Genomic DNA, 144,179 nt, shown 5'->3' with positions numbered 1-144,179 from the left:
TATACATGAGAGGGGGGGGACTGGTGAAAGTCAGAGAAGGAGGCTACCCAAAGGATCTGTTGGGTCACAAGCCGTTGCTCCCTACTACCCCTGACGTGCTTGTACTGAGATTAAACGTACATTACCCGGTGACAGGGAGGTTTGGGCAGCCCCTCGAAGTGATAGAACAGAGAGCCAGGGAGGAGGGTTATCAAACCATTAGTTGTCCTCATTCCCCCTTCAAACCGTCAGCCGAGACTGCGGCAGACGAACAAAAAAAAAAAAAAAAAAAACAGAGTTAGAGACCTTGGTTACGTCTTAGGAGGCCCTGAGAGAGGAGGGGGAGATGGGTCAGAACAACTCTAAACCGGAGAAAGGAATTTGTTGATAAGAACGCTGAGAAAAATATTAACTCCTTGGTTGTATGTATTCCCCTCTCAAGCCGTTAGCCGGGTAACAGAAAGTGATATTGTAAAGAAAGTGATATTGCAAAGAAGATGTTGAAATAGTTAACAAAGTTGAAAGAAGTGGCGAAAGTTATGTTGCTGAAGAGACAGGGAGAAAAATCCTGTGTGATAAAGAAAATTGGATAAAGGAAGTTAAGAAAGATGGCGATTGTATTATGTATGTGTATCACAGAGCTGATGATATGTTGGAACTTGAAACAAAGGAGGGGAGGGACAGCACTGCCCTCCGTCTAACAACCACTCCTTTCTCACCACCCAAGCACAACCCACTGTGACAACTCAGCCCGGCGGCCATCTTAGTGCACCCATGCCTTCACTTTCTACCCAGTCCAGTGCACTTCCTGCCGGCGGCCATCTTGGTACACCCAGTAAGCTTAAACAGCCTGTACCCAGCCCTCCCTGTTTTAAACCAAGATGGTTCATACCACACACCTGTCTTCCCCAATACGGGAGCATCACATTCCCAAGCCAGATATGTTAATGATGAAGAAGCATCTGAGTGGGAAGCCCGACAGCAGGCAGCAAGGCCACCCACTGATTTAACCCCCAATCCGGCTCCAGACTCTCAGTTCCGAGAGGATCTCAAACACATGCTGGCAACCGTAAAGAACAGTGCCCCTTGCCAGCCCCTGCCCCAACAACAGTCTCGGTTACCAGAAGGGGCACCAGTGATGTATGTCGCTTTTACTCTATCACAAGCAGCGGCCTTAGTGACAAGTCTGCCTGACCCAGAGAAGCAGCCAATTCCCTTCTACCACAGGATAGTGCAGATACAAGAAACTTACTCAGCTGCCTGGAGAGACTTGATCAGCCTATGCCAAATCAAAGCAGGATATGTCTTTTGGCCAGTCATGCAGATGGCCTTCAATGATGCCTGCCTGACAAGTGCCACTTCCTACACCTCAGGCGTGGAGTTCTGTGCACAACTCCACGACTGGGCAAAGGAGAAGTTGACGGATCAGAAGACCACAATCCAAGATATTACCCAAGATAAAGGGGAGTCTGTGAAGAAGTATCATGCTAGACTCATAAAGGCACACACACACATGTTATCAACTGCTTTTGTTTCAGGGCTCAGAGAGGATATCAGAAAAGGCCTGATGGTGGCCCGCCCTGAATACCATTCAATGAAAATGTCTGATTTATTGTTGGTGACCAGAGGTATAGAAAATCAAAAAGGTAAAAAACCAACGCCCCTCATGGTAACCCATGACGAAGATCCCGCCTACACTAGTCCACCACCACTGCTCAATACCAGGGAAAGGATCACCTGTTACAACTGTGGGAAACGGGGTCACTTCAGAAAAGAATGCAGAGCCCCAAGATGTCCCAGACGAAAAACCTACCACTTTCCTCATTGACAGGGGTGCAGCCAAAAGTGTGTTGAGGGCGGTGAACCTGCCTAATAATTCTTTCCTTTCCACTTCCTGATTTGCTTGCCAGATTTGTGGTGTCCTCTACATGTCCCTTGAATCTACTAGGAGCTGATGTGTTGTCCGGACTACAGGCCTCAATCAGGACACGCCTGAAGGGGGGGTGAAGTTACATACTCCCCTATCTTTAGAAGACTAATCTGCTTTGTGTTCTCTGCCTCTCCTGATGACACTTAATGAAGCAAAAACTTCAAGTTCAATACTGCAGGAAGTACTTGACAGAATCCCTGCGTGCCTATGGTCCACAGGACCGGAAGACAACGGTCACTTAAAGGTGCCACCAGTTTCAGTCAAGCTAAAGGAGGGCGCTTCATTGCCCCGGAAACCACACAATAACCCCAACAAGAGAATCCTAAAAAGAGAACCAGGTACCTACTGTGGATGCCTTTGACTGCAAAATACCTCACAGAGGTGGACCTTACAAACGTTTTCTTCAGTGTCCACCCTCACCCCTCCTGCTGGTACCTTTTTGCATTCATCCACGGAAAGAAACGGCAACATACCTAAACAGTTGTGCCACAAGGGGCACAGAACTTTCCAAGCCAGTTTGCAAAAGCTATGGCTATCATCCTTGACACATGACAAGAGGAACACCCGGAAGTGATTCTCTTCCAACATGTTGATGACCTTATCCTTTGTGCAGCTGACTTACCCCCTGTTGAAGTCACCTCAGAAAGCCTGTTGTGCTATCTTGCCAACCAGGGCTGCAGAACCACAAAGCCCAAAATGCAGTGGTGCTCAACACCTGTCATTTTCCTTGGACTAATTTCCTAGTGCAGAGCATGGATTCCAGAAGCCTTCCTACTGATGCTCTGCAATCAGACCCCTTCCAGATGTCTCCTGAAGAAATATCTAAGTTTGAGGCCCTCAAGTGTGCCATCTCAGGCGCTAGGGCTCCCAGACTACGACAAAACGCTCAAGCTCTTTGTATCCGAACGTCTGGGACATGCTGCAGGTGTACTCACCCAATCACACGGCATCAGCCTACGCCCCATAGGATATTATTCCTGTCGGCTGGATGCGGTAGCAAGAGGAGGCCTATTGTGTCTGCGAGCTGGATTTGCTACACAAGCCTTGCTTGACAAAACTTTGAACTTGGTCCTCGGACACTGCCTCGTTCTGCTTGCTCCCCATGACGTTGTTGCCATATTCAACCAAGATCCAGCCGAAACACTTGTCCACTACCAGACACTTGAGACTCCTGTGTTCCCTCCTACTGGACAGCATTACTCTATTAAGTTGTCAAACACTGAACCCTACCACCCTTCTTCCACTTCTCGAGGGGGGAAAGGAGGAGGAGGAGTAGAGTCTTGACTTGTCACACCATGACCACACAGGACACGCGGTCACCACTGAAAACACCGTTCTACAAGCTGAAGCCTTACCACCGGTGATGTCTACACAAGAGGCAGAGCTGTAAGCACTTACTACAGCATGTAAATGGGCAGAGGGAAAAAGAGCCAACATTCATGGACTCAAGATATGCTTTCAGCATTGCCCATGATTATGGTGTTATCTAGGACAGAGGATTCCTGATGGCTGCAGGAACACCTGTGAAAACTTGATTGATGCCTTGCTTCTCACAACCCAAGTGACTATTCTGAGTAAAAGCACACGACAAACTGAACTCAAAGGAAGCTTAAGGCAATCATCTAGCCAATTCAGCTGCCAAACAGACAGCTGGTGGTCCACGGGAAGTGGACAGCAGGGTGGTAGAAGAAGACCACCCCGTGCTTACCTTACAGACTTTCCCAGTGGACAGAGTTTATCTAAAAGAACTACAGGAAACAACAAGTCCGGATAAGAAGGAAAGCTGGAAACGGAGAGGAACAACTCTCAGAAATGGACTATTCGAGTGCAACAAGAAGCCTTGTCTACCCAGGAGTATGTACCCAGCCGTAGTGCAATGGGCACATGGAACTGCCCACTTGACAAAGACTTTTATGAACTCTCTTATCAACAAGTGTTGCACCAAGAGTTACTCCACTGACCGACAGCTTCTGCAGATCATGCATTATCTGCACCAAATGTAACCCAGGATGCACAGAAGAAGCACAGAAGAAGCACCTGGCAAAAGCCCTATACCCCATTCCAGAGGATGCAAATTGATCATTCTCAAGTGCCAAGAAGTGGCAGATTCGAATACGCCCTAGTGGAAGTGGTCATGACTGTCAGGACCACAGCTAAGAAACTACTGAGTGAGATAGTATGTAGATTGTGATATTGAGAGATCAGGGACCAGCCCTAACAACAACCCTTACAAAAGAGATTTGGGCAGCACTGGGGGTTCAGTTGGCACTACACATCCCATACCACCCTCAAAGTAGCGGGAAGGTAGAAAGGATGAATGAGACACTAAAAACAGGATGTTAAAGATGGCCCAAGAGACTAACATGAGTTGGCCAGACAGTTAGCCCATTTCCCTGTTCAGTGTCAGACACACCCCCAGGGGAAACATGCCCTATCCCCTTATGAAATTTTGTTTGGTTCAGCTCCCAGACTTGGTTGTTACTTTCCACAACAGTTACAGTTACAGTCTGATGTGTTGACTAATTATGTAACCACATTATCACGAGAATTAACCTGAATGCATGTCCAGGTGTTTTCTTCCATTCCAGATCCTGAATTAGATACAGGAACACACCAACTACTGTCTGGAGATCCTTGAGCCAAGTTATGATGGTCCATTCCAAGTTTTGCTGACCACAGCCACCTCAGTCAAGTTGGCCAGGAAGAACACCTGAATGCACGCTTATCACTGCAGGAGAGCGTGTTTTCGGGTGCTGCATATCCTTTTTCTGTTTGATCTAGGGGGAAGGGGCCAGGAGGTGGCCATCACAAAAATGATAACATAATTACGTTTTGGTGTAACTCTTCAGGTACACATGTGACCACCTTTACCTTAGATTACTGTGACATAGTACCTTGTCCGTTTGACCCTTCATGGTGATGCCATTGGTACAGTGAGATCCCTGACGGTAAGGACATATATGTATGCCACACAGACAGTTACTGGGGACAGAGTTGTGGTTTCTGTGGGGGCCAGTGGGTTGGAACACAGGGCCAGACTGGGCAACCACAGAGTGCATTAGACAAAAAAGATGAAAATAGAAAGCCCCCATATCCTAACCAAAGATACCCCTGATACATGCACTGACCCAGCACACAGTCAGAGGAGGAAGCGAGCAGCTCTCTCCGGAAGCTTTTGATCCTCATGTCATAGGGGTTACAAGGGGGGTCCCTGATGAGTTTAAAGCCAGGGATCAGGTAAAAGCTGGTTTTGAGTCTTTGATCCCCATAACAACTGTCAGCAAGAATGTAGATTGGATTAACTACATGTCATGGTTATGCAATAGAGTTTGTCGATCAGCATACCTGTCTCCATGTGTTCATCTCTAGAGACCAGCTGACCCTCACCAGACTGCTTTTGTAACCTCTCCTATAAGCATGGCCCCACCCCAGGCCCTATCAGGGAACCCTATATTAACCTGTGCACTGCAAGCCAGCAGTGCTGATCAACCACTGTGTGTTAGCCTCTGTGTGTACTTGCTATGTTTCCTACATCTGATTTCTGTTACCGACTTTGGCCTGTTCCCGGCCATCCCTGTTTGCCTGTGACCCTGATGTTCCAGACAGCTCCCTCCTTCCTCTTCTCCTGTAGTCTACCGTGAGCGTGAGCTGTGAGACCCTGGGGGCCGCGACCTGGAGCCAGACTGCAGCGCAGTCCATCCTCACCACTAGAGGCTCTGGTGAACACCTGCTGGCTCTTAGACTCCGCGCCCTGGGGAATCTATGCTCTAGCTCCCAGTGGGATCTGTGTCAGTGATCCAGTAGACCTGATTCCTGAACCTCCCAGGGTACAATCCGCAGCAGTCAGCCATAGGGACCACTACCTTGCGGTGCATTCCTGATCCCAACGGTGTACATCTGTCACCCAGCCTCTAGGTGAGCTGACACTACACATATTATAACCAACAGAGATTTGTAAATTACTCTAAAGATGCCCTCCAGGGAATTTCTGATCAGTTAGCCCCCACTTCCTACATGACATTCCAGGACCGGATGGCCTTAGACATGGTGCTATCTGGGAAAGGAGGTGTTTTGTAAAATCATAGGAAAAAACGGGAACCTGTTGTACATACATTCCTGATAATATTGGCCCAAATGGTAAGGTTACTTTAGCTATAAAGAAATTAGAAGATCTGTCACTAGAGTTGAAGAAGAACTCAGGTATCACAGACCCATGGGACCAATATTTTAGCTGGATGAGTGGGTGGCAGAAGGTGCTCGCCCAGATACGGGTAACGGTATTAATAATCCTGGATCTTTTAGCCCTGATTATATGCTGTATTCTACCTTTTGTAAAAAAGTTAATGAGCAGGGCTGTAGACAATAGCACACCTACATTTCTCCACCAAGAAGAAGAGGACCTCCTTATGATGGAAGATGACAAACCCTTCACTTCTCTACAGTCACTCCCTGTCCATGATCTCACAATCCTATAGGGTTTTAGGGATAGATAGCGCCTGACTGCACCTCTCCAGCTGTATCGAGGAGGGAAGTGAACAGTTACTGCCCAATTCTATATACAGCCTAAAAGAGTTGCTGAGGAGAAGGGCCAGGCCAAAGTGGGACCTTTAGTATTAGGGACAGAAAAGAGAAAATAGTCATTTTAGGGGGGATTGTGAAGGAATGTGATGTAGATAATAATAATAGTAATCTGAAAATGTCTATTTTCTTATGTGCATACATATTTTTCTCCTTACTCATTATATAAGTATACAGGTTTGCTCTGTTCCTATATTTTCTCAAGATGGCGTGTACCCCCTGCATCCCACACATCAGAAGAACGCGGAACTGGAGATAAAACCAAAGAGAGCCAAACCTCGTTATGAAAATTCTCCATCTTCTTTATCTTCTTAACCAATGAAATGTACCTATTAGACTAACATAGCAATGACGTATTTGTGTGTATAAAACATTAGCACCGCCTTGAATAAAATTAGAAGTGTAACAGTAATGCTGTGAGCGTGTCTCAGAGTGTTTACTTTTATATGCATGCATATCAACACTTTCAAAATTAGAGACAGCAGCAGATAACCTTGAGCTCGATTGGAGCTCTTAATCATTTCCACAACAAACTGTGTTTAATCTTTTTAAATCGTACTGGCAACAGAAACTACCCAAATGATCCTGATCAAAAGATTATATACCCCAGTTCTTAACCACTTCAGCCCTGGAAGGTTTTACCCCCTTCCTGACCAGAGCACTTTTTACAATTTGGCACTGCGTCGCTTTAATTGCTAATTGGACGGCCATGCAATGTTGTACCCAAACAAAATTTGTGTCCTTTTCTTCCCACAAATAGAGCTTTCTTTTGATGGTATTTGATCACCTCTGCGGTTTTTATTTTTTTGCGCTATAAAGGAAAAAAAAGGAAAAATTTGAAAAAAAATTATATTTTCAAATTTTTGTTATATAAAAAATACAATAAACTCAATTTTAGTCATACATTTAGGCCAAAATGTATTCAGCCACATGTCTTTGGTAAAAAAAAAGTCAATAAGCGTATATTTATTGGTTTGCGCAAAAGTTATAGCGTCTACAAACTAGGGTACATTTTCTGGAATTTACACAGCTTTTAGTTTATGACTGCCTATCTCATTTCTTGAGGTGCTAAAATGGCAGTAGCAGTACAACTTCCCCCCCCCCCCCCAAACGACCCCATTTTGGAAAGTAGACACCCTAAGGAAATTGCTGAGAGGCATGTTGAGCCCATTGAATATTTTTTTTTTGTCCCAAGTGATTGAATAATGACAAAAAAAATATTTTACAAAAAGTTGTCACTAAATGATACATTGCTCACACATGCCATGGTTATATGCGGAATTGCACCCCAAAATACATTTTGCTGCTTCTCCTGAGTACGGGGATACCACATGTGTGGGACTTTTTGGGATCCTAGCCGTGTTCGGGGCCCAAAAACCAAGCACCGCCTTCAGGATTTCTAAGGGCGTACATTTTTGATTTCACTCCTCACTACATATCACAGTTTTGAAGGCCATAAAATGCTAAGATGGCACAAACCCCCCCAAATTACCCCATTTTGGAAAGTAGACACCCCAAGCTATTTGCTGAGAGACATGGTGAGTATTTTACAGCTCTCCTTTGTTTTTGAAAATGAAGAAAGAAAAGAAAAATGTATTTTTTTTTTCTTTTTTCAATTTTCAAAACTTTGTGACAAAAAGCGAGGTCTGCAAAATACTCACCATACCTCTCAGCAAATAGCTTGGGGTGTCTACTTTCCAAAATGAGGTAATTTGGGGGGGGGGGTTGTGCCATCTGGGCATTCAATGGCCTCCGAAACTGTGATAGGCAGTGAGGAGTGAAATCAAAAATTTACACCCTTAGAAATCCTGAAGGCGGTGCTTGGTTTTCGGGGTCCTGTACGCGGCTAGGCTCCCAAAAAGTCTCACACATGTGGTATCCCCATACTCAGGAGAAGGAACAGAATGAATTTGGGATGTAATTCCACATATGCCAATGGCATGTACGTTTGAGCAATATATCATTTAGTGACAACTTTGTGCAAAAAAAAAAAAAAAACAATTTGTCTTTTTCCCGCAACTTGTGTCACAATATAAAATATTCCATGGACTCTATTAGCCACCGCCGATGTGTCCTCCTTTTACACCATTATTAAACACCATCAGGCGTGTGAAGCCACGAAATGGGTGCTGAAACAATTCACCAGCTTGCACCACACACAAAGGAAGTACCTGATTAAATGCATAGATTTTTCACTTAAAAACAATTATTTTTGGCACCAACAAGAATTTTACAAACAGATCACAGGTATCGCCATGGGAGCCAAATATGCCCCCAGTGTGGCCAATGCTTTCATGGCCCAATGGGAAGAGGAAGCAATATATAACAACACTCCCTGCCAATTAGAATTGTACAAGAGATTCATTGACGATATTTTAATTATATGGAAAGGAGACAAAGATTCACTGGAACACTTTTTGACTGGATTAAATCAGAATGATAGAAACATCACTCTCACCTGGAAATTTGATGCTAAACAGATTCAATTTTTAGATCTAGATATCCGTATTGAAAATAACCAACTCATCACTAAAACACACTTCAAAGAAGTGACAAGAAATAGCCATCTCCTAAAAAAGATGGTCCGCTCAAGAACAAACTGTTGTGAACCTGAAAAAACTTTATTGTGTCAATTTACTAAATAGAAACATAATCCACTAACCATGTATATTTAAAAAATAGGGCAAAGAAAGTCCTATTGTGTGCTGGTGGCCACCACAGACATTACACATACATCAAAATTTCATGCACTCCCACTCATCAAATTAATGTCACTGAAGACCCGGGTCTGTACAATTTTCATGGGATTCCAGAGCAAGGAGATGGCTTCATGAATAATAGACATTCGGTCCTTCTAGGATAAAGTGCAAGTGCTGGTGAAAAACAAGGGTCCCATACAGATGTGAGCCAATAGCTGATTGGGCATATATGTGTGTCAACCGACAAGGAGAAAAGGGGGGAAGAGCGTCCTGATTGATTAGTGAACGACTGCAACTCCAAGGGGGGGAGGAGGAGGAATGGTGGAGAAGGAGCAGCCTCACATGTATAGCATTGAAGATAGACGGAGGATAGCCATAGATAAAGTGCCTCCTATATGTAAGGGTACATTTTTAGCTCACCGTCTGACGTCTTCAGTAAAGTCAAGGGCTGCTGATGACCGCACTCATGTGGGTAAAAGACACGTTCATGCGGCATATAAGTTTATTGTAGACGTGGGCTGTTACTTCCAGGTATCCTCCAGCAAGATGTGCGGTGAGTCACAAGGTTCAAACATACTGACATTTCATACCTAGTAGATTAAGCAGTCATAGGGAACCCTCAGAGTCAATGTTCACCACAAAGGCTCCGTCTGATGTCCAAGATCAGGTTGAGACAGTTAAAATGTTCACATCCAATTTCGGGAATATCCTTGTTGATGTGTGAAAGTCTGTGTGCCACCTGCACATAAGTCAGATGCTGAGCGCTTTCGCTTGTTTCCAAGCTTCCTCAGAGCTAGTGTGGTATCAGTAGCTGAGTGTTTAAATAGCCTTGTGGCTAATGTTCCATTTCCTTTTCCTTATAATCAGCACCTGAATACCCTGGCCTGACCTTAATTACAATCACCAAAATGTGCCAAACACACTCATACACACATCATGTGTGTATGAGTGTGTTTGGCACATTTTGGTGATTGTAATTAAGGTCAGGCCAGGGTATTCAGGTGCTGATTATAAGGAAAAGGAAATGGAACATTAGCCACAAGGCTATTTAAACACTCAGCTACTGATACCACACTAGCTCTGAGGAAGCTTGGAAACAAGCGAAAGCGCTCAGCATCTGACTTATGTGCAGGTGGCACACAGACTTTCACACATCAACAAGGATATTCCCGAAATTGGATGTGAACATTTTAACTGTCTCAACCTGATCTTGGACATCAGACGGAGCCTTTGTGGTGAACATTGACTCTGAGGGTTCCCTATGACTGCTTAATCTACTAGGTATGAAATGTCAGTATGTTTGAACCTTGTGACTCACCGCACATCTTGCTGGAGGATACCTGGAAGTAACAGCCCACGTCTACAATAAACTTATATGCCGCATGAACGTGTCTTTTACCCACATGAGTGCGGTCATCAGCAGCCCTTGACTTTACTGAAGACGTCAGACGGTGAGCTAAAAATGTACCCTTACATATAGGAGGCACTTTATCTATGGCTATCCTCCGTCTATCTTCAATGCTATACATGTGAGGCTGCTCCTTCTCCACCATTCCTCCTCCTCCCCCCCTTGGAGTTGCAGTCGTTCACTAATCAATCAGGACGCTCTTCCCCCCTTTTCTCCTTGTCGGTTGACACACATATATGCCCAATCAGCTATTGGCTCACATCTGTATGGGACCCTTGTTTTTCACCAGCACTTGCACTTTATCCTAGAAGGACCGAATGTCTATTATTCATGAAGCCATCTCCTTGCTCTGGAATCCCATGAAAATTGTACAGACCCGGGTCTTCAGTGACATTAATTTGATGAGTGGGAGTGCATGAAATTTTGATGTATGTGTAATGTCTGTGGTGGCCACCAGCACACAATAGGACTTTCTTTGCCCTATTTTTTAAATATACATGGTTAGTGGATTATGTTTCTATTTAGTAAATTGACACAATAAAGTTTTTTCAGGTTCACAACAGTTTGTTCTTGAGCGGACCATCTTTTTTAGGAGGCCTCCTCTTGCCCCCTTTTCTTTTTTCTCATATATATCTTTATGGTCCATTGAACAACTATCTGATAGCTTGTTAGCTACACACCATTGAGTTAATTGACAAATGATTTGGGTAACCTTAGGGGTATAATTAATTTGATTAATTGTTTCATTGGGTGGTAAATCCCCCTTTCCCCTATCCGTCTTCCCCTGAACCTATTCTTGGATGAATTAAGGTGTCCTCCCCTCTTTTTTCTGTATAAGAAATAGCTATCTACCTATTACTAGTTGCCACCATAAACCATGGCTTTTTAATATACCTAAAGGGCAGCTAATCAGAATCAGGTGCAACTGCACGAAGGACTCTGACTTTAAGACACAAGCTGACTTAATCAGTAAGAGATTCATGGAGAAAGGGTACGATTCAGAATTTATCAATCAACAAATTTTATCAGTTCAATCTCTTCACAGGATTGCCATGATATACACCCAAAAAAAACCATCACCAATGTTAGAGGCACCGGCGCTGATTCTAGATTTTAACGTACAACATAAAGATATTGAAAAAATAATAAAAAAATACTGCCATACCCTGAGAGAGGATAAACATTTGCAGAGTATCCTGCCAGACAAACCTCTTATCATTTACAAACGAGCCACTACACTACGTGATCTCATTGTCAAAAATGTAGCGGACCCTCCTTCCACCAACCTGTTCTCTTTTTTTTTTTTTTCAAATATATATTTTATTAGTTTTCATAGAAAAAGGGCAGAGCCCTAAACAAAATACCACAATGATACAAAATAATAAAAAAAAAAGGTGAGGTCACAGCCTCCTGACAGTACATCATAATAAAACATAGTATACTTTTTAAAACAGAAGAAAAATTCTTGTCTGTTGTATGTTATTATCTCTGACGTTTACATCTTCACATTGTTACATCTGGGCACCAGTGGAGGCTTTTCACTAAGCCAATCTTCCTTTATCAGTAGGACTATTAGTTGTTAGTGAGTAAGGTTCCCCATAAGGGCTTTATCTTCATCTGAATATTTAAACATATTCCAGAGCGTCCAAGTTTTCTTATAAGCTGCTTACCTATCTTGGGTCGTCAGTATAATGTCTTCCATTTTGTTTATATCCTCTACTTTCCGTAGCCACAGCGATATGGTTGGTGGGGAATTTTGTTTCCATAACAGGGGAATACAGGACTTGGCTGCGTTTGTTAGATGGCATAATATGGATTTTTTATAAGTTTTGATCGGTATGGAAGAGACATGAAGTAAGAAAAATGCCGGGTCATTCGTCAGTCTAGGACAGGACCAAAACACGTGCAGCATCGTTCCCTCCTCCTGACATCGCCAGCAATATTTGGATGTATCAGGAAAGATAGTATGTAGACGACTAGGTGTTAAATACCACCTCGTCAGGATCTTATAATTCATCTCTTGTAATTTAGTGCATATGGAGGATTTAAGGGAAAGAGCTATCATGTTTTGTTTCTGGATTGCTGTGAAAGTACACTAAAGGTCTGTTTCCCACTTTACAATGCATGGCAGGTTAGGTGGTTGTGAAAGGGTGTGTTTAGTAAATTGTACATCTTGGATAAGACCTGTGGCAGTGGTTCTGTATCTGAACATATTTCCTCGAATGTAGTCAGGGGTCTATTGTACGATTGAGGATTCGGGATTGTTTGAAGGAAATGATGGATTTGTGCTGCACTCCATAATGTAATTTGAACGGGACATTCGGGTCCATTAGTTCTGAAATGGAGGGCCATTTATCTTGCTTCACAAATTGTGAGGCTCTAATACAGCCAGAGCTCTTTAGTGCTTGAAACTGCCCTGATGAAATTCCAGGTGGAAACTTGGAGTGTCCCAGGATCGGGGTCAAAGGGGATTCTTTAGTCGTTAACGAGGTCTGTAACGTAGCTTGAAGGCATTGCTTTATAGTGTTTCCTATGAAAGGATGAGATTTCAACTCTACATTTGTTTGATGTTGCTCTATTTGTGCCCATAATTTAGATTCTTTATGTCGGTGCCAATCTACAACTCTACCTAAATGAACTGCTTGGTAGTACTTCCGAATATCTGGGAGCGCTACACCTCCATAGTGTTTTGATATACATAACTGTGATCTTGGGATTCAGGGTTTTTTATTTGCCCATACAAAACGGGTAAAAAGAGATTGTACTTGTTTAACGTATGAGGTGGGTATCTTGATTGGCAGGGCTTGGAAGAGATATAAGAATTTTGGCAATATGCTCATTTTAATTAAGTTGCACCGCCCAAACCAGGAGTGTAGTCCCGTATTCCACTCATCTAGTAGGGTTCTAGTCCTAATTAACAAAGGAGGAAAATTACTATCATACAGTAGGGCCGGGTCTGGCGGTATTTTGTGCCTAAGTATGTTAAGACGGAGTCAGTCCACCTGAAACTAAAGCTAGATTGCAAATTTAGGAGGCTATTGGGTGTTAACGATATTACCATCGCTTCTGACTTGGAGAAATTGATTTTTTAAATTTGACAGCATCCCGTATCTCTCAAATTCTTTAAGGAGATTGGGTAGGGATACCACTGGGTTTGTCAGTGAAAAAAGTAGGTCGTCTGCATAAGCTGATATTCTGTGTTGCATGGGGCCGATGGAAATTCCTTTTATGTCAGGGTTTAACCTAATGGTGGAGAGAAAGGGTTCAAGAGAAAGGGCAAACAACAGAGGGGATAAGGGACATCCCTGTCTCATTCCATTTGTTATGGGGAAGGGATCTGATAAGACTCCATTCGCCTTCACCTGTGCTGTGGGAGTGGAGTATATACTGGCTATTCGACTGAGCATCACCCCCCCCTAGGCCTATGTGTTTGAGTACCGCAACCATAAATGGCCAGCTCACTCGGTCGAACGCCTTTTTGGCGTCCGTATTGAGGAAAACACAAGGAATTTTCCTAGATCTAGTAATTTGTAATAGATTTAGCACCTTTGTGGTGCTATCTCTGGCCTCCCTAGATGGAATGAATCCCACCTGGTCTAGGTGAATAAGTTGCTGGAGGTGCTGCGCCAGCCGAACAGCCAGAATTTTAGTAAATAGTTTAAGATCAAGGTTTAACAGCGAAATGGGTCGGTAGCTACCACACACCGTTGGGTCTTTCCCCTCCTTATGAATTACTGAAATATGAGCACTCAGTGTTTCTCTAGCGAAGGCTTTACCAGTCCCTATCATGTTAAACAACGTGACCATGCAGGGTCCCAGAACTGGGAAAAGATTTTTATAATATTGTAATGTATATCCGTCCGGACCAGGGGCTTTACCCGGTTTCATTGACCCTATAGCTTTCTGAATTTCTATTAAAGTTATGGGCGATTCTAGATCTTCTCTAATTTCCTGAGGAAGGGACGGCATTTGGGATGACATTATATAGTTCTCTAACTCGGCAGTAGGGGGATTCACTTGAGGTAAATTGTACAAGTTAGAATAGAATTGTTTAAATACCTCAGTTATTTGCGCAGGTAAGGTCACTTTTTTGCCTCCTAGTGTAGAGATGTGTGGTATATAGGACATTGATTTGTGATTCCTAACAATTCTGGCCAACATTCTCCCACATTTATCCCCAAATTCATACGTCTGTTTGCGGCAGAACTGTAGGGCTGCTTTTGCTCTATATTGCAAAAGGTCAGTGATCTGTCGTCTGAGAGTAGATAGGCCCAACTCTGATGACTGTGAGGGGGCATGTTTGTGTCTGGCTTCTGAAGTGGCAAGTTCCTGTAGAAGTTGTGATAACTGTTTATTCCTTTCTTTTTTTATGCGGGCACCATGGGCTATGAGGATCCCCCTAAGAACTACTTTTGTGAGCTTCCCATAGTATCCCTGGGTCAGTCTGGTTGGTCGTTTTCTTGGAAGTATAGATTTAGAGCTCTAGTCACATCTGTCAATACTTCAGGGTTCTGTAGAAGGCTTTCATTAAGCCACCAGAATCGGTGTCTGGGAGAGAGAGTGTCCGACAGGCGGTAGTTAAAGAATATAGGTGCATGGTCTGACCACGTCCTGTTACCAATTGTTGCCTGGTCCACTGCGTGTAGCTGTGTATGGGGGATTAGGAAGTAATCAGTTCTGGTGTATACCTGGTGCATGTGTGAGTAGAATGTGAAGTCTTTTTCTCCTGAATGTTGTAAGCGCCAGACATCTATTAACTGTGATTTATGCAGGGTTTTAGCTAATCGTTTGAGTTGGGACGGAGGGATCGACGTTTTACCTGTCGAAGTGTCCACCGAGGGGATTAGTGGGGCATTGAAGTCTCCTCCTATGATCAGTTGTCCTTCCTTAAAGTCATTTAGCTTCTTTAGGGTCTCTCGCAAGAACATGGCTTGTTGTTCATTAGGGGCGTAGATGGTTGCTAACGTCACTTTAACAGTGCCAATTAGGCCTTTGAGGAAGAGGTATCTCCCTGTCAAGTCTATTTCAGAACTCTGAAATTGCCAGGGAATCTTACCAGAAATTAAAATGGACACTCCTTTGGACTTAGACTCTGGGTTCATGGAGTGATAGGTTATTGGAAAGTGTCTGTTTTGCAAGTACGGTAATCTATTGGTTTTAAAGTGTGTCTCTTGGATAAGAGCAATATCTGTGTGATTCTGCTTTAAGTCATCTAACAACATACGTCTCTTCTCAGGTATATTAAGTCCTTTTGCGTTCAGAGACATCACCTTAAGTTTGCTGGCCGTCATGATATGATAGAACGGTGGGGGGAGGGGAAAGGGGGGGGGGTTGGGTCAAATCAAGGGAGGGCAAAAGAAGGGTAAGGGGGCGAGAGAAGAACAGAAAACAGAAGTAGAAAAAATAGATAGAAATGAAGCAAAGTAGTATAAGGTACAGACAAGACCTAGTGTCTAGCCTGTGATGGTTCCCCTACAATTTCGGGGATTATTTTCTAGCATATTATCCCCAGGAAGCACCTGTCGGTCTCCTAGGGGAATATGCTGACCTATTTGGGAGAGAGGTAGGACACGGCTCAAAGGGAGAGTCTCCCGTTCGTCCCCCCACCCCAGCACATATAAAGTATATAACCATAAGAAACTAACTATGCATCCTTATAAAATGATTAACAGGTCAACTCCAAGTATCATAACGAGCCGGGCAGCATTATAAACTCCTTTTGTCAGCGTTCCAACCAGGAGAGCAATCATCCCGATCGGAGTACAACCCTGTGTTGAGAAAACCATCTCTCCCCCACTTGCAACGGTCTAACATGTCCCTTGATCTGAAAATAAGGGTAAATAACTTCATATGTCAGTTAAATCAATCTTGTACCTTAACATTAACATACAACCTGCCATAAGAAGGTGGTTTACTTCTCAAGGCTTGATGTCATAACTGCCAGGCGGCCACCTCAGATCTCCACTAAACAGGAGCCGACGTGGCCACCCCTGAAGCCACCAGAGACAGGCTCTGCAGTTCCTGACTGTATTCTAAGTACCCAGAAGAAGGTGTCTATTATCGTTGTCTGCAAAAAATGTGTCCGTTACCGCCCCCACCCCCATAGTCCGGTTACCTAAATGGGTTTTCAGAGCTTCAAATAAAACTCCTGAGATGTTTCAGAACAATTCCTGTTAGCCCAAATACACTTGGCTGGGTCTATCATCTTGGAAGTTCTGTAGCTAAGGGCAACATTCCCAGGTTGTAATGGCTTCTGTATAAGTTCAGCAGTCCTCTTTAACGAGATAGCAGGCCATACTATATATAGGTTACTGACACATATCGCCTGCCAAGATAGATGGATAGCTCAGTTCTGACAGGTTGTAATATAGCATGCTCTGAACACAGCACCCGGCAGGGTTGTTTGGTGTCTGACTGATGAAGGATAAGCCGTGCACAGTTCTGGGCTCGGAAAACACAGGGACTGGATCAGTGCAAAGTCACCCTGCTCAAAACAGTGGCTGGCCAGATACTATTCATGAGCAAATGAAAAAGAAAAAATATAGATCCAACTCAAACAGCGGAAAACATAAAAACCAGAACTTCTTTCTATAGCAATATTTGTCTCACGACTCACGTATGTCTTCTTGAGAAGGTGCTCTGGGTCTTCGGTGGTTCCGCTGCTGTCTCGGCGGTAGATTGTTACTCATTCTCGACATAGACGGGCGACCCAGTGTGCGCGAGAGAGGACCAAGCCAATTGGGGACCTCTATAGGTTCTGTGTCAAGAAAGGCGAATAGTGCCGGCAGGGCATCAGGTTTACGTAGGGTGAAGCTTTTTTGGTCTTTCCTGAATGTAACAGAGAGGCAGAGAGGGGGTATCCCCAGCGGTATGTAGCACCCTTCCTCTTCGCCAAGTCTAACAGTGGCTTCAGGATCGCACGTCTCTGCAGGGTAGCACGAGAGAGATCTGGAAGAATTTTTATCGTGGCGCCATCGAGTTCCGGGTCATCTGATTCCCAGGTACGCAGAATTTGTTCTTTGTGTACATAATGGTGTACTCTACACACGTCATCCCTTGGTCTCAGGGGGTCGGTTGGTTTAGGGCCTAGTGCACGGTGTATCCTATCAAGTTCAATGCGGTCTGGTAGTTCAATACCCGGTAGGCTGCGGAAGATTGCGATTGCTGTATCCGCAAGGTCTTCAGGACCCGTGGCTTCTGTGAGTCCCCGAAGGCGCAGATTATTCCTGCGACTCCTGTCTTCCATTTCCTCCAATCGTAGCCATTGGTCTTGTAGTGCCTCTGCTTGTGAGTCCTGGTTCTCTTCTATCACCGACATTCGACGCTCTAGTGCCGCAAGGGAGCTCTCACCTGATTCTATTCTGGTGGTTAGTGCACTGACGTCTGCCCTCACTGCCTTCATCTCTTTGCGGTGTGTGGCCTCCACCGTCGCTACGAGGGCCGCAATGTCCGCCTTGGTGGGTAGTGCCTGCAGCATAGAGCGGAGCTCCACGTCCACCCCTGTCGCCTGAGAAGGGGGTTGTAATCGCTCCCCAAAGCCGGAGCGGAGGTCTGAGGGGAAGCCTGCATAAGTATCTGCTAATTGCGTGTCTCTGTGTGGCGATGGGAAGCCGCTCGCTGCCTGTCTCACTGATTGCTCACCATGAGGCGTCGCCGCCATCTTGAGCTCTGGGGAGCCGAGAAGGGAGAGCTGGAATCTCCGTCTGAGATCACTCGATGTGGGCGGCTGAGGAGTGGATTTAAGCGGTTTGTTGCTCTTCTTAACCGATTTCCTTCTGGAGGAGTGCATAGTTTGCGGATCGAGCTGAAATAACTGGGGTAAGGGAGAGACGGCCGGGAGCTCAGCAGCTGCACGTCTCTATCCAGCCATGTCCAGGCCACGCCCCTCGTTCTCTTTTTTTAACGGAAAAGGTTACTTTCCATGTAAATATTGCTTTGCATGCCAACACTCTAGAAAATTCCAAAGTAAAAAAAAGATTTTTTGGCAACAAGCACGGGACACACACACCCTATAAAAGATTTTATTAGCTGTCACACGGAGGGGGTTGTGCATGTCCTACAATGCTCTTGCAATTTACAGTATATAGGACGAACAAAAAGAGCTTTAAAAGTTAGGGTTAAAGAGCATGTTCAAAACATTATAAATAAATTCCCCAAACATAATGTATCTAGGCATTTTGCCAAGGTTCACAACAGTAACCTGGCGGAAATGACTTTTTGGGGCATAGATCGCTACCATAAATCTTGGAGAGGGAACCATAAAATTAGAAGCTTGAGTCAAAAAGAATCCCAGTGGATTCACAAAATGAATACATTAGCACCCAATGGGTTAAATATAGATTTTGACCTAAACTGCTTCATTAGTGATTATTGATATTATTTATTTTGTATTATGAACCTTGTGCTTAATTTCCGGTGTGCTGATTTTTTTAATGTATACCGCTCAAATTTGGATATATTTTTATAATTCTAGTACTATTATTTGCATATTAGTCCTTAGTGTCCCTCCATATTTCCTCAAGATTTTTGTCATTTTTTGATTGCTTTTGAACAATAGCTGTTTTATATCGCTGCACTGACCTAGATATGATAATATATTCCCATGTAATTATGAATACAACCACATGATGGCAGCACGGAATAAATCCTAGGCAGGCACGTTTTTATATTGTTGTTACTAGATGTACCAACGAACTTTTATTCATTTTAATTACAACTATTTATAGATTAAATCTTTTTTATTAATTACATCTACTATGATAAGCGTAAATAGTATCTTAAGTTGGATCATTCCACTTATCGCACTTATATTTAACCTTCCATCCACCTCGGACCACACAAATATGGCGTCCGAGTCACTTCCTGTCACCCACTATAAAGGAATTGTGATTTCAGCCAATCGGATTCCCTGAGGAAGTTATGAGGTCACGTGATGTAACGCGTAGGAATTGTAGCTAGCCGTCGCATCCGGTAGTCAGCACTTTCTGACCCGGTTGTTGACATTGTGGACCGGAAGCATCACACTTGGTGACGGCGGTTCGCCGCCTTGAATTGTGTCACTATATGCACCTTATGTACAGTGCGTTTTTAACCCAATAAATCAGCATTTTTTATACTACACTACTGGAGGCCCCCTGTTTTCCCTTCTTTCTTTTTGGCTCTATATCTGCGATTTTGAGACAAGCCTGATGAGACTACATTACGGATACCCATCCACCTGATGTCAGCCATCAGCATCCAGCAGTATCCAGCACAGCCATCTCCACTATCATCCAGCACTGTCTACAATTAAGGCTTTTACTAAAGCCCTTTAAGGTAAGGGCATTGAGAACACCCATGAACATTATCACCATTAATGCACACTCTTTGATGACTTTTCTCCACCAAGGAATTTGTGTTTTTCACTATCAGCACCTTTATGTTTTGATCTGCACATGTCACTATTATTCCACTATTGGATATATTCCTCTTTTTATACACCATTTATCAGATATGTATATTTGTTAATTATTTTCACATGGTGATTTAGTGCAATATTCGACACATGTCACAGATGTGAATAAGTTTCGATTTCAGCTCTGTGTTCTGCGCAAAATCATTTGTTATTTACTTATTTGTTTGTGGTGGTTATGTGTACACTATAGATTTTGCAGCATTATACCTTGGATTTAATACACGGTATTTCATGTGTCACTTTTAGTAGCGCAGAGGTCCCTTCACGGTTGTTTATTCCATGGACTCGACATGCCTCTCAGCAAATAGCTTGGGGTGTCTACTTTCCAAAATGGGGTCATTTGGGGGGGGGTTTGAACTGTCCTGGCATTTTATGCACAACATTTAGAAGCTTATGTCACACATCACCCGCTCTTCTAACCACTTGAAGACAAAGCCCTTTCTGACACTTTGTTTACATGAAAAATTTTTTTTTTTTTTTTGCACCCCCAAACATTATATATATATTTTAAAGCAAAGGCCCTACAGATTAAAATGGTGGGTGTTTCATTTTTTTTTTTTCACACAGTATTTGCGCAGCGATTCGCAAACGCATTTTTTTTGGAAAAAACACTTTTTAGTTTTAATGCACTAAAACACACTATATTGCCCAAATGTTTGATGAAATAAAAAAGATGATCTTAGGCCAAGTACATGGATACCAAACACGACATGCTTTAAAATTGCGCACAAACGTGCAGTGGCGACAAACTACATACATTTTTAAAAACCTTTAAAAGCCTTTACAGGTTACCACTTTAGATTTACAGAGGAGGTCTACTGCTAAAATTACTTCCCTTGATCTGACCTTCGCGGTGATACCTCACATGCATGGTGCAATTGCTGTTTACATTTGACGCCAGACCGACGCTTGCGTTCGCCTTTGCGCGAGAGCAGGAGGGAACAGAGGTGCTTTTTTTTTTTTTTTCTCTTTCTTTCTTATTTTTTTGCTTTTTTATCTTATTTTTAAACTGTTCTTTTCATTTTTTTTTTTTCTTATCATTTTTATTGTTGTCTCAGGGAATGTAGGAATGTAAATATCCCCTATGATAGCAATAGGTAGTGACATGTACTCTTTTTTCTCCTCTGCCCTCAAAGCATCTGACCACACCAAGATCGGTGTGATAAAATGCTTTCCCAATTTCCCAATGGCGCTGTTTACATCCGGCAAAATCTAAGTCATGAAATGCTCGTAGCTTCCGGTTTCTTAGGCCATAGAGATGATTGGAGCAATTCTGGTCTCTGATCAGCTCTATGGTCAGCTGGCAAATCATCATTCTCGGGTTCCCTGTTGGGACAGGAGAGCCAGAGAAAACCATGGAATACGGTGGGGGGGGGACATTCCCTCCAACTGCTTGTAAAAACAGTCTAGTGGCTAATTAGCCCCTAGGATTGCTTTTACATGAAAGCCGACCACTGGCTGAAAAGAATGATACCTAAGCCTGCAGGCATCATTCTGGTATAACCACTCAACGTTCAGCAACATACCAGTACGTTGCTGGTCCTTGTTGGGCATATATTGTAATCTTTTTTTTTTTTTTTTTTTTCATGCCTGTGGGCTGAACGAAAAAAAAGAGATTGATCGGTGGGTATGCCCACCATTAGAATACCTCCCTTCATCCACCCACTTCTAATGATGGGCATACATGCACCATTTATATATGCCGAAGCATGGGGGCATCCGCCCCAAAAGTTAGGAGCAAATCGCTCCTCCGCCCCTGCTGTCCCCATGCTTCGGCATATATGCTCTTTTTTTTTTAACTGTGGCAGTGAAATCACCTCCGACATCGCTGGAGTCATGGCTTTATGTATCGTGGAAGCAAACGCTGTTCCTGTCAAGATAAATAAATCCGCGCTGCAACTGAATGGCATACCTGCTAAGCAAATGATGGTTAACAATGAAACAAAATAACATTACAGGATAACAGTAAGACTTACCATACCTGCAAAGCAAATACAAAAAAAATAGTAAAAAATAAAACAATTTTTAACGCAACCTGTGCCTAAAATATATATATGCCGAAGAATGGCGGCATCCTCCCACAAAAGGTAGGAGCAAATCGCTCCTCCGCCCCTGTTGCCCCCATGCTTCAGCATATATGCTGAAGTATGTAACTGTGGTGGTGAAATCACCTCCGACAGCGCTGGAGTCACGGCTTTATGTATCAAGGGAGCAAACGCTGTTGTTGTCAAGATAAATAAATCCGCGCTGCAGCTGAATTGTGTACCTGAAAACAAAAAAAAAATGGTTAACCATAAAACACAGTAAACAGTAAAGTATAAAAAAATTGCATATCTGAAAAGCAAACCTGATAAAACATAACAATAAAACATTGCAGAATAGAATACAGTAAAAAAGAGAGAGAGAGAAAGAGAGAACAACAACTATTTGTTTTTTTTATTTTATATATATATATATATATATATATATATATATATATATATATATATATATATATTTTTTTTTTTTTCTTTCCTCACACTTTTTTTGTAACTGGTACCAGGTTCGGGTCTCTCAAAATACGATGGCATCTTGGGAGAACCTGTGAAAGTGTGCCTAGTCTGTGCAGTGCTGTACCCTACGCTAATACTCAACTAGTGTATGGTAGCGTTCAAAACATTCATCAATGCAAAGACCAGGATTGTCAGGACAGGAGGGACAATAATAGCGGGTGTCACGCCTATATCCGCGCTTTCTGCAGACACATTTTCTTTGGGGGGCTCGTTGGGTAGGGGTACGCGGGAGGACATAAGGAAAATGCCTCTCGTGCAGCCGGCTTACTGCATTTGGATTGGAAAGGTGAGGTGGACCACCGTCTGGAAACAGAAGGGCTCTGACAATCTCTTCCTGGAATTTAAGGAAGGATCCAGTCCGTCCTGAAGCTCTGTATAGCACATGAGCGTTCAGCAAAGCCAACTGAAATAAGTCTGGCCTTACAGGCAACTAGGTCGTTGAGGTCCACCCCTCCCATATTGAGGTTATATTCGTGGACACAGAGGGGTTTCTCCACAACACCAGTCACCGTAGTAATTTGGACCGTCGTGTCTGCATGAAGGGAGGTAAGAACTAAAACATTCTTATTATCCCTCCACTTCATAGCGAGCAAGTTATTACACTGCAAGCAGGCTCTCTCCCCCAGCCTAAGACGGGAATCTACAAGCCGCTGGGGAAAGTCCCGGCGATTAGGTCGCACATGCCACATGCTCCAATCTGATGATCAAAAAGTGGCACGCTTGTGTAATAATTGTCCACATATAAGTGTTACTCCTTTCCAAATAAGGATGACACCAAGTCCCACACAATCTTGCCAGCGCTTCCTATGTAGTCAGGGCAGTTTGTCGGCTGTCCCTCGTAAACCATAAAACTACATGTATAGCCTGTGGCCCTGTCACAGAGCTTATACATCTTGACCCTGTATCTGGCCAGAAAACTTAATCAGGGACTCCTCAACGCAGACAACTTGATGGGGAGTAAACAAGTCTGCAAAACGTTGGTTGAAGTGGTTTACCAGGGGCCGAATTTTGTAGAGCCTATCGTATCCAGGGTCTCCACGAGGACAACAGAGTTCATTGTTGAAGTGCATGAACCACAAAATCTGCTTGTATCATGCCCTGGCCATGGAAGCAGAGAACACGGGCATATGGTGAATTGGGTCAGTGGACCAATATGACCGCAACTCACTCTTTTTAGTTATGCCCATGAGCAGGGAAAGGCCCAGAAAGATCTTAAATTCGGAAACTGTAATTGGTTTCCAATCTCTGGCAAGGGAGGACTGGGGAATAGTGGCGATATGTTGACCAGCGTACAAATTGCTTTGGTCCACAATAGATCTATAGAGATCTTTGGTGAAAAACAGCGAATAAAAATCAGGTGGCGTAAAATCAACTGTTTCCACATGAATGCTGGGTTGGCCAGGGAATGGGGGAAGTACGGGTGCTGCAGAAGTGGTGGGTTCCCAATTAGGATTGGCGAACGCAGCAGGAAGGGCACTATGGGCACGACGGGCCTGTGTTCATCTTCTTGGTGGCAGCGGGACACTACTTGTGCTTGCCACCTCACCAGCTTGAACTTCACTTATGGGACTCGCCACGTCACTAAGTGTTATTGCAGTGCTGGATGTATGACCAGGGTGTACTAGGCTGCTGGTGCTTGCCAGTTCACCAGAAGGAATAGCGGCGCTAGTACTGCTCTGCTCCATACGAGAGCCCCGCGGTTCTTGCACCTCAACAGCAGAAGAAGAAGTTCGGGGTCTGGTACACCTGACCTTGGCAGGGACCATAACTCCATCGTCAGAGCTATTTGTCATGGAGCCGCTGTTGTCTACAGGTTCGTATTCTGAGCCTGAATCTGACTGATGAGTGACTTCCTCTTCACTATCTGTCATGCTCAGAAACGTGTGGGCCTCTTCATTAGTGTACCTTCGATTTTCCATTTTGGGCTCTAAATTTAGTGGTATACTAGTGAGACTCACAGGCAAAAAAGCTCCTGACTGTTGGCGACTGTATCAACTGTTAACAATCGCAGGGATCAGGCTTGACTCTGCGAACGCTGCAGTTATGTGTTTTGTAAGTGACAGTGATCGATCGATACTGCACTTGGGTGGGCTGGGCTGGGCAGGGCTGGGCAGGGCTGGGCGGAGGGGCAAAACGCAGGTGCTAGCAGGTATCTGGGCTGATCCCGCTAACACTGCGTTTTTGGGGACCCTAAACTGCTGCAGATATTGAGCCGTTCAGATACTATACCACTAAGGGAGGTGTATGTTGCGTGCGTGGATGTTAGCGGTACTGGCACTAACCTGACGCTGCCTGGGGCGACGCAGACCCTAAAACTTAACTTATATCACCGCCGGGCGATTAGGGGGTTTGCCCTTTATTAGGTAATAAATGGCGGGTGCCCTGAAACTATAATAAACTAACCAGCGTCACCCGTAACACTTATACGGTGATCACTGGTGAAAGGGTTAACTAGGGGGCAATCAGGGGGTTAAAACCTTTATTAGGTAGTATATGGGGACCCCTGACGCTATAAAAAACTGACAGCGAACCTATATACTTACCTCCCTAACTATCGTCACCTGTGACACTAATACAGCGATCATAAAAACGATCGCTTAGTGACACTGACGACGGGGGGTGATCATGGGGTTAAAACTTGGTTAGGGGGGTACCCTAGACCTAAAGGGGCCTACCACTAACTGCCCTACCACTTATAACTGTTACAAACTGACACCAATGCAATAATCAGAAAAAAAAAAAAACTGCTATTGGTGTCACTGTGACAGAGGGTACAGGGGGGTGATCGGGGGGTGACTGGGGGGTGAAAAGTGTGCCTGCGTGTTCTACTGTAATGTGTAGTGTTGGTGCAACTCACATTGATGTCTTCTCTCCTCGGTGCCGGAACGAAAAGACCGGCTCGAGGAGAGATGACATCACTTCCTTGGCTTCTGTTTACATTACAGAAGCCAAGGAAGCATTTCATTCCTCAGGAGTGATTGCGAGGGGGTGGCCATGAATGAGTGGTCCGATCGGACCCCCCGCCCGCGGGCAGGCAGGGACGCACAGGTAGGCCCTTATGCCTGACCGTGCCATTGTGCCGACGTACATTGGCGTGCAGCAACTGGTTAATAACGTGTATTGCCCCCTTTAACATCAATGACAGCTTGAAGTCTTTTGTGGTATTTGTGAATGAGGCTCTTCTCAGATGGTAAAGCTGCCCATTCCTCTTGGCAAAAAGCCTCAAGTTTCTATAAATTCGTGAACTGCACGTTTTGAGATCTCCCCAGAGTGGCTCAATGATATTGAGGTCAGGAGACTGAGATGCCCACTCCAGAACCTTCACTTTATTCTGCTGTAGTCAATGACAGGTCAACTTGGCCTTGTGTTTTGGATCATTGTCATGTTGGAATGTCCAAGTACGTCCCATGCGCAGCTTCCTGGCTGATAAATGCAAATGTTCCTCCAATATTTTTTGATAACATACTGCATTCATCTTGCCAACAATTTTGACCAAATTTCCTGTGCCTTTTTTGTAGCTCATTTATCCCCAAAACATCAGCGATCCACCTCCGTACCTTTCATCATAGGCCTTGTTGACTCCTCTCCAAATGTAGCTTTTATGGTTGTGGCAAAAAAGCTCAATTTTGGTCTCATCACTCCAAATGACTTTGTGCCAGAAGGTTTGAGGGTTGTTTCTGTGCTGTTTGGCGTATTGTAAGCTGGATACTTTGTGACATTTGCGTGGTAATGGCTTTCTTCTGGTGACTCGACCATGCAGCCCATCTTTCTTCAAGTGCCTCCTTATTGTGCATCTTGAAACAGCCACACCACATGTTTTCAGAGAGTCCTGTATTTTACCTGAAATTGTTTGTGGGTTTTTCTTGGCATCCCAAACAATGTTCCTGCCAGTTGTGGCTGAAATCTTAGTTGGTCTACCTGACCATGGTTTGGTTTCAACAGAACCCCTCATTTTCCACTTCTTGATTAGAGTTTGAACACTGCCGATTGGCATTCTCAATTCCTTGGATATCTTTTAAAATAGAAACTAAAATAAGTAAAGAACCGCGCTATGTGCATAAATGTGAAAAACCTAAAATAAGTGAATCGTGAGTGACCAAATTTGAAAAAAATCCTGCTGCTAAACACTATAACCTCGATATAAGGCAAAGATCAAATACATAACAATCAGTGTAGCGCTGGACATAAATAATGTGACTAGTGACTAAAAATTAGTGCACACTCTCTAATGTTACCAACATATGATGCCAAGATAAACAATATAAATACACATAGACTATTTTTCAAGGCCTATATCTAAATATGATACATGTGAAATTCTCATGTGATATTCCTTATAAGTGTGGGTCCATGCCCAAAATAATATATGTGAAAAAAACTTTATAAATAAATACGAATAGTGAAATAAAATGGTGAAATAAAAAGTTCAAAAAAGTGTCCCAAATAACAAAGTGTTAATTCCAGAACAGGATGTATTGCAGGGTTCGGGAATATTTGATCCACCTCTCGTGCGGCCCGCCACCAAATGGTAAAATTGAAGGCTTACCGAAAAGCCTGCGACCGCCCTTACTCAGGGGGGTCAAAACAGGCTTAGTTGTGGTGAAATCCAAAGATGATGGACCCTCTGAGCCCTCTCTCACTTCATCAAACAGGCAGCTCACAGCACCGGGGACCCCAATGTGGAAGTATACTCCCAGGAATTCCTTTAGTATTTCTCCTCGGAAAAGGTCAGGTACAGATAGGCCACAGCTCCCAAGAAAAAAATATAAAACAGGACTCCAATAGTGTAGATTGAAAAATTGCGGGCAATTTATTAAAGCTGGAATGCATTAAAAGCATTTGCAACAAAATGACACTGACAGAAAAAAGAAAAACTCCTTAGCGGTTTAAAAGCAATCAACGTTGTGACCCTACGGCCGTTTCGTCACAACTGACGTCATCAGGGGTACGTGATTGCGTACGCGCATGCGCATTAAATAACTCGGCAGCGCTGCCCAAGACGGCGCTATTGGTTAGCTAAGACCAGATTAGATGTTGTAATAGGCTAATCAAAAAGCCTATAAGCCAAAGGTGACGCCCATTATATAAATTAAAAAAACAACTAAGACGTTAGTTAAACGTGCATATGATAAAGAGACAGCCACAACAGCACCATCTAGTGGACATTTAACAGAAGACGCCGAGCAAATGACAATTTAAACTTACTATAATAAAAACACTTGACATCTAAAAATTCAAATAAATAAATAATACTGTGTCATCCTCAAAGGGGGCAATATTAATAGTATAGCTAAAACCAATTGGAAACATAAATTAAAAAATTAAAAAATCTAATATAGATTGTAAATATATATTGATCAATAAAAATCATCATATTATATGGCCTCCTTCCTAACAGTGTAATTCTCCCACTATAGTCCTCATACAAATATCTTTACTAAAAACCCAATCTAAATTGAATGATCAAAGGTGGTAACCATGAATGCAATGGATAGGCACTAGACCCATAATCATGGGTAAAGGACCATGGATGTCCACAAAAGAGGTGCTACTCAACACAGGGAGAAGGAATGGAAAGGATTAAAACCAAAAATAATTTGGAGTTATCTGAAGAGGAGAAAACCAATAAAGGAAACCACCAAATAAAGATGCAATGCCATAATCATAGAGGGGGCAAGATATTTCAAGCAGGACCCCAACTATTAACAGTAAAGACAGTAATTTAGAAGGGACATCAACTGTTATTAATAAAACAGTTGATGTCCCATTCTATGTTCAAACCACTGGGGGCATGAGAACCCAATCTGTAGATCCAGTTGGTCTCGGCTCTAGAGATGGTTCTCTTACCATTGCTGCCACGCCAATGGGGAATATATTTCTCTATACCAATGAAAGTTGTGCCTGTTGGATCTCGATTATGTACGAGATCATAGTGTCTGGAGACACTGTGCTTATCGAAGCCCTGTTTAATATTGGTGATATGCTCACCAAGCCTCACGTGCAATTTTCTAACAGTGCGTCCGACATATTCCAGCCCACAAGGGCACCTCAGGAGATAGACGACACATTTAGTGGTACAGGTAATCAGTGATTTAATAGGGTATGTTAAACCCGTATTGACTGAAGTAAATTCAGTCAATCTCCTGTCCTTTAATGTGTTGACCTTACACACTACACACCTTCTACATGGAGAGAAACCTTTAAGGTCACCAACGCACAGGTGGATCTGGGACATTAGGTGCCAACCTATGTCTAAGACTGGTGGCTCCCCTGAATAAAACCCGTGGTTTGTCCGACAGTAAGGGCCCAAGGATCCGGTCATTTTTAATAACTGGCCAATGTTTTTTTATGATCCTTTTTATGGCCCAATGTTGGCTCGAGTAGGTGGTGATGAAAGCAAGTCCAAAATCCTCTCTATCCTCAGTTTGGGGGGGTTTGTCCATTAATAGGTCTCTTCGGTCCCTGTTTCCAACCTCTAAGATTAATTGATTGATTGATTTGGCCCATTGGGGGCCGCTGATTAAGGTGAGATTCTGGGGGAAACACCTGTGTGCTGCACCAGTTTTTCAAGTGAAAGAATCCAGCACAAAGTCACCTCACTGGCACGTCATGATTAATTACCTGTATGGACATTATGAATCACATTGCATGAAGCAATAGTTTCTTGGACTTGATCACATTTATGTCACAGTTTTTCAACTTTATAAGTAATATTTCTAGGTGGGAGAGATTTTTGGGGGTCCATTTCAGAGTCGCATCTTTATATATATATGCATGGTTCTGCACAAATGTCACTGTTCTTTACACTTGATCACGTTTGCTTACATATGTGATATAGAGCCTAAAAATTTTTTATATTGCACTACAGTTGCTGTGGCATCATCTAGTCACCAACATTATTTATTCTGTGTATTATTTTAATTATTTTCTGTTTGATTCCACTTATTATGTTGAGGAAAATTATGCACATTGTATGACACACTTTGAGGAATTGTTTTCCATTCTAAAATATTTTATTTTATTATTATTATTAAGTTTAAAATCACCTTTGGTCACAGTTTCTACATAGTTTGGTTGAAGAACATTATATTCATTGGATGATTTATATTAATTTTATTAGGAATGATAGCCAGCATTTAACTATTCAGTTGGTCTGGCTGCCCCCTAATGGGAGAAGTTAGTATTGCCTAGTAAGGAAGTATTGAAGATTGTCTATTCAGGAAGTATTGAGATTTATGGTATTTTGAGATTTTGATTTAATATGAGTGGTATACTTAGACTAGCGCCACATACTTTTGACTATTATCATTGTGCCAAAAATGGTTATGCTCCATCGAGAAGTCCAATAGCTCCATCACAAAGTTACATTGTGTGATGGAGATATTGGAGTCCCGATAGAGGAAATGTCGCACCGCCTCATGTCCCAATTGATGGGATATCGAAGTATAAAGCGATGCGACATCAGCTGTCACTAGCGTGTAAGTGTCCTTCCATACCACATCACTTAATATATTAAGGACATGTTTAGTATCCTTAAGGAATGAGGGTGTGCCCATCACCAGTGGCTGAAGATAAAGGTCAATATATTTACCAACACGTGATGTAATAGAATCAATGCCACTGATGATGGGCCTACCCAGGGGGTTCACTAAAGTTTTATGGACCTTTGGCTTATAGGCTTTTTGATTAGCCTATTACAACATCTAATCTGGTCTTAGCTAACCAATAGCGCCGTCTTGGGCAGCGCTGCCGAGTTATTTAATGCGCATGCGCGTACGCAATCACGTACCCCTGATGACGTCAGTTGTGACGAAACGGCCGTAGGGTCACAACGTTGATGCGCATCGCGCATGCGCGGATTGCTTTTAAACCGCTAAGGAGTTTTTCTTTTTTCTGTCAGTGTCATTTTGTTGCAAATGCTTTTAATGCATTCCAGCTTTAATAAATTGCCTGCAATTTTTCAATCTACACTATTGGAGTCCTGTTTTATATTTTTTTCTTGGGAGCTGTGGCCTATCTGTACCTGACCTTTTCCGAGGAGAAATACTAAAGGAATTCCTGGGAGTATACTTCCACATTGGGGTCCCCGGTGCTGTGAGCTGCCTGTTTGATGAAGTGAGAGAGGGCTCGGAGGGTCCATCATCTTTGGATTTCACCACAACTAAGCCCGTTTTGACCCCCCTGAGTAAGGGCGGTCGCAGGCTTTTCGGTAAGCCTTCAATTTTACCATTTGGTGGCGGGCCGCACGAGAGATGGATCAAATATTCCCGAACCCTGCAATACATCCTGTTCTGGAATTAACACTTTGTTATTTGGGACACTTTTTTGAACTTTTTATTTCACCATTTTATTTCACTATTTGTATTTATTTATAAAGTTTTTTTCACATATATTATTTTGGGCATGGACCCACACTTATAAGGAATATCACATATGAGAATTTCACAGTATCATATTTAGATATAGGCCTTGAAAAATAGTCTATGTGTATTTATATTGTTTATCTTGGCATCATATGTTGGTAACATTAGAGAGTGTGCACATATCTTTTAATATGCCTTTCCTGTTTTATACAGTTCAACTACCTTTTCCCGCAGATCCTTTGACAATTGTTTTGCTTTCCCCACGACTCAGAATCCAGAAACGTCACTGCAGCACTGGAAGAAAGATGCAAGGATCGGTCAGGAGTCCAGAAACGCATTGACCTTTTATACACACACACACTAATTACAAGCAAACAGTTCACAGGTGAGGATGGTTACCTTTTAATAGCCATTCAAACCCCTTTGTGTCAACTTGTGTGCATGTATTCAGGCCAAAATCACCAGGGTATGTAAACTTTTGATCAGGGTCATTTGGGTAGTTTCTGTTGCCATTCTGATTTAAAAAGGGTAAACACAGTTGATTGATAATAAATGGCTTCAGCCAAACACTAACCATAAGTGAAAGAACATCTTTTGTGTTATCATTCATATTCTCTGAAAAATGGCCAAGAAATTGTAAATTCTGCCAAACTTATGAGCAACACTGTGTGTATATATAATGTTTGTGTGTGTGTGTGTGTATATATATATATATATATATATATATATATATATATATATATATATATATATATATATACACACACACATTTTTGTAAATATTTTATTATATCTTTTCATGTGACAACACTGAAGAAATAACTTTGCCACACTGTAAAGTAGTGAGTGTACAGCTTGTATAAGTGTAAATTTGCTGTCCCCTCAAAATAACTCAACACACAGCCATTAATGTCTAAAACCGCTGCCAACAAAAGTGAGTACTCGCCTAAGTGAAAATGTCCAAATTGGGGCCAATTAGACATTTTCTCTTCCCAGTGTGTCATGTGACTTGTTAGTGTTACAAGGTCTCAGGAGTGAATGAGGAGCAGGTGTTAGGATTTGGTGTTATCGCTCTCACTCTCTCATACTGGTCACTGGAAGTTCAACGTGGCACCTCATGGCAAAGAACTCCGAGGATCTGAAAAAAAAATGGTTTCTCTACATAAAGATGGCCTAACCTCTAAGAAGATTGCCATGACCCTGAAACTGAGCTGCAGGATGGTGGCCAAGACCATACAGTTGTTTAACAGGACAGGCTCCACTCAGTACAGGCCTTGCCATGGTCAACCAAAGAAGTTGAGTGCATGTGCTCAGCATCATATCCAGAGGTTGTCTTTGGGAAATTGACGTATAAGTGTTGCCAGCATTGCTGCAGAGGTTGAAGGGGTTGGGAGGTCAGCCTGTCAGTGCTCAGACCATACACCTATACTGCATCAAAATGGTCTGCATGGCTGTCGTCCCAGAAGCAAGTCTCTTCTAAAGATGATGCACAAGAAAGCCCACAAGCAGACTAAGGACATGGATTGTCTGATGAGACTTTGATAAAGCGCAGGAGCGTGAAACATATAAGTCACGGTTGCCACGGCTACTTTGAGCTTGCGATCCGCCTAGCTTCCTGGTACTCCTCGTTTCCAGCCCTGACCCTGCCTCCGGGCAACTGGATTCAGTGTGCGCCATCCGGAGCACCCTCCAGCACACCAGGTTCCAGCCAGCCTGACCGAGGTCGTTCAGAGGCTCGATCTACAATACACCTCCTGGATCACAGCGAGTCTAATATCCGGAATACAGCCACTAAGTGCACCTTAGAGAGCAGTGTCTCTCCACCTCTATTTTTCTCCCTGCACATTGAGCCATTGGGTCTGACAATTAGGATCAGAGCTTGGAGCACACTTGCTGACATTAACCCCTTGTCATCTGGAAGTCATGGTGGTATCGTATATGCTACTTTTCTTCCAGAAGTTTGCAGGTGCACTGGTGTCCAGCTATTCCTTGCATAATTGTTATGACATGACAAAAGTTTTTAATGACTGCCAGTTTTAGCGCTTCAGAATTCTTTATGTTTTCTGTAAGCTTATAAAACCCCTGGGGAAACTGCATTTTTTGAACTTTCGTTTTTTTGGGTTGTGCAGCCCCGGGTACTCTCACTTATGTGTTTTTCCTATTTTCGTCTATTTGGGTGGTTAAACACCCGCTCCCAGTGGCGTAGCGTGGGGGGTGCGGGGGGGTGCCACCGCCCCGGGCGCAAAATTTAGAGGGGCGCTGTCACGAGTGTGGACCGTCTAGCAAGAGGATAAAAGCTTCTGTTAAACCTGTGACAAGTCTGCGTTGTCCAGCAACAGCGGCCGTTCTTGCGGTGCGGGCGAGCAGCAGGGGGATCTCTCTCATGGGGCTGAGCCGAGGACAGAATGGCCTGAGAGCCCGGGAGTCGGAAGAATAGTTCCTCCGTGACCGCCTCCTCCTTGACCTCGCCCCCCCTCCCCCAAGAGGTGAGAAGCGGCAGGCGCAGAATCTCCTGTGACTCTAGAGCATGGATTGCTCTAACTTCCTCCCCGGGCAACAGGCTGACTGGGGACCCAGAGGACGGGCATGCTGCCAGGGAGCCACTGGAAGGATGAAAGGAGACACTGGCATGGAAGGTAGGGCTAGCAGTCTCTCTCGTCATCTCTCAGCCTCCCCCCTTTCCCTCAGCTCCACTGTCTCTCTAAACACAATGTCTCTCTCAGTGAATCCAAATCAGTGTTGCAAAAACACACAATTGTGCAAATATATAAATAAACAACCTCATTTTATATAATTATCAATAAAATGTTAATTCATAGCCATGTTTTTTTGGATGCTTTTTATTGATTGTTATATGGAATTAGTTTGTTTATTTATATATTTGCACAGTTGTGTGTTCTTGCAGCACTGGTGATTTGGATTCACTACCCAGCAGGACTATCTTAGAATTATTGTATTTGATGAATTGTTTTATGAAATTTTCTGTACTTTATTTAATTGCTTTATTTGCACAATGAGGTTGAGGTTTCTGGCAGGTGATTGGGACTCACTAACAGTAGGGTTATTTTATAATATTACAGTTAATGGAAGCTACATATGTCATGTTCACACTATAATACTTGTTGCAGCACCGTGCAGTTGGGATCAATACCCAGTAGGGTTTTTGTTTTAACCTTTTTGAATTTTTTTTTTATATATATATATATATATATATCTATATATATATATATATATATATATATAGATATATATATATATATATATATATATAGATATATATATATATAGATATATCTATATATATATATATAGATATATCTATATATATATATATATAGATATACCAAAATATATATAGAACATTTTCAAAAAGGTTAAATACAAAACCCTACTGGGTATTGATCCCAACTGCACGGTGCTGCAACAAGTATTATAGTGTGAATATGACATATGTAGCTTCCATTAACTGAAATATTATAAAATCCTCCTTCCTAATGCCTATGATGGCTAACCTGTGTAGAAGATGTAAACACCTATTTTCAGGCTGTCTGGTCATGTTATTCCCTGTGTGAGCCAGTGGTGTACCGTGTATTCAGGAGAGAGGAGGGAGCGCCAACATCAGATGGGACATAGGAACCTATGCATGATGTCACCACTCCATGCTTTACCAGTCATTGTCAAGCATGCTCTCATCTCCCCTGCAGCCACCGCTGGCTCACACAGGGGATCATGTAACCAGACTGGAGCTAGCTGAAAATAGGTAAGTTCGCGAGTCAGGGGGGAGCAAATTACTTGTCCCGCCCCGGGCGCTGACAACCCACGCTACGCCACTGCCCGCTCCCCTTCTAACACATGAGAGACCCAATATGAGCTGAGGTATATCCCAATTGTTTGAAGATGTAGCTTAGATAGACTGAATTAACTATTCAGGCTTAGGAGAATACTACTCCTGGGATGAAGGAAGACAATGATGTTTCCCTCCCCATTATTCATTCAATTGGTTGAACTAATATACCTTCATATCATAAATAACTAAAACAAAACAATACATACACATACCAGACGACACATACCAGACGACCAGATTAAACCAACATTAAAACTATTTTTGTATTTCATTTTGTATATTTCTTTAATATTATGGTTTGGCATTCAGCGTTCATCCTCCATGGACCGTTGTGTCCGGCCCCCGTGACACTGGGTGGGTGTCCCCCTCTCCATCCGACTTCCTGGCATGGTGGGGAGATGCAATCATGTTTTGCGGTTCTCCCCAATTTGTGTTCCCCACAGATGAGCCCTTTCATTAGGGCCAGTGTGGGGAGCCTCCTTCGTGCCGGCGGCGTTCCTTGATCACCGCCGTATTGTCAGTGACATCACGCAATTGCATCGGAGGTGACGGCGAATGCCGAGGCTCGTTCCTTCCGGAACGCCGAGGGGGCCACGTAGATGTCGCTATTAAGCGGCGGGGAGGAACAGGGGAGTTTTTGACGAGGAGGGGTCAAGCACCTGCGATTCATGGGTAATCAATTGAGATACAACATAAACCGGTGGTTCCCAGATGATCCTAAGGCAATCTCGGGAATGCCGCCATTATAGACATGAAGAAGCACTAGGTAAGCACAGCACTTTTAACACACCAGACTGGCCGACATCGGTACTTCCTTGAACATTTCATTCACCCACATTTTTTCTTTTGGTGCTCTTTATTTTACAATTATTGAGCACTTATTATATTTTGTCATTGTCGTAAAGATATGGTTCTATTTACAACATTTCAACACTTGTATCCAGCACTTTACACTCTTTATTTTATTTAGCTCAACCAACACATGGACCTTCACCAGCACAGGCACCTAATGTACACTTCTATGCTTTTTTTTAATTTCCACTATTATTCAACATAGTTTTATTATTAACACTACATTGCTTTTTCCCCACACCCCTTGTACAGTGCTTTGTATCACGTTTGCACCGCATCTCCACTCTCTTTTTATCATCACTTACACCATTACGCACTCAGTACACTCATCACTCTTACACCTTGATCAATTTCTTTTCATTTCATTAATTTTTTCTACTTATATTCATCCTAACTAACCAAATTATAAATGAATCTAATCAATGGTTGAATCATGCAATAAAACCAATATGTCCAATTAATATGAATTAAATATTCGATATAGTACGGGCCAGTCTGTAGTCGCAAAGCTGTAGTAGATACTCACAGAATACTTGAATAATAAGATTTCTCAATGCCCAATTGCAGGTCTCTTGCCCACCGTCCTCCCCTCCAGGTCCAACTGCGTGGCCCCTTGCAAGTCTGATGGACGGTGGATCCGCCTGGAGGGTGCGGAGGGGATGTGCGGAGCCGGAGTGGCTGCTGCACGTGAATGCTTTTTAAACAATCTGGGTTGTGTGCGATACATCCTCACTTTTTCATTTACTCAATGGTAAATACACCTCCATGTATATGGAGATACATTTTTTTTCACACAATTTGAAATGTTGTAAAGATGTTTCGTATACTGTCTCAAACCAAATTCTATTTTTTGATATATTTCCCTAGAAACTAAATCCCCCTGAAGACCAGAATGGGTTGAAATGCATTGGGGTATTCATGTGGATATTAATGTTGATAATGCAATTGGCAAACTATGTTCTCCTGAGGGCTTCTTTGCCATGAGTGATGTTCTATGTTGTTGTTAACGTAAACAAGAGTTTGTATTTTATAATAAATCTACCATATATTTGATCCTGTATTTAATTAATGATTTATCCAATATTTCTATACAAATGTTTAAATGTTTTGCTGCTTAAAAAACCCCCTGGGGAAACTTTGCATTTTTTGAACTTGGGTTTTTTTGGGTTGTGCAGCCTCGGGTACTCTCACTTATGTGTTTTTCCTATTTTCGTCATCCCAGAAGCAAGCCTATTTTAAAGATAATGCACAAGAAAGCCCACAAGCAGACTAAGGACATGGATTACTGGAACCATGTCCTGTGGTCTGATGAGACCAAGATAAACGTATTTGGTTCAGATGGTGTCAAGCGTGTTTTGCGGGAACCAGGTAAGGAGTACAAAGGCAAGTGTGTCTTGCCTACAGTCAAGCATGGTGGTGGGAGTGTCATGGTCTGGGGCTGTATGAGTGCTGCAGACACTGGGAAGCTACAGTTCATTGAGGGAACCATGAATGCCAAAATGTACTGTGACATACAAAAGCAGAGCATGATCCCCTCTCTTCCAAGACAGGGCCACAGGACAGTATTCCAAACATAATGACTTTAAACACACCTCCAAGATGACCACTGCCTTACTAAAGAAGCTGAGGGTAAAGGTGATGGACCAGTCAAGCATGTCTCCAGACCTAAACCCTATTGAGCATTTGTGGGGATCCTCAAACGGAAGGTGGAGGAGCGCAAGGTCTCTAACATCCACCAGCTCTGTGATGTCCTCTTGGAGGAGTGGAAGAGGACTCCAGTGGCTAAATGTGAAGCTCTGGTGAACTCCATTCCCAAGAGGGTTACGGCAGTGCTGGAAAATAATGGTGGCCACACAAAATATTGACACTTTGGGCCCAATTTGGACATTTTCACTTAGGGGTGTACTCACTTTTGTTGCCAGTGGTTTAGACATTAATAGCTGTGTGTTGAGTTATTTTGAGGGGACAGCAAATTTACACTGTTATACAAGCTGTACACTCACTACTTTACATTGTAGCACAGTGTCATTTCTTCTGTGTTGTCACATGAAAAGATTTATTAAAATATTTACAAAAATGTGAGGGATGTACCCACTTTTGTGAGATACTGTACGATGAGTAAAATAAGTATTAAATACATCACCATTTTTCTAGGTAAATATATTTCTAAACGTGCTATTGACATGAAATTTTCACCACATGTTGGTAACAGCCCATGCAATCTATACATACAAAAAAAACAAAACAAATAAGTTAAGAAGTTAAGTTATGTGTAATAAAATGGAATAATGACACTGGGAAAAAGTATTGAACACGCTAACTGAAATGTATTTAATACTTCGTACAAAATCCTTTGTTGGTAATGATCGCTTAAGATGCCTCCTGTATGGAGAAACTAGTCGCATGCATTGCTCAGGTGCGATTTTGGCCCATTCTTCCACACAGTTCAAATCTTGAAGGTTCTGTGGGCCTCTTCTATGAACTCTGATATTTAGTTCTTTCCATAGATTTTCTATTGGATTCAAGTCAGGTGATTGGCTTGGCCATTCTAGCAGCTTTATTTTCTTTTTTGAAACCAATTGAGAGTTTCCTTGGCTTTGTGTTTGGGATCATTGTCTTGTTGAAATGTCCACCCTCGTTTCATCTTTATCATCCTGGTAGATGGCAGCAGATTTTTATCAAGAATGTCTTGGTAAATTTTTCCATTCATCCTTCCTTCAATGATATGAAGTTTGCCAGTACCGTATGCTGAAAAAAATAAAAAATAAAAATCGCCCCACACCATGGTGTTCCCACCCCCAAACTTCACTGTTGGTATGGGGATGTGCAGTGTCATTTGACCTTCAAACATGGTGTGTTTTATGGCACAATTTTGGTCTCATCTGACAAGACTATATTCTCCCAGTATTTCATAGGCTTGTCTAAATGTTGTGCAGCAGACTTTAAACAAGCTTCAACATGCTTTTTCTTCAGCAATGTAGTCTTGCGTAATAAGAGTGCATACAGGCCATGGCGGTTGAGTGCATTTCTTATTGTTTTCTTTGAAACAATTGTACCTGCTAATTCCAGGTCTTCCTGAAGCTCTCCACAAGTGGTCATTGGCTCTTGGACAACACTTCTGATAATTCTTTTCACTCCTGTGTCAGAAATATTGCAAGGGGCACCTGGTCTTGGCTGGTTTATGGTGAAATTATGTTCTTTCCACTTCTGGATTATGCCTCAACAGTGCTCACCGGAACATTCAGAAGTTTAGAAATCCTTCAGTAACCAATGCCATCAGTATGTTTTGCAAGAATAAGGTTGCAAAGGTCCTGAGAGAGCTCTTTGCTTTTACCATCATGAGATGTTTCTTGTGTGACACCTTGGTAATGAGACACCTTTTTATAGGCCATCAGTTGAGACTGAACAAGCTGATATTAATTTGCACTGACAGGGGGCAGGGTTGCTTTCTGATTACTGATAGATTTCAGCTGGTGTCTTGGCTTAATTTCCATTACTTTTTGCACCTTCCTTTCTTCATGTGTTCAATATTTTTTCCCTGTGTCATTCCATTTTATTACACATAACTTAATTTCTGAACGTATTTCTTTGTATGTATGGATTGCATGGGTTGTTACCAACATGTGGTGAAAATGTCATGTCAAACACACTTTAGAAAATAGGATGTTTATAACAGCTTACCTGTAAAATCCTTTTCTTGTAGTACATCATGGGACAAAGAGCACCATAGTAATCATTATGTGGGTATATAGGCACCTTGTGGTGATGGACACTTGTATACCCAATTAAGGAAGTTCACTCCCTATATAACCCCCCTCCTATCAGGAGTACCTCAGTTTTTGTAGCAAAGCAATATACTTAAACCCCAGAAAGAGGGGCGGGACCTCTGTGTCCCATGATGTACTCCAAGAAAAGGATTTTACAGGTAAGCTGTTATAAAAATCCTATTTTCTTTATCGTACATCGTGGGACACAGAGCACCATAGTAATCACTATGTGGGACATCCCATAGCAATGCTATTTGAGGGGAGGGAGACACAACCCATAGGGCACCCCCAGACTTGAGGACCTATACTGCTGCCTGCAGCACACTGCGCCCAAAGGCGATATCCCCATGCCTACTCGCATCCACCTGATAAAACTTGGTAAATGTATGTACTGAAGTCCAAGTTGTGGCCTTACAGATCTGACCCATGGAGGCCTGGTGACGCACTGCCCAAGAAGCACTAACCGCCCTGGTAGAGTGCGCTTTGTGGATTGTGACGCTGCCTGTCCTTTCTTAGGACCCTCTGGCAGAACAAATAAGACATCAGTCTTCCGATTCTGAGCAGTCGTCTTTAAATAGACTTTGCACGCTCTCACCACATCAAGACAATGTAGTGACTTCTCTTCCCTGAAACATAGTTTAAGAAAAAACGATGGCAGGACAATATCTTGGTTCAGGTGGAACCACTTTTGGCAAAAAATCTGGACAAGGGCGTAACACCACTCTGTCTTCATGAATAATCAAGTATGGCTCTTTACAAGAAAGAGCAGCCAATTCCGAAACCCTCCTTGCTGAGGATATAGAAACCAAGAACACTAGCTTCCTTGTCAGAAGGACTAAGGGAATATGCTGCATCGGTTCAAATGGCTGTTTTTGTAACACTGACAAAACTAAGTTCAAGTCCCAAGGGTTCAAAGGTGATTTAACTGGCGGATTAAGCCGCATCACCCCTTGCATAAAACCCCGGACTAAAGAATGTGTAGCAATCAGTTTTTGAAATAAGGCCGATAACGCTGAGACTTGGCCCTTAATAGTTCTCAAGGCAACTTCATCTCTACCCCCAATTGTAGAAAGGCAAGAATTCTGCCTATGATAAACCTCTGAGGGTGCCAACCCTTGGATTCACACCAGGAAACATAAGCCCTCCAGACTCTATAATATATAGTTCTGGAAGCTGGCTTCCTTGCATTAATCAAGGTAGAGATAACTGACCCAGAAAGCCCACTTTTTCTCAGAATGTGGGTTTCAATAGCCAAGCCGTTAAATTTAGCGTTCGTAAGGTAGGATGGAATATCGGCCCCTGTGAGAGTAGGTCTGGCCGTAGTGGAAGGGACCATGGATCCTCCACCGCCATCTTTACGATCTCTGCATACCAGGACCTTCTGGGCCACGCTGGGGCTACCAGAATTACCGGTTTTCTTTCCAGCTTGATCCTGCCAAGAAGTCGTGGCAGCAACTGAATAGGGGGGAATGCAGAAATCAGTGAGAACTGACCCCACAGGGTCACCAACGCATCTGTTCCGCATGCGAGTGGATCCCTTGTCCTGGACACAAAGTTGACTAACTTCATGTTGAATCTGGATGCCAGAAGATCTACGTTTGGAGTCCCCCATCTTTGGCAAACAGCCTGAAAAATGTCGGGGTGAAGGGACCATTCCCCCCAGGAATAACTGCTGGCGACTCAGGTAGTTTCTGCCCAAGTTAGAATATGGTTCACCTCTATCTGCACTGCGAGACTCTTGGTGCCCCCTTGGTGATTGAGATAGGCCACAGCTGTGGCATTGTCGGATTGAATCCTGACAGGACAATCTCATAGCCTGAAAGTCCAGGCCTTCAGAGCCAGACGCACTACCCGAATCTCTAGGATATTGATGGGCAAGGTTCTTTCGGCTCTTGACCACTGTCCCTGGACAGTTGTCTTCTCTAGTACTGCTCCCCAGCCTAAAAGGCTGGCATCTGTCGTTACCACTTTCCAGATAACAGGTCTGAAGGATTTTCCTTTCAGCAGATTCTGGGTTAGTAACCACCAACTGAGGCTTTGGGACACCCTTGGGGACAGCCGCATTGGCAAGTCTAAAGCTTGAATAGTTTTGTTCCAAGCAGACAGGATACTGTTTTGCAACAGTCTCGAATGGAACTGGGCATAGGGAACTGCTTCAAATGAAGCCACCATTTTTCCTAGCAACCTCATGCAAAGGCGAATGGAGGGATCTCCTTTTGACCTGACCATCCGCACCAGCTCTCTTATGGAGTTGATCTTTGCCTGAGGCAAGAACACCTTTTTCTAGGCTGTGTCTATGATCAGGCCCAAGTACTCCAACCTTTTTAGCGGTTTTAAGGAAGACTTCTCTAGGTTGAGAATTCAACCCAGACTTTCCAGGTAACTGGTTGTAATGTGCACGCTTTGCTGCAAACAAGCCAACTGGTCTATTAGTAATAGATCGTCTAGGTACGCCAAGACTGTTATGCCCTATGCCCTTAACCTGGCTAGAGGTGGGGCCAGGACTTTTGTAAACACTCGGGGTGCTGTAGCTAGCCCAAAGGGCAAGGCTACAAACTGGAAATGCTGCTGTTCTACCTCGAACCGCAGAAACCTTTGGTGAGCGGGAAATATAGGGACATGCAGATATGCATCCCTGATGTTGATAGACGCCAGAAGTTCTCCTTTTAGTAGGATAGACACCACTGACCTGATCGACTCCATGTGAAAGGTGCAGATCTTCAGGAACTGATTTAGATTCTTTAGATCTAGAATGGGTCTGACATCTCCATTCGGTTTTGGTACAGTAAAGAGGTTTGAGTAAAACCCCAAACCTTGCTATTCTATGGGGATTTGTATGATCACCCCCTGAGCCAGTAATCGGTCTAGTGCCTGAAACAGAGATTGCCTTTTCCCTGGATCTTTGGGAACGTTTGACCTCAGAAAATGAGACAGTGGAAACTCCTGAAATTCTAGTTTGTACCCTAGAGACACCGTGGAGATGACCCATCTGTCCTGAATTTCCTCTTGCTAGACTTCTGAGTATTGCAGAATTCTTCCCCCCACTCTGGCGAGGGGGGACGCCCCTTCATGATGAGGCTTTGTAATTCTGCTTTTGTGCCTGGGCCTGACCCTGAGACTTTCTTCTAGAATCTGATGGTGGAGGCCCCTGGCGCAGGAGAAAGAGTCCACTGAAATGAAGGGTGTTTATTCTTTCTTTTGACTGGCAAAAGAGTACTTTTCCCACTAGAAATCATTTGGATGGATTTGTCCAAATCATCCCCAAATAGCCGATCCCCACGAAAATGAAAACCAGTCAGGAACCTTTTGCATGGTGCTTCAGCTGACCAATTAATTTAACCACAGGATCCTATGCATGTGTACTAGCACAAGCGCAAGGTGAGACGCCTGGTGAATAGAATCTTTCATGGCATCTATGGCAAAACATAATGCTTTTGGTAGTTCGGCCAAATCCCGGGCTTGTTGTGCAGGAACCTCTTTAAGGGCCTGTCTAAACTGGTCATTTAGGGACTGACAGATGCCTATTTGAGCATTTGTGTATTGTCTACTGGACAAGTTAGACTTTTATTCACACTGGAAATCGCAGTGTCAACTGCTGGTACATTTCACTTTTTGGTGAATTTCTCCTCCATGGGATAGAGTGCTGTGAATCTCTTTGGAGGGAGAACATGCTTACCTGGGTGAATCCATTCAGCATAAATAAACTGTTCTAGTAATGCATGGACAGGAAACGCATGCAAAGGCTGTGAAGGTTTTACGTAACCTAAAGAAGAAACAGAACTTTCAGCTGACTCCGTTAGGGGTAGCTTGAAAGTGGAGTGAACCATCTCCGTAAGAGATTGTACCAGCAATTTCTCTGATTGCGAGGCTGAACAAGGTTCATCAACTGTTGTCTCCTCTGCAGAGGAGTAATCGGTTTGCCTTTCCTGCTGATCACCCGAGGGTAACACCTCATCCTCTACCCACTGTTCCCTTGGTAAAGGGTTTGAGGTGGGGAGGGGGGTCTAACACACTTCCTATCCTTTTGGATGGAGATTGCGATTAAAGCCGCTAATCTTCCTTCTAGGCCCTGCAGGGCGGAGGAAAATGTATCTTCAGTCAAGGGGGGGGGGATTTTTGGTACCTTTGTGGTGTCTTTTTTGGAAGCCATAGTGCTGAGCACAAAAAGCAGAGGCATTAAGTAAATGATGCACAACTCGCTGAGCAATAGTCTAGCAAAAACAATGCTACTAATAAAGTTCAGCTTTGGTGCTGAGTATAAATGTTATTTCCTGTACTGGAAATGCCTGTATACATTCTTATGTGCTCCTTGTGTCCTGTGTGCCAGACTGCAGCTGTTAGCTGAGAAGCGTCTGTCTCTGTTTGTCCCCAGCGCCTGCGCTGTGTGCTCCTCGTGGACTTACATCCTGCACACGGCGCTGCATCTTTAAGCCACTCCCCCGTCATTCAACACATCCTCACCTCTGTTTAAACTAGCCGTAGTTCGCGCGCGAACGGCATCAACAGGCTGCTTTGATCAGTGGAGACCCAGCGAGAGGGGAGAAAGGGAGGACTGGGGAGGCGGGATTTTTAAAGTTATGAGCTTCTGTGGGGATAGCGAACATAGAAAAGCCACCACAGCCACACCCCCCGTGGGGGGGGGGAAGAGTACAAACTACTGTTATACCTCCCTTCCCCCAGGGGGGAAAGCAAACATGCTGTCTCTGGATGAGGCTTCCCCCCTGGCTTGCTGAGACCACACACATGCGGTTAGCTGAGACACTGAGCAGTGATGTACTAAGGTATGTGGATTTACGCCCTCTAGTGGAGACTTTAAGGCGTGACATTTTACACATGGAAGAAAACGCATAGGCGGACTTTCTACAGTTCCTAGGCTTCTTTCCATACCTTATCCTTGCCACAGGATACTGCTGAAGTCAGACAGATCCAAACTTCACCCATCACAGCAGGCTGCATTTAGCAAACCTTCAAGGACCGGGTCCCTTTTTATCGGGGTTCCACTCCCTTGGACCTGTACAGCACTCCCTCAGGAAAAACTTTAGGTAATGTGAGCACGACCAAAAAGCCCTGGGTCCTGGGGTCCAGCCCTGCAAAGAGAGGCGTTACAGGCAAAACCTTGTGCTTCGTATACAAGGCCCGGGTACCATCCACCTTGGCCTTAGTGGCACTTTGATGGATTCGGTCTGTGGAGGCTATTTAAATTCAGCATGGATCCCTCCTGGAGCTCCTCAGAGCACATCTTCACTCATGACCAACACCTTAGACACTGGCCAGAGGTACTCCTGATAGGAAGAGGGGTTATATAGGGAGTGAACCTCCTGTATTTGGGTATACCAGTGTCCATCCCCTGAAGGTTCCTATATACCCACATAGTGATTACTATGGTGCTCTGTGTCCCATGATGTACGATAAAGAAATATAGTTACCTAGAAAAATGGTGATGTATTCAATATTTATTTTACCCGCTGTATATCATAGTCTGTTCTAGAAAATAACAGTTATCTTGCACAAGGTAAGTCAAAATCCAGCAAAAACTGAAACTGTCTAGAAAAAGACAAAGTAGAAATCTTCTGCAGTCCCCAAGCTGTCACTTTCAGATGGTGCTTACAGCAGTATATCAGTCTATTTAAGGATTCAGGCTGGGCTCACACTATTGTGAATTGGATATGGGTTTCCTTGTATCCAATTTTCACAGCAGGAGATTGTGACTGGCTCTCTAAAAAGCTGGTGTGAATTGCACAGGAGTCCTGTACGTCTTTTGGTCCGTTTCAGGTCCAAATTCAGCCCAATATTTGGGCTGAAATGGAACCAGAAACGGTGAATGAAGACGCACCGGACTCCTGCTGTGAGCTGCTGCGTGTTTTAGTGTGAACCCAATCTTAGTCAACATAGGCTGTGGAGTAGGCACAAAGCCAACTGCACATCACGTTGCTGTCAGTAACACATTATCTCGTGTATAATAAAAGATTTCAGACTAGTTCTAGGGTGGGAAGGGTTAATACCCTTGGTAGCTGGAAGTAGAATTTTTTTCACAAAATGAGTGGAAATTTTACCTTCCAGATGAAGTTGGCAGGGCTGCGACCACTTCTGGGAGCACCTTAGAGCAGAGGCTTCACAGGGCCAGTAGCACCACTTAAAGGACCCTGTTTGAACAAGGAATTAACATAAGTATTATTCCCCATTTCTTAAACCTGTAGGCAAAAATTAGCTAGCAACCCCTGCATTTTACACGATGATGCTGAAGGACCAGTCACAGCCTGGAACACCCAAGGAAAAACATCATATCATAAACAGTGCAACCTTCTCATCCCCCCTAGAACAAGCATTTACAGGGCAGGGGGGTTTATTTTTTTCCAGCCCAGGTTTGGGCTTTAATCTTCCCTTACAGGCTGCTTCTCCCCAAGGCAGGCTCTTGCACTACATAGTAGTTGTCAGTTCTATAGGAGATTGCACAGACTGTATAGTGTATGGTCTGCTGAAAAAGGGGATTGGACAGAGTATGGTCAGCTTTAGGACAATATCAAGAAATAAACTGCTTTCATATAGGAAAGAGGGATAGCCAGGATGTGCACAACCAGCAGGAAGGGGTGTGCAGGGATGGATGGAAGGGTGGGTAGGTAAGTAGGTGGATGGATAGGTTGGTGGATGGATAGGTGGATGGATGGATGCAGTGAGGAAGTAGAAATTTAATGATCATGAGATGATAGATCTGCCGGTCAGTGTTCTTATCCACCAGAGATCGGTGTGCAGTGAAGGAAGCTTGCCTTCCCCTCCTGCTGTCATCTCCTGTCCTCCCAGCACAATGTCACCATGTCATCCAGTATGATCAGATCCCCCCCCCCCCCCCTCATCCATCCATCCCCCCTGCCAGGGACTGATCAGGTGTCATCAGGCCCATCTTACATGGGAGAACTAGAACCTTTATCAAGTTTGAATTGCTATCCATATCTCCCCAGGGAGATTCGTCCAGATGACCATTGTCACAGAAACAAAAAGTGAGGGGAAATGAAAACTGTTTGAGTTGCCACCAGAAAATGAGGTGAGGGGGAAATCTTCCAATGGGTACACCTGTTCTGGCATCAAGTATCTAAATGTTCTAAAAAAAAAAAAAAAAAAAACTGACAGGAGTTCTAATCCTTCTTAACTCTATCCAAAACGAAAAGAAAAAAATTACGGTATACATACACCTTAGTCAAGCTCTAGCAAGGCTCTGCCTCCCCACCAGCACCGCCATACTAGTGCATGCACAGATGTGCCAACAGGGCTTTCCTCGGCCTCTCTTTGGGAACTGAGCACTGCTGCACATCTGCCCACATGCAGGGGGCGGGAAGAACTTCTTGCCTAGGTGAGAAAAGTGGAAGTGCTGTTTTGCAGCATGAATAAAGTATACTGGAAAAAATAAATTATGTCCATTGATAAGAATGATTGGGGGAAGCGGGCAGGGCAGACCAACATGTCATTTTGGGGGAAGGTCTGCTTTAACCACTAGTGATTTAAAGTATAACTAAAGGCAAAACTTTTTTCTTAAAGTGGTTGTAAAGGCTCAAGGTTTTTTACCATCATGCACTATTTGTATGAAGGTAACAAAAAAAAAAAAAACTGCTGTGTGCAGCCCCCTTCCCCAATACTTACCTGAGCCCCACAGTGATCCAGCAATGTTCACAAGAGCATCAGCTTTCCCTCCTCATTGGCTGACACCGCAGTGATAGCCATTGTCTCCTGCTACTGTCAATCACAGCCAATGAGTCAATGAGGAGAGAGCAGGGGATGGGGTGGAGCTGCTCTCTGTGTGTGAATGGATACACTGAGCAGCAACTCAGCCTGCTTGCTATTTAGGCACTAGGAAGGACCCTGGAGGGCGGTTGGGGCACCTGAGAAGAACACTGAGCAGGTAAGTATAACATGTTTGTTATTTGAAAAAAAAAAAAAATCTATATTCATATATAAAACTTAAGTTTTGGATAGAGCAGAGGGACACCTGTCAGTTTTTTATTGCGGTCTGTGCCCTCATTAGGGAGATTCACCCTATGTATCCTGCTTACTATTACCATTGAGTGTTAAAAAGAAAATCCCAAATTTTGGGTTGTTCCCAGTACAGGATAAGAAATCTCCTAATGGGGACACTGAATCTGGTGACACCCAGGGATTCCCTCAGTTCAAAGGGAATTCCTCCCACTTCCTGTTTTGGTTATTGGACAGGAAGTGAACGGAAATCTCTCCAATGGGAAAAAAACCACCTACAGGGGTTAGGACTATCTCTTCCTGTATCCAAAACGAAATGAAAAAAGTTTTGCCTATAGTTCTACGTTAACTGCCACTAATGTGGTTTTGTGTAGTGTGGCATTCTGCATGAGACTGTAAGCTCTAAGGAGCAGGGCCCTCAGATTCCTACTGTAGTAAAGTGTATTGTATTTGTACTGTCTACCCTCAAGTTGTAAAGCGCTACGTAAACTGTTGGCTCTATATAAATCCTGTATAAAAAATAATGACATGGCATGCAGGGGACTGTTTGCAAAAAGCAGAGTGGGGATGTCCTGTGTGAACAGAGAACACTTTACAGACTGTGTGCTGCTTCTCTAATGTGCCTTGCTTGGGCCATTTGTACGGCACGCCAACATGACACAGAAAGCAGCTCTTCCTTTAGGAATCTCCATCCATCTATTGTAACGCGTCACTTCCCTTCCATGAGACGCTCATCGTGCATCTAGTGTGGGGCAGTCTGGAATAGCAATCATGGCTGATCCTGCGCTTCCGCTTGCCGTCGCACATTTGGTGACGTCTCCGTGCCATTGTGCAGTGGTGTCCTGGTGATGGAACGTAGAGCGCTGTGGTGTTTTGCGACGCTTCCGGCTGCAGTAGACGAGTGGCGGTGATCTGAAGAGAGGAGTCGTGGTCGGTGCAGGCCGTAGTCCTCGCCATGGAGGTTCCTCTTCCCCCAGAGGGTGAGCGCTGCCATTTTATTTCTCTTTGTGTTGTGTACTTGTAGCCTGGCTTCGTTTTGTCGTTCAAAAGAGCGCCATGATGGCAGGCTGAGTGAAGGGGTAGTGGGCTTCTAGAAAAGCGAACTGCCTGCCGTGGAAAGACACTTCTTAATCTGTACAGTGGCTGCTGGATTGGAGGAGTCCATTAATGCTACAAATTGGCATGACGGCATGTTTAGAGTGGGTTTAAATTGAGTATTTGGTGTATACTGTTTGAATGCTTAATAACCCAAACTGCTAATCAGCCAATCACGTGGCAGCAACTCAATGCATTCGGGCATCTAGATGTGGTGAAGTTCAAACCAAGCATCAGAATGGGGGGGGGGAATTTAAGTGACTTTGAGCCCGTGTTCACACTGTAACGAACACAGACATTGCATGTGATTGTCACCCGCGCTGCGGTGATGATCACATGCAATGTCTGTGCAATGCGAGTTCAGACATACAGTTGTATGGCTGAACTCACATTGGATTTGCACAAAAAAGGTACAGAGACTTTTTTTTTTTCCTGCAGGGGAATCGGATCACCCATGCGATCCAATTCCTGGCCAAATCCACAGTTCGCACTGCGATCTGTAAACTGATCTGGGGTGTCATTAACATTGTACACATTAACATTGTACATTTGCAAAGGGCAGTGTGAACTGCATGCTGGAGAGATGCAATGCGGGAATCGTGCTGGTTCCCACTTCGCTACAGTGTGAACCAAGGCTGAAAGTGGCATGGTTGTTGGTGCCAGACGCGGCTGGTCTGAGTATTTCAAAAACTGCTGATCTACTGGGATTTTCACACACAACCATCTCTCGGCTTTACAGAGAATGGTCGGAAAAAGAGAAAATATTCAGTAAGTGGCAGTTGTGTAGATGAAAATGCCTTGTTGATGTCAGGGGAGAAAGGGCAGACTGGTTTGAGATGATAGAAAGGAAACAGTAACTCAAATAGCCACTCGTTACAACCAAGGTAGACAGAATACCATCTCTGAATGCACAAAACATTGAGCCCCCGTTCACACCTGTGCGAATTAGATGCGGCTTACACCGCATCCAATTCGCAGGACATTTTAAAATGCATTCATTTGAATGTATTTGGTTCACATATGTGCGTTGCATTCGCACTGCGCATTGCACAAAAAACGTGTGCGTTTTTTGGGCATTGCGGTGCGAATTACAAGCCCATTATCTCCTATGGGAACGCATCTGATTCGCAGATGCATTGCGTTCTGAACAAGGACTTTCTCCTTCTCCTCACTACACTACCCCCTCTCCCTGCTCACTGATCTGCAGCTACAACACAGAGAAACCTTTGAACAACAGATTTTTATCTTCCCAGTGAAAGCTGAGCTTCAATTCGCACCGCACATGTGTGAACCCAGGCTGAACCTTGAAGCAGATGGGCTACAGCAGTAGAAGACCCCACCGGGTGCCACTTCTGTCAGCTAAGAACAGGAAACTGAGGCTACAATTCGCACAGGCTCACTAACATTGGACAATAGAAGATTGGAAAAACATTGCCTGGTCTGATGAGTCTCGATTTCAGCTGCGACATTCAGATGGTAGGGTCAGAATTTGGTGTAAACCACATGAAAGCATCAATTCATCCTGCCTTGTATCAACGGTTCAGGCTGGTGGTGTAATGGTGGGGGGGGATATTTACTTGGTACACTTTGGGCTCCTTAGTACCAACTGAGCATCGTTTAAAAACTTCAGCTCCAGAAGGTTTTACCCCCTTCCTGACCAGGCCTTTTTTTGCGATACGGCACTGCGTTGCTTTAACTAACAATTGCGTGCACATGCGGCATTGTACCCAAATAAAGTTTGTGTCCTTTGTTTTTTCGCACAAATAGAGCTTTCTTTTGGTGGTATTTGCTCACCTGTGGTTTTTATTTTTTGCGCAGTAAACAAAAACAGACTGACAATTTAAAAAAAAAAAAAACACAATTTTTTACTTTATGCTATAAAACCCATCCAATAAAAAAATTGTAGAAAATCTAATTTCTTCATCAATTTAGGCCAGTTTTATATTCTGCTACATGTTTTTGGTAAAAAAAAAATCCCAAGCGTATATTGATTGTAGACGCTATAATTTTTGCGTAAACCAAACTATGGGATATATTTATGGACTTTATTTATTTTTACTAGTAATGGCAGCAATTTTTAGTGGGGCTGCAACATTGCGGTGGACAAATCTGACACAAAGTGACACTTTTTGGGGACCAGTGACGCCAATAAAGTGATCAGCGCTAAAAAAAAAAAAGCACTGTCACTGTATAAATGACACTGGCAGGGAAGGGGTTAACATCAGAAGTGATCAAAGGGTTAAGTGTGCTCCTAGGGAGTGATTTCTAACTGTGTGGGGGATGGACTGACTGGAGTAAGAGAGACATCTGTGTTCCTGATTAGCTGGAACACAAGATCTCTCTCCCTCTCTGACAGAACAGCGGTCTGCCTTGTTTACATAGGCAGACTGCCGTTCTGTCTCTACTATGAATGATCGGCAGGTCCTGGCGGCCATCTAGGCCACCAGACCCGCTGCTTGGCTCCCGCTGTGTCCAATCGCAGCGGGAGCGAGGCTCCGGCGGGACGCGCGCGCCCCAGAGCCGATCCAAAAAATCACGTATAGGTACGTTAATTACGTGGGGCAGTTCTTAAGTGGTTAAATGCCATGGCCTACCTGAGTATTATTGCTGACCATGTCCATCTCTTTATGAATACAGTGTGCCCATCTTCTGATAGCTACTTCCAGCAGGATATTGCACCATGTCACAAAGCTCAAATTATCTCAAACTGGTTTCTTGAACATGACAATGAGTTTACTGTACTGTACTCCAATGGCCTCCACAGTCACCAGATCTCAATCCAATAGAGCACCTTTGGGATGTGGTGGAAAGGGAGATTTGCATCATGGATGTGCAGCCGACAAATCTGTAGCAACTGTGTGATGTTATCATGTCAATATTGACCTAAATCTCTGAGGAATGTTTCCAACACCTTGTTGAATTTATGCCACAAAGAATTAAGGCAGTTCTGAAGGCAAAAGGGGGTCCAACCCAGTTCTAGCAAGGTGTACCCAATAATAAAGTGGACGGTGAGTGTGCATACACACACACCGGTGTGATTACATGATCATTGCCCATGTTCAAATAACAAAGCCTGCACTACTGCCCCATATGCATTCTCAAGTGCACCACTCTGTATCCTTCCTGCCCAGCCCCAGCATTCCTTTAAATGGGTTAAGGTCTGTCTGATCTTGTGACCACAGTGATTGACTGTCAGTGGTCACGTTTGGCTCCCGATCATTACTAGGGACTGGTATCTGTCTGTGACCGATTGCTATCTGGCTGGAAGCAAGCTCTCAGGGCAGAAACTGTTGCTGCCCATGGAATCGTATGCCAGGCGTGTGATCATTAAAGTACACGCTCTTTGTCACCATACATATGCGTTACATGGGAGGCATAAGGTTAAGAATGTCGTACCAGAATGAATCTACCATTGCAGTCAACCCAAAAACTATGGCCAGGATGTCGCATTTTCCAACTTGTTGCCTGTAGCTAATAAAGCAGACCTCTACTCTAAAATCATAGTTATTCACTGCAGCCATCCCACCCTCCGCTGTTTGAATAAGACATTTGTTACATTTTTTTTTAAATTGCGGATCCATCTCACCCCCCCTTCCCAGCTTTCATTCTGTTGTTCAAATCCCAGGAGGCTTCAGGAGTAGGGACACGGAGGCTGGTGAACAGAGATTCATGTGTCAATGTGTGCTGGCTTCAAGAACCTGAAAAAGGCAGCCAGCTCCTTTGACTGAGGAAGACCAATATGGCAGCATGGGGCTCAGGCTTAGTCACCTGAACAGCGTGACAATTTCAGGTTTTCTGAGCAAGGTATGTGAGTTGAGGGGTTAAAAGATAATAGGGAGGGGTTGAAGTTCCTCTATAAAGCTCAACTCCAGGAATAGTAAAAATGCTCCCTTGCAGTGGGGCTACTCTTTCCCTGTTCTGCAAGGGTTCAATGATCATTTAGGTCTAGAGGAACAAGAAAAGCAGTTTTACTTGCTCGATCCTTCCCTCCCGCAGGCTCCTCCGTGCTGCAAGTCTGGTCCCTGCCGTCTCTTCATCTCTTTGCTCCAGCAGTCCCTGGTCCTCTGATGTCCTCAAGTTCAATGTGGGGTCCATAACTTTGCATTGGACCCAAGGACACTGGAGAGTAGGAGAGCGCTAGATGCTGGAGGATCAGGAAAGTAAAAGTGCTTTTCTCAACCCCATAGACCTAAATGAGCACTTAACCCTTGCAGTGCAGTGTCAACCCCACTGCAAGGGAGGATTTTAACCTTTCCTGGAGTTAAAGAGGAGGTCCTGCAGCTGCTGACTTTTAATATATGGAAACTTACCTGTCCAGGGAGCCCGCAATGTCGGCACCCCAGCCGATCTTCGGGTGCAGCCGTCGCCATTCCTGGTAAGGGAACCCGGCATTGAAGCTGCGCTTTCTAATTGGTCTGTTGGCGGAGGAAGGAGGAGGGGGCCAAACTTCCGAGAGACGGCGTCGCGGCCCTGTCTCCCGGAATTGAGGAACGTTACCTGTCAAAAAAAAAAAAGGTGTCAAATGTGGCACTGGAGGGGGGAAGGAGATGGATAAGCCGAAGTTCCACTTTTGGGTGGAACTCCGCTTTAAGCTTTAATAACTCCAGGAAGTAAGCAAACAAGTAAAAAACATATATGTCTGTGCTTAAAAAGGGGGGGGGGATAACTATATATAGTCTTTATGTATGTTCATATTTGTGAGTCCACAGCCTTGCCTGGTGATATTGCTTTAAAAAAAAAATAGAAACAAAGGGGGAAGCATATAGAACTAGTGCAGTAAATCTTTTTATTAAGAGCAAATCAACGACACTAAAAATAATTGCACTCACATATAGAAAGTAGTCCTATAATCTTCTACAGGTATAGAGCTCTGCTTCATGTTGTCCCTGAAGCCAGTGATGTTGAGAGAAGAGTCCCTCCATCAGATCTAGGCAATGTGTTTTGGGGGTGGTTCCTGCTTTGTCAAGTCAGGCTTGACAAAAGGGAATGGTTCCGGAACGCATTGCCATGGTAACCATTCACAACTCATTGGTGAACCCAGCAGCAGAGCTGTGAGTGAGTGCTCACACAAAACAAAAGCCACCCTCTGATACAGGAGTCTTTTGGCTTGTGTGGAGCAGTTGCAGATATGAGAACACAGCCACTCTCTCTGCACAGGTTCTTCAACTTGTGAGAAGGATCTGACAGAGGAAGGTGCACTTCCAACTTGCTCCGCTCTGGATCTGACAGAAGGACTCTACAACTCACTCTCAACATTGCTGGCTTCAGTGACAACATGAGGCAGGGCTCTGTTTCTATACAAATCCTATGATCTCTTACATGTGAGTGTCTGTCAGCACTGGGGTCACATTGGCAGAGAAAGACAGGGAAACCGATGGAGAAAAGAAACGCTAGAATATTAGTCAGTGCTAATTTGAAAAGCTGGAGGCATAAATCAACTTTAGTCCAGGTTCACACTGATGCCGAATAGAAATTGTGCGAGTTCAGCTAAACTCGCACAATTTGAAACTGGCATTGCAGTCTGACTTCGGGGGCATTTTTGCAGACATCTGTGCGGGTTGCACAGATGCCTATTCAAATCGCCCCCAAAGTCGCCAAAAGTAGTACAGGAACTACTTTTGGAAATCGGTGTGGTGCCACAACGTCGGCGCCGCGCCGATTTGGACGGAGCTATTGCCAGCAATAGCCGCCGATTTGGCATGTGATTTGACCAAATCAGCCCAATGTGGGCTAAATATTGGATGGCCCACGTGTGTGGCTGCTGCTGCAATATGTAAAACAATGAGTTTATTTTTTATACTTTACAATGGGGTGCCTCGAGATTTGTGTATCATTTTAAAGGGTGCCTTGACCGAAAAAAGGTTGCGGAAACACTGATGTATCTCCACAAATAGTGGCCAGTCCCTTAGCTCCTTTTTTATATCTGTATATTCTTAGCATGTTGAACTTGGGATCTGGTCTTTGTTTCCTACATCATGACTTCTTTGTGCTAAAATAAAATAAAAAAAAAAAAAAACACATTTTTAGTGCATTTTTCTATATCAGATGCACCAGATTTGTGATGGCAGGAGATGTGGTGATCTTTTTGCATTAACTGCAGTTATATATATTTTATTTTTTTTAACAGACCAGGAGCTTCGGAATGTTATTGACAAACTAGCGCAATTTGTGGCTAGAAATGGACCCGAATTTGAGAACATGACCATGGAGAAGCAAAAAGAAAACCCTAAGTTCTCATTCCTGTTCGGAGGAGAATTCTACAACTATTACAAATATAAACTTGCCATGGAGCAGCAACAACGTATGTAAAACGTTATTTATAACTTTTTTCATTTTCTGCAGCTATATTTCTTTGATCTTCTCCAGAGCAGTCCGTTCAGACAGAGGTACAAAGCAGCTTTGTTTGCTACACTGAAATTCATCTACTTTAACCTTGTCAATATGTGGTGTTGTAGCAAGCATTGTACAGTTTTCACTTAGTTGCATTGTACTTTAAAGTGTTTGTTAACCCCCCCCCAAAAAATATGCAGATCCTGGTCCCTTAAAGCAGATTACACAGCACAGCGCTTGTGCCGTGTAATCTGCCCCCCTCTAAACTCTAACACCCCCCCCCCTGAACTTTCCACTTCCTGTATGCCCCCTTTAACTAGACCACGATAACCAGGGTAGCTCTGCCCTGATCACTGTGGTCAAAGTGCATCCCTCAATCATACACTGTCCCCTCTGCTCTCCTCTCTCTCCCCCCTCCTTCCTGCCTGTCATCCCCCTCTGTGTCTGTCTCTGGCACTGCCAGCCTCTCTATTAGAGGCTGGCATAGCACACTGTCTAGTTTTAAAAAAAGAGTGTTGTAAATACCTAATTTCTCTAGGCGTCTGTCCAGGACAGCACTAGAGAGATAGGCTCCACCTCTGGAGGCAGGAAACGTATATACAGATCTTTAAAGGGTGATTTCCGTCCGTCCCTCCTCAGTCTTTGTGTTTTCTCCACTGGAGGAGGAGGCTGGATGGAGCTCTCCTTCCCCTGAGCCTAGGAGCTACCTATGGGAGAAGGGGAAGGAGGTCTGCAAAATACCTGGGAAAAGGTGGCAGGCATCTGGGTCCCCCCAGTCAGCCTACAGAGGAGCTGGTACCGGCATCCTCTGCATGGGCTGACGTTCCCTGCATGGCTGGTCGGATACTATGGTATCCTGGCGGGGGGTGGGCGTAGGCCTTGAGTTCTGGCCTGTGAAATGCAGAAGGAGGGCGGGGACTTCCGGCGCACCACTTCCGGTTCACGTGGCAAGCGTAGATGCCGGAGCCATGGTGGTTCTTTTAAAAAGGCCAGCCACAGGATGGGAAGCCAGCTATTCTAATCCACAGCACGATGCTCTTGCAAGGAACAGACAGCATGGATCCAGCTGAACCAGGTGGCAGTGGGGCTGACCCAGCTCAGGTAGGCGGACACAGGGGTGCCTTGGACCTACAAGGCTTGGGGGAGATGGACTCTTATGTAGCCCTTTTTGTTGTCCCACCAACCCCCCCCCCCACCCTTTGAGACGGGATCCGGACTAAAGAGTCACATGAATCCCGTCAGCGGCTGGTGGGGGTGCACATAGGTGTTGGTGAAGGACACCCACGGATTGGGTGTTTTTTCTGATGGCAGCTTGTCTTTGTTTTTTTTTCCCTTCCTTTTGCCTCCCTTCTCTTCTCTTTCTCTTGTCTCAGGCTCAGCCCAAAGAATCGGAGAGGTCAGGGGGGAAGAAGAGGTGTCTGTCATGTACAAACAAATTTAAGGAAGGGTGGAACAAGCCCCTTTGTAAAACCTGCATTGATAAATTGGCTTACAAGGAGGCAATGGGGACTTGCAAGGAATTGATTTCTGGTGTTCAGAAGGAAATGAAGGCTATTAAGTCGATGCTGGCAAACCTTGAAACCCCAAAACAACCAGCCGCAGTTCTACCCGCTTCAGCCCCAGAGGTGGGTGACGAATCAGGGGGAGAGGAATCAGATTCTTTGGATGAGCCAAGTGAGACGGCATCATCCAAAGATATTCTGAGCCAAGGGACAAGTTCACCCAGATATAGATTCTCACTCGAGGCGGTGGATGCCTTATTGGGGGTGATCTACTAGACCCTAGAGATCAACGAAGAGCAGGCCTCCTTGTCCCTACATGACCAGATGTATTGGACCCTGAAGGAAGACCAAAACAGGGTATTTCTGGTACACTGCGCACTGGTGCACTATTAAGAGTGGGTGGAATCTGAGAAAAAAGTTTTTTCCAAAAAGTCTGAAGAGGAGATTCCCTTTCAGTGAGGATTCTGCCTGTGTTTGGAACAAAGTGCCCAAAGTGGACGCAGCCTTTTCCCAGTGATCCAAATCAACAGACCTCGCCTTTTGATGACATGGATGTCCTTAGGGAACCCATGGACAAGAGGATGGAGGTACTGCTGAAAAGGTCATGGGAAGTAGCCATGACAAATCTAAAACCTGCAATGGCTACAACAAGAGTGGCTCATAATTTGGAGGTCTGGCTGGACCAATTACAAGGCCATTTGGAAAGTGGGACCTCCAGGAAAGAAATTTTGGATTCCCAGGGCTTTGTGGTTAAAATCCTGGTCGGGGGACCTGTCTTCAAAAGTTAGGCATCCCATTTGAAGGAGACCTCTTGTTTGGGCAGGATCTAGAAAAAGTTCTAGACCGTACTGCAGACAAGAAAAAGGCTTTACCTATCAAGAGTAAGAGCCCCAGGGAAATGTTTTTTTCGTCCCCAAAGACAATGTCACAGGGAGACCTCTAAGGGGTCAACCTCTAAAAAACAGTGGGGAAGGGGAAAACAGAAAGGTGTCCTGTTTTCCTCTCCTAAAGAAAACCACCAAATCCCAGTGACTTGGTTGCCATTAGAGGGAGATTGGGGCAGTTCCTCCCAGAGTGGGAAAAGACTACCCCAAACAAATTTATACTGAGGATAATCAGGGAAGGCTATTGAATTCAGTTCAAGGGCACTCCTCCCGCAAGGACATTCGTAACCACACCTCCCAGGGATCCTCAGAAGACGACCTCAGAAGCCTTGTTGTCACAAATTGGCGACTTGGTAGACCAGCGGGTTCTTTTTCCAGTGCCATAGCAAGAAGTAAACCACGGTCTTTACTCTCAAGTTTTTGTAGTAAGGAAACCGCCGGGCAAATTCTGCCTAATAATGAATTTAAAGTCACTAAACAAATGGGTGACCTACAAAAAATTTTGGATGGAAACTATCTTTTCGGTGGAGTCAATTCTTCCCCCAGATTGCTTCATGTCCTCCCTCGATCTGAGGGACTCCTATTTACACGTCCCGATCCATGAGTAATCTCAAACATTTTTGAGAGTGGCAATCCAGTGGAGAAGGCAGATCCGACATTTTCAATTCAGGGCCCTACCATTCGGCACTGGGAGGGTTCCAAGAAAGTGCAGTCCCAAAGATCAGCCAACTGGAGGGAGTTACAGGCGATCTGAGAAGCGCTAAGGACATCTGCCAGAGAGCTGAAAAGTCACCACATATAGGTCCTCTCGGACAGTGTGGTAGCAGTTTCTTATTTAAACAAACAAGGGGAATCGTCCTCAATCAGACTAGTGCTATCTTGTTTTGGGCTGAGAGAAACCTGAAGTCAATATCTGCAGTCCATCTAAAAGGTGTGGACAACCACCTGGCGAACTTTCTGAGCCGACACCAAGTGTACGAGTCAGAATGGTCACTAAACAGGAAGATCTTCCAGATAATAGAGAAATGGGGACTCGTTTAGAGAAAAGGTAGACTTGTTTGTCAACAAATCAAATGCCAAGGTTCCGGTGTACTTCTCGCTAGAAAAAGAAGTAGGGGCCAAGGGGATAGACACCTTGGCCCAGAGGTGGGCTTTTCCCGTTTGTTACGCCTTCCACCCATTCAAACTTATTCCTCTGGTCCTGAGGAAATTTGTTCAGGAGCATACCACAATGATATTAGTGGTCCTGTATTGCCCGAAGAGGCCGTGGTTTTCCACACTGTTAAGCCTAACAGAGGAGCCTCCCCTCATGCTACCCGAGAGGAAGGATCTGCTGTCCCAGGGCCCAGTTCTGGTACCAACAATACAGACTCTAAAGTTGTCAGCTTGATGTCTGAAGAAAGCCTCCTGAAGTCTAAGGGGCTCTCGGAACAGGGTGGTAAACACAATTCTTTCTAGTAGAAAGAAAGTAACCCAAGCAATTTTATGTTACATTTTGGAAGGTTTTGTGTTCATGGTTAGATACCAAGAAGCTGTCCGTAGGTATCCCAGCCATCTTGGGGTTTTTACATGACGTGCGGATCAAGGACTGGGCATAAGCACATTAAAAGTGCAGGTCTCGGCCTTTTCCTTTTTTTGAGCAACCCCTGGCATTAGACCCGCTAGTTAGCAGGTTCTTTAAGGGGTTAGCCATAATTAGACCTGTTCCGTTTAAGATCCTGACAAAATGGGGCCTGTCATTGGTATTGCAAGGCTGGATAAAATGATCGCAAAATGAAGAGCTGTCCTTAAAATGGGTCACGCTCAAAACTGTCTTTTTAGTGGCCATATCCACAGCTAGACGCATTAGCGAGCTGCGGGCACTTTCCATTAAGGAGCCTTTTCTGCAAATTTTTGAAGACAGGCTGGTGCTACGTACAGACCCAGGTTTTTTGCCTAAAGTAGTGTCAAAATTCCACAGGACTCAGTGAAGTATTATAGATTGGAGCTTACCTCAACGCAAGACCAAGCGTTTGGGCGAAAAGTCCTCCGAGTGGTCGTCCCCCCCCCCCCCCCCCAAAATCTGGTAAGTTCTTGTTGATCCTCTCTAGTGCTGTCCTGGACAAACGACTAGAGAAAACTAGTTAGACTTACCGGTAACTCTATTTCTAGGAGTCGTCCACGACAGCAGGGATTCCCTCCCTATATGCTGTTATGACTTTGGACAAGTGTTTTTGTTTCAGAAGCCATTCTGGTGAAGTTCTCGGTTAAAGACGGAGGAAGAGGGACAGAAGCCGCCCTTTAACCACTTGAGGTCCAGGCCATAGCCGAATGACGGCTACAGCGCGGACCTCAATCTCCGGGAGGACGTCATATGACGTCCTCCCCTATGCACGCGCACCCTGCAGGGCGCGCGGCGTGCGCGCTGTGATCACCGAGTCACGGAGACTCGGATGATCACAGATCCGAGTAAGGGGCCGTTCCCGGCCCCTTACCATGTGATCAGCTGTCAGCCAATGACAGCTGGTCACATGATGTAAACAAAAGCTCGGTGATCGGTTTCGTTTTCTCCTCACGCTGACAGCGTGAGGAGGAGAAAAAAAAGCCGATCACCGGCTTATGTCAAAGGGACATCGGTCCCGAAGAGGAAGGAGGCACAGATGCCACATCTGTGCCTCCAAGTGCCACCTATCAATGCCCACAAGTGCCACCTATCAATGCCCACAAGTGCCACCTATTAGTGCCACCTAGCAGTGCTGCCACCCATCAGTGCCCATAACCGCCACCCATCAGTGCCCATAACCGCCACCCATCAGTGCCCATAACCGCCACCCATCGGTGCCCATAACCGCCACCCATCGGTGCCCATAACCGCCACCCATCGGTGCCCATAACCGCCACCTATCGGTGCCCATCAGTGCCGCCTCATCAGCGTACATCAACGAAGGAGAAAAATTAACTGTTTGCAAAAATTGATGATAAAATATAAAAAAAATATATAATTTAAAAAAAAAAATTCTGTCTTTTTCAATTTTTTTAACAAAAAATAAAAACCGTAGAGGTGATCAAATACCATCAAAAGAAAGCTCTATTTGTGGGGAAAAAATGATAAAAATTTCATTTGGGTAGCGTGTTGTATGACCGCGCAATTATCATTCAAAGTGCGACAGCGCTGAAAGCTGAAAATTTGGTCTGGACAGGAGGGGGGTTTAAGTGCCCAGTAAGCAAGTGGATAAAGATCTGATTATGTAGAGCCTATCTCTCTAGTGCTGTCCTGGACGACTCCTAGAAACAGACTTACCGGTAAGTCTAACTCTAGTTTTCAGCTGTCTTCAGGCCGGTCACGTGACTCGCGGCCGCTTTACAGCTATGAGACACGGCTTCTGTGGAGGAGACGAGTGGCCACGTGATCTCCCCGGCTGACGTCAGAGGGAGATCACGGCCCCTCCCTCAGAAGAAATAGATTAGAGCTGTAAAGCGGCCGCGAGTGATGTGACCGGACTGAAGACAGCTCAAATTAGGTATTCACAGCGCTCGTTTTTTAAAACTACAGACAGTGTGCTATGCCAGCCTCTAATAGAGGGGCTGGCATAGTTTTATATGGATGGGTTAACAAACCCTTTAATTGTATAACTCCTTCCCCTTTTTTTGTGTAATTACCTGATTTAATAAACTGTAATGGATATTTCACATTTATTTAGACCCATATAAAGATTGAGAACATGTTTGAAATGCATTTCTGATCAATTTCCTCCCAAATGGTCTCTGTCTAGATGTAATGGACACATTGCAATTCAGGATTAAAAATGTGTCTCCTTGCTTTTCTTCTCTTGTATTCAGTTATTTGCAAGCAAGCCCAGGACATAGAGCCCACACCTCAGATTACCACAATTCCCCTTCCAGCATTGCCTTTGCCCCCTACACTGGTTCCACCTCCTCAAGGTGCACCTTCTATAGAAGACCTTGTACAGCAAAGTCAGTGGAATGTGCAGCAGCAAGAACAACAGCTAATCAACCTGAGACAGGTATCAGTATACCCCCCCATATAATCTTTCTCATTTGCCACTGCATGTTGGAACTAGAAGATTTATAACCTAAACACTCAAATGTGCAGATTTGAGACCTTTTGAAATTTTTTTGTGTCTCAGGAGCAAATAACAGCTGCAGTGGCACATGCCATTGAACAACAGATGCAGAAACAGCGTGAAGAAACCCATCTGGACATGACTGAGTTTGATAACTTGCTGCAACCAATCATTGACACATGTACCAAGGATGCCATATCTGTAAGTTATCCTCTTCCTTTTTTTTTTTTTTTTTTCTCGTTGCTCATTTGAGATACAACAGACCTCAAAATTTAAAGGATTCTCCTTGCTTTAGAGATTACCTTTGCACAAAAAAAGCTGTAAAAGAACACCTATCTTAACAATTCCTTCACTTCTAACATAACCTATTAGTAATGTTATAGCAACCTATTAGATAGAAGTGCTGATAATGGGCAGGTTTATTCAGTCTATCTTCTGAACCAGAATAATTTGTGGATGTATGCGTTTTGCCTTACTATTGACCTCAATTACTGTTTTAGGAGGAACTAAGCAGTAGAGTTTGTTTAGTAAATGAACCAGAACATGCGTAACTAATACAGGCTTCCTAAAATATGTTAACAGGCAGGGAAGAACTGGATGTTCAGCAATGCCAAATCTCCCCAGCATTGTGAACTTATGGCTGGGCACCTGCGCAATCGGATTACGGCTGAAGGAGCACACTTTGAATTACGTCTGCATTTGATTTACTTGACTAATGATGTTCTTCATCACTGGTAAGTAGTGCCAGCTGTGTGCTTTGGTCCTTTATCCTTTGAGCACACCACAGCTGTTTTGTGTAGTGGCTTTTTAAAATTGTTTAGCCACCTGTATGTAATTTTGTACATATCGCAATATTGGTAGTTTTTTAAGCAGCTACATTTAACTGCACGTTGATCGCTATGGGAAAACTCTGATCAGGTGATTAAGTATACCTATCATGAAAGCAGCACTTGGCATGTATGGCAGATAAATCCACAGATCTCCAGCCTGCTTCTTAGACCAGAGTAAGAGCCAAAGGTATTGATCTGCAGGACTGACTGTAGAAAGGTGGAACTATTACAGAAATATAGCAGATTATTGGCGCTCTGAAATGAGGTACACAGCGGCATTTAAAAAAAAAAAAAAATGCACTGAGAACATTATTTAACATGGCAGAGGGGGTTGTTGTATTATGAGAGCAGCAGGAGGGGAAGATCGTGGAGTGAACAAAGCTGAGGGGGATGGGGGAGAGGAGAGCTGCGGATGACGGAGGCAGGTAAACTGACTACAGGGCTCAGCAGCCATGAATACCCGTGTTCAGTTTACAGAGGGGAGGGCATAGCCAGGCAGGTTCAGCCTGGTATTTCAGGTGATACAGGGGGCCGAATTACACAGCACAAGCACTGTGCTTTATAACATGCTTTGAGGGAACACCAGTCCTCAGGAAGGATGTACTGGAAATGGAGCGAGTACAAAGAAGGGCAACAAAGCTAATAAAGGGTCTGGAGGATATTAGTTATGAGGAAAGGTTGCGAGCACTGAACTTATCTAACTCTCTGGAGAAGAGACGCTTGAGAGGGGATATGATTTCAATTTATAAATACCATACTGGTGACCCCCACAATAGGGATAAAACTTTTTCGCAAAAGGGAGTTTAACAGGACTCGTGGCCACTCATTAAAATTAGAAGAAAAGAGGTTTAACCTTAAACTACGTAGAGGGCTCTTTAGTGTAAGAGCGGCAAGGATGTGGAATTCCCTTCCACAAGCGGTGGTCGCAGCTGGGGGCATCGATAGTTTCAAGAGACTATTAGATAAGCACCTGAATGACCGCAACATACAGGGATATACAATTTATTACTGACATATTACACACATGGGTTGGACTTGATGGACTTGTGTCTTTTTTTTCAACCTCGCCTACTATGTAACTATGATCCTGCCTGTTCCTGTGTCCCACTGTCTCTGCTGTCCATGATAATCGTGGCTCCTGATCCAGGATACTGTGGTCAGATTACATGCCTCTGTCATCACGCTGTCTGCTCTCTCCTCTCTGTCTCTCCCCTTCCCTCCTAGCCTGTCAGTTCCGATGCCTGTGTGTGTGAGAGCGATTCCCCCCCCCCACGACTCTTTCCTGTCACTTGAAATACCTTTGAAAACTAACTTGCATCCCCTGTTTTATCAAGATCCTAACTACTAGGTGTCCTTTCTTTTAAAACTCTAATCATAAATTCCTTCTCACAGCGGTCACATGACATTCCTCTGCTGGCTGGCTGATGTCAGAGGGTTATCTCAGCCCCTCCCTTTGCATTCCTTACATAGGAAAGACACTGACCACAGGTTATTGCTGTGAGATAAGGTACTTACAATTAGACCCCTTTCACACTGGGGCGCTTTGCAGATGCTACAGCGCTAAAAATAGTGAAATCAATGGGCAGCGCGGCTATACCGCTGGCAAAGTGCTTTGGGGCTGGTTTTAACCCTTTCTTGGCTAGCGGGGGGGGTAAAAGCGCCCTGCTAGCGGCCGAATAGCGCCGCAAAATTGACGGTAAAGCGCCGCTAAAAATAGCGGCACTTTACCGCCAATGCATCCACCGCCCCAGTGTGAAAGGGGCCTTAGGATTTAAAAAAAACAGACACGGTGCTATAGCTCTTGATAAAACATAGGGGATGGCAGTGTTTTATCATCCTGAATCTACAACCACTTTAAGTTAATATCTGTTCCTTCTACCCGGAATAAAACTCGACTGGTCTCCATGTTCCAGAGTCGTAAAAACCTTCTTCAAACAATTTTGTTAATGTTTTTAATCAGTGTCTTAGCATCTACATTTGGACGTTAGATTGGAAAGTAGGAGGTGCACAGGTCCAGGTTCTTGCAAGGTTTCAGAATCGCCACCACGAATGCTTCCAACATAGAAAAGGTCAAGAGTTTCTGCGCTAGTGACACTGAGCATATGTAATAGTAAAGGGGCTGAATTAATGTGGATTTTAAAAAATTCTGTGCTGTCCATCGACCCCAGGTATATTACCAAATTGGAGCATAACTGCAAACATACTGAATTTTCTCTCAGGTAGTCTTCACCTTCGTTTTGAGTTCAGAGGTAAAGGGCGAGGGTCGCAAACTCTTTGGTATCTAGGTATGTTTATAGTTTGCTAATGTTGTATTCTGTCCTAGGTATACAGGGTTTTATAACAGAATGCCCCATACCTCGAAGTGCAGGTATCTTTAGCTCCTGACGCTGAATGGGAGATTTATGTCAACCTGTTTCTTTATGCTTTAAAAAAATTACATTACTTATCTAGTTGTATTTATTATTTTGCTCACAGTCAGCGAAAGCAAGCTCGTGATCTTCTGGCAGCTCTTCAGAAAGTAGTGGTTCCTATTTACTGTACCAGTTTCCTAGCGGTGGAAGAAGACAAGCAGCAGAAGATTGCACGTGTAAGTATTTAGGTAAACAAGCTGTCACAGTAATGCTTGTTTACAACTTCCCCACTGTGCTAAGTTGTAAGTTATGACAAAAAGCAGGGCTTGGTCCAACTTTAGATCCTGGCTCTAAGCAAAAGAATGCTGTCACTGTCTATGAATTGTGTTCAGACAAAGCCTCTGATTAGCTGGTTGGGCAGAGCGAGTTAAGCTGGTCATACGGTGAGGGGAAAAAAGTATTTGATCCCCTGCTGATTTTTGTATGTTTTCCCACTGATAAATGATCAGTCTATAAATTTAATGGTAGGTTTATTTTAACAGTGAGAGACAGAATAACAACAAATATCCAAAAACATGCATTTTAAAAAAAGTTATAACTTTATCTGAATTTTAGTGAGTGAAATAAGTATTTGATCCCCTATCAATCAGCAAGACTTCTGGCTCCCAGGTGTCTTCTATACAGGTAACGAGCTGAGATTAGGAGCATTCTCTTAGGCTGGGTTCACACTGGTCCGACAAACGCTCCGACATTGGGAGCTCATGTCGCATGACGTGTGAAATTTAATGTTTCCCTATGGGAGCCGTCCTAACTGGTCCGACACAAGTCGTTCCGACTTTATAAATGCTCCCTGTACTACTTTGGTCCGACTTTGATCCTACTTCAGCCTATTGACTATCATTGAAGTCGGATCAAAGTCGGATTGCCGTCTTGCATGATCCGACTTCGGCACGCGACTTGTGCTCAGATGTTCTTGAGGGGGAACTCCGCGCCAAATTTTAAATAAAAAACCGGCATGGGTTCCCCCTCCAGGAGCATACCAGGCCCTTGGGTCTGGTATGGACCTTGAGGGGAACCCCCTACGCCGATAAAAACGGCGTGGGGGTCCCCCCCAATCCATACCAGACCCTTATCCGAGCACGCAGCCCGGCCGGACAGGAATGGGGGTGGGGACGAGCGAGCGCCCCCCCCCTGAACCGTACCAGGCCGCATGCCCTCAACATGGGGGGGTTGGTGCCTTGGGGGAGGGGGCGCGCTGCGGCCCCCCACCCCAAAGCACCTTGTCCCCATGTTGATGAGGACAAGGGCCTCTTCCCGACAACCCTGGCCGTTGGTTGTCGGGGTCTGCGGGCGGAGGGCTTATCGGAATCCAGGAGCCCCCTTTAATAAGGGGGCCCCCAGATCCCGGCCCCCCACCCTATGTGAATGAGTATGGGGTACATGGTACCCCTACCCATTCACCTAGGGAAGTGTCAATAAAAAAACCACAGTACACAGGTTTCAAAATTAATTTATTGGGCAGCTCCGGTATCTTCTTCCGACTTCTCCCGGTGTTCCGCCTCTTCTCCCGGGCCCCGCCGCTATCTTCTTCCAGCTCTATTGCCAGCGAGGGGCCCGGTCTGCTGCCGCTGTCTTGTCGCCGCTGTCTCGCCGCTCCTTCTCTTCAACTCTTCATCTCTTCTTCCGATGTTAACACGACGCTCTCCCCGGCTGGAATGCTCTCTGTGCGCTCTGCTCTGACTTATATAGGCGGTGACCCCGCCCCCTTATGCCGTCACAGTCTCTGGGCATGCTGGGACTGTGACGGCATAAGGGGGCGTGGTCATCGGGTGATGACCACGCCCCCTAAAACGTCACAGTCCCAGCATGCCCAGGGACTGTGACGGCATAAGGGGGCGGGGTCACCGCCTATATAAGTCAGAGCAGAGCGCACAGAGAGCATTCTAGCCGGGGAGAGCGTCGTGTCAACATCGGAAGAAGAGATGAAGAGAAGGAGCGGCGAGACAGCGGCGACAAGACAGCGGCAGCAGACCGGGCCCCTCGCTGGCAATAGAGCTGGAAGAAGATAGCGGCGGGGCCCGGGAGAAGAGGCGGAACACCGGGAGAAGTCGGAAGAAGATACCGGAGCTGCCCAATAAATTAATTTTGAAACCTGTGTACTGTGGTTTTTTTTATTGACACTTCCCTAGGTGAATGGGTAGGGGTACCATGTACCCCATACTCATTCACATAGGGTGGGGGGCCGGGATCTGGGGGCCCCCTTATTAAAGGGGGCTCCTGGATTCCGATAAGCCCTCCGCCCGCAGACCCCGACAACCAATGGCCAGGGTTGTCGGGAAGAGGCCCTTGTCCTCATCAACATGGGGACAAGGTGCTTTGGGGTGGGGGGCCGCAGCGCGCCCCCTCCCCCAAGGCACCAACCCCCCCATGTTGAGGGCATGCGGCCTGGTACGGTTCAGGAGGGGGGGGGGGGGCGCTCGCTCGTCCCCACCCCCATTCCTGTCCGGCCGGGCTGCGTGCTCGGATAAGGGTCTGGTATGGATTGGGGGGGACCCCCACGCCGTTTTTATCGGCGTAGGGGGTTCCCCTCAAGGTCCATACCAGACCCAAGGGCCTGGTATGCTCCTGGAGGGGGAACCCATGCCGGTTTTTTATTTAAAATTTGGCGCGGAGTTCCCCCTAAAGATTCATACCAAACACAGTGCCGGGCATTGGCGGGGATCCAAGTCGGATCCCCGTTCATTGAAAATCGGACACATGCCGGCTTCATGTCGCAGGGCAAAGTCGGATCCAAAGTAGGACGGCTGTCGTGTCGCACCAGTGTGAACCCAGCCTTAAAGGGAGTGCTCCTAATCGCCACTTGTTATCTGTATAAAAAACACCTGTCCACACAAGCAATCAATCAGATTCCAGTCTCTCCTTCATGGCCAAGACCAAAGAGCTTTTCAAGGATGTCGGGGACAAGATTGTAGACCTACACAAGGCTGGAATGGGCTACAAGACCAAGAAGCTTGGGGAGCGTGTGACAACAGTTGGTGCGATAATTCGCAAATGGTAGAAACACAAAATAACTGTCAATCTCCCTCAGTCTGGGGCTCCATACAAGATCTCGCATCACCTCGTGGAGATTCCATGATCATGAGAACGATGAGGAATCAGCCCAGAACTACACGGGAGATTCTTGTCAATGATCTCAAGGCAGCTGGGACCAAGAAAACAATTGGTAACACACTATGCCATGAAGGACTGAAATCCTGCAGTGCCCACAAAAAAGCACATGTACAGGCTCATCTGAAGTTTGTTAATGAACATCTGAATGATTCAGAGGAGAACTGGGTGAAAGTGTTGTGGTCAGATGTGACCAAAATCGAGCTCTTTGGCATCAACTCAACTCACCATGTTTGGAGGAGGAGGAATGCTGCATATGACCACAAGAACACCATCCCCATCATCAAATATGGAGGTGGAAACATTATGCTTTGGGGGTGTTTTTCTGCTCAGGGGACAGGAAAACTTCACTTCGTGGTACGATGGACAGGGCCATGTACCGTCAAATCTTGGGTGAGAACCTCCTTCCCTCAGCCAGGGCATTGAAAATGGGTCGTGGATGGGTATTCCAGGATGACAGTAATCCAAAACGCACACGACCAAGGCAACAAAGGAGTGGCTCAAGAGGAAGCACATTAACCACTTAAGGACCCAGAAGGTTTTACCCCCTAAATGACCAGGCCATTTTTTGCGATCCGGCACTGCGATGCTTTAACTGACAATTGTGCAACGCTGTGCTCAAACAAAATTGATGTTTTTTTTTTTTCCCCACAAATAGGGCTTTCTTTTGGTTGTATTTGATCACCTCTGTGGTTTTTATTTATTTTTTTTTTTTTTTTGCGCTTTTAAACAAAAAAAAAAAAAAAACCCAACAATTTTGAAGAAAAAAAACTTTTTTACATTTTTGCTATAATATTGAAAAAAAAAATAAGAAAAACAAATTTCATCATCAGTTTAGGCCACTATGTATTCTACATATTTTTGATAAAAAAAAATTGCAATAAGCATATGATTGGTTTGCGCAAAAGTTATAGTGTCTACAAAATAGGGGATTTATGGCTTTTTTTTTTTTTTACTAGTATTGGCGGTGATCAGCTATTTTTAGCGGGACTGCGACAGAGCTAAAAATAGCCACCGATCACTGTATAAATGACAATGGCAGGGAAGGGGTTAACACTAGGGGGTGGTCAAAGGTTTAAGTGGGTACTAGGGAGGTGTTTCTAACTGGGGAGTGGACTGACGGAGTACAGAGCGATCGCTGTTCCAACAGACGATCACACTGTACTCCTCTGACTGGGATCTATTTGTTTACATTGGCAAATCCCCGTTGTGCATTTCTGAGGAACGATCGCAGTTGGCTGGTGGACATCGCGGCCGCCGGATCCGCGCATCGGCTCCCCCGCTGCGCAGTAACTCATGCACGAAGCGTACGGGTATGTCGTTTTGCGCAATAGGGCCACCCTGCCATAGTATATATGCGGCGGGCGGTCCTTAAGTGGTTAAGGTCCTGGAGTGGCCTAGCCAGTCTCCAGACCTTAATCCCATAGAAAATCTGTGGAGGGAGCTGAAGGTTCGAGTTGCCAAACGTCAGCCTGGAAACCTTAATGACTTGGAGAGGATCTGCAAAGAAACGTCTGACCTCTGTGATTGCCAGCAAGGGTTTTGCTACCAAGTACTAAGTCATGTTTTGCGAAGGGGGTTAAATACTTATTTCACTCATTAAAATGCAAATCAGTTTATAACTTTTTTTTTAATGTGTTTTTCTGGATTTTTTTGTTCTGTCTCTCACTAGTAAAATAAACCAACCATTAAAATTATAGACTGATCGTTTCTTTGTCAATGGGCAAATGTACAAAATCAGCAGGGGCTCAAATACTTTTTTCCCTTCACTGTAGATGGATCTAATCTTGGCTGGTTCAACAGGGATCGGCCAAGATTCAATCCATCTATGAGCAGGCTGGTTGTACCAAGCCTATTGGATTTTTTTAACATGTTTTCACTACTGGCGGTTATATCCGCTAGCAGTAGTTATTGTGTTCTGCCAGCTGTGTCGTTTGGCATAATAGCGCTGACTGTTGATTGGGGGGGGGGATCGTGAGCAGACAGAAATGATTTTGTCTACCAATCTTAATTTTCTATTGTGATGCAGCTTTACCCCTCAGTGATAGGTTTGCTCCTCCGGGTTCACGTGTATTCTTAAAGCGTTTAAGCCAAAAAATAAAAATGGATCCTGCTCCTTTTAAAGCATGTATAACAGCAGTGCTTGTGCTGTGTCATTTGGCCCCCTGTATCACCCGTAATACCTGGCTGATCCTGCCAGTTTCGACACCCCCCCCCCTGACCACAGTTCATTGTGGCTGCTGAGCCCTGACACCGTTGTCAGTTTACGTGCCTCCGTCATCCGCTCTCTCCTGTCGTCCTCCTACCTCCCCTCCCTGCCTGTCTGCCCCTGTGTTAGTGCCCCCTCCCTCTGCTCTTGCTGCTCTCCTAACTGTTTCAAATTTATATAATCCTGCTAGTTCCCTAATGACAGCTGCTCCTGTCTGTGTTTTATAAAAAAAAAAGCCTCCTTTACCGGGTTTCAGAGCGCCTCCCTGCGATCACGTGATCGGCCTGCTCTCTTTCTCTCATCTCGTCCCGGCTGATATCAGCGGGGGAATCTCTGCCCCGCCCACTGCGCCTGTCAGCCGGGAAGAGAAGAGAGCCAGCCGGTGACGTGATCACGGGGAACCGCTCTGAAACCCAGTAAAGGAGGCGTTTTTTTTCTTAATAAAACAGACGGGAGCAGCTGTCATTGGGGAACCAGCAGGATTATGTAAACTTGATATTTAACTTCTCAGGTCAGTAATGTCAGCCAAGTGTATTCACCTCCTATAGAGGCTGATATATCCTCTGTCCACAGGACTGATACATTTACACCCTGGGCTGCTGGAGGAGGAAAAAATGACAGCTGATAAATATTTTAGTTTTCTGTCATCCTGATTGCAGCATTGTTATAGGAGTTTGAGTGTCATCAGGACTGGGCTCAGGCAGATGCCTCTATTTTGACAAGAATACAGTAAATGATCAAAATCCAAGTAATAAATAAGAAAAAGGCTGCACTAATCTAACATTAAAATATAGAGATTTAGATTGCTACAAAATCCACTGAATAAACCCCCTCACTTTTACTACATTTTACTCCAAATGCTTTAAGGCTGCAGTTACACCTGACCGTTTTCAGCTCATAAAACGCCAGAAAAAACGCCCAACAAGCAAAATACCATTCATTTCAATGGCATCTGAGCGTTTTGTCACCTGAAGCAAAATGCCTGAAGCTCAAAGTACATGAGCTTCTTTTTTAGGCAGATTACAGGCGTTTTTCTGCTTTTTACATTGGTGAACTATTGACCGCTGCAAAAAACGCAGTAAATATTTGCGACTTTCTGCCTGAAACCGAAACGCTCAGGTGTGAATGCAGCCCTAAAGTCCACTGCCCCAGGTGAATATAACACTTTGCGTGTCCGGTCTTGCCTGACAATTTTTAAATGCTAAAATCCTTCTATTTCTGCTAACTATATGAAAGTGCATGCCAATAATAGGCATTTGGAACAGATGGATTTCTTATTGAGCATAAATGATAAATTCTCATTAATATGGCAACAACTCAACTTTTGATTCCAGTGTATTCTTTCTAGCTTTTATAAATCAGCCAAAGAGACCCTTTTTTATTGTAGTAAGACTACTGTTTTTTGTGTAGAAACCCTTATATTATCCTTTTGTATATCAGTATAGCAGGGATATGCAATTAGCAGACCTTCAGCTGTTGCAGAACTGCAAGTCACATGAGGCATAGCAAGACTCTGACGGCCACAAGCATGACACCCACAGGCAGAGGCATGATGGGACTTGTAGTTTTGCAACAGCTGGAGGTCCACTAATTGCATATCCCTGCACTATAGTGACCAGCGATATTGCGTGTTTTGTATTTACAAATTGCACCAAAATGTTCATGTAGAGGGGAGCATCCTCAAGATAGACATAGACTTAAAGTGGTGTTCCAGCCAAATTATACTTTTTAGATAAAAATACCCCTATAATACACAAGCTTAATGTGTTCTAGTAAAGTTAGTCTGTAAACTAAGGTCTGTTTTGTTAGTTTATAGCAGTAGTTTGTTATTTTATAAACTTACAGCAGGCCGTGGCCATCTTAAGTCTGGGCATCTGAAGCCAGACTGTATTTCTTCCTGGATCTCATCCTTGCAGATCTCGCACATGCTCAGTGCAGCACAAGCAGTGTAATAGGTTTCAGGTCAGGTTTCCATAGCAACGGTAGTGTCAGAGGAATTTGCCGCCCCTTCCCAGAAGGCATTGCAAACCGGAAATGATGCAATGGGCCGTGGCCAGGGAGGAGGAAGTGAAAAATGAATACAGCAGATATACAGTAAGTGCTGAGAAAAAAAATAAAAAAAATATCCAATTCGTTTACAGTGCACAGTTTAGGGAGGGATGCTGAAGAGTTGTAAAAGTGGGTGGAACTCCACTTTAAGCTAAAAGACTAAAATCACTCAAACTGATTTTATTTATATCATCTTTATAAGGGTTAATGCAGCACATTATTGTTTAGTCATGTGATCTTTCTCATCTACAGTTGCTTCAGCTTTGGGAGAAGAACGGTTATTTTGATGAAGCTACAATCCAGCAACTGCAGAGTCCTGCCCTTGGCTTGGGACAGCACCAGGTAAATTCTCATCCCTGAAAGGGTAAACTTAGTTGTTGACCTCATGATTATAAGTAAGGCAGTTTCCAGAAGTTTCTAATGCTCTCTAGAAATATGGTATTTTACCATGCAAAACTTGAAAGCCTGTATTAATTCAATGTCAAGTCTGTGGTGTAAATGTGTGATTTTATTTGAAATGTGTTTAACCATTTGCTGACCTGCTCGGTTATACTGTGAGCGGGAGGCAGCTGCAGGCCCAGCGATGTATTGGTACATCACTGAGCCCATGGACACTGGCTTGCCCTGCTGTGTCTGGTGGATCCTGGGGATAGGTACCTTGCCGCTGTGAGTGGCTGGGGTATCATGTGATCGCTAGGATTGTTCATAGTAATCGCATGATTACAATATTAACACCTTCCCGCCCGGCCGTCAATCTGCTATAGGCCGGGCGGGAAGGTGTTAATATTGTAATCATGCGATTCGTCATATGACGTCCTCTCAGATGGCGAGAGCCACGCAGCGGCGCAATCCGTCACCGGCTGTGTCTACCCGGGACAGTCAATGACTAAGTGCACCGGCTCGCTGCCGGTACCATGTAAGCGCTGTGATCAATTAAAGCAGGTCACATAACAGTTGTAAACAGTGGATGGCTTCCTTTCATGCCATCCATTGTGTTTAATTGTGTTGATAGCTGTGATTGGTCAGTGTGATCACATGGTACAGACAGGGCCAATCGCAGCCTATCTGTACCATTTTGTTAGCTTTGACTAATCACAACAAAACAAACTTAATCAGTTTCATTCAGTAAAATGCTTGCTTATAGCAATGTAATTCACTGCTATAAGCAATCATAATGAGTGTGAAAAAAAAATAAAAATCCTGATCACTTCCCCAGAGCAGTACAATGTAACTGTGGTAACATGATATTGCTCCGCTCTGGTCACCGTGTGTTTTAAAAAAATAATGTATTGACAAACTGAAAAGAAATGATTAAACTTTTTTTAAATTTTCTTACGGTCACTAATCAATGTCCATGATCACCGCCGCACCATTTATATGATGACGGCTATAGAGATAAAAGGGTAATTTCTGCGCTTAGGTGTAAACCACACATAAATGATATCTGATCATATGGCAGCAGCTAGCATAAATTATTGTTTGATTGCAATATATAAATAAAAATCCATCTGCAGTGCTACAGGTAGGAAGTAGAGTTCAAAGGAGACGGTGAACAAAGGAAGAAAGATCTTCACACCAGCTTCAGTGCATGTACACCACAGTGCTCCTATAATCTTCTCACCAGAAAGCCAAATATTACAGGCCTTGGGGTATATGACACGTCAAGTGTCTCCACATCACGGCATGAACCACCTATAAATCAATGGCAGACTAGACTAAAATTAGCTGTTATTAATTAGCTATTACTACCGTGTTTTTTTTTTTTTTTTTAAGTTTTTTTGATCCCATGCTCGATTTCATCTTTTGTTTTGTGAGTACCTTTTAATAAATATCCTCAAGGATAAGTTTGTACTCACTTCACTTTGCGCATCTCGATCTTCTTTTTGGGGCATATTCCTTTAATTAAAGTGGATGTAAACCCGAAAATGTGTGTTTTTTTTTTTTTTTTTTTTTTTTTTTTATTATTATACTGTAGAGTATAAGATTTGCTATCATTTGAGCCCAGTCTTGCCACACAGAGTTAATCCATCACTGAGCAATCCTCTTTTATTGTTCAGTGAGACAATTCTTGACAAACTGAGAAAAACTTTGTCAAATCCTCCCCCTTGCTGTGAGTGACAGGTGATTTACATCTCGTGCATTAGCCTAAGACACGGGCAGTATTTTTTAATTTCCTCCCACTCCTTTCTTCAGCAGCTCTGCAAGGATTGGCTGTTCCACACCTCAGCATGATTTGGAATGCTGAAGTCATGTGGTTACTTTCCTGTCTTTTCACTGGATGTTAGAGATCATAGCAGAAGTTCAGTGTAAGAAATATACACAGGAGAAAATGCATATTGACAAGGGGAGTGTAGAGGTGGGCGGGGAGTCTACTGACATCACAACTCCACCCACCAAGCTCCAGACAACAGACCCACCCACGGAATATGCAGTTTTTCGGGTCTCATAACAGACAGAGGGGAGAGATTTGACAGGTAAAGATACATGCAGGAGGCATGTATATCCTTATAGATAACCTCTATGGCAGTAGTTTAGAAAGGATGACATTGGGTTTACATCCACTTTAATATTGATTGGGGCTGCTGTGCATGATTGGATAGTTGAGGACACTTTTGTGGAACCTATGCCTAGAAATCTCCTCTGCTGATTACAGTGTGTGAGAGTGGATGACGCTGTGATGTGGAGACACTCGACATGTCATATACCCCAAGGTCTGTATTTGGCTTTCTGGTGAGAAGATTATATGTGAGCATGGTGGTGTACATGCACTGAAGCTGGTGTGAGGATCTTTCTTCCTTCACCATTTTCTTCGAATTTTATTTACTTCCTACCTTTAGCACTGTACATGGACTTTTATTTATATGATGCTGTACTGCACTGGTAACAGTATGTTTAACCACTTGCTTACTGGGCACTTAAACCCCCCTCCTGCCCAGGCCAATTTTCAGCTTTCAGCGCTGACGCACTTTGAATGACAATTGCGCGGTCATACAACACTGTGCCCAAATGAAATTTTTAGCATTTCTTTTCACACAAATAGAGCTTTCTTTTGGTGGTATTTAATCACAACTGGGGTTTTTATTTGCTAAACAAACAAAAAAAGATGGAAAATTTTGAAAAAAAAAAAAAAAATCATGTTTCATAGTTTTGGTATAAAATTTTGCAAACAAGTAATTTTTCTCCTTCATTGATATAGGCTGTACTGGTGGGCACTGATAGGCTGCACCGGTGGGGACAGATAAGGGGGCACTGATAAGTGGCACTGATGGGCAGCACTGTTGATGAGGCGCTGATGGGTGACACTGTGGTAGGCAGCACTGTTGTGCACTAGTAGGTGGGCACAGATGAGCTGGCGGCAGCTCTCCTTGATCGGGATCGATGTCCCTCTGACTGCTGCCGGTGATCGGCTTTTTTTTTTTTTCCTTGCGCTATTAGCGCAAGGAGAAAAAATAGCTGATTACCGGCTCTGTTTACATCACATGATCAGCTGTCATTGGCTGACAGCTGATCAAGTGGTAAGGGGTCAGGATTGACCCCTTACTCCAATCAGCCGGGTCTCATAGATATATATAAATTAGTTTGTGGACCTATAACTTTCCTGCAGACCAAATAATATGCACTGATTTGGGTTACCGTATTTATCGGTGTATAACACGCACCCCAAGTTTAGGAGGGAATTTTAAGGAAAAAAAACTTACATTTAACCACTTGACCACTGGGCACTTAAACCCCCTTAATAACCAGACCAATTTTCAGCTTTTGGTGCTCTCACATTTTGAATGACAATTACTCAGTCATGCAACACTGTATCTATATGAATTTTTTGTCCTTTTTTTCACACAAATAGAGCTTTCTTTTGGTGGTATTTAATCACTGCTGGGTTCTTTATTTTTTGCGCTATAAAAGAAAAAAGACCGAAAAATCTGTAAAAAAATAAATTTTTCTTCGTTTCTGTTATAAAATTTTGAAAATTAGTAATTTTTCTTCATATATTTTGGCCAAAATTTATACCGCTACATATCTTTGGTAAAAATAACCCAAATTAGTGTATATTATTTGGTCTTTGTGAAAGTTATAGCGTCCACAAGCTATGGTACCAATATCTGAAAATTGATCACACCTGAAGTACTGACGGCCTATCTCATTTCTTGAGACCCTAACATGCCAGAAAAGTACAAATACCCCCCAAATGACCCCTTTTTGAAAAGAAGACATTCCAAGGTATTTAGAAAGATGCATGATGAGTTTTTTGAAGTTGTCATTTTTTCCCACAATTCTTTGCAAAATCAAGTTTTTTTTTTTTCACAAAATTGTCATATTAGCAGGTTATTTCTCACACACAGCATATGCATACCACAAATTACACCCCAAAACACATTCTGCTATTACTCCCGAGTATGGTGATACCACATGTGTGAGACTTTTACACAGCGTGGCCACATACAGAGGCCCAACATGCAGGGGAGCACCTTCAGGCGTTCTGGAGCACCCAGGCCAATTCTGACATTTCTCTCCTACATGTAAAAATCATCGTTTATTTGCTAGAAAATTACATAGAACCCCAAAACATTATATATGTTTTTTTAGCAAAGACCCTAGAGAATACAATAGCGGTCATTGCAACTTTTTATCTCGCACGATATTTGCGCAGCAATTTTTGGAACGCGTTTTTTTTGGAAAAAAAACTGTTTTTTGCTTTAAAAAAAAACAAAACAGTAAGGTTAGCCCAATGTTTTTGCATAATATGAAAGATGAAGTTAAGCCGAGTTAATAGATACCTAACATGTCACCTTTCAAAATTGCACACGCTTGTGGAATGGCGCCAAACTTCACCACTTAAAAATCCCCATAGGCGACGCTTTAAAATTTTTTACTGGTTACAAATTTTGAGTTACAGAGGAGGTCTAGGGCCAAAATTATTGCTCTCGCTCTACCAATCGCAGCGATACCTCACATGTGTGGTTTGAACACCGTTTTCATATGTGGGCGGGACTTACGTATGCGTTCGCTTCTGCATGCGAGCACACGGACAGGGGCGCTTTAAAAAATTTTTATTTTTTTTTATTGTTCATTTTACTTTATTTATTTTAGTTTGACACTTTTTTCCAAAAAAAAAAAATTTTTGATCACTTTTATTCCTATTACAAGGAATGTAAACATCCCTTGTAATAGGAATATGGCATGATAGGTCCTCTTTACAGTGAGATATGGGGTCAATAAGACCCCACATCTCACCTCTAGGCTGTTCCTGAAATAAAAAAAAAAAAAAAAAAAAAAAGATCCTGGCTTCGATCATAGCGGTGAGTCGGTAGAAGCACCGGAGGGCGGCGGGAGGGGGGGACGTCTCCTCTCGCCTCCCGTAAGAACGATCAAGCAGTGTAACAGCCGCTACGATCATTCTTATGGTGTAGGGAATCGCCGGCTGAAAAAGATGATATCTGAATGATGCCTGTAGCTGCACCCATCATTCAGATATCCCCGCACAAAGTCAAGGACGTCGTATGACGGAAGGCGGGAAGTGGTTAAAACGCTTTTTTTTTTTTAACACAAAGTTGTCCATTTATACAATATTTCTAACACATAGCATGTATATACCAAAAATGACCCCCCAAAATAGATTCTCCTACTATTCCTGAGTACGGCGATACCACATGTGTGAGACTTCCACAGCCTGGCCACATACAGAGGCTGGGTACGGCTGAGCATGGCTGGGTATTGCAGAGTATCGCCGAGTATGACTGGGTATGGCAGAGTATGGCTGGGTATCACCGAGTATTGCAGAGTATGGCTGGGTATTGCAGAGTATGGCTGGGTATCACCGAGTATTGCAGAGTATGGCTGTGTATTGCAGAGTATGGCTGTGTATTGCAGAGTATGGCTGGGTATGGCAGAGTATGGCTGGGTATGGCAGAGTATGGCTGGGTATGGCAGAGTATGGCTGGGTATGGCAGAGTATGGCAGAGTATGGCTGGGTATGGCGGGGTATGGCAGAGTATTGCGGGGTATGGCGGAGTATTGCGGGGTATGGCGGAGTATTGCGGGGTATGGCGGAGTATTGCGGGGTATGGCGGAGTATTGCGGGGTATGGCAGAGTATTGCGGGGTATGGCAGAGTATTGCGGGGTATGGCAGAGTATTGCGGGGTATGGCAGAGTATTGCGGGGTATGGCAGAGTATTGCGGGGTATGGCAGAGTATTGCGGGGTATGGCAGAGTATTGCGGGGTATGGCAGAGTATTGCGGGGTATGGCAGAGTATTGCGGGGTATGGCAGAGTATTGCGGGGTATGGCAGAGTATTGCGGGGTATGGCAGAGTATTGCGGGGTATGGCAGAGTATTGCGGGGTATGGCAGAGTATTGCGGGGTATGGCAGAGTATTGCGGGGTATGGCAGAGTATTGCGGGGTATGGCAGAGTATTGCGGGGTATGGCAGAGTATTGCGGGGTATGGCAGAGTATTGCGGGGTATGGCAGAGTATTGCGGGGTATGGCAGAGTATTGCGGGGTATGGCAGAGTATTGCGGGGTATGGCAGAGTATTGCGGGGTATGGCAGAGTATTGCGGGGTATGGCAGAGTATTGCGGGGTATGGCAGAGTATTGCGGGGTATGGCAGAGTATTGCGGGGTATGGCAGGGTATTGCGGGGTATGGCAGGGTATTGCGGGGTATGGCAGGGTATTGCGGGGTATGGCAGGGTATTGCGGGGTATGGCAGGGTATTGCGGGGTATGGCAGGGTATTGCGGGGTATGGCAGGGTATTGCGGGGTATGGCAGGGTATTGCGGGGTATGGCAGGGTATTGCGGGGTATGGCAGGGTATTGCGGGGTATGGCAGGGTATTGCGGGGTATGGCAGGGTATTGCGGGGTATGGCAGGGTATTGCGGGGTATGGCAGGGTATTGCGGGGTATGGCAGGGTATTGCGGGGTATGGCAGGGTATTGCGGGGTATGGCAGGGTATTGCGGGGTATGGCAGGGTATTGCGGGGTATGGCAGGGTATTGCGGGGTATGGCAGGGTATTGCGGGGTATGGCAGGGTATGGCGGGGTATGGCAGGGTATGGCAGAGTATTGCGGGGTATGGCAGGGTATGGCAGAGTATTGCGGGGTATGGCAGGGTATGGCAGAGTATTGCGGGGTATGGCAGGGTATGGCAGAGTATTGCGGGGTATTGCAGAGGGAATTGCAGAGTATTGCACAGCATTGCAGGGCATACAGAGTAGTAGGGATGGCTGAGCATGGATGGCTGGATGTCTCTGTGCAGCGCTGTGGGCACTACAGATGCAGCCCACAACACTGCAGCCATCCATCCATCCGCCTCTTCGGTCACTGTGTACCGATCGGTACACAGGAGGGGAGGAGAGGGGGAGGAGAGGAACCGGCGTCATCAGATGACGCCGGTTTGTTTACATGTGATCGCTCCGTCATTTGACGGAGCGATCACATGGTAAACGGCCGCGATCAGCGGCCATTTACCGGGATCTGTGATGCGCCGGGTCCTCTGGACCCGGCGATCACGGATGCTCTCGAGTGCGCGCCCTAGGGGGCGCGCGAGAGCAGAATTCTGGGAGGACGTCCCTGGACGTCCTCCCAGAGTTAAACAACCGCCCTGTAGCCGTCATTTGGCTATGGGCCGGTTGTTAAGTGGTTAAATGCCCATCAATGCAGCCTCATCAGTGTTCATCTGCAGCCTTTCCCCAGTCCCCAGTGCAGCCTTGTCCCCAGTGCAGCCTTGTCCCCAGTGCAGCCTTGTCCCCAGTGGTCCGTGCAGCCTTGTCGCCGCCGACATACAAACGTTTAGTTTGTATTTTTAAACATGGCGCCGCGGAGTTCGGAGGGACTCGGGGGCGCTCGTTCAGCTGAACGAGCGCCGCCGAGGACACAGTGACTGGGCGGAGCCGAGATACACATATCCGAGGGTTCTCGGCTATTCTCGGCGCCGTTCACAGTCACGCCCAGTCCCTATGATGGACATAACAGAGGTCCAATGGCGGGACTGGGCGTGACTGTGAACGGCGCCGAGAAAAGCCGAGAACCCTCGGCTATGTGTATCTCGGCTCCGTCCAGTCACTGTGTCCTCGGCGGCGCTCGTTCAGCTGAACGAGCGCCCCCGAGTCCCTCCGAACTCCGCGGCGCCATGTTTAAAAATACAAGCTATGTGAATGTCGGCGGCGATCGCTCCGACAGATCACAAAATAGTGGGGATCGGCGTATAACACGCACACACGATTTTCCCCTTATTTTAAGGGGAAAAAAGTGCGTGTTATACGCCGATAAATACGGTAATTTCACCAAAAAATGTAGCAGAATATGGCTTGGCCTAAATTTATTAAGAACGATTATTTGCAAAATCTTATAACTGAAATGAAGAAAAATGTTTTCTCTAAATTTTCAGCCTTTTTTCATCTATTTTAACAAAAAATAAAAAAAAAAACAGGGGTGATTAAATACCACCAAAAGAAAGCTCTAGTTGTGTGAACAAAATTATAAAAATGTAGTTTGGGTACAGTGTTGCAGTGTGTGCAATTGTCGTCATTAAAAGTGCAACCGGGCTGAAAGCTGAAAATTGGCCTGGGCAGGAAGGGGGGTAAAAATGCCTGGTATTGAAGTGGTTAACCATGTCAATGGCTTCTATTCATGACTGTTTTGCTTTATTATTGTGATACTGTGATTGGTCCACAGCTATCACATGGTACCTGGGCCTATTGCAGCACCCTGTACCATGTGATTCGCTGTAGCCAATTGCAGATCACAATAGTAATCGAGCTGTCATGAATTAAAGCTAAATAATGACAACTAAAACTATTGCAGATAACGCTCATCATTGCTGTTATAAGCAAAATTAGTTTAACAAATAAATCCCCGAACACTCATCAAGAAATGAGATAGGCCATCAGTGCATCAGGATTAATCAATTTTCAAATATACGGTATATACCATAAGTTGTGGACTCTAACTTTCATACAGACTAATATACACTGATTTATTTCACCAAAGAAATGTAGCAGACTACATTTTGACCAGAAATTTATGAAGAAAAATTGTTTGCAAAATTTTATAACCGAAACTAAGAAAAACCTGCTTTTTTTTTTTTTTTTCTTCAAACTTTTTGGTATTTTTTCGTTTATATACCAAAAAAAATAAATATTTGTGTAAAAAAAAGAAAAAAAAATTAATTAACCGGTTCAATACAGGGCATTTTCACCCCCTTCCTTCCCAGACCAATTTTTAGTTTTCAGCGCTGTCGCACTTTAAAAGACAATTGCGCTGTCGTGCAACATTGTACCCAAATCGAATTGACGTCTTTTTTTTCCACACAAATAGAGCTTTATGTTGGTGGTATTTGATCACCTCTGCGGTTTTTATTTTTTGCGCTATAAACAAAAGAAGAGCGACAATTTTGAAAAAAACACAATATTTTTTACTTTTTGCTATAATAAATATCCAAATAAAAAAAAAAAAAAAAAAAAAAATTTTTCCTCAGTTTCGGCCGATACGTATTCTTCTACATATTTTTGGTAAAAAAAATCGCAATAAGCGTATATTGATTGGTTTGCGCAAAAGTTATAGCATCTACAAAATACGGGATAGATTTATGGCATTTTTTTAAAAAAAAGATTTATTTTTTTTTACTAGTAATAGCGGCAATCGCGATTTTTTATTTTTATTTATTTATTTATTTTTTTTTTTTCGTGACTGCGACATTATGGCGGACACATCGGACACTTTTGACACATTTTTGGGACCATTCACATTTATACAGCGATCAATGCTATAAAATTGCATTGATTACTGTGTAAATGTGACAGGCAGTGAAGGGGTTAACCACTAGGGGGACACAAGGGGTTAAATGTGTTTCCTAGGGAATGCTTCTAACTGTAGGGGGTGGGGACATACAAGGGGAGGAGACCGATCAGTGTTCCGCTGTACTGGGAACACAGATCGCTCTCCTCTCACCTGACAGGACATGGATCTGTGTGTTTTCACACACAGATCCACGGTCCGGCCCGGTTAACGGGCAATCGCTGGTGCCCGGCGGACATCGCGGCCGCCGGGCACTAGCACCGGGTCCCAAACAACGTGGCGGGCACGCGCGCCCCCGCCCCCTAGACAGCTGGGAACCCGAGGCCGTCATATGACGTCCACCCAGGATGGGAGATCCCGTCTGTGGGCATTATATGTATATACGTGGGTAGGGAAGTGGTTAAAGTAGCACAGTGCTGAATAGCAAAAAATTTCCCTGGTCATGCAGGGGGTAAACCTTCCGGTGGTTAAGAGTAGTCACGTATTTTGTTTATTTAGAGGAGCTGTTAGGGCTCTTTCACACAGTATGTCCATTTTCACAGACTCCGCTTGCTCTGCAGGGATTGCTTTGTTGATCCCCGCTGTGCAGGGACGGACCTGTCAGAGCCCCGCTGTCCTCTATGGGGGATTGGATGAAAACGGATCCGCCTGTCTGTTTTCATCCGATCCGCCAGACGGATGGAAAATTAAGGTTTCCATCCGTCTGGATATCAGCGGACATAGAGGTACGTGGAGCGTCCGTTCAGGTCCGCCTGAAAAACTGACCGTGAAAGAGCCCTAAAGGGACAAATATTTAAAATACTTTGACTTTGTTTACAAAGCATGCAGTGCTGTCTGTTTTCCAGGCAAAGTTCCATCTGCAACTAAACAGCATTCCCTGTGTGGGTTTCCACTGGGGAGATCAAAATAACATCTGAAATGTTATATATGTCAGCGCTATTTGGTATATAAAGAGCAGCATGCAATCAGTGTAGATATACAGAAACACCTTATCCTATATGTAAAAAGAAAATGCAGCACTCCAAAGTTTTTTAAAATGATGACAATGTCCAATAATAAAGTGACGATATGGTAAATGTCCAATATTCAGTTGTTGCAAAGAACAGTTGAGAAATCCTCCCACAGTCTTGTCTTCACCTTACCTTAAGAATGCAAACTCACCAGGCAGAAATGCTCTCTAACTAGGGCTGCAACTAACGATTATTTTCATAAGCGATTAGTTGGCGGATTTATTGTTTCGATTAATCGGAATAACAACCCTAAAGTGTGGTGTATAGTTTAAAAAAAAGGCAATTTATTCTTAAATATCTATGTGCAGTGGTAAATATAAATAACCAACTACTATATGGTTAGGGAGCAAAATCTCTAAAAAAAACTCTGGGAATAAAAGACAGAAGAGATATACTGTATGCTCAAAGAAAAAAACTGCGCTAGTATACCTAAAAGAAAAAAAACTGCAACTCAAAAGTGAAATACACACCAAAACTAATAAGTAAATATAAAGGAGCTGCGCTAGTGATAAATTAGATAAAAAGTATATGATCTACTAAGTAAATGATAATCAAATAAACACATAGATTGATAACTAAAACATAACCTACAAAAAGAACCAAAAAATATTAACTATAGTCCAGTGAAGTAACGCACAAATATGGCTTGTTAAATAAACACAAGCGACCAATTCAACACATGAACATGTATAAAAAACATGTGAAATATAAGGACTGAAAATAAAAATAAAATTAAGTGAAAAAGTTAAAGTTAAATCCCCCAACAGGGAATGGGGGATTTGAGGGCACCCTGTGAGAAATCTTCAACAAACGAAGGACATTGTGAATCCACCATCACATGGATTGAAGGCTTACCAGCTATACAAGCTAGGAGAGCTTGTGGCTAATACCCAACAAGGGCCTTTAAATCCTCCCGACACCTCCAGTGGCTGATCAAGCCAAGCGTTCCTGCAGGTTTAGTGGATACCAGCACTTAAAGAAGCAGCCACAAGATTGACATCCATGGGTAAAATTGGACCTGTAGAAGGTGAAGCAGAATTTGAGTGCTGATTTCTCACAGGGTGCCCTCAAATCAGGTATTCCCTGTTGGGAAGTTCCATGGAAGAGACTTTTACATTTATTTAATATTATAAATTTTTCACTTTATATTTTCTTAGAGATATACTGTATATACTATTAGAGGTTGAATCTGGTTAATATCATCAGACTCGGATCAAATTTTTTATTCTAAAGAAAAAAAAATTAAAGACTGTGTTGCCGATTTCCAGACAGAACTGCATAATATTATATGCTGGCCATACAAAAAATAGTGTAATTTTAAGAACGTTCGTTTGATTTTTCTAATCGTTAGTGGGGTCAAATTGACATTCTATTTAACCACAGTGATGCGAAAATTCGAAGGAGCAGAATAGAAAACTTACTGGTCATTTTACTGGTCAAGGAATTTTCAGACAGTGTATGTGGTTTTTGTTCAGAAATTACATTCATTTTAAAACTGAATGTTAAAAGCAAGTGAAATTTTTCGTGTGTGAGGGTAACCTGAAGGAAAAGTGTTTTGTGTGTTTTTTTTTTTTTCTTCTCATTGGAGCACCTAAATTACTCGGTAGACGCCCTTCTGCTGAGCGTTAAGAGAGCCCGACACTCCTTTCCTGAGGAGCACCCAATTGGTGCTCATCTCACTCGCTAGTCTCTGGGTGCGGTGCTGGAGACAGGCACGGAGGTGAGTAGGACATGAACAGCGCAATGTTAAAAATTTTAAAAGTTTAGGTCACCAAAAAGCCACTTTTTGTTTTTAAAAGCCTCACATTCCTAAAATCACCTCAGATTTAAATACGGTTTTGACTTAAATTTTTTTTTTTTCAGCACTTCATGAGGGACAAGTAGGGTGTGGCCTTTTCTGATATCTATGTTTATTTTTTAGCTTCTCAATTGGTCTACATTGATTGGCTCTATCCATCTCCGGCTAAGGCCTTCACAACCACTGAAGCTGCCATAGTTTGCTGCTTTGAATCTCTGCATAATATTTATATACAGGCTTCTGGTTCACCTGATTGCTTGTACTACAATGTTGCACACCACCCCCTTTATTTCCCATAGCGTCTTTCAGAACAGCCACTTATGAGAGACCTCGGCACCTCCCTTCTGAGGAAACACCGCCCAGCTTAGATTTAAAAGGCATGCTTCCCCGCCGGCTCCTCAGTTTTTGTGTTTCTTCCGGCAGGAGACACTGCGAGGTAGCTAGTATATGTGGGGGAAAGAGGAAGCCATAGCATGCAAGGGGGCGGAGCTATTGCACTCCAAGCTGCCCCACAGGAAGCATCCAGCAGGGTCACTTCCTCGGCGTATGACGTCAGCGGGCGCAGGAGACGCTGGTTACAGTCTCCATACGGCGCGAACAGGGAGCATGGATGGCAGCTCAGAGGCTAAGGGCTCTGACTGGTCTGCTGGGGACCTGAGTTCAAATCCCAACGAGGGAAAGCGGTTCGTGTCCTAGGTACTGCACAGCACCTGCACCTCCTGCTGGACATGTGGCAGCTCCTCTGCTTAGAAGTGAGAACTTCTGCTTGGCATCCCTGTGGGTCTGGTTGTCAAAAAGGGAAGACCAGCAGCGGCTGCGGACCACCAAAGGGGTGGGATGGACTCCTCTGCGACACCTGCATAGGCAGCGGAAGCAGGCACCAGCACCTCACAGGTAAGCCTGAAGTGTTTGTACTTCCATGCACATCCTTTGAGTGTTTTCCCCCTTGTAACCAGTAGGGACTGGGTGAAGGGGAAACATTTTTCTCCCTCCTGCACGAGGTGTATGGAGTTGGTGTGGCTGAAATTACACTGTGTAGTAAAACACGAGGCTGGCTGCTCGAAAGGCAACAACGGTGAGGCAGTCATGGCTCACAACCAGAGTCTTCCTGGAGACATAGGATCTTAGCATCATGTCAGCTCCTTCCAACCTTTGACAAGTCACTTTATGCAGTGACTCAGCAGTTAACACTTCAGCTCTGGGGTCACTGATTCGATGGGGCTGAGAGTCAGTTCCCTGAGCAGTCTCCTGGTGACTCTGGCGAGGCTATCGAGAGGCGAAGGCCCGGGTGGCTGACACTTCTGCCTGGAAACACTGGGGTGGTTAGTTCAGATCCCCAAAATTCCTGTACCTGCATCAAGTTGTGGGTTCTCCCTGTTTGTGTGAGGTATCTTACATCCCCCCAGCACATGCTGGCATTTGATATACCTGGCACATTGGCTGGGTGGCGTGTACTCATGTCTAGAAGGGTCAGCTCACACAGAGTCTGCACTATAGGCACTGCAGTGAAAACTTTGCCTGTGTAGGACCAGCAAACCAGCTCACCTAAAATCTTCAGACCAGGTTCTCCTGGTCGACCCACAAACATTGAAAAAAAAAGAGCTCACATTGAGGGTGTTGCACCTAAACTGTGCCTTTAAACACTGAGGTCATGAGTTTGAATCCCAACCAAGCTAGCACCCTGCATGTTTTGAGGTTACAGGGTTGCCCGCCAGATGGTGCCTGATGGCCACATCACCTGTATGTACCCGATATAGGGAACTAAACGGGATCTCTGGTGACCAGAGCCCGATATGAGGGGGTGGCCCCCCAGATGGCATCACGGAGGGTTAAAGACCTTCAGGTGACCAGACCCTAGTAAGATACACAGGTTTCTAGAATACTTGTTAAGAAGTGGGAGAAAGCCTGGATGGTGAATCCAGTAGGCCTCCTTTTATTATAAAATTTCTCTGGAGTAGGTGGTTGCAGGAGGACAAGAAAAACCCTCTTGCTCCATGACCAAGGACAGAGCAGTGGGAAAGGGCGTTCCTGTCCATTAGGTGTGATGGAAGCCGGAGAAGACTAGGGTCCAGCTTCTCGGAAGGCTTCGGTTCAGTACCCTCTGCTCCCACCAGACGCAGTTTTTTTTTTTTTTTGCCACAGATCCAGACTTGCCGGCCTAGTCTTGGGAGACAGAGGGGTATTGTTGGGTTCCATGCTCAAGAGCATGAACTCTCTCTTCTGAAAGGGACCTGTAATCGTAGGAAAATGAACTACTCTGGCATTTTATACTGGTGTCACGCATCTCAGAATATTGTCTGACACAATTGCAGACACACATTGATGCACGGTCAGTAAGAGGACGGGCAGCCCCCCAAGTGGTGGGTGACAAACAGCATGTCCAAGACTGTGCGCTATCCCTCCCACAGGCGACTTGTTCATTGTCCTGGGCTGGATGCGATTCTTAAATCGCATAGCAGACAGGAAGAGAGCCCTTCCTGTGAAATACAAGGGTGACCCAGGTAGGAATGCTGGCCTATGGCCACAGCACCCTGAATGCACCTGATCTTATCTGATCACAGAAGTTAAGCCTAAACTCAGTGGAGACACCCTCTTGCAGTTGCGGGCACTTCCATCTGGACCATCTATAGGGTGGTTAACCCTGGGATCTCGAGTTTGACCTGGGAACTCTGGTTTCCTCCCATAAAACTTCCTCTTTGGGCCTGAACTGGTATAGGGTTGGCACTGTTGGGTAAATGCCATCGCTCAGTGCGGGCGTTTCCCCAGGTGCTATGCCAGCTTGCCCACCCGCAGTCTTACCTGTGGGCAGAGAACACTACGGTCGTTCTCATTGTATCACACTGGCTTGAAGGACCACGGTTCTCTATCCTGAGGGCTCTGGGAACCTGGTGGTCTGGCTACTAAGAGGGATCCCTCAAGATTATATTTTATGCTCCACTTATCTGAGATTTGGAGGAGTTACGGCAGCTGGACCAGTTTTAGGTCTGCAGTCTCCCAAGTAGGACCAAACTTTACTTAATACAGGCCCTCGTGGGACTTTCCTTTTGAACTTTGGTTTGTGTGTTAAGGGGTTTCCTTCCTTGTTCTTTTGCAGGGACTAAAAGTAATTGTTAAAATCTCTAGCAGTACCTGGGCAAGATGGCATAGGCTAACAATTAGACAAGCCTATATGTAGAAAGATCTCAGAGAAGCTGATGCTACTCCACACCAGATCTGTGCAGCGGAAACGTGATTCAGCTCTCCCACCTTTTACCTTACACTAGAGGCTGATCTTGTTGTCCGCAAAGGGATCAGGCTCTTTGGAGTCCTGTAAGCCATAGCCGCCCCCCCCCCCCCCCCCCCCCCCCCCCCAAGGGTAAGTGCTCGCTTATCCTCTCGTAGGTGACTGTCCTGCATGATGCTGTGGGAACATTGGAGTTGCTTACTGGTAACGTCTTTTCCAGGAGTCTTTCAGGACAGCACCGTGTACCCACCCTGGTTGGTTTCCTTTTGGGTTCCTGACTCAGGAACCATCAAAAAGTAATTTATGGTGTATGATGTGTTCTTGTGTCTCCCCAGCTGGCCGGAATTGCTCTTGAAGAACTGAGGAGTCAGCGGGAAAGCATGCCTTTTAAATCTAGGCTGGGTGGTGTTCCCTCAGAAGGGAGGAGCCGAGGTCTCTCATAGGTGGCTGTCCTAAAAGACGTTACCAGTAACTCTAATTTTTCTTCTGGACAGGAAAACATACTTCATCTGATCGCTGGCCATCCTCCCAAATAATCCATTATGGTCTAACCCTTCTCTTCTTGAATTACTTTATATTCCTGACAGGTGGAGATCGTCTTCTCGAGGAGTCAAATATTTGTGTCAGCTTTTTATACCATGCAGGGATTTAAATCCTCCTCACAACTACAAGAAGACTTTGATCTTTCACCAAATGTTTTTGTTTTACTATTAACTCGAATAGGCTGTCCAAACACAATTTGGGTCCCTAAGCAACCCAACTCTAATTACTTCCCTCAAAAAACGAATACGAAACCCAGCTGAAACTAAAATATCTCTATTACTCTGCACTTTTTGCAGATTCTTCAACTAGATACTTAAATGCCCAGCATAAGTTGTCCCTACCAGCCCTTCAGCTTGCTGAAAGTAATTGGTGGGAATTTAAAGAAACGTAAGAGCTTGGTTCTCTCCTCCAAAGACAGGACTATCCAACTGAAGCTGTTCCTCCAGTGTTGCTTCACGCCGACTAGGTTGCACAAAATGGGCCTTTGCCAACTCCTGAGTGTTTTCGGGGCTGTGGTTCTACAGCTGACTTTCTGCATTGTTTCTGGAACTGAAGAAAAGAGGACCCCCTAGGAGTGGGACTTTAAAAGGCAACTTCCACCACCAACAATCAGTATAAAACTAATATTTATTGATACATCTTAAAATAAATTGTCCACTGTATTTAGACATAAAAATTGTAAAAACATAGACAATTTCTATATTGTGTGGAAAATGGAAATGCATTCACATGCAAGATGTTTATAATGGTCATGTAACCTTTTTACAATTTTTATGTCTAAATACAGTGGACAATTTATTTTAAGATGTATCAATAAATATTAGCTTTATACTGATTGTTAGCGGTCGAAGTTGCCTTTTAAGGTCCCGCTCCTTCTAGGGTATTCCCCTTTTTTTCACTTACTTTGGGATGGTGGCAACCAACACCACGTTTTACAATAGTGGACATATTCAATTATGTTTCTGGAACTGTCCCTTTGTCTATAATTTTTTGGTAGAGATCAGTACTTTCATCTTATCAGCATTGGGTCTTCCCAATATATTGCACCATAAGAACTGTTAAATATGTATATTTGGTGATATTCCTGTTTCTAAGTATGCTAGATGCTTGGGATTCCTATTTCTATGTATGCTAGATGCTTGTTGTGGCTCCTTTATTTTGACTGTGGGGGGTTTCCTTCTCCCCCTAAGTTAATATTTGGCTGCAAAAAGTCAATGCTAACCTACCTTTTTTATAAGCTCACTTTTGAACTCCAGAAAAGACCAAAGATATTTCACAAAATATGGGTTAGTTGGGTCTCAAGGCCACTTACTCTAGTTTCTCTAGATCTGGGATGTTAAGATTCAAACATTGTCTATTTTGCTGACTTCTCACTCAGTTTGGTTTATCGTACCCGATATAGGCCCTGACTTTTTTTTTTTTATTCTATTATGCAGTAATGAGACATTATTATGTGTCTTATGGATGCTGAGAGCCAGCTCAGGAGCGAGCATGCACGAATGCCCCCACAGCAAGCGGCTTGCTATGGGGGCACTTGGCAAGGGGTAGGGGCCCAGAGCGCCGGCGGGGGACCTGAGAAGAGGAGGATCAGGGCTGCTCTGTGCAAAACCACTGCACAGAGCAGGCAAGTATGACATGTTTGTTTTTTTTAAAACCTTTTTCTTTTACAATCCACTATAAATTTGTGTATTCAGCCTGTTAGAATCCTTCTACTTATTTAGCGACTCCTGATTATGTCGCTGTTTTTGAGTGCCAATTACCTTTTTATCTTGTTTTCCCTTTTTATTCAGGCTGCTTTACTGGCTGAGAATTCCGGTGTTGTGCAGCCAATTCTTATGGCATTCCAGCAACAGATCCAAACCCTGAAAACACAACATGAAGAATTTGCGGCTAGCTTAAAGCAGCAGCAGCAGCAGCAGCAACAACAACAGCAGCAGCAACAACAACAGCAGCAGCAACAACAACAGCAGCAGCAACAACAACAACAGCAGCAGCAGCAACAACAACAGCAGCAACAGCAGATCCAGATCCCAGTGATGGAACAAATTCCAGAGCCTCCTGCGCCCGCTCCTGCCCCTGCACCAGCTCAAGTGCCCCCACCAGGTAACCAACTCTTTTTTGGTTGTTTTTGTTTTTCCGCTTTCTTTTTTTTTGTTCTATTTAGTGGTATTTATACTTCATATGCAATATGTAACTTCACCCTTCCTTCATTTTAAATGCTATCTTTTCATCACAGAGGAAGTGAAACCTACTCTTGCTATCCCCACTCCGGCAGAATTTGAGCCCCCTCCTGTAAACGTACCAGATCCTGCCACAGCTGCAGCTAGAGGTCCAGCTCCTCATGAGCAGATGCCTCCTAACAAACCACCTTGGTTTGACCAGCCCCAGCCTATGGCTCCCTGGGGACAGCAGCAGGTACGCAAAATCTATTCAGTCTCATTTGAACTATTTCTTTAATTTTCTTAGTATGTTTCCTAAAATTATCCTTTGCTGTTTTTTCTTGTCTTATTTTAATATTCTACAAAGAAATTTACTTGTTTGAGCTATTTCACTTTTTTTGCCTTTTCTTCATTCAACAGCCCTGTGAACAACCCCCTTTTCCTCATCACCAGGCACCCCCACCACACTGTCCTCCATGGAATAATAGCCATGAAGGTATGTGGAGTGATCGTGATCCTAACTGGAACAATGAGCCAGAACCAGCATGGAACAGCCAAAGGGAACCTCCGTGGAATAACCAGTTTGATGCTCCTTGGAGTAATCAGCATGAACAGCCTCCATGGGGTGGTTCTCAGAGAGACCCTCCTTTTCGCATGCAGCGTCCTCCACATTTTCGAGGGCCTTTTCCCCCTCATCAACAACATCCACCTCAGTTCAACCAGCCACCCCACCCTCACAACTTCAACCGATTTCCTCCACGGTTTATGCAGGATGACTTTCCCCCACGCCACCCCTTTGAGCGACCTCCTTTTCCTCACCGATTTGATTATCCCCAAGGAGACTTCCCTTCAGGTAATTCTTAACAGTGCTATTCTGTCTTGTTGCTGCTTTAGTTTGTGGAAACACCTTGATGGCAAAAACAGTTTGATAACATTTAAGACCAGTGCGTGTTGTCCTGCAGTAATTTCTATAGCAGCCTATGCACGCACAACTGAAGTTCTTTTGCAGTTGCTGTCTTTTGTCCCTGATGGGAATCCTTAATCATTGTCGATGAGAGAGAAAGTGAAGAGGAATCCCAAAATTTTAGAGCTGCCCTAAGGGACGGAGGTGAAAGCAGGGAAATCCTAATGCGGACACGTGTTTCATGAGCGCCTCACTTTGGGGGATTTCCTGTAACTTTCTATTGTGGTTGTGGGACAGGGATTGAAAGGAAATTTCCATTCCACGCAGCCACCAAAAAAAAAAAAAAAACTGACAGGGGTTTAACTTTTTTTTTTTTTTAAACTATATCTAAAACTTAAAAATAAGTTTTGGCTATACATGCAGTTTAATAAATATTCATGGGCAAAGAGTACATGACATGGCATTTTCTCTATTTGCTGTCAGTTTTTAGAAACAATTCACTTAGGCCCCTTTCACACTGGGGCGGTTGGGGGCGTCGGCGGTAAAACAGCTCTATTTTTAGCGCTGTTTTACCGCGGTATTCAGCCGCTAGCGGTGCGGTTTTAACCCCCCGCTGGCGGCCGAAAAAGGGTTGAAACCCCTCGTATAGCGCGGCTAGAGCCGCGGTATTACCGCGGTATAGCCGCGCTGTCCCATTGATTTCAATGGGCAGGAGCGGTGAATACACCGCTCCTTCACCGCTTCAAAGATGCGGCTGACAGGAGATTTTTTCTTCTCCTGCCAGCGCACCGCTTCAGTGTGAAAGCCCTCGGGCTTTCACACTGAACAAACAGCGGAGGCTGTTTAGGGGCGGTTTGCAGGCGCTATTTTTAGTGCAATAACGCCTGCAAACCGCCCCAGTGTGAAAGGGGCCTAAGGGCCCATTCACACTGATGTCCTGCCTCAATGCACATGTGTTGCATTAGGGCAGTACATTCATTTGACTGGGATGTCTAACGCACCAAAAAAAGGGGCATGTAGCATTTTTGGCAGTGTACTGTAACACATCTGACGAGGTCTTTGGGATGCAATTCAGAATAAATTCCACTGCAGTGCTATGATGTGTACAGGCCCTTAAGTGTAGTAAGCATTAATGCTTTCAACTTGTGCACTGTTCATTCCCAAAAAGGGAGCTAAAATACTTCCCTGTTCATTTAAAAAAAAGTAATTTTACTACAGTGTTGCCTAAAGTCTTTCTTTTTTTGATGAACTAAACACAAATGTTTTTAAGGAGTTGTAAAGGCAGAAGGTTTTTTATCTTAGTGCATTTTATGCATTAAGATAATAAACCTTCTGTGTGTAGCAGCTCCCCCAATTACCTACCTGATCTCCTTCTCTCTCCAGCAATGTCCACTATCCCCTCAGCCATCCAGTACACTCCACCTGATTGGCTCAGACAGTACAGCGGCGCCATTGGCTCCTGCGGCTGTCAGTCAGTCAGCCAATCAAGGGACAGGGGGGATGTGGCCAGGTCGGGGCTCCGTGTCTGAATGGATACATGGAGCTCTGACTCGACTTGGGGCCCCTCTGTAGCAAGCTGCTGGCTGAGGGGCACTCAAAGAAGGGAGGGGCTAGGAGCAGCAAAGAGGGACCCAAGAACAGGAGGATCCGGCGGGGGACCCGAGAAGAGGAGGATCCGGGCTGCTCTGTGCAAAACCAACTGCAACAGAGGCGGTAAGTATAACATGTTTTTTATTTAAAAAAAAAAAAGAGCCTTTACAATCACTTTAAAGCTCAATCCACATCACAGAAATAGATCAGACATTGTACTATCTCCATTTTCATACTCTTTGGACTGCCCTGACATATGCAGTGGGGATTGTGAAAGTGGGGAGGGTGGTGTCGGTTCACCTTTTCATTTTTTTTGTGAAAAGGTGACCTAATGCTTTAAAGAAACCTTACCTTAAATTTAATAATATGTATTCCTGTTTTAACCCCTTATTAACCTTTAATATATATGTAAAACATATAAGTAGTGCACATGGCATAACCTGCACAACCTCGTCAGCCAGGGCCGGATCTAGCCTGTCTGATGTGGGTGTGCAGTAGAAATGTCAGGAGGGCAGAGGAGAGGGTTAGCAGTTTTTAGGGCAGTGTACAGGGGGTCAGCAGGGCAGAGGACAGGGGTCACCAGTAAATGAGGCAGAGGTCAGTAGTAGGTGAGGCAGCGTTCAGGGATCAGTAGAATGTGACACAGAGGATATATTTTGCCTAACCAAGGGCTTAAAGTGGGACGTTTAGGCTGGGGTTCACACCATTGCAAATTGGATGCTAGAAAATTACTTGGAACCCCCAAACATTATATACATTTTTTTTTCAGACACCCTAGAGAAAAAAATGGTGGTCGTTGCAATACTTTGTCACACTGTATTTGCGCAGTGATCTTTCAAACGCAATCTTTTTGGAAAAAATTAACTTTTTTGAATAAGAACACTATTGTGAAAGATGACGTTACGCCGAGTAAATGGATACCCAAGATGTCATGCTTCCAAAATTGCGCCTACTCGTGGAATGGCGACAAACTTTGGCACCTAAAAATCTCCAAAGGCGAAGTTTAAAAAATCCTACAGGTTACCAGTTTTGAGTTACGAAGGAGGTCCTGTTCTAGAATTATTGCTCTTGCTCTAATGATCGCGGCGATACCTCAGATGTGGTTTGAACACAGTTTTCATTTGTGGGCGTGACTTACGTATGCGTTCGCTTCTGCGTGCAAGCTTTTACATTGTTATTTAAAAAAAAAAAATTGGATCATTTTTATTCCTATTACAAGGAATGTAAACATCCCTTGTAATAGAAAAAAAAAACATGACAGGACCTCTTTAATATGAGATCTAGGCTCAAAAAGACCTCCGATCTCACATTTACCCTTCAAAGCAATAACAAAAAAATTGTCCCTTTTTTAAGGCTGTTGGGCAGAAGTCACGTTTGACGTCACTGCCATCATCCAATGGCATTGAGTCGAGTGGGGTCCATCATTCCCTCACTCGACTTAGTGGCAAGCAGGCAAAAGAATCGGATCGTCACCGCCGCTACCGACGGATTCGGTAAGCGGCGGGGGGGGGGGGCACCTCTCCCCCCGCCGATTTAAAAGTGATCTTGCTGCAAATCCGCAGCGGAAACCACTTTTATCCTAAAGCGGACCGCCTGCTGCTAAACTGGGGTATAGCTGCCCTAACAATGTTATTTAACATCAAAGGACCGACTGGTGGGCGGTCCAGAAGTGGTTAAAGGAGTTTCCCGCGCTACATAAGATTCCCAGAGTCGTTTCCCCCCCTTTACGTCGGGGTCCCCAGAGTCCCACACTTACTTTGGTATTCCCATAGTCGTCCGCCGCCCCCCCCCCCTTCATCAGGGACACAAGTCGTATCCCCCCCCCCTTACGCCAGGGTCCCCAGCGGTCACCCCCTCTTACATCAGGGTCCCTAAAGTCACTCCCCCCATTATGTAGGGGCCTCCAGAGTCACCTCACCCAACATTTAATCGGGGTCTTGGGAGTTTCCTTACAGCCTTGCAACACAGTTCACTGCTTTCCATTCTTAGTGGAGCCAGCAGATACACGAGAATGCGGGGAGGCAGGGCACTGTTCTAAGGTCTGGAGTTGGTTGCTAGGATGACAGGCGCTCCTAGTAACCAAATACTATAGCTGACAGCACTGGCAGAGAGTGCCTCGGGTGGTGGTGCTGCGGGTGGTTGGGGTGTTTTTTTTTTTTTTTTTTTTTTATCTCAGAGAGGTATTATAGCACACACATGCACCCCCCTGATGTTACCCCTATGTGCTATTGTGTCCCACACTTACATCGGGATTCCCATAGTACCCACTTCCCCTACAGTCGCCTTTCCCCCTTTTTACATCGGGGGGGTCCCCATGGTTGCCTTCCCCTTTTTACATCGGGGGGTCCCCACGGTTGCCTTCCCCCTCTTACATCAGGGGTCCCCACAGTTGCCTTCCCCCTTTTACATCAGGGGTCCCCACGGTCGCCTTCCCCCTTTTACACCGGGGTCCCCACGGTTGCCTTCCCCCTTTTACATCGGGGGGTCCCCACGGTTGCCTTCCCCCTTTTACATCGGGGGGGTCCCCACGGTTGCCTTCCCCCTTTTACATCGGGGGGGGTCCCCACGGTTGCCTTCCCCCTTTTACATCGGGGGGTCCCCACGCTTGCCTTCCCCCTTTTACATCGGGGGGGTCCCCACGGTTGCCTTCCCCCTTTTACATCGGGGGGGTCCCCACGGTCGCCTTCCCCCTTTTACATCGGGGGGGTCCCCACGGTCGCCTTCCCCCTTTTACATCGGGGGGGTCCCCACGGTCGCCTTCCCCCTTTTACATCGGGGGGTCCCCACGGTCGCCTTCCCCCTTGCAATACAGTCCAATGTTTTCTATCTTCAGTACAGCCAGCAGCTACACAAGAATGCCGGAAGGTAGGGCACTGACCGAAGGTCTGGAGGAGGAAGTTCCGACCTTTCTGAATACTGGGAGCGGAGGAAGCTCTTGGTTGGTTGCTAGGATGACAAAATAGGAACACCCCACCCTGTCCACCTGTGGCACCTTCTGCCAGTGCTGTCAGCTATAGTAATTGGTTGCTAAGACCGCCCGTCATCAATGAGATGGGCCCACATCCCAAACAGAACAAAATAGGAAAAAAAAAACCCTTAACGGGACTTTACCGGTCCAAATGGTATTATACAGTTATCATTGAAGAGTAAATGATCAAAAATTGCTTTACTGTACTCTTTGCTGTTCTTTGTTATTGTGTTGACTTGAATGTATATCAGCCACTATTATTGCTCTTTTTAACAATTTGTTTAATAAAATGTGTATGAATTTTTATATACTCCTTCTTTTTTTTTTTTTTTTTTCCCCCGTTTACTCTTCTATGATAACTCTATAATACCATTTGGCCCGGTAAAGTCCCATTAAGGTTTTTTTTCCCTATTTTGTTCTGTTTGGGATGTGAGTCCATCTCGTTGATCAACCATACCTCTACCCTTTTCAAGTTGCTAGGATGTCGGGCGGTCCTAGCAACCAATTACTCTAGCTGACAGCACTGGCAGAAGGTGCCACAGGTGGACGGAAAAAAAATGGATATCTGTGAGATGGAGGTGTTAAAGCGCACACATGCACCCCCCTGGTGCTGTTGAGAAGTGGCACTGGGCACTTGGACAGGATGCCCTGGGGGGTTTGGATCCTGCCCTTGGGGGGAACTAAAATGGGGGGGGGGGGCTCAGAACACCCCAGCACCCCCCTAGATCTGGCCATGCGGTCAGCCCCTTCAGTCCATAATGTCCTTAGAATAATCCAAAAGGTGACCGCTATGGCTCCTGGGATTGGGGGTGATGTACTGATGCAAAGTAGAGATGCACGAAATTTCAGTGGCCGAAAATTGGTGTTAGAAAATGCACACAATTTTGCCGTGATTTTATCGCGATCTTACCTCGATTTTACTGTGCTTATGGTGTCTTTTTCATAGGTCAAATGGCTCAAAAATCACATCAAAAAGGTAACAAGGGTGCGTTATTGATGCGTTCTTGCTGCGTTTTCAATGCATTTTAACCGGGAGGGGCATTTTTGGTGTGTGTGGGGTTTTGTTTTTTTATATAACTGACCAAAAATGCAGCAGACAAGATTTTAAGTTATACTACCACCAATTTGGGCACACACAAAAACTGTGCTGACTTGGTTTAACTCACTCCCAGTATGCCTTCGTGTTTTTTCAGTGTTCAGGAGAATGGACTTCTTTTCTATGATCTCATATTTTTTTTTATCTCCTTGAGCTGGTGGTCTCTATTCACTCTCTGGATCAGTATTTCCTCAGCATTCACTTTGGAGGCCGAACCTGGAACCCGCTGGACTAAACCATTGCTGGGCTAGCCTGGAATGTGACTTTCAGACTAAGTTGTAGCATTTGCCAGACCTGCCTGTATATTGTGTTCCCCATGGAGTGATTTCCAGGTTCAGAGCTATGGCGCAGCCCCAGGGGTGACCGTATCTCTGAAGACTCACTTTGTTAGAATGCTGTGTGGACCAAGTACCAGGAGCTTAGCTCTTTGTTAGTACCATTGTGCACCATTTGAAATAATCATTTTCTGTTGGTGTATCAAAGAGCCCTGAGTTCCTGACCGCTGACGCCATCTACTGGGTGGAGTGTTATGTATCCTTTTTCTCAGCATTTAGCATCCATCTTCCTTCCTCAGAAGAAAATCCTAATTCTTCGCTCCATACTCAGGTTTTTGACTTCAGGAATCACCCAACTCTTCACTTCTGCATGACAGTTTGGGGAATGAAGTTGGCCTCCTTCAAGGCAGTCCCAATCAACACATTATCTTTTCATTGTGGAAAAAGTTTGTCCGGTCTTTAGACAGGCCGATTCACCTGACACCAAAGTGGGGGATGCCAGATGTGAACTTTCAGCTTAACCATAGAATAGGCAGGTTTGTCTCCTCAGCCAGAAGCAGTGGATGCTCTTGTGGCTCAGTGGGATCAGTACAGTCCTATTTGTTCCTTATCTCCTCTAAAACACCTTGCTCGTTTAGTCCACAGAACAAGACAGTGGGCAGTCATGTGATCCTCAAAGCTTCGAACTGGCAGAGGCAAATGTGGTACTCTAACCTATTTATTTGTTACAGACATGTACAGTATATAGCGTCATGAATTTACACAGAGCTCAGTCCCTGCCATCAAGAATCGTACAAGCTATGGGGCAAGTAAATGTATACTAAGACAAATTAAGGCAGGTGCTAGCTACCAGCGTTGCTTTCACGGTGGAAACACATGGAGGCACAAGGAACCCATGCAAACTCAATGCAAATAGTATCCTGGCCAGAATGCCAACTGATGTCTCCAGTGCTGCAAGGTAGGGGTGCTAACCAATGAGCAACTGTGCTGCCCTAAATAGACTTCTGGCAGAAGCTCTTCCAGATCCATCCCTCTTCTGTCCTAATAAACCGGTTTACCATTCTGTTTCACAGTCGCTGCCTTTAACGGCATGTCTGTTGAAGCCCTATGCCTGAGGGACAGGGGTATCTCTGAATCAGTGACTCACACAATGTTAAAGGTTTGGAAGACAACTTTCCATGAGGTCCACCATCCCACATGGAAGGCTTACTTTGCTTGGTGCAAGGCAAGAGCCTTTCTGAAATTGGGCCTGGATCAATATTTGACCTTGTATACCATCAGATTTTGGCACAGAATCTGGTTCTCTTGCTGCTTCAAAAAAAACCAAAAAAAACACCCTTTAATCCTATTGGAGATGTTCCCTTTCAACCCTTACTCACAAGGTTGCATCTCCTGTTGCAATCATCTTTGTGAGGAAACTGTCTGAGCTGGTTGCCCAATTTTTTAAAAGAACACTTTCTGTTGGCCTTAGCCTATAAAAAGCCCTTTTTTTGCTCTTGGAAAATGAAAATGTGGTGCTGAGGCCCAGAACTTGCTTCCTACCCGAGGTAATTTTTTGCCTCAACCAGGACATTGTTTTTCCCTCCCTCTTTGCTTCAGTTCATCAAAGGGAGACTTCCCTCAATTGCCTGGATGTACTGCAGGTCTACCTTGCAGCCACTGCTTACATTAAAAAGACTGACTTTGTCTTTGTTATTCTTGATGTCCTTGCAAAGGGCAGCCAGCTTCTCATTCACCACTTCTTTGTGGCACAGAATGATCATCATTTAAACTTATTGTCTTCAAGTGATTGCAAAGGCTCTTTTTTTTCTTCTAAATAGAGCCTGGGAGAGAAGAAAGAGGGGAGAGAAGAATTGAAGCCAGGCACAGTGCGGAATCGATGTTGGACTCTGGTAAATATTTATGGAAGGTGGGATTGGGAACAGCAACTGGAAGTTTTTTTTTTTTTACCTTGATGCAACAATCAGGTTCCACCTTTTGGGCTTTTTGGCCATAAGCAATTGCTTCCCAGATTTGCAACACTGCCACCTGGTGTTCTCTTCACATGTTTACCAAGTTTGATTTTTTTTAACTTCTTACATTTTTATTTTACCGTTGATAAATTCCAACAATTATAGCATAGGGTAGTTCAATAACATATTGTATCATTATGTGGTTTGATATTTAAACCTACAATAAAAAACGGGGAACAAACGTACAAGGTAATGAATATATTCTTGTTAGTCAATTTTCGCCCACCCCTAATGGGACCTAACTGTAGACAGAGATCAACTCTCAAGATCTTATAACCTTCAAGCGAGAAAGATGAGGTAAACCTGGGTTATATATTATATTGGATCATGTTCTTAGAATACTGTTATCAATTGGTGATGTATTTTATAGTTCACATTTTTTTTTTAGGTAATTGGAGGCTCTCGAATTATTTAGCCATTCTTGCAAGTTTTGTGTTTTTTTTTGTTTTTTTTTTTTTGTTTTTTTTAATTTAGTTGTAGAATAGTTTGTATACGCAAGTAACCATTCATATTGTGCTTGGATATTGAGTCTGGTGATGACATTCTTTAAGTTAGGAGGTTCGTTTTCCATAAGGATTTCCATAAGCTGGATATAGTGAGTCTTGCTGCTATATGTACCACAATTGTTCGTTTTCCAGGTTTTTTTGATGGATGTCCAGGCCTCTTCTGATGTCAGGTTTGGGCATAAGGACCTTCAAGTGGACCTTTGACCGGCAGGCAGTCTCCAGTTGTGTTAATTTTTTTTTCTTTAGTGGCCCTGTTAGTGTTTTGTTGCCATTGCCCACCCATCAATTCCCTCAATGAACACTAAAGAAAATGAGATTTTTTTTTTATGCACCGTGAAATCCATTTCATGTTGTTCACTGAGGGACACAGATCCTTGCCCATGCCATGCTATTGGAACTGCTTTTCCACAGACCTATGGCATGCTGACCAAAGGAGGGGTTTTTACCAAGCTTGCACTGTTTTTTTGTTTGCCAGTGCTTTCAGTGCTGCATAATAAGAATATCAAAAATCAGGATTTAAACTGTTAACACACTGGTCCTAATGTGTGCTGGCTGGGGGGGGGATAGGCTGTCTTCACATTCTTTGGTCCTTCTGATTTCTGCACTCCTTTTGGTCGGAGGTAGGTCCCATTGCTCAGAAATTCACTGATTATGTCATACCGTGGGATCTGGGGGTTCTTTCTTCTGCATCATCACCAGATATCGGGGAAGACTTACAGAGCATCCATTTTACCATTGTTGCTTATGGCAGTGAAAAGCTGTATCCTGCTTTTCTGGAAACAGACACAACCACCTTCAATCTCCATTTGGTTAAAAAAGGTTACTGAAATGAATAAAATGGAGGATCTGGTGGCCTCGGAGAGGGGCCTTCGAGAAAAATTCCTCAAAAAGTGATTCTACTGGCATGACCACTTTCTCTGCTAAGTATTCTTCCCTGGTGGGTTGAATTAACATCCTGAAAAGTATTAAAAAAAATTAAACTGGCTATAGCTTCCATGGAAAATAAAGCATTCTGTGCAAAACAATATTGTCAAGAAAGATTATTCCGCACCCCCCCACAAAAAAACATGAATGTATTGTCTTCTCTTGAACAATGACAAAGTTCTCACCAAATAAACTGACCCATAGTGGAAATATAAAAATTGCCCTGGTCCATAGGGGGTATACAGGTGAGCTAAAGTGGTTAAAGGGTTTTTTGTTTTTGTTTTTTTGTTTTTTTACACAAGGTGTGATGTCATTGTAATTTGTATGCAGTATGCTGGTGAATTGTAAAGCACTCTTGTTTGATATCTTTTGACCGTTCCCTGTTATTTTCTTCTGCTCACTTTAGATATGGGACCACCACACCATCACCAAGGCCACAGAATGCCACATCCTGGCATGAATGAACATCCTCCGTGGGGAGGTCCTCAACACCAAGAATTTGGCCCACCACCACATGGGTTTAATGGTCAACCACCTCATATGCGTAGACCAGGGCCGCCACACGTTAACCATGATGACCCCAGTCTTGTTCCGAATGTTCCTTACTTTGACCTCCCTGCAGGACTTATGGCGCCATTGGTTAAGGTTAGTACTATTGCCTTTTGCATGTTTACAGATGCAACTTGTCACTAGCAGATTGTCTGGTAAATAATTGGATCAGATGGATTTAGAGGGAATCTGTCAACAACCAAAGCATCTGGCTCACAACCTTCTGATGGAAGCTGCTATCTCCAGGTTCTGGACTGTTTATTCTTTCCGGGGCAGTAATTTAATTCACATTGATGTAGACTGGGTACAGCCGAACTGTCCCCCAAGCTAGCATACTGCCCTTCAGACAGGTAATGGCCTCTCTCTTAAGAGACATCTGAAACTTTTTTTTTTGGGGGGGGGGGGGGGGGGGGGGGCCTTTGTTTTTTAATAACCACTTGACTACTTCAGTCTTTTTAATACCACTTGGCTACTTGTGTACCACTAGTGGGACCCTGCAGGGCTCAGGGTTTCTGTGCCTAACTGCCCTGTTTGTCTATACTCCAGGACCAGGTAAGGATATCAGATAGCATGGGGAAAGTTTTTAAAAGAATGCCTGTGTTCTTTGTGTTACCCTAGAAATTTTGAGAAGACAGAGTTCCAATTTGATGCTGGTGGGTTGGTGGCTATGTCATCTGATGACCGAAGTACATAACTAAGCAAAGCCTAAGAAAAGCTGCTTTAGTTAGTCGGCTAGGCTATATTATTAACCTGACCCCCCCCCCCTTTTAAAGTTTTTAGATGAAGTTTGTTTATTGTGTTTAGTGACTTCAGAAGACCTTTCTTACATAACCACTTGCCTCCTGCCATATAGCAGACTGATGGCGGCAAAGTGGTTGTGCTATCCTGACCAGACGCCATATGACATGATCAAGATAACACAGCCGGCATGCAGAGCGGCGATTGGAGGTGCTGTGTGTCAGTCTGACACACAGCAACTTCAGAGGCTTCATACCACATGATCAGCTGTGACCAATCACAGCTGATCATCGCATGAACCAGGAAGTGCCGGTAAACGTCTTTCCTTGGTTCACGCTGATCAGCTTTTTTTAGTTGACGGTCTGTTTTCGTTTTTATAGAGCAAGAATTGAAAACCACAGAGGTAATCAAATACCACCAAAAGAAAGCTCTGTATGTGAGAAGAAAATGATAAAAAATTTAGTTTGGGTACAGTGTTGCATGAGTGCGCAATTGTCATTCAAATTGCGACAGCACTGAAAGCTAAAAATTGTTCTGGTCAGGAAGGGGGGAAAGTGCCTGGTATGGAAGTGGTTAAACCTGTATCTCAGTCAGGTTAGGGGCCCAAATGACAATCTGGAGAACTGAAGTAATTCTAATGTGTCTGAACATTTTAAATTGCATTTCAGCTTTATGTCTGTTGCCTTATGATAACACTTTAGACCTCATGCACACGGACGTTTTTACAGCTGCTTTTTTGAGCTTTTTTTTTCAGCTTAAAAAGGCCTGTCTATGTTAGTCTATGGCTTCATGCCCACCTAGGCGTTTTTGAGCTGCAAATGGCATAGGCGTTTTTAAGCTGTAAAAAAAAAAACCAGGACCAGTGGGTTCTGAGAGACGTTTTTCAGCTGTACAAATGCTCTAACGCTGATAAACGCAACATTTTTTAACGTTTTTGATCCATTGAAGAAAAAAAATTTAAAAATTTGATAAAAAAAACGCTATTGCAAAAACGTTGTAAAAAGTTTAAAAAAAATCACTGCAAAGATACTGGCGTTTTCAGAACGTTATTTTAACAGCCTGTGTGCATGAGGCCTTATTAGTAATATCTTTTTTTTTTCCTATGCAGCTTGAAGATCATGAGTACAAGCCTCTTGATCCCAAAGATATCCGCCTCCCTCCTCCAATGCCACCCAGTGAAAGGCTTTTGGCTGCTGTTGAGGCATTTTATAGCCCTCCATCACATGATAGACCCCGGAACAGGTCAGTTTTAACGCACTTGAGATGCCCTTTTAAAGCGTAAAAGACTGTCCACCTTTTAAGACCATGTAACGTGGTGCTAAGTAGTACCAATAAAATATCCACTTTATATTATGTTAAGATATAGGATGTTTCATATGGTTCTATATTTGCTAAGGCAGTTACACACACACAACTCTGTGTGTATGAATGAACTACAAGCCCCGCCATCCTTAGGGCTGTCGGCTTGTAGTTTTCAGTGAATTAACAAGGGGAGCTGTGGCGTGCAGTGGTAGTTCATTGAGTCTTGCTGTCAGAGTATTTGCTTACCCGTACGGGGTGGACAGGCAAGCGGATGACATTGTGCAGTTGCATTTCTGTTTGTCAGAAAGCAATATTTGTGTGTGTTTATGAAACTTAGTTTTATTTATAAAGACACTAGATATCACAACAGCTAAATCTGTGTCTGTAGTGCATGTTGAAACCTAAATACTATAAAAAACATGTTATTAGATTTTTACTCCAGGAGTGTATAATGAGTTTGGCAATTCTAGGGAAATGCATTACAATTTAACTAAACCCATTAGATTTTAGTCAATTAAAATACGACTAGAAATAAAACAATTCAGATGACTAAAATGACATTTTAGTCAAAAGACCATGACTGAAACTAAATTGAAATTTGACATCAGAATTAACACTGCTTACCAATCATTAGATGTGGTGGCTGCATCAGTTTTCTTTTCTTTGGCTTTTCCCCCTCTGTTTTCAACACAGCTCCTGTATTACTCAGACACCACCCTGGATGAATGTGCAGAGGAAACACCGCACTGTCAGTCTGGGGGAGGGGCTGTTTAAATGTATTAGCAGATTTAGAACTAACAAATTGAAGCCAAACTCCAGCTCACACTTTAAGCAGTTACAGCGAACAAGTTTTTTTTTTTTTTTTTTTTTTTTTCCTTTTTGGGATAAAGGTTTTGCATGAATAAACACAAGCTGATCATTTTAATCACTCCTGTCAGTGTTAAGTGGTTTGTTTCATTCATGTAAACTGATGCATGCTGCTGGAGAGTTTGTGTTGCGGATCACCAGATGAAAATTAGTAGAAAGCCTAAAAAAGAAAACAAATGCAGCCATCACATCTAAGAATTGGTAAGCTGCAATATATTGTTTGCTTTTGGATTTAATATTGCTTTAAGCTACCAGTGCTGGACTTTAGCCAGGATTAATCCAGACATCCCAACCTGCAAAAACTCATTTCAGGGAGGCGGCGTTTTTTAAATCATTTTTTCACAGTGCTTCTGGGGAAGGGGGTGCGGGGTGGGTGGCAGTGGACATTGTGTCAGTAGTTTTTTTTATTTTTAATAATAGATTTTTTTTACAATTTTTAATTATTTTTTCACAATGCTTTTTGGGCGGAGGGGGTTGGGGCAGTGGACAGTGTTGGTAGGGCAGGGGAGAGTGGTGTCAGTAGTTTTTGTTTTTTTTTAAATACTTTTTTATTTTTTAGAATTTGTTTACAATTATTATTTTTTTTATATATATATTTTTTTGGGGGGGGCTTTGGTAAGATGTTAGGGGTCTACACAGACCCCTAACATCTCCCCTTTGAGGCAGAGTAAAGGACTGAGGAAACAGATTCCCCAGTCCCTTTCTCAGCATTGAAGATGAATGCACAGGAGACAGAGGCTCCTGTTCATTCATAAACTGAGCATAGTAAACATAGTTTGCCCTGTTCAGTTATCACTGGACACAGGAGCGATCTCGCTCACTGTGTCCAATTCCTGACAGTTCCCCCTGCAGCCGGCGGGGGGGGGGAAGGAGGGGGACAGGAGCGGCAGAGAACAGGGGGGGCGGAGAAGGACACGGAGGGGGCTGGGGGAGGAGCACACAGGAAACAGCTGGGAATGATCGGTGTGGCGGGAGGGACAGCTGTGAACACTGATCTCCCTGTATAGCTTTTTAGCTGACAGCCATGGGAGGGAGAGAAAGAGAAGTGGCTGTCAGCTAAAAATCTATACAAAGGAGATTGGTGTTCACAGCTGTTCCCCGCCGCACCGATCATTCCCAGGAGATCGGGATGTGAGAATTGGGATGTCTGTTGATCTCTAAAATCATCGTTATTGCTTTAACCAGTAGTAATGTTTATTTGTGAATGACTTTTAAACCTAAACAAATTCAATGCACTTGACCAAAAACCATTATAGTTCCTCTTTACAGCTGTGTTTGCATTCTGTGGTTTCAAAGTAACAAAGTGGGGGCCATAGATAATATGCATTGCTGTTTAACTGGTCCTGTGGAGGTGGTATAAAAACTTTTTTTTTTTTTTTTTCTCTGCAATATCTCCTTGAGGTTTCATTCAGCTTATCTGAATCTGTGTCCTTTTTACATGTGCAGTGAAGGCTGGGAGCAGAATGGCCTATATGAATTTTTCAGAGCAAAGATGAGGGCCCGCCGACGAAAAGGCCAAGACAAGAGGAGCAGGTGAGGAGTATAGGTTCTTTTGGTCTTTCATGGAACTTGAATACCTCTAATGGGAACTGTGTTAACTTATATCCTTTGCACATAAATAAAATGTTTTTGTTGGAAATATCTAAATATCTAAAATTCACTTTTTTTCGTCCAACCATAAAAGATTTTACATTAAATGAAAAAATAAGAATTGCTATGATAGTTCTCAACAAAGTAACCTATTCATTCTGATTTCATGGATGAGGCTCTCTACAGTATCTGTTTTTGTATTGGGTTGTTGGTCAACAAACAGTATTACAGGACCGAATTGACCGTTTGTCATGCTGTAATCATAAGAAATGTAAGGTTATTGATAGCTGTCATGTACAGGCTACACTAACAGGCATGTAATATGATGGAAGGCAATGGAAGATGAGGGTCCTACAATGGTTGTGGTCACACACAGTTGGGTTATTCTTTACTCTGGCAAACAAAAAGCAGTGACCCACTCCCAGATAGCTTCAGTTTGTTTGCTATTACAAGTTAGATACAATTTCTCTACTAAAAAATAGTTTGGCCTTTTTTCTAACCATTTTTCTTCAATCAAGACTTTCCCTACATGCTTCTTAAAGTGGTTGTAAACCCACATCGAAAAAAAAAAAAAAAGACCTGCAAGACAAAGGGATAATGAATTATGAAATACTCACCTGAGATCGAAGCCCCCGCTGCCGTGCCCGTACACAGTACCGGCCGGCGACATCGCTCTTGGAATCACTTCCTGGTATCGTGGCTCCGGCGCTGTGATTGGCTGGAGCCGCAATGATGTCACTCCCGCGCATGTGCGTGGGAGCCGCCGGTATCAGCACACTCACTGAAGCAAACGGCACGTGCACATTTAGGAGATATCTGTGGTAGCTACAGGTAAGACTTATTATAGGCTTACCTGTAGCAAAAAGTGTATAGTAAGGGTTTACAACCACTTTAAAGCGGGGTTCCACTCAAATTTTTAACTTAATCTTACCCCCTTCAGTTAATTGCATAGATGTTCAAATGCCACACACAATTTTTTTTTATCGCTGTAATTACCTTTATATTGTACTTTATTGTGGCACTTCCTGTCTCCCCTCCCATGGGAGTAGGCATGTTTATTGCCTTTCCCCGGCGCCGCACTGTCTCCTGGGAGCTTAGTGTCAGGCTTCCCAAGATTCAGTGCGGAAACAATGATCATGCGTGTGAACAAGCTGTGAATGAACAGCATTCACCGCATCCAGGAAATCAATGCTTGTGGGCTTCACATGCCCACAAGCAAGATGGAAACAGCCAGCATCACATTTTTTAAGTTATTCTTCAGTACGAAAACAGACAGAGGCGGAAATATTATACCCAAACTGTGAGTATTATTTTGGGGTTAGCAAAGTGTCTCAATGACCTAAAAAAAAAAAAAAAAAAAAAATTGGTCGCTGGACTCCCGCTTTTTATAAGTGTACCTCCACACATTCCCCTTCAGAATCTTTACCTGATCTGCCTGCGGTTTTAGTGCAGTCTGAGCCTTCTGGTTCAAACGCATTATCTGATGACCAATCTCAAAAATCCTTGATGAATGACGTTGTCTCTGAGTCCCAAGCAAGTGTCTTTTTTTTTTTTTTTTTTCCAGGCTTAGAGGCAATTTTTGCTTAAAAATGGAAGGGCTGGTGCTGCTGCCTGGCTAGCATATCCCTTAGAGGTCCTAAGACCACTAATAACTTTTTTGAGGTACCCACTAGTCCCAGACATCCAAAAAAGCATTTTCTGCACATGCCCTTTAAAGGACAGCGGCCTTCTTCCTCAGAAGCCAAGAAGTTCCTTTAGTTATTCCCATGCCTCAAGTTCAAAAGCCAGACCCAAACCAGGCAACCATTCAACTGCAAGCCATTGGCCTCCAAATCTGCTGTCAAATCCTTTTCGGCATTTTTCAGAGTGAGCGAAAATCTGTACTGAGGAGTCAAAACTTATTTGGAAATATTTGGCTGTAGCAGGAGGCAGTTTGTTCATGAAAGGCTGGAGAGCGGTACAATGAGTGTCTGCTGGCAACAGTGAAGCATGGTGGAGGTTCCTTGTAAGTTTGGGGCTGCATTTTTGCAAAAAGATTTGGAGATTTGGTCAGAATCAATGGTGTCCTTAATGCTGATAAATACAGGCGGATACTTCTCCATCATGCCATACCATCAGGGGGCGTGTGATTGGCCCCAAATTTATTTTACAGCAGGACAACGTCCCCAAACATACATCCAGTGTCGTTAAGAACTCTCTTTACCGTAAAGAACAAGGAGTCCTGGAAGTGATGGTTTAGCCCCCACAGAGCCCTGATCTCAACATCGAGTCTGTCTGGGATTACATGACAGAAAGATTTGAGGCAACCTACATCCACGGAGGATCTGTGGTTAAGTCTGGAACAACCTACCTGCCAAGTTGCTTCAAAACCTTTGCACAAGCACCGTGTGTACCTAGAAGAACTGATGCTTGTTTGAAAGCATACAGTACTTTTGCACAGTAGTGTATGTCTTTCCTCTTTTTAAATTCCTTTTTCTGCCACAAAGGATCGAGATGGAGGTTATTTTGGTGATCCTCATAACTCTGGACTGGCCCATGTGGTTCTTCGACCTGATCAGACTCCTGGCAGATGTTCCATTGCACCTTCCAAATCAACAGCTTTTTCTGTAACAAAGACTTCTTTTACCATCCTGTTTCGTGGTAAGGTCCAACATTGCACTTGGAAGACGTACTTCATTTTGTGTGAGGAAAGACCATTTTCAACTAAGATAATATTCTGTGGGATACACTTTGACATTTTTTCAATTAGACCAGGATTAGCATTTGGCCCTGAATACCAGCAAGGGTCAAATCCTGGTGCTTTTGGGCTTGTCCCATAGTCTGCTAGCCTCCCATTCTTTGATTAAGACCTTTTGTACAGCGTGCCTTTTTATGTGGTCAGCCCCGTGCGCTCAGCTGTCACTCCAAGGGATTTGAATCTGGTTCTCTCAGCACTTAAAAAAACACCCTTTGAAACTATCAGGAATAGTCCCCTTTCCAAACATACTTACAAGATTGCATTCAGTGTTTTTCTTCTCAAGGGGATTTCGGCTTTTCGCCTCAACCATAGTGCTTCAATCCCTCCTGTCCGGCCCCAGTACATAAAAAGGAAATTTCCCTTCATTGTCTAGTTGTACACTGATCAGGCATAGAATTATGAGCACTGACAGGGAAAGTGAATACCCTTGATTATCTTGTTACAGTGGCATAGGTAAGTGGGTAGGATATATTAGGAGAGCCAGCAAGTGAACATGAAAAGCATAAAAAATGGGCAAGCAAAAGGATTTGAGTGACTTTGACATGGGCCAAGTTGTATTGGCTAGACATCTGGTCCAAACTGTGGGTATTGTGGCATATTCCCAGTCTGCAGTGGTCAGAACCTACCAAAAGTGGTCCAATGTGGGGAAAACCGATGAACCAACGACAGGGTCATGGGCTGGCCCCTGTAGTCCTATCCAAAAGAAGAGCTGCTATTGCTCAAATTGCTGAAAAGTTAAAGTGGTTGTAAAGGCAGAAGGTTTTTTTATCTTAATGCATTCTGTGCATTAAGATAAAAAGTCTTCTGTGTGCAGCAGCCCCCCAATACTTACCTGAGTCCCATCTGGATCCAGCGATGTTGCATGAGAGACTTGGCTGTCCGGGATTCTCCCTCTTCATTGCCTGAGACAGCAGCGAAGCGCCATTGGCCCCCGCTTCTGTCAACCAAAGTCAGTGAGCCAATAAGGAGAGAGAGGAGCAGGGCCCGTGGCTCCGTGTCTGAATGGAAACAGAGCCTCAGCTCGGGTGCTCCCATAGCAAGCTGCTTGCTGTGGGGGCACTCAACAGGAGGGGGGGCAGGAGCTCCGAGGAGGGACCCGAAAAGAGGAGGATCTAGGCTGCCTTGTGCAAAACCACTACACAGAGCAGGTAAGTATGACATGTTTGTTATTTTTAACAAAAAAAGAGACTTTAGTATCACTTTAATGCCGGTTTTAATAGGAAAATGCATCGCAGTTTGTTGCATATGGGGCTGCGTAGCCACAGACCAGTCAGGGTGCCCATGCTGACCCATGTCCACAGCCAAAAGCACCTACAGTGGGCATGTGAGCTTCAGAAATGGACAACAGAGTAATGAAAGAAGGTGGCCTGCTCTGAAGGATTCAAGAATGGTTTGAGGAACCAGTTTGAAGTGTTGACTTGGCCTTCAGATACTCCAGATCTCAAGCCAATCAAGCATCTTTGGGATATCCTGGAAAAAACAGCCTGATACATGGAGGTCCCATCTTGCAACTTACAGAACTCACAGGTCTAATGGAGTCCATGCCTCAACAAGTTATAGTGGTTGGCCATAATGTTATGGCTGATTGGTGTAGATCAAGCAGTGCGCAACCACTGCTTTCTGTTAGAAAGACCTACCCCCTCCTCCTCTTTCCTCAAGGTCCCTACATAGGAGAACCAGCTTCTCATTCAGCATTTCTCAGTGGCTTAGACTGTTAATTATTTAGCCTTATGGTCTTAAAGTGTATTTTCACTTTTGCAGTGAAATTGGGATAACACCAACTATTAGAATTTATTACATTTTCTCATTCACATAGCGTAGCTAAAATATTAAATTGTAGCTTACCCTTCTAGACCAGCAAGGGGAAAAAGGTGATTATAAGTGGGCTGGACAGCTGTGTTTGCCATCATTAACCCGATCTTTATTTTGCAAGCACCTATTCACTATCAATTGTGACTAGAGCTAACACCATCTTTCTCAAGGGTGCATTCACTCTTACTTCCTGCAAATACATGCAAGAACCCCGGGGGAGGGGGGGCATTAGCGCGATTGGCTGTGAGTAGGCAGTCCCATTGAAAGCAATGGGAGGCTGCTGACTCTTGCAGGTAATCTCACCGAGATCACGTGCGAGCTATGAAACCTTGGCGCAGGCAGTCTGTGTCCAGGTCCTGATCACTCTCATGTTATCGCTGCACGAGCATGTGTGCGTGGCATTCTCTGTGAACAGGAACACATAGCAAACATATAGTGGGGTTTTCTGAAATTTGACTGCAAAAGTGGAAATACACTTTAAAGCTTAAGAAGCCTGTGTGCCTTAATGAAATCCAAGAAAAGGATTTTATATTGCGTACAGAAACCCAAATTTTTTGCTTTATCAACAGATATATACTAGAGCTTAACGCTTTTTTTTATAAATTCATGTATATTCATTGCCTTTACCTTTACAGTTTAAAAGGGAAAGTATGAAAATGCTGCACTGCCAAGCAATGCACCGCATACTAGCTCATTATGAAATACTTGCCTTAGAACGAAGCGCCTGCACCACCTCCCAGTCACCGCTGAGGGAGCTGACATGTTCTCTCAGCGTTTCTTCTGGGTTCACGGCTCCGGCACTGTGAGTGGCCGAAGCCGCGATGACATCACTCCCGCACATGCACGCAGGAGTTCTTTCCTGCAAGGTCCGGCAGCATCCGCCGGACCTTCAGAGCACATAACACCGCTGACGTCAGGGGCTGCAAGCAAGGTGAATGAATATGTCCTAAACCATACAGGTTTAGGAGATGTTCATTTTACCTACAGGTAAGCCTTATTATAGGCTTACCTATAGGTAAAAATGTGCAAGCAGGGTATACAGACACTTTAATGCCGTCTGTGTTAATGTGTATATGTAATTAGTATTCCAAACTTGGTACGCTAATGGAAACGTTTACCTTTTCTATGTGTTGCAGCTGTATTTAATCTTTATTCTAGCTTATGATTGATGTTATAAATTTTTGTTTTTCAGTAGGGCATCGAGATCTAAAAGTCGTTCAGGAAGTCGGGGCCGGTCTTCTTCGCGCTCAAACTCCAGATCTTCCAAGTCTTCTCGCTCCTATTCTGAGTCTCAGTCACGTTCTCGTTCTCGTTCCAGATCATATTCTCAATCCAGGTCCAGGTGAAGTATACATATGTTTTACTGAGTTTATTTGTGCTATATGTACCTACTGACTGTGTACACATTTTTAGTCTATTTAGTTGGGCTGTAGAGCTGCGGGTTGACTAAATCAACCCCCTGTACTAGGCTTCCATTTTAAAATGTCACTGGGAGCCAGAAAATTTACCACATTTCTAAAGTATCTTTTGAAAAATGCATTAACAAACAATAAAAAGTATTTAAATATTGTATGCTTTTGAAGATACTGCTATGTAAACAAATACTTTTATATAAGACATGCACCTTGCTCTTAACTGCTTGTTGCCTGCCCACAGTGCACTTACTGTGGGCAGACGACCGCTCCAGGCTAAGTGATGTAGGAGTACGTTATGGCTTAATTCCTGGTTTTTGGGCACGCAGTGCGCACCCCTTGCTGATCTATGCTGTGATTGGCCACAGCACGAGTCTGTCAGCAGGTTACAGCCAATGATTTTGGCTGTATAGGCTGCTGATCGGCCCGCAAGCCGCTTCTTAAAGGGCAACGTACAGGTACGTTAATCTGCCTGTATGTGCCCTTCTGCCGACGTATATCGGCGTGAGCCCGTCGGCAAGCGGTTAATGTACACGGGACGTTTTAAAAACCTCTCCTGAACAATTTAACTTGACAGATAGTAACCAACGTTTAAAAACGTTTGTTTTGACGTGTTTTTTTTGTTTTTTTTTAATCAAAATTAAATTTATTGGAAAAAGAACACCTCTGGATAAATACACGTACAATCAGAAGGAATATATAGCTGAAATTACAGGCACTGTTTCTTTTACATTCCGGTAACTTATACATTCACTGTTATGTGTTAGGTAAGGCTCCTATGAGCCGCACTTAATATGATGCAGCATGTCATTAAGTTATAGAAATAAGATAGATAACCTAGATCCTACATGCATATATGGTTCACTGGCAAGCCTGTTTTGTTGTGTAACCAGAGAATAAAGAGGAAATAAAACACTTATACCCCTAGTGGGTACATACTATCCTAATGTTAACAAACTTCTCAAGAGATATATTGTGTCCACCCCTACCATACCAGATTTGCAGATCGCTTAAAAACTATATTGTATCTTGTAATTCGACTCATCCATGTTTCCTGCGCTCCCCTCACATTTGTAGGAGCCTTTCTTTCCCTAATTGAGTTGGGCCTAGACCTGGAGTATCCAACCAAGGTTGCCACATTGAGTAAAATTTTTTCAGTGCAATTACGATGTTGATAGGTAATCTTTTCACGTATAAGCAAACCGTTTACCAATTTCACCCACTGTTCGCTCGTTGGCACCCTCGAGGTGATCCATAGTCTTGCAATTGCTTTGCGAGCTATATATAGTAAGCGTAATACAGCAGTGTGACCGTTTGGCGAGAGTGAGGGTATCTCCAAGGCACCCAATAAGCACACCACTGGATCCTGTGAAATTGGAATACCTGATTTTGACATGTTTACATTTTGCGTTTGTAGAAGTGTTTCTTGTGTGTTTTTTTGTTTTTGTTTTTTGCAAATTGTCAAAAATAAAAAAATGCCTGTAAACGAAACTTTTCGCTAAACGCGGGTTACTGGGTTTATATGTGTTTACAAGCTGTTACAGGTATTTGGCGTTTTAAATGCCTCTGAACATCCGTCCTGAATGCATTTTTTTGCTTTCCAAAAATTGCTTGTAAACTCAACTGCCTAGAAACAACTATAAACGATCCTGTTTATATGTACTGATAAGATAACATAGAGGAGAGTTTAGGAGCAGCTGAAAAACAATGCCCAACTGCTCCTAAATGTCATACACACGATCAGACTTTACGACAACAAAACCGTGATTTTTGTTCGAAGGTTGTTGGCTCCAACTTGTCTTGCATACACACGGTCACACAAATGTTCGCCAACAATTACGAATGTGAGAACGCGGTGACGTATAAGACGTATGACGAGTCGAGAAAAAGGAAGTTCAATAGCCAGTGCGGCTCCTTCTGCTTGATTCTAAGCATGCGTGAACTTTTGTGCGTCGGACTTGTATACACACAATCGGAAATTCCGATAACAAAGTTTTGTTGGCAGAAAATTTGAGGACCTGCTAGCCAACGTTTGTTGTCGGAAAATCCGATCGTGTGTACGGGGCATAGGGCTTCATGTACACAGGACGTTGTTTAATCTCTCTTGACTGATTCAACTTGACATCTAGAAACCGACATCTAAAAACGTCCATTCAACTATGTTTACATGCCACGTTTAGCCGCGTTTGCGTCCTAGATTTTTTTTATTTTCTTTTTTGTTAAAATGAAAAACATCTGTAAAGGAAACACTGCTAAATGCGAGTTACTGCGTTTAGCAGCGTTTACAAGCTGTTACAGGCATATTTGGCGTTTCAAATGCCTCTGAAAATCCGTCCTGAATGCGTTTTATTTGCTTTCCAAAAAATGCTTCTAAACTCAACTGTCTAGAAACGACTATAAGGCCTCATGCACACTGGACGTTTTTACAGCAGCTGTTTTTGTCTTCAGACATTTTTTTTCTACAGTCATTAAACTCCCCATAATGTTATCCTATGTGTCCATGCACACATAGACTGTTATCAGCAGTTTTTTGGCTTTAAAAAAAACTCAAAACTAGTTGGATCTGAGAGGAGTTTTTCAGATGTTTTCAGCTGTAGAAACTCTAACGTCGATAAATGCTCAAAAATGCCGCTCACCAGCATTTTTCAACGTTTTTAAACCATTGGAAAAACACTAGAAACGCTAATAAACGCTATTGCAAAAATTTTTTAAAACTTTGAAAAACTCACTGCAAAGCTACTGGCGTTTTTTAAAACATTGTTATTTTAACATCCAGTGTGCATGAGGCCTTAACGACCCTGTGTACATGTACTGATGAGATAACCTTGAGGAGAGTTCAGGGGCAGCTGGAAAAAATGTCCAACTGCTCCTAAACATCTGTTTTATCAGCAGCAGTGTACATGAAGCCTAAGATGTTGAAGACCTTTGTTTTAATGCACCTGGAAGTTCTTCGCTTATTTAAACTGCAGGTTCAGTTGACCATTTTAAAACCAGAATCGTTTTCATGGCTATGCAGTATTCTATTCTTTAGCATTTTAATAATTCTCAGGCTATGCAAAGCAAGAATGAGTCTGCCAATTTGCAGTTTGTAGACTAGGTTTAGTTTATTGATGAAAGAATAATGCCTGTTTAGGTTCCTAATTTATATTATTGTGAACACTTTCCCTTCTTTACTCCTCGATCCTTAATTGACAACTAGTTCTTTGTTGCTGGTGACTACTGCACGTGTCTGTATTATCTCTACCTCTTAGGATGTTTGCTCTAGGATTATCATCTTCAACCAGCTGAAGAAAGACTAATAGCTTTTATGTTATGGTGCTGCTTTTCTTTTAGGAGCCGAAGCAGGTCTCGGTCATCTCAAAGTCGGTCAAGGTCAAGATCGAGGTCAAAATCCTACTCGCCTGGAAAACGACGCAGATCTAGATCTCGCAGTGCTACCCCTCCGTAAGTAAATATTAAACCAAATGGTTTAAATACTTACTTTTTTTTCTAGTAAGAGTACCTGATTTGGACCCTACGTTTTCATCAGTCCAATTACTGTGTGCCCAGCTACTGTATAAAAGGTACATTTTAAATGGGTATGAATGTCATTGGAAACTGCTCACTAGCAACCTGTCATCTACCATCTATCCATTTTCTTGTACCCCCTACAAAACCATGAAAACAACTTGTGTGGATCTTTTCCAATAACGGTATCATTGTTTTAGAAGGAAACCTCTATGTCCAATATAAAGGCATCTTTTCTATTTTTCTATCTGTGTAATTCACGGTCCCATGTAAAGGGTGATATTTTATCTACAGCTGTCCTGCACTTCTTCTGATCACCTCAGTGTGCACTATTTAGGGCTTGAACATATTCTGTTCACTTAATTAGTTGTTCCTGCATTTTCCATTTTTAAACTGGTTATTGCAACATCAAATCTGTATCTCTACCTTCACTTATTGAACCAGGTGATAATATTTTTTAAGCTAGTTGTATATTCTAGTTTAAAATGTATAAAGGCATTCGTACCCACAGCCCTAGCTGAATAGATTGTGAAAAAAATAAATCCTTTTTTAATTTTTGAGAAATCAAATGTCCTCTAACCAACCATCAAGCCCACTTGGAGCAATTATTACTCCTTTTGTCAAGAAAAATGTCCTTGCAGTATCTATACCTAAAAACTCCAATAACTATACAGGACTAATATAGCCCCCTTGTTGCATTTAATCAAGATACTCTCACTACTTGGACACGTTTTGATTGCTTTCTTCAAACGTTTTCTTTTTTATATTATACAGATCCTCCCTCCTATTTTTGAAACCACCTTACCTTAAACATGTTTGCAGCATGTTCCAAGAGTTCATTTGGGGCAGCAGGAGAACAACAATAAGTTTACGCATGTTACCTCCCAGCAATGGGAACTTAACTTTCCCAATATTGAACTGTATATCTTTGCATCTCTAATCGGACACATAAGAGATTGGATTCATGGCACTTTGATATACACAGACAGTGAACATGACCAAAACATTACACTTCATAACTGTGTTTCATATGTTCTTCACATTTACAAGGAATGACACCAAGCAACCACTCCCCTGCAATGTAGCCATGCAGAAACTATACTATTTTGTATTGTTCTTTTTGCCAAATGTTGCGGCCATCCTTATTGCCAACTGCATTCTCATGTGTTTTTTGTTTTTTTTTAGTTCTTCTTCAGGTTTGGGTTCCACATCTGGAGGAAATACAACATCAAACATCCGTCTTGGGGAGGAGAACAAGGGGCACCAAATGCTAGTAAAAATGGGTGAATAGACTCTATCTGCTTTGTCTTTTTTATCCAGGCACATACATCTTTAGCTGTCGTAACAAGAAAAAAAGTTTGGTAATGTCTAGGCATGTAGAACGCACCTGTCTAGCCACATGTATAAAATAAAGGTTTTTATTGTAAAACACACATTTAGTGTATAGACATCTTTGTATGTCATGCTATGTTCACAAGTCACCAGTAATACTCTCTTAAAAGGAAACCTAATATTTTAAAAATTGAGAGCGGATCTGTGCTTTACATATGCAAGGTAAAGCAACAGTTTCACATTAATGACATTCCCAACAACGGCACATACAGTTGTGTGTTAAAAATAATAGCGTGTTAATAAACACGCTATTACTCAATAAATTGAGTAAAGCCCAAAATCCTTATAATAGCTTATATTTTCATACATGCAAATGCATTGGTAACTCTGCACAGTCTATTCCAAATCAAAACATGAAGAAAAATGTTTCAAATTTGTTATTACTTTACAGAGAGTGAAGCAAAAGGAATATTCGGTTTTTCCAAAAAAATAGCAGTCTCTGCATTTTTCTTGTCAAACTCAAACATTTGCTGTATAAACTGAAAAAATTCTTGTTGAAACACCTATATCCTGATGCTTGCGCCGCCATGCTTCACTGTCTGGTTTTGGTCGCCATTTTAACCACTTCCGGACCGCGGCACGCCGATATACGTCTTTACCTTGAAGGGGGATATCGTTGTTATGGCAGCAGCTAGCTTATCCCTGGTATCCTCTTGTTCGGCCGGCGGTCCAATTTCCGATAATAGTGGTCTCTGCAGCAAATTTGCCGCAGGATCACTTTTATTGGTGGCGGGAGAGGCCCCCCCCTGGGCCGCTTACCGGAGCCATCGGCAGCGGCGATCGGATTGTCACCCTTGCTGGGCATGGAGACGAGTGAGGGGAAGATGGCCCCCACCCATCTCCATAAAATGCAGGGTGGAAGCAACGTCATAACGTCACTTCCTCCCCTAGCTCTTAAAGGGCCATTTTTTTTAAATGCCAATTTTTTTTTTTTTTTTTTTTATTACATTTATTTGTAAATATGATATCTGAGGTCTTTTTGACCCCAGATCTCATATTTAAGAGGTCCTGTCATGCTTTTTTTTTTTTTTTTTCTTCCTATTACAAGGGATGTTTACATTCCTTGTAATAGGAATAAAAGTGACACAATTTAATTAAAAAAAAAAAAAAAAAAAAGTGTGTAAAAATAAAAGGTAAAATAAATTAGGTAAATTTTTTTTTTTTTAAATGCGGCTGTCCCGCTGAGCTCGCGTGCAGAAGCGAACGCATATGTGATCAGTGCTCGCATATGAAAACGGTAATCAAACCACACATGTGAGGTATCGCCGCAATCTGTAGCGTGAGAGCAATAATTCTAGCCCCAGAGCTCCTCTGTAACTTAAAACATGCAACCTGTAGAATTTTTTAAACGTCGCCTATGGAAATTTTTAAGGGTAAAAGTTTGTCGCCATTCCACGAGTGGGCGCAATTTTGAAGTATGACATGTTCGGTATCAATTTACTTGGCGTAAAATTATCTTTCACAATATAAAAAAAAATTCGGCTAACTTTACTGTTGTCTTATTTTTTAATTAAAAAAAGTGGTAAGACCGCTGAGCAAATACGGTGTGACAGAAAGTATTGCAACGACCTCCATTTTATTCTCTAGGATGTTGGAAAAAGAAAATGTATAATGTTTGGGGGTTCTAAGTAATTTTCTAGCAAAAAAACTGTTTTTAACTTGTAAACACATCTCAAAATGAGGCTCAGTCCTTAAGTGGTTAAAGCATTTGAGATCATTTTAGCCAAGCAGCCTATCGGTTTCTGCACTTCTTTATATGTTTTCACCTCTCCGATCAACTTTTTAATCAAAGTATGCTGTTCTTCTGAACAATGTCTGGAACAACCCATATTTCTCAGATTTTCAGAGAGAAATGCACTATACCCAGCATGTACAGCATTTGCTGCCTTCGTCCTTAAATAAGGGCCACCTGTTTGACACATTTTTTCAGACTGAAAGACCTCACTAATTGAACTCTGCACTGCTGTTATTTTGAACACGCCCCTTTTGATTAATGATTCAATTACACAGAATCAGCAGCATGCATGTCATGACTGTTGGGTCTGTTTGTTTTCTATTACTCTTTTTTTTTTTTTTTTTTTTTGCTTAAATCCTCTTTATTGAAAAACAACAATTCACATTAAAAAGAAAGCAGATAAGATCACATTCTGGGGACTGACATAACCAGTGTTTACATAGTCTTCAACTTTTACCGTATTTATACAGCAGTCCACAAAAAGAAAAAGGCAAGGAGCATGAACATCAATAAAATACCCTCCTCTACCTGAGGGACATACAAAATTTTTCCCCTTTCTTTTACTCCCCTTCCCTCCCCTTCCCCCCGCCATCACACCCCCCCCCCCAACCCCCTTAAACCTCATTCTCCCTCCCCATTCACCCCGTGCTTCTCCCACATCACCCAATCCTTCCATATTTTCTCAATTTTTTTGTGATTACTTCTTTTCTTATATATAAGTTTCTCTCTACTAACTTCCTCCTTCACTTCTTTCACCCATTCTTCGAACGTCGGGGGTTCTTTTCTCTGCCAATTCTTGGCTATAAGCTTTTTCCCTTGAAACAGGCACCTAACTATTGCAGTCTGTGTATCTCTCGCGGGCTGTTGCTCCTCTATTAGACCTAGTAGGCAGATCTTGGCATCCATACTTAGTGATGTCTTAAAAATACAATTTATCCTGTCCACAATACTTTTCCAGTATCTGTACAGTTTTGGGCAGCGCCAGAACATGTGTAATAGATCTCCCCTCTCTCCTCCGCACCTCTGGCACCCCGAGTCTACCCTCCTCCCCATCCTAAACAGCTTTAGTGGTGTAAAATACGCCCCATATATCAAATATAAATGCGACACTACCTGTGATGGAGAGAGGGAAACCCTGGGTCCTGATGACAATACATACTCCCATTGACTGTCCGATATTTTCCCAATCTCATCCTCCCATTTCTTCCTATTTTTGTCCTCCGCTCTATCCCCCTGTATCGAGATTCTTAAACTGCTGTACATATCAGATATCAGACCTTTCGTGGAATCTGAGTCGACCAATTTTCTCACAGAGATCATGTCGCTCCATAGTGGCTCCTTACCGTTAAATTGTGCGTCTAAAGCGTGCCTAACCTGCAAGTATCTGTAAAATGAACGGTTAGGGATCGCGAATTCAATCGCCAATTCCTGGAATGTTTTTAATTTCCCGGCTTTATAAAGCTGTGAGAGATAATGGATGCCCTGCCGATCCCACTCTTCAATCTTCCCCATTATTTTCACTTCATTAAGCTTGCTATTATCCCACAATGGGGAGAACTCAGAGAAATCTACATAGCCCATTATTTTTTTGACCTTGGACCAGCTCTTGACCATCAACTGGGTAGTGGGACATCTGGTGATAAAGGAGTCCGCCTCCAACGCTTCTACTATGGTGTCGTGGTTAGTATCACCTAGGAGTACTTTATTCCCTGTTACCTCTTTCCCGGGCCTATTACACCCTCCCATATGCTGGACCTGTGATGCCAGAAAGTAACATCCCGGATCCGGGACTCCCAGTCCTCCCTTTTCTGTCGTTCGCCGGAGCGTCTGCAGGCCGATCCTTGCTGCGCCACCTTTCCAAATCAGCTCTCTAAATAAGCTGTCCATTTTATTGAACCATCGTTTAGCAATCCAAACAGGTGAATTATGCAGAATATATAAAATTTGCGGCATCCAGACCATTTTTATCAGGTTGCAGCGCCCGGCGACCGACAGGGGCAACCGTCCCCACACCCTACATTTCTGTTTGAGTTTTTTCATTAATGGGACTAGATTTTCTGCAATATATTGTTCCGGCTCCCTTGAGATATTAATCCCCAGGTATTTCATCTGATTGACTACCTTAATTTGTGTGGTTTGATCCGGAAGGGGCTCCATCAGGGGGTCTATAGGTAATATTGCTGACTTTTCCCAATTAATTTTTAACCCAGAGAATTGGCCAAAGTCTTCGACCATCCCCATAGCCGTCCTTAATGACTCCTGCGTATCCCCTAGGAATAACAGAATGTCATCTGCGTACATTGCTATTTTCTCCTCTCCCCTCCTTCTTTTAAACCCCTGAACCCCCTGAGACGCCCTTATAGCCACAGCCAGCGGCTCTATTGCCAGGGCAAACAGGAGGGGCGACAAAGGGCACCCCTGCCTGGTGCCCCTTCTTAATTGGAACCAATCTGAGCATTCTCCATTGACTCTGACCTTTGCCCTTGGTCTGTCATATAAGAGGCTTAGCCAATGAACAAAGCCAGGGCCAAACTGGAATTCCGCCAACACCTTCCAGATGTAATGCCACTCCAGGCAGTCAAATGCCTTGGTGGCATCTAACGAAAGGAGTGCCCTCTTACCGCTATTCACCGTGGGGATCTGCATATTTAAATATACTCGTCTTATGTTCGTACTTGTAGCTCTGTCCGGGATAAACCCGGTTTGATCTATATGAATTACTCTGGAAATTATTTTCTTTAGCCTTGTTGCCAGGGCCTTTGCCAGAATCTTCACGTCCGAACATAACAGTGATATCGGTCTATATGATGCCATCTCTAACGGGCTTTTCCCCTCCTTCAGCAATACTATTATAATGGCTTCTGTCATTGAGACTGGCAAATTACCATCCTTCCCAGTGCCGTTTAGTACTTCCAAAAGCATGGGGAGCAAAAGCTCCCCATACTTTTTGAAAATTTCTACGGGTAAACCATCAGGACTCGGGGCCTTCTGGTTCGCCATGTCTGCCACAGCCCTTTGTAATTCCCCAAGTGTCAGAGGGGCATCCAACATTTCCCTATCTTCTCTCGTGAGCGGGGTTAACTTAATCTTATCAAAGAAAGCTGTCATTTCTCCCTCCACATCTTCCTGAGCCGAGCTATATAAATTTTTAAAGTACTCCCTAAACTCTTCTAATATTTCTGGGTTAGTATTTTTTATTATTCCCTCTCTTCCTTCTATCGCTAGTATGGAATTCGGAGGGCTATTGGCCTTTATGATCAGGGCCAGGGTCCTCCCGACACACTCTCCCTCACAGGCAAACGTTCGTTTCTGAAATAACCTTTTCCTCTCTGTCTTTTCCAGGACTATTCTACTGTACTCATTTTGTCTCTCTACCCACGTCTTATGTCTGGTTGGAGTTGGGTCCTCAACGTACCGTTCTTCCGCTCTTATAGCACTCTCTTTGACTTTTAGTTCTTCTATCTGTGATTTTTTTCTTAATGTGGGATATTTTTTGAATTAGGATCCCCCGGAGGAAAGCTTTCAGGGCGTCCCAAACTATCCCTAATGGAGCTGTACCTATATTCAAATCTACAAATTCCACCAGCTTCTCCACCACAGTGCCCGCGTCCTCAATAATCTCGAGCCAAAAGGGATTTACTTTCCAGTCACCCCTATTAATGCCTCTCTCACCCTTTAAATCAACTATCACTGGTGAGTGGTCCGAAATCCCCCTTGGCTCGTAGACTATTTCTCCCACCATACCCAGCGATTCCTCATTACCCAAGACCAGGTCTATCCTGGACAGGGTGGTATGTGTCCTGGAATGGCAGGAATATTGCCTCACCCCAGGGTGCCTCTCTCTCCAGATGTCCACCAATCCTACTTCCTCACAATACTGTAGAAGCGGACTCTTAGGTTTACCCCTACCCAGACTTTTTAAAGGGAACCTGTCTACCTCGTTATTCATGGTCATGTTGAAGTCCCCAACCGCCACTACCGGAACCCCTGGGAGGTTCACCATGAATTCAGTTAGGTCATCCAAAACCTCCCTCCCAAAAGGGGGAGGAATATAGATGTTAGCTAATACACATTTCCTGTTCTCAATTGTGCAATAGAGAAAAATATACCGGCCTTCTGTGTCCACCTTACTATGGCTGCAGGAGAAAGCTATCCCTGATTTTATCAAAACACTCACACCCCTTGAGTACGAAGTGTGAGTGGAATGAAATTGCATCTGAAATTTTTTATGATCAATTATCTTAATTGATTCCTTATCCAGATGCGTCTCCTGCAGACATAGTATCTGAACCTTCCCCTTATCTACCATAGAGAGGATCGTCTGCCTTTTCAGATTATCTTTAACCCCCCGAACGTTCCAGGAACATATAGTAAACTTTTTTTTAAATTTCCAAGTGCTATCTAAATCACCACTACCATACATCTGTGGGTCCTATCTCTTTGTGTCTCTTAGCAAAGTTAAACCACCTCTTGATGTGACTTCTATAATATTTATAAAATGAATTTCCCCTTACTCCAAAGTCAACCCCCCCCCTCCCACACACACTCATACACATATTCCTCCCCCTCCTCCCCCCACCCCACCTCCCCCCTCCCCCTACCCCCCCACTATTTTTACCCCTATTGCCCAATTTTGGGCCTACCCCTGAGGCTTCTATAGTGACCGGACACATTTTTTCAAGGTGAGAAAAACAAACTTACCCCCCCCCCCGGACCCAGTAAGAGGGGAACTATCCCCATTGTTTCCATTGTGCTTATAAACCAACAAATTTTACATGTTCCCCCCTCCCTCCCCACTCCCCTTAAAGGGAGAAAAAAAAAAAAAAAAAGTTCTCTCTTGATTTCCCGGTCTCCTGCCTTTTCTATATTTCATCTTCTCGCTGTATTCTTCCTTTGTTTTTTTCTAACCAGGTTGTGACTTCGATGGGAGTATTAAAAAATTGAGTTTCCCCCAGTGCCGCAATGCGCAAGCGCGCTGGATATAATAAAGCGTAGTTAATTTTTAACTGCTGCAGCTTGCGCTTGCATTCCACAAATTTGGCTCTCTGCCTTTGAAGCTCAGGAGAGAAGTCCGGATATATTGAGACCCTTGCACCTCTATATTGAATGTTCTTCATCTCCCTTGCCTTCCGAAGGATGGTGGTTTTATCCCTGAAGCATAATAGCTTAAAAATCAGTGGTCTTGGGTGACCCCCTGGAGCCCATGACCTAGAGGCCACTCTATGCGCACGCTCAATGGAAAAAAATTCTGAGAGTGACTCCCTCCCGAATCTCTCCTTTAACCAATCTTCCATAAATTTAACAGGATTATTGCCTTCACAGCCTTCTGGGAGGCCCAACACCCTCAAATTTTCTCTACGTAGTCTGTTTTCCATACTGTCCATTTTTTGCATGCATTCATTAAGTTGTTTTTTCATAAGTGAGACTTCCTGTCTTAAAGGGGAGACATCATCCTCCATTTGACTGATCCTGTCTTCCAAAGCAGCTGTCCGAGTGCACACTACTTGCACATCACTTTTTACTGACAATAAATCACTTTTAAAACTTTCCATTTGTGCTGATAGGGCAGAAATAGATACCTTACAACTATTTACAGCTAGAAAGATGTCTCTCAGTGATGGTTCCTTCTCAGCCATTGATGCCACACCACCATCCCCCACCTCCGTGGCCAAACCAGAACCCCCCTCCACCATACCGTTCACCCCCAACTCCAATGGGGCGTTTGCTACTGCACCCCCCGTAGGGGCAAGACTTCTCCTTCCCAGCTGGCTGGTTTGATGCTGAGCCCCCCCTATATGGTTGCTCTTTTTAGGTGTCGTGCTTGCATGCTGGTTTGGTGTGTGAGCAAATCGCTCCAGTTTGGCAGCTACTTGACTTCCCTTTTCTTTGGGGTTTCGCTGTGCTAGGGCCCCTGCACCCTCCTGTGCTGATGTCTCCTCCAGCCCCTTTTTTCTGGTCATAGCGAGTCCGTTATGCACTATGTACACCCACAAATATATATGTCCCTCAGCAAGGACCACTGCAACCTCTCTCCTCCGATGGCTGTACAATTCCAAGTGTCCTGCGCCCACACAGGGGCTCCCGCTACCACCCAGACCGTCTCACAAGGTCGCACCAGTCCTCCCCCACATCTCAACACTCGCCGCTGCGAGTCACTCACCCCTCCGGTCCACGTCTTGTCACAGTATGAGTCGGGTCAGCTCCGCACACGGCTACCCCCGCAACTTCCGCTTGATCTCTAGTGGACGCGCTCCCCTCTCTCTCACACAGGCGGCGCGTCACTGACAGTCCTCCCGGGGGAGCTCCGAGTGCAAGATTCCTCTGGCAGCTGGTGGTCCTGTGCTTCTCCTTCCCTCCTTGCGCGGCATCCGTCTCTCAAAGAGACTGGCAGGCTAGCAGGCACCACAAGGACAGGTTAGCAGCTTCTCCCTCTCTGCTTTACTGCGAGGCATACAGCATAGGAGCGGGGATAGAGTAGGACTGGGTCCGGCTGTGTCTCTCTCCCTCACCTCAACATCCGGTCACGCCCCCCCTCTGTGTTTTCTATTACTCTACTACACCTACTAGTAAATTATTTGCCATGTAGAAATATAATTTACACCAAAATTCGTGATTAATCTGGTTAGTGATGTTGGACTGCTATTATTTTGAACACAACTGTACTTGCCTTTTCTCCCTTTTGGTCTCTGGGACTGAATAAATGTACTCGGGACTTCCAGGAATTGGGTAGGATAGAACTACCTCCCCTCACGTCAAACTCCGATACTCTGCACAGTCCTATGAGGCAAAGTGAGAGTCCTAAGCCCTGTTTTAGCTTCACAGGGCTGATGCTTTTTTCCATTGGCCAAACGGAGCCACAGGGGAATGAATGTAAGGTGAGAATGCACTGCTGTTGGACTGTCCTAAAAGTGAAGCTGATTACTTGAACTGCATTTTAAAGTTCACAGAATTCATCTGAAAAGAAACATTATTTCATAGCTTGTTTGGAAATCTGTAGATATGCTCTCTAAAAGCTCATCTGTATGTTCAACAGTGGATTTAATGCTCACTGGAAAGGGTTTCTGCTCAACTATGTGGCAACTGAGCGTGGGGATATTGCCTAGGGAAAAAGTGAATTTCAAAGACTTAAAGGAGCTGGCCATAGATTTGGACTGCGACAGCAGGGGAGTAGTAAGGGACATATCATGCCAGCACTCCTCTTGCTGGCAACAACTTGCCGGGCACAAGATCACTGTACAGGAGCAAATACTTGGTTTCCGTGTGGTGTTCCCTTGTCCAGACGAGCGAGCTGTTACTGGGGAATAATCTTTTACATTGTTTCTACTCGCTCATCCTGACAGAGAGGCAATGACGTGTGGAACCAAGTGAATGCATGAAGGATCGCTAGAGTCAAATGGCCCTAAAGCAGGAAGAAAAGCATACAAATATTCTGATACTATACATATAAATTGCTTAATTAAAGGTGTGTGTGTGTGTGTATATATAAATACATTTTAATATATTTTGCCGTGGAGACCATTGTATTTATTGATGTAACAAAATCCTTTATTTTCTTTTAGGGTGGAGTGGAGCTGGAGGCCTTGGTGCTAATGAGCAGGGTATTCAGGACCCAATAAAAGGGGGAGACATCCGTGACAAATGGGACCAGTACAAAGGAGTGGGGGTCTCTCTTGATGATCCCTATGAAAACTACCGTAGGAACAAAAGTTACTCTTTCATTGCACGAATGAAAGCCAGAGATGAGAGTAAGTGCTGAAAAAGATTAGGATATCAATTCATTTATTCATTTCATATGCTTTTTAGGTGTCTGTTCACAAAGGAAACAGTTTGTGCTAGTTTTGGGTGTCTAATTTTGTACTTTATTTTGATCAGGACTAAAAAACTACCTTTTTGTAAAATACATTTTCAGCTTTTTTTTTTTTTCTTCTTTTTTTTTTTTTTTTAAAGCCTGCCAACTTGAAATACTGGAAAAGAATAGAACTCTAAACCGCATTTTACGTGTTTGCCAGCTAACCTTTATAGAAAGTCTGTTGCTCACAGACTTTATCTTAACCACTTACGGACCGCCGCACGCCGATATATGTCCTAAATTTGAAGTGGAATATCGTTGTTATGGCAGGAGCTAGCTGCCATAACCCCAGTATCCTCTTCTTCGGCCGGTGGTCCGCTTTCCGATAAGATTGGCCTCTGTGACGGATTCGCCACGAGATCACTTTTATCTGCGGCAGGAGAGGGGTGCCCCCTCCCGCCGCGCTCCGGTGCCCTGAGCCATCGACAGCGGCGGAGGTAATCGGATGTTATCCCTTGTTGGGTATGGAGACGAGTGAGGGGAAGATGCTGTCTCCATAGCATTGCAGGGCGGAAGCGATGTGAAAATGTCACTTCCGCCCATAGCTCTTAAAGGGACTTTTTTTTTTTTTTTCTTGCATTTTAGTGTAAATATGAGATCTGAGGTCTTTTTGACCCCAGATCTCATATTTAAGAGGTCCTGTCAAGCTTTTTTTTCTATTACAAGGGATGTTTAAATTCCTTGTAATAGGAATAAAAGTGACACAATTTTTTTTTTTTAAAAGAACAGCGTAAAAATAAAAAAGGTAAAATAAATAAGAAAAAAAGAAAGGTAACATAAAATTCATCCAATCCATTTAAACTTCCTTTTCATATACAATACAAAATGTTCCCATTCTTTTTACTATAGAAATGGGTGCTGGTCTGATTTTTTTTTTTTTTTGCTTACGTGTAACCAAATAACAAGCTAACTTTTTTCATACGAATCTATATAACTAGCATAAAGTCTCATTCGCAAAAATATGGGCGTATTTCTGAGCTCAAGAGACACAGGTAGTGGTTACAGCAGCTTGTACAAATGATATACAGAATATAGCTGTATGTGTTTGCTGGTGCTAGTGTAAACGTGTAAGTGAACGGCTGTATGCTCCTGGATGTAGACTGTTGGTCCTCACCACGTCAAGGCACTGGAGCTGGACACAGGGAAAGCAACACAATATCATCATTAAGAAGGTGGGGGAAAAAAAAGGTTCATGGTCCTAAAACAACCATGTTTTTGTGTAAGATTAAATGGGTCTTTCTATAGGACAATGCTAATAACTCCAAAAACCCTCCTGGCAGAAGTAACTAACAAAAAAGACTACCTTACAACAATGTCAACGAAATGTCCCAAAGAGGTTCAAAGGCAAGTCTTGTGAGAAATAGATTTATGAGCTTCAGGCATGGTAGGAATTACTAAATCCAAAATGCCCCTGTCTCTCAGAACTGTTTTTAACAGCCAGGCTATCAAAGCCAGCAAATGAGAAGCAGGGTAAAAAAAATCAGTTCTTGAGATAACCAATTTGGTAGAGGCCATGGAGCATCCACTAACAGACGAACGAAGCTGACGTACCACATGCAGCATGGCCATTCTGAAGTTCTGAGAATAACTGGAATGTCCTCGGCATTGATTTTTAGAAGGTGAGGTAAACGTTTCAGCAGAGAAAAGGCATACATCTGGGCATACTTATCCCATGGTTCCACCAGGGCATCTGCTACTTCCAGTCGGGTCCCGCGTCCTAGACTCAAATCTGTCCAGTTTCTTGTACTAAGAAGCTAACAAATCGGGCGTCCTCAAATGCAGACGCATGCCTTGGAACAATATAGTAAACTTCTGCACTCAAGCATGGCACCAGTGTTGTGGAATGAGGAAAGGGTCACAGACTAATAGTAATGGTCGCCCACAGCAAGGTAACAAAATCACTGATGACCTGGAAAAATAATGTGTAAATATGCATCTTGTATGTCAATGGATAAGTTAAGAGAGACCATAACCGACCAAATAGATTTTATTTGGAACTTCTGAGGACCTACAGGCATGGAGAACCTTAAAAACCAAAATGGGATAAATGTCTTCTTTGGGTTTCAGAACTGTAAAGAAATTTGATTTAAAAAACCTTAAACCCTGAATATCTGAAAAGATATTGCCAAATTTTGCTCAGCTATGAGAAGACACAAAACGAATATCCAAGGTAGAAGACCGAGACAAAACTCGAATATGTAACCTTATGGCTACATGCAGTGTCTTCTATAGGGATGGTCAGAACGTTGGTTCTGGCTCAATATTCCACAAAGTATCCCCAGCAGAGTCTTGTGCTAATTGAAACACAGAAGGTTAGTCACTGCTGATTGCAGTACTGTTGTGAAGAGGCTTCCACTTGCCGTCCTCAAAATATAAATAGCTGTTGATGGTAGAAAATTCTTGCAATTCAAGCTAAAAATATAGTAGAAAGGAAAGAACTCCATTCTTCTAAGGACACTAGGCAGAACTGGTGAGGTGGGGGGGGGGGGGGGTTGTAGCCTCTAGAGGGCTGTCCTTCATTTTTGTGTTATGCCCAGTGTCTATTTTTCCTGTAGGCAGCAGTATAACCCTAGGGCTCTTATCAAGCTGTGTTCCTCAATGGGTAATAGGGAAAAATAGTTCCTACAGAGAACTTCCTATGAGGGAATGATTTATATCACTTCCCTCAGATAGTGGCAGGCCTTCACACCCCCCCCCCCCCCCCTTCTAATGCTGATGAGGAAACTAGGGAAGATGGCATAGGGATATTGTGAAATATACATAATGCAAAGTGTAACACAGATTTGCAAGTGTCCTGTGCACATTATTAACATATTGTCTTGCAATTTCATAGGGTTTGCATAGCATTCGAAAAAAAAAAACACTTTAGTTCTGCTTTAATGCAGGGTTAGAAGGGAAAAGGGTTGTAGTAGGTGGATGTTTTTTGGTTGCTATCAGTTTGAGTGGTGTTGTTTTGCTGCTGTCCCATGATTCAGGGGTTGGAGAGAATTGCATGGATTGCTGTAATCAATCTTTCAGGGAGACGAGATCCATGTATGGAAAAGGGTTTATGGGTGCCAAAATTCAGAGGACATAGATCAAGCATTTTTCATCACAAGTATTTTTTACCTTCCAAATTTTGACAAAAAAAAAAAAAGATAAACTCTGGCCACTTTTAAACTTTTAGCGTGGTTAATTTATTAAACTGACATGCATTATGGTGCATAAGCACATGCCATCCTTGTTTGATTTTATTTCTTGGGTTCAGATGTCTTTACACTTTCTGCTCCGGCTGTCCTAGTTAATTTGGTTTGGGAGCTGAGATTGACACTGCATTCTTCATTTAGGATTTGTTGAAAGGTAGACAGATGTCTGTGAACCAGTGAACAAATCAAGACCAGATCAGGGCTACCCTGATCAGCGTGATTTTATGTCTTCGTATCCCAGCCTATAGTATCTTACTTGTCTTTCATTTGTCCCTTTTTGTGATCCCTTAAACTTGGGTGACTGGCCGAGACCTCTACCAACTTTATTACCATCACTATAATTCCATCTAGACATTTAGTGTGACACAGACTAGCGGCGTTCTATTACTTTGAACACCGCTGCTTCATTCTTGAAATTCTACACACACCCTGCTCTCGGCCAGGCTCATCATTTAGAATCATTACGTTACAAGTCAGTCTACTGGGACCCTGCATATATCACTGCCATTTGACCAGATCAGGGCAACCTTTATCAGCGTGATTTTATGTCTTTGAATCCCACAGTTTATTTTTATTATTATAGGGCCCTATATGTACCTTGTTATCAACCGCGGGCATATCACGCATTATTTCAGGTCACATTGCTCTATATTTCACCTGTATTATTCCGGCTTATTATAGAGAGCTTCGTCCACTTCACCGGCATATTATAGAGAGTCTCATCATATTTATATATTTTGTTCACATATAGTTTTATTACATTCACTCTTCACATTTACTTTGCACGTTGTCTGAATATTTTTATCAACATATTTTCTCTTTTTTTTTAATGAGAAATATTTTTTACACATTTTTTCCTTTCACTTAATAGTAACCCCTTTTTTTGATACTTATCACCTTTCATATATACACGTTATAGAAGTACATTCATTATTATATACACGTTTATTGATAGGATTCACTATATATATATATATATATATATACACACATATATATTTTTTGTCTACACATGTACATATACACATCTTTTTTCACATTCTTTGTCATCTATTTACATGTCACGGTTTTGAAAACATTTCTCAATCAGTTAACACACCAAATAGCCAGCAGATGCCGAGACCTCATTAAATTGGCTTCCAGCTGAGACTCAATGACCATCTAATTGGGCAATCATGTGATACTCCATTGAGCTATATAAGAGTTTGTCTTTTTAATATTTGTTAGCTATGAGTAAGCACTCAGTCCTGAGTGCGAAACGCGTCAGCTTACCTGTACTTTCTGCATGACAGTCTTGTTGTTTTGATGATCCCATTTTTTCAATAAAGTGAAGTTTTTTGACTATATCCAGTGTGCGGCATCCAAATCTTCTCCTCCATTCAAGCCTGAACAAATCAAGCATGTACATTCTAGTGATAGAGGGGACACTTGATATTTTGTGGTGTTGACGTGTGTGAGTAGAGCTGTATTGTATATTCTTTTTGGTCAAAGGATATACAAAAAAAACAAATATTGTACCTCTAGTTGGGATTTTTGAGGCAATGTAGTGATCAGAAAAATTTTTTTGTTAAGTCAATTTTTATTAGTACAAAAGCAAATAGAATACAAGTGAAACATACAAATACATATTTTGACTGAGTGTTTTTAAGAAAAAGCATCAGATACATAAAAACAAGTGATGCATCCTACTGCTATATACAAACACCATCCAAGTTGATACAATGGTGTCCGATAGCAGATTTCCAACGCGTTTCAACTTTATTATCAAAGCAAAGTCTTCCTCAGGGAAGGATTGCATCACATTCTAGAATTTCAGAAAACAATATAATTACTAGTGATATACATACATACATATCGCCTATATCTAGAAAAACTGCATTTTTACTGAAAAATAACAAATGCGACTTACGTTGGAGCATGTAGCTACAAAAAATGCTTTCGCAGTGCTGGCAGGGAACCTAGTCACCAATTTGTCTGAACCCCTTTTTATCCTCTACGGGACAGCCTGGTGTGCTTTAGAAAAAGACCGATATTCGGCAGCCATAAATAGCAAATAGGCTGAAAGACATGGATGGCACTTGAATAAGAATTTAAGTTTAAAAGGGGTAAAGAAATATATATGAATCAAAAGTAGGAATATTGGTAGTTATTAGGGAACTCTGTCTCCCAAAACAACCACCAAGTAAGAAAATTCCCCAGTCAACATACCTTAAGTTTTGTTATATAGCCTATACAGGAAAAATTCCCATTTGAAGGTGGCAGGGAGCTCTGGTCCTGGAGTTCCTCTCTTATTGAAGGCCAGTTGTGAAATGCTGCCCTTGGCTGTCCCTGGCGTCCTAATATAGGTGATATGGGCGTGGTTATGTGGTGGGCATGGCCCAGATCAAGGAATGATCTCCTATTGGTTGGTGCAGTGTATGGGGCGTGGCCTGGATTGGCCGCCGTCACTATCAAAACACCTCCTTTTTAAGGTAAGTAAAGAGAGAACATTGCCTCCCTTCTTTGTTGTCTGGGTGACGGATGCCTCCAGCCTAACATAGGCTGCAGGGGAGCGTCTCCCAGTTCCCATAGCTGTCTAGGCAACGGGCGCCTCCCTCCACGCTTCCCCCACCGCAACGTCAAGCCCTCCTCCTTCTGTGTGTACTACGGAGTGTGGGCGCGGTGTCATGGGGAGGAGGAGAGGCGCGTCTGGTTGCCGAGGCAACTCTGAATACAGGAAGTGTTTCAGTGTGTGTAGCGTCGGGATCACAAGACTCCGGCGTTCACACACTAAGGAAGGAAAAAGAAGGATAGATAGATTATACTGTGTAAAGCGCTGTGTAGCGCTGCTAGTTAGTTTATTTGTAGCACACAGATCATCAGAGCAAGAAGAGCCTGGTGCCTGTCAGGTTTCAGAAAAAGGCATTTTAAGCCCTACATGGTGCAAATGTGTACAATAAAGGCTTTTTAAGCCCTGGCCAATGTAAAAATGTATAATATTATTGATGTCATTATTGTAAAAATACTATTTTATTGAATCAAAGAGAGGAGGATTGTATGTTTACAGCCCACCTATATTGACTCCTTTTGGACTAAGAGATGGTAAATTACATTTCAGATGAATAGGAGCTATAGATACACTCTTTTTTTAACTGGAGTATGCTCCGAGCCACCTACCACGGTTTTTATGGTACCAACTGACCGAAACCCACATTAGGACTTGTAACCACCGGCACAGTGGGAAACTCCCCAGGCACCAAAAAAAAAAAAAAAAATAGTGTCTTTGAGGTGTAGGGGCCATGATAAGAGATCATCATGACCCCCCCCCCCCCCTGTGCCGGGTAGGGACAAAAAAAAGCGGAAAAAACGATAATAGTGCGCATAGCCCCCGCCTCAGGACTGGGAAGCAAAATCTGGAAAACTTGCTACATGCCAATGCCTCTATACTAGCAGTGATCAAAACAACAATTGTATTAAACAAAATACATATATAATTTAATTGAGAGTTATTGTAAAAATACATAAATAAAAACTCCTCTATACAGTTTGACCAGATAGGGTGCAGAAAAACTTGGCTTTCCAAGACATATGACCCTCAGCTAGGGAATCCTATTAAAGGATCATTGGTCTAGTGTATTATAGATGGAACCATTAGCATCTCCATGTATGGGTGCCCCTGATGGCTTTGATTAAAGCAACCAGGGGGTGAGATACCCATTATAGAAGGTAAGAAAAAGCAGAAGAAACCCCCCAGATGACAGTATGGTGGGTTATTGATTAGTCGGTGTTCCCCGAACTAAAACCCTCCAAAAATGGTCTAAAACTTTTTTTAGACCTGGGGGGGTGGTGGCCCTAAGGTACCTTATCCAGCGCATTTCCCGCTGGAGGAGGACCTTGTTCCAGTCCCCCCCCCTAATTGGCAAATGAATTCTGTCCAGAACTGTAAAGTTCACAGAGGGTAGCCGATAGTTATGGTATCTGGCCACATGCCTCCCCAAAGGTAGGTATAGGTTGCCGATTCGCATGCTCTGCATATGCTTATCGACTCGTTTTCTAAGTTCTTGTCTGGTTTTCCCTACGTAGAAGGCACCACACTGGCACTGCATGAGGTAAACCACACCCTGCGTTTTGCAATTGGCAAAATGATGCAGGGAGAAGCTCTCCCCATTCGGCAGCGCCAGTGTGGTCCTCCTACCAATAACTTTACATTGGGCACAGGCTCCACATGGGTAAGTGCCCCATGTTTTGCATGGGTCCTTCCTTGCCGTGCCTTTGTATTCACTTTGAACCAGTGCATCTCCTATTGAACCAGATTTCCTATAAGTAATTTGGGGTTTGGGGCCAATTAACCCTTTCAGGCTTGGGTCATCAGTGAGAATAGACCAATACTTGGAGACTATTTTGTTGATTTTAAGATGTTCATTAGAAAATCTTACAATGATTCTTGTAGAGGCATCCTCTTTAGCGGATTTTTTTGAAAAAATTAAATCCCTTCTGTTGGTCAATTTAACTCGGTTGAATGCCTTCTTCAAGGATGATTTTGTGTAACCTCTATTCATGAGTCTGAGGGTTAGTTTGTCTGCTTCCTGTTGAAAATCTTCGTCATTGCTACAGTTTCTTTTGAGGCGGAGAAACTGGCTATATGGGATCGATCTTTTAAGGGGGTCTGGGTGGAAGCTATCTGCGTGCAACAGGGTGTTGCCCGCAGTCTCCTTTCTATAAAGTTTACTAGATAGTCCGCCATCATGATTTTTATAGATGGTAACATCCAGAAAGTTTATTTCATGGGTATCAGATGTCATTGTGAAGAACAGATTAAAGTTATTGGTATTCATCATTGTTAGGCAGTCCCTCAGTTGCTCGGGGGGACCGTCCCAGATAATGAAGAGATCATCTATATACCTCTGCCACATACAGATGTGGCGAGTATACATAGATGCTGCTTCCCCTTGTAGGAAGTCTTTCTCCCACTCCCCCAGGTACAGGTTGGCATATGAGGGTGCACAGCACGTCCCCATAGCCACCCCCTGTACCTGGAGGTAGTGGGAGCCCTTGAATAGAAAGGTATTGTGTCTGAGGATATATTCAAGCATAGATAGAATAAATGCATTGAATTTCCAGTCTGTTGTTGCCCTTTGTTGTAGAATGCGTTTGATAGCTGCTATACCCAGATCATGTGGGATGCTATTATACAGAGACTCCACGTCCACTGTGACAAGTAAAGCTGAATTGGGAATGGTTATTCCATCCAGGATTTGTAGCAGGTGTATAGTGTCCCTTGTGTATGATGGTAGGTCCATTACATGGGGTCTCAGATACTGGTCTATTATTTGGCTGATTCCCTCTGTAATGGAACCATTCCCCGAGATTATGGGTCTCCCTGGTGGGTCATTTAGTTTTTTATGCACTTTCGGTAGTGCATAAAAGGTGGGTTGGCGTGGATGTCTGGTACGTATAAAATCCCACGTGTCCCTGTCTATGTCCCGGTCTTTTTCTAAAGCACACCAGGCTGTCCCGTAGAGGATAATAAGCGGTTCAGACAAATTGGTGACTAGGTTCCCTGCCAGCACTGCGAAAGCATTTTTTGTAGCTACATGCTCCAATGTAAGTCGCATTTGTTATTTTTCAGTAAAAATGCGGTTTTTCTAGATATAGGCGATATGTATGTATGTATGTATGTATATCACTAGTAATTATATTGTTTTCTGAAATTCTAGAATGTGATGCAATCCTTCCCTGAGGAAGACTTTGCTTTGATAATAAAGTTGAAACGCGTTGGAAATCTGCTATCGGACGCCATTGTATCAACTTGGATGGTGTTTGTATATAGCAGTAGGATGCATCACTTGTTTTTATGTATCTGATGCTTTTTCTTAAAAACACTCAGTCAAAATATGTATTTGTATGTTTCACTTGTATTCTATTTGCTTTTGTACTAATAAAAATTGACTTTTAACAAAAAAACTTTCTGATCACTACATTGCCCCAAAAATCCCAACTAGAGGTACAATATTTGTTTTTTTTGAAATATTAGGGGATGATGGCAATGACACACCCAATCCTCTGAGTCATATATTTGTGTATATAAAGGATATACAAAAAGGGGGTCCAACTCGGTACTAGCGAGGTGTACCTAATAAATGACTGGTGAGTGTATATCTGGTAATGTTCTTATGGTTGGGGTCACAAGCTCTCCAACCCGATATGCTCATTATTTGACTGTGTAATCTCTACTGTTTATCTTGAACATGGCCGCATCTATTATTGTGTAATTGTATCCCTGCATAGTCCTAGTGCATTTTTTATTAGTTGTGCTGTATAATTTAAAAATTTATTGCTCACATTTTATTTGGGCACATGGTTTGGTGAGCTGTATCCTGGCCTGGTTATGTAAAGTGGACCTGTTTCATTTATTGCAGATTTCAAAGCGGGAGGACCGTTTCCACCAGGCTCAGGTCCACCAGGAAACCGTGAGTGTGTTCTTTATTCCCTTCTTAATAAATTGAAAAAAAAAAAAAAACATTAGCGGTAACGGCAGCTTTTTAGCAAAGCATGACCATAGTTGTTCCTTGTTTCTTACCTAGAATTCCAAAGAAATATGGCTTGTAAATGTAAGATGACCATTTAATTCACAGGCTTTTATTGTCTGGTGCCAACATAGGGACCTATAAACCCCTTCTGCTTATTTGTATATTATTCATAATCTTGGTCCACTTGAGATGCCCCCCGATTTGTCTTTAGGCAACAAAGCAACATGTTTTTCTAGCATTTGTTCGGTATTTAAACCTACAATAGTTTATTGATTTTGTGGTGTCATATTTTTGTGTGTGCATGCTACTTTATTAAAAATATTATAGATTTCATGTATGCAGGAGCCCCAATCAGTCTATACTATTTTAAGTTTTGTGTGTAGTCGTCCTTTTCATTTTAAATGTTGATGTTTTGTATCAAAATATACAAAAATTTATAAGAAAAAGTCTGGTGCGCCAAAAGTAAATGAACAGCGATAAGATGAGAATACTGTTATAAATGGACAGCACATTGAAATAAAGTCCAAAAAAGTGTTAAAAGTGAAAAAATGCTAAAGGGGGAAAAAAATGTCTGTGTGTGTATATTATAGAAGTTCAATCATGTGGATGGGAATCAACAATAAAAAAAAATGTACTGAAAAATTATAGATTTAAATGCACAGTCTCGTGATAGGATCAGTAATATAAACTTATAGGTGAAAACACTATAGTTTGGTGCAAAGATATGCACAAAAATTTGATGGTGACTTGAAAAATAAAGAGGTGATCCAGTACAGTGCTTCAGAATCATCCACCGCACCCCTGTGAAATGGACACTCACCAGAAAAGCTAGCTGCCATTACAGCAGCAAACATGCACTCACATAGTTGCCAACATTTTTAAAAAATTGGAGAAAAAAAAACACTTTTTTGGCTTAATGGGGTGTGGTTAATGGGGTCTCGCACCATCTAGATGTAGCTGTAGTAAATAAAGCTCACTGGGAGCCAGATGAAGTTTCCATAGTGTAGTATTTATTGGAATTGTAAGTTAAAAGCCAAAATAAAATAAATCATAAAAACATATGACAATGGGTGCCACTGCCAACCCGGCATTGGGCAGTGGCCTGAAGTTAGCACTAGTGTCTGCTCCCCAAAGCTTTTCGTCCAATAGGACGTTATCAAGGGGTCCTCTAGTGTCAGACGTCAAACTAGTTTAGCCTCTCAAAGGTGCTGAAATCATGATGTCTCCAAAGAGAATTTGCAAACCGTAAGTGATCTGTCGGCCATTATGCCGGTGACCAGAAGTGACACGGCCACCATTCTAGCTATGCTCAAAGGCACAGGAAATACCAAAAATGACATTTTGTTAAAGACCATTTTGTTAATTCAGTGGAACAACCACCAAAAGATAAGAGTATTGGTGTCCCCTAATGCAGGAAAATGTGCATATCCTGTCTGAAAAATTCTCAGAGAACATCAAAAATAAATTACAAATAGTTGTTTTTTTGTTTATATATTTTTGCTATTTGTAATTTTATTTTTGATGTTCTCTGAGAATTTTTTAGACAGGATATGCACTTTTTCCTGCATTAGGGGACACCAATACTCTTATCTTTTGGTAGTATTCTAATTGTATTTGCTTGTCCGTTTTTCAGGTGGACCCAATTGGAAACTCCATTCTCCTCTAAGAGCCCTTGCACACTGGGGCGGCGTCGGCGGTAAAACGCCGCTATTATTAGCGGCGTTTTACCGTCGGTATGCGGCCGCTAGCGGGGCGGTTTTACCCCCCGCTAGCGGCCGAGAAAGGGTTAAATACCACCGCAAAGCGCCTCTGCAGAGGCGCTTTGCCGGCGGTATAGCCGCGCCGTCCCATTGATTTCAATGGGCAGGAGCGGTAAGGGAGCGGTATACACACCACTCCTTCACCGCTCCGAAGATGCTGCTGGCAGGACTTTTTTTACCGTCCTGCCAGCGCATCGCTCTAGTGTGCAAGCCCTCGGGGCTTTCACACTGGAATGAAAGCACCGGCACTTTCGGGGCGGTTTGCAGGCGCTATTATTAGCGCAATAGCGCCTGCAAACCGCCCCAGTGTGCAAGGGCTCTAATGGAGCAGCAGGTGTACTCTCCAGTCCAATCTGGACTGCTCATGTGAAAGGAAGGGTTTGGGATAAATTAAGAGGGGGCGGGTGCCCGATTTTAGTTTTGCCTACACCACTGTTCCCCACAACAGATGGCGGATCTACACTGAGTGCGTGTTTGCTGCTGTAATGGCAGCTAGCTTTTCTGGTGAGTGTCCATTTCACAGGGGTGCGGTGGATGATTCTGGAGCACTGTACTTGGTCACCTCTTAATTTTTCATTTTTCAAGTCCCCACCAAATTTTTGTGCATATCTTTGCACTGAACTATTGTGTTTTTCATCTATAAGATTCTATTGCTGATCCTATCATGGGACTGCATTTAAATCTATAGTTTTCAGTACATTGGTTTTTTATTGTGTGTGTGTGTGTGTGTGTATATGTATGTGTGTGTGTGTGTGTGTGTGTGTGTGTGTGTATATATATATATATATATATATATAAAGACATACCTGTTCTTTTCCTATAGTGAAGCGGGAGTGCCAGGATCCACCAGCACAAGAATGACCTAACCCAAGATGGCGCAGTTACTGTAAACACTCTCCCTGGGAACTGACCTTGAATTTTATCACATATGTTGTAAAGAATTGCTTCTAGTGATCTTTTGCCACTGAATTGGTCGTTTTAATTTAAAAAAAAAAAAAAAAAAAAGAATTTTTAATGCAGAGAATGCATCTCCTGACAATATTTCTCATCACTGGATCACAGAACAGTTTTCAACACACAATGGAAAATTGTTCCGTGCCCAGCCTTACAAATGTACAGATTACCACAATAAAATGGTTTATTGTCAGCATAATGTTCCCTGGGATTATCAGGACTGTTCTGCTCACCAGCAATCTCTCTTTGCTTATTAGTTTTTCAAAGACTTCATAAGAAACTACTTTTTAAAACAATGTTGTATTATAGGCATTGAAAGCAAACTGTCATGAATTTCCACACATGAAGTGTAAGCTATATGTTGCTACATTTTGAGCTTTTCTTGCAAGTTAGGATGTAACAAAGTATTTTACTCCCTGCTGATTTTGTGTTCAACAGTGTAACTGTGTATTATGTAAGTGGAAACAATTGACTGTATGATTTTTTGTTTGTGAACAGCCCTTCTCTGCTTAGAATTAATTTTGTAAATTAAATTAGTGAAACAGTGGCATACCATCCTCTTTTATTTCAAATCACTTTTTAATTGCCAAGTTCCTCATATATTCTGAATTCCTTCAAGTGGTATTAAACCCAAAACCAAAAATGGTATTTTATTGCAGGTTACCAATCATTAGATGTGGTGGCTGTGTTAGTTTTCTTTTTTTAGGCTTATTTTCCCTCTGTTTGTACCTGGTGATCTGGCCAGTAGCACACCTCCTGTATTTAGAGTGCCTCCACTCTGGAGGTATCAGCACAGCAGGGGGCACCTTTTGAACAGCAGCATTCAGTCTGAGGGGAGGGCTGAGTGTTAGATGTACTAGCACATTTAGACATACTAACAAATTGATGCCAAACTGCAAATAACACTATATAAGCAGTTACAGAAAAACGTTATTTTTTTTCCTTTTGGGATAAAGGTTTTACATAAAAGCTGATCATTGTAAGCATCCATGTCAGTAAAAATGGCTTGTCTCATCCCTCTCACTGATATATCTGCAAGATAGTTTGTTTTTTTGAAAAACAAATTTGCTTGTTGAATCGCTAGGTAAAAATAGAAGGTCTAAAAAAACAAAAAAAAAAACAAATGCAGCCATCACCTCTAAGAATTAGTAAGCTGCAGTATAACAAATGTTTGCTTTTGGGTTTATTACTGCTTTAAGTACGGATGGTAGGCCGATTCTATGGTTGGATAAGTAAAGGAATAAGTCATCATCATAGAGGCTGATTTTATGTGCAGGAGCTAAGTGTAATGCCCTGTATGGAATCATTGGGTAGATGTGCCATAATCATGGTATTGAGATACAGGGACAGAGGACATGCTTGTCTTGTGCCATTTTGAATTGTGAAAGGATAGGGGAGGTTGCCATGGATTCTAAATCTGGCAGTAGGGGTCTATTTTCTTTTTAAAACAATTAGCAATTCACTACATCAGCAAGTAGCTATTAAGTATTGTGGACAAATCTCAAACTGTGCTGCCCTACAATGAAAATTGTCAGAATATTAGCTTCTTCCTTTATTAGTGATGCAGTAATTACAATTACCGATTTACAGATTTTTCTTTTCGCCATCTGTGTCCCATTGTGGAGAATTACCTTCTCTTCCTTTCCCATAGCCAAAACAGGAAGTGAGAGGAAAATACCTGCAAATTAAGGGAATTTCTTGGGGACCCCCAGGTCACCAGAATCGGTGTCCCTATTTCAAAATTTCCCCTCTATTGCGTTTCTGGGGGAAACCCAAAATTTGGGATTTTCTTTTACTTTCACTTTCAATGATAATGGTAAACAGGACAAATCAAGAGGGCCATCTCCCGAACGGGGGCACAGACAGCAATAAAAACCTGACATGTTCTAATCCATCTCCACTCTGTCTAAAAAAAAAAACAAAAAAAAATTGCCTTTAGTTTATTTCAAGGTGAGTACCTGAGTATTGTGATTACCTAAGTATTGTGAGTGCACGAGGGCTGTGAGTGTCAGTAAGCTAGTTGTTAATTTGCACCAGGTATAATCCTCAATCGGTGGGTGTGGAATCTAGAATCCTCACTAAATTTAATAGGTACGATGCCCGGCGGGTGTGGAGAGGCGACTCTTTGTACATCTTGCTGCATGTATGCGTTCCTTGATCGTCCGATCGAGGGTGAATACTGCTGTTCAAAATGTAAGCATATTGTTTCCCTGGAAGCCCAGGTTGTGAATCTAGGGAAGCAACTGTCAACACTGAGAAGACCCTTCATACTAAAGGAGAGCCGGGAACGTACCCAGCAGGTGCCAGCACAGGCGGGTGGAGATAGAGGGGCAGGCACCAATTCTTAGGAGGACAGAGAGGGCAATCTGTCACAAAGACCTGAAGCGCCGAACTGTCGTCTACCAGGCACTCGGGTTCGACACATCATGGATCTGGTGGACAAATTACTGGGAGGGGCTGGGGTGACCCAGCTGTCATTGTGCATGTTGGCACAATTACAAAGTCAGAGGCAGATGGAGTGTCCTAAAAAAAGATTTTAGCGACTTAGGAGCTATATTGAGGGAAAGGACCTCCAAGGTAGTATTCTCAGAAATACTACCGGTACCTTGAGCCACACCAGAAAGGCAGAGGGATTAGAGATTAGGGAAGTAAACAAATGGCTGAGGAGCTGGTGTAGTAAGGAGGGGTTTGGGTTCCTGGAGAACTGGGCTGACTTCTCAGTCGGTCACCAGCTCTATAGAAGGTACAGACAGCACCTAAATGGGGAGGGTGAAGATCTGCTGACAGTGAAGATGGCCGAAAAGTTAGAGGGGCTTATAAACTAGGCGGCGGGGGAGGGGGGGGGGGGCGATCGAGTGTCCAGAGGTAGAGATAGTCAGCGTGGAACATATTCCAGAGGGTAGTATTGGGGGCATTAAAGCACCTAAACGCGAGGTAAGTATAGTAACAAGTCCTATTTGCAACCTTAGAACACCCAATAAGGAGACAGTATGCAACCGGTCTAAACTACGTGGCATGTTCACTGATGCCAGGAGTCTGGCAGACAAGATAGAACTAGAGCTACTGTTGCACGAGGAGGATTTTGATTTTGTAGGAATTTCAGAGACTTGGTTCAACAGCTCTCATGATCGGCTGGCAACCATGCAAGGTTATTTCCTATATTGCAGGGCTAGAGAGGGTAAAAAAAGGGGGAGGGGTATGCCTGTATATCAAAAATGATGTACAAGTGAATGTGAGAGATGACATCACTAAGGGAGCAAGGGAGGAGGTGGAATCCTTATGGGTAGAGCTGCAAAGGGATGAAACTAAGGGGAAAGTAATACTAGGAGTATGCTATAGGCCCCCTAACCAAAGGGAGGAGGCGGAGGAAGACCTCCTATCGCAATTTGGATTTGCGGCAAGGGTGGGAAGTGTCTTCATAATGGGGGATTTTAATTATCCAGACATAGACTGGGTGGAAGGAACCAGGCATTCGTCTAAGGCTTGCCAGTTCCAAAATATCTTGCAGGACAATTTCATGGGTCAGATGGTAAACGCACCAACTAGAAACAAAGCGTTACTAGACCTACTGATTACCAACAATACAGACCTGATCACGGATGTGGAAATATGGGGCAATTTAGGAAACGGAGATCACAGGTCAATTGGTTTCAGTATAAATCACACTAATAGGAAACATAAGGGGAATATAAAGATACTGAATTTCAAAAGCTTACCTAAACTACGAGCCTTGCCAAAAGATACTAATTGGGATAAAATCATAAGAACAAAGAACACGGAGGAGAAATGGGTATGCTTTAAGAGCATATTAAAGAAGGGCATTAGCCAGTGCATCCCAATGGGAAATAAATTTAAAAGGACTAATAAAAGTCCTTGGTGGCTTAACTCTTCAACGTAAAAATGCATATAAAAGCAAAGAAGGCCTTCAAAAAATACAAGGCTGAGGGATCATCATCAGCATTTCAACTTTACAAAGAATGCAACAAGAAATGTAAGGGTGCAATCAGGGCGGCTAAGATAGAACACGAAAGGCACATAGCGGAGTAGAGTAAGAAAAACCCCAAGAAATTATTTAAGTACATGAATAGTAAGAAAGGGAGGTCAGATCATATTGGTCCCATAAAGACTGATGAAGGGAATCTGGTTACTAAGGATGGAGAGATGGCAAAGTTGTTGAATTTATTCTTCTCAGTTTTCACAAGGGAATCGGGGGGGCTTCAGTGACCAAAACTGCAATGTTTATCCTCGTGACACGTCACAGGAAGCACCCACATGGCTAGCAGAGGACAGACTTAGAAATAAACTTGAAAAACTTAACATTAACAAGTCACTGGGACCAGATGACTTGCACTTGAAGGTCCTTAAGGAACTCGGACAAGTAATTGCCAGACCATTGTTCCTCATTTTTACGGACAGTCTACTGACTGGAATGGTACCAGTTGATTGGAGAAAAGCCAATGTAGCAACAATATTTAAAAAAGGGCCAAGATACATCCCTGGGAATTACAGACCAGTTAGCCTAACATCAATGTATGCAAGCTCTTGGATGGGGATGATAAGGAACTATATACAAGAATTTAGTAATGACAATGGTATCATTAGCCGTAATCGGCATGGATTAATGAAGAATCGTCCTTGCCAAACCAATCTTTTAACCTTCTATGAGGAGGTGAGCTGCCATCTAGATAAAGCGGGCATGTCTAATGTCCGGCCCGCATTCCGGTTTTGAACAACCCGCCTGGTTATTTGAACATGTATATCTTTTGTGGCCCCCACTGATCTCCCGGGGCCACAAAATATATATATGCTGGCTGCCTTGGAGGGGATAGGGAGGAGGCGGGACGAGTGCCGTACTCACAGGAGTATATCCTGTTTACATGACGGCTTCTGTAATAGGAAGTCCTGTCTCCCGCACTGCCATTGGACGACTGTTCTTTTCCATCATAAGAGGCGGGACTTTCTATTAAAGAGGCCGCCGAGAAAACAGGAGTTTTTTAGGGCTGCAACTAATGATTATTTTTATAATCGATTAGTTGGCCGATTATTGTTTCGATTAATCGGATAATAACCTTAAAAAAAGTGTGGTGTATAATTTAATATGTAAAGTTTAAAAAAAATGTATTCTTAAAAAATCTATGCAGTCGTAAAAATAAATAACCAACTATATGTTTAGGGAGAAAAATCTCTAATCCACTCTGAGAATAACAGACAGAATATAATATTGGAGGTTGAATTTGGTAAATAGACTAGGAGATCACATTTTTTATTTGGACCCCTTTCACAATGGGGCGCATGTAATGATCCCTGCCCCCTGTAATGTTCCCTGCCTCCTTGTAATGTGCCCTGTTCCCATGTGCCCTGCCTGCATGTAATATGCCCTGCTTCCACTTAATGTGGCTTGCCTCCATGTAAAAGTTTACTTTAAATGTATTAGTAATGCCTTCTATTACCTCCAGTCTATCAGCCTTCACCCTCTCTGGGTTCAGATGCTGATCTTCCCTGCACAGTCTTTAAAGTATTTTTTTTAAAACAACAAACATGTTATACTTACCTGCTCTGTGTAATGGTTTTGCACAGAGCAGCCCAGATTCTTCTCTTCTGG

At 43.5% G+C, this 144,179-nt stretch overlaps 1 protein-coding gene across 6 annotated transcripts; it reads left to right on the top strand.

Moving 5' to 3' along the window:
- Positions 1–48,216: 48,216 nt before the first annotated feature.
- On the top strand, positions 48,217–139,127 carry CHERP (calcium homeostasis endoplasmic reticulum protein). 6 transcript variants are annotated; one of them, XM_073592745.1, is made up of 21 exons: positions 48,217–48,371; positions 54,614–54,787; positions 61,022–61,206; positions 61,330–61,467; positions 61,849–62,000; positions 64,572–64,683; positions 72,126–72,215; positions 90,036–90,157; positions 90,230–90,348; positions 90,482–90,660; positions 90,825–91,257; positions 99,058–99,129; positions 101,086–101,324; positions 103,075–103,208; positions 105,582–105,668; positions 111,467–111,616; positions 115,020–115,130; positions 116,379–116,476; positions 125,880–126,065; positions 135,753–135,803; positions 138,447–139,127. In XM_073592745.1, exons 1-21 carry the CDS (start codon positions 48,347–48,349, stop codon positions 138,482–138,484), a joined length of 2,895 nt encoding a protein of 964 aa, XP_073448846.1. In that variant the 5' UTR covers positions 48,217–48,346; the 3' UTR covers positions 138,485–139,127. The 6 variants fall into 6 exon arrangements, with proteins under 6 accessions (XP_073448846.1, XP_073448828.1, XP_073448824.1 ...); XM_073592763.1 differs by adding an exon at positions 49,740–49,962 and having other exon boundaries at positions 48,239–48,371; positions 90,036–90,348; XM_073592727.1 differs by having other exon boundaries at positions 90,036–90,348; positions 111,470–111,616.
- Positions 139,128–144,179: the final 5,052 nt, after the last annotated feature.

This window comes from Aquarana catesbeiana, linkage group LG01 (genome assembly GCF_042186555.1).
Source record: "Aquarana catesbeiana isolate 2022-GZ linkage group LG01, ASM4218655v1, whole genome shotgun sequence".
Classification (NCBI taxonomy): Eukaryota; Metazoa; Chordata; class Amphibia; order Anura; family Ranidae; genus Aquarana; species Aquarana catesbeiana.
The sequence above is the reverse complement of the archived record's forward strand: the minus strand, read 5'-3'. Positions and strand labels throughout refer to the sequence as shown.

Excerpts from the sequence above, each read along its gene's own strand:
- CHERP (XM_073592723.1), top strand. The coding sequence starts at position 48,347 with ATGGAGGTTCCTCTTCCCCCAGAGG. Across the intron at positions 90,349-90,481 it reads AGCTCAAGTGCCCCCACCAG|AGGAAGTGAAACCTACTCTT; the intron begins GTAACCAACTCT and ends TTTTCATCACAG. Across the intron at positions 115,131-116,378 it reads TCTCGCAGTGCTACCCCTCC|TTCTTCTTCAGGTTTGGGTT; the intron begins GTAAGTAAATAT and ends GTTTTTTTTTAG.